Source organism: Mobula birostris, chromosome 4 (genome assembly GCF_030028105.1).
Source record: "Mobula birostris isolate sMobBir1 chromosome 4, sMobBir1.hap1, whole genome shotgun sequence".
Classification (NCBI taxonomy): Eukaryota; Metazoa; Chordata; class Chondrichthyes; order Myliobatiformes; family Myliobatidae; genus Mobula; species Mobula birostris.
Window position 1 is genome coordinate 29,008,947 of NC_092373.1, and position 125,673 is coordinate 29,134,619.

The window sequence follows — 125,673 nt, forward strand, 5'->3', positions numbered from 1 at the left end:
GACCAATATCCTGGCAGGGAGATTAGCGAGGGCTACTGAGGTGACTTTAAACTAGAATGGTTGGGGGGTGGGAATCAAATTAAAGAGGCTAGGCGAGAGGAGGTTAGTTCACAACAGGGGAATGGGAACCAGTGCAGAGAGACAGAGGGGTGTAAAATGAGGGTAGAAGCAAAAAGTAGTAAGGTGAAAAATAAAAGTGGCAGGCCGACAAATCCGGGGCAAGCATTAAAAAGGGCCACTTTTCAACATAATTGTATAAGGGCTAAGAGAGTTGTAAAAGAGCGCCTGAAGGCTTTGTGTGTCAATGCAAGGAGCATTCGTAATAAGGTGGATGAATTGAAAGTGCAGATTGTTATTAATGATTATGATATAGTTGGGATTACAGAGACATGGCTCCAGGGTGACCAAGGATGGGAGCTCAACATTCAGGGATATTCAATATTCAGGAGGGATAGACATGAAAGAAAAGGAGGTGGGGTGTCGTTGCTGGTTAGAGAGGAGATTAATGCAATAGAAAGAAAGGACATAAGCCTGGAAGATGCGGAATCGATATGGGTAGAGCTGCATAACACTAAGGGGCAGAAAACGCTGGTGGGAGTTGTGTACAGGCCACCTAACAGTAGTAGTGAGGTTGGGGATGGTATTAAACAGGAAATTAGAAATGTGTGCAATAAAGGAACAGCAGTTATAATGGGTGACTTCAATCTACATGTAGATTGGGTGAACCAAATTGGTAAGGGTGCTGAGGAAGAGGATTTCTTGGAATGTATGCGGGTTGGTTTTTTGAACCAACATGTCGAGGAACCAACTAGAGAGCAGGCTATTCTAGACTGGGTATTGAGCAATGAGGAAGGGTTAATTAGCAATCTTGTCGTGAGAGGTCCCTTGGGTAAGAGTGACCATAATATGGTGGAATTCTTCATTAAGATGGAGAGTGACATAGTTAATTCAGAAACAAAGGTTCTGAACTTAAAGAAGGGTAACTTTGAAGGTATGAGACGTGAATTAGCTAAGACAGACTGGCAAATGACACTTAAAGGGTTGATGGTGGATATGCAATTGCAAGCATTTAAATATTGCATGGATGAACTACAACAATTGTTTCATCCCAGTTTGGCAAAAGAATAAATCAAGGAAGGTAGTGCACCCGTGGCCGACAAGGGAAATTAGGGATAGTATCAATTCCAAAGTAGAAGCATACAAATTAGCCAGAAAAAGTGGCTCACCTGAGGACTGGGAGAAATTCAAAGTTCAGCAGAGGAGGACAAAGGGCTTAATTAGGAAGGGGAAAAAAGATTATGAGAGAAAACTGGCAGGGAACATAAAAACTGACTGTAAAAGCTTTTATAGATATGTGAAAAGAAAAAGATCGGTTAAGACAAATGTAGGTCCCCTACAGACAGGAACAGATGAATTGATTATGGGGAACAAGGACATGGCAGACCAATTGAATAATTACTTTGGTTCTGTCTTCACTAAGGAGGACATAAATAATCTTCCGGAAATAGTAGGGGACAGAGGGTCCAGTGAGATGGAGGAACTGAGGGAGATACATGTTAGTAGGGAAGTGGTGTTAGGTAAATTGAAGGGATTAAAGACAGATAAATCCCCAGGGCCAGATGGTCTGCATCCCAGAGTGCTTAAGGAAGTAGCCCAAGAAATAGTGGATGCATTAGTGATAATTTTTCAAAACCCTTTAGATTCTGGACTAGTTCCTGAGGATTGGAGGGTGGCTAATGTAACTCCACTTTTTGAAAAAGGAGGGAGAGAGAAACCAGGGAATTATAGACCAGTTAGCCTAACATCGGTGGTGGGGAAACTGCCAGAGTCAGTTATCAAAGATGTAATAACAGCACACTTGGAAAGCGATGAAATCATCGGACAAAGTCAGCATGGATTTGTGAAAGGAAAATCATGTCTGACAAATCTCATAGAATTTTTTGAGGATGTAACCAGTAGAGTGGATAGGGGAGAACCAGTGGATGTGGTATATTTGGATTTTCAAAAGGCTTTTGACAAGGTCCCACACAGGAGATTAGTGTGCAAACTTAAAGCACACAGTATTGGGGGTAAGGTATTGATGTGGATAGAGAATTGGTTAGCAGACAGGAAGCAAAGAGTGGGAATAAACGGGACCTTTTCAGAATGGCAGGCAGTGACTAGTGGGGTACCACAAGGCTCAGTGCTGGGACCCCAGTTGTTTACAATATATATTAATGACTTGGATGAGGGAATTAAATGCAGCATCTCCAAGTTTGCGGATGACACGAAGCTGGGCGGCAGTGTTAGCTGTGAGGAGGATACTAAGAGGATGCAGGGTGACTTGGATAGGTTAGGTGAATGGGCAAATTCATGGCAGATGCAATTTAATATGGATAAGTGTGAAGTTATCCACTTTGGTGGCAAAAACAGGAAAACAGATTATTATCTGAATGGTGGCCGATTAGGAAAAGGGGAGGTGCAATGAGACCTGGGTGTCATTATACACCAGTCATTGAAAGTGGGCATGCAGGTACAGCAGGCGGTGAAAAAGGCGAATGGTATGCTGGCATTTATAGCGAGAGGATTCGAGTACAGGAGCAAGGAGGTACTACTGCAGTTGTACAAGGCCCTGGTAAGACCACACCTGGAGTATTGTGTGCAGTTTTGGTCCCCTAATCTGAGGAAAGACATCCTTGCCATAGAGGGAGTACAAAGAAGGTTCACCAGATTGATTCCTGGGATGGCAGGACTTTCATATGATGAAAGACTGGATGAACTAGGCTTATACTCATTGGAATTTAGAAGATTGAGGGGGGATCTGATTGAAACGTATAAAATTCTAAAGGGATTGGACAGGCTAGATGCAGGAAGATTGTTCCCGATGTTGGGGAAGTCCAGAACAAGGGGTTACAGTTTGAGGATAAAGGTGAAGCCTTTTAGGACACAGATTAGGAAAAACTTCTTCATACAGAGGGTGGTGAATCTGTGGAATTCTCTGCCACAAGAAACAGTTGAGGCCAGTTCATTGGCTATATTTAAGAGGGAGTTAGATATGGCCCTTGTGGCTAAAGGGATCAGGGGGTATGGAGGGAAGGCTGGTACAGGGTTCTGAGTTGGATGATCAGCCATGATCATACTGAATGGTGGTGCAGGTTCGAAGGGCCGAATGGCCTACTCCACCTATTTTCTATGTTTCTATGTTTCTATGTTGTGCTGAAAGGGTCTGTTCTGAACTATGTCAATAAATAAATAAATACATTGATAAGAGAAATAGTATAGAAGCCAGATTATATTGTAGGTTCAGTATTTGCCACCAGGAAGAATTTAACCCTAAATATTGACAGCATTGTAGTTAGAATTTCTTCATTTATTTTTAATAAATGTGATCTTGCTTTGCTCAATCTGCCGGAACATTTCTCAGAGATGAATGAATGCCCACAGCACTACAGGAGCTAAAGCAATGCTATCTCCTGTGACACTACCCAGATCATTCAAGACCTTGGCTTCAAGAGCAAGATAATTGGACCATCATGAGCTGATAGAATTCAGCCTCCAGCTTTGAAGTCATGCACACTGTTCCATTCCATACTTGGCCAAATGCATCAGATGTTTTCCATGTGTTTAGATTAAATAAGCAGCCAGAATGCTTCTCACAATACGCATGCTTCTCTTTTGCGTTATAACAGACAGAAAACAGGTGCCTTGCCAGGACGCGCAATCCCACTCACCACCAGATGGTGGCAGGAATTGAACCCTGTCTCACACTCAATGTTAGTGCTGTTGTACTTGCACTTTTTCAGCCTTTTTGTTTCTTTAACAGCACTGCTAGGACAGCTTTGCAGATGATACCTGTAAACCTTCCCAGGACTCTGCTCCAGAAACCCACTTAAATCTAGGTGAGTTATTGGAAAGGAAGTGACAACTGTGTAGTGAAATCGTTGGTGTCTGCAAAGGAGGTCACTGATCGGAGGGTGAGAGGGAAGGGAGTTCTGAGGTCATGGAACAAATGAACACAAGGATGTGGTTTTGACGAACTATAAAAGAGTTCAAACAATTAGGGGATACCAAAATCTGAAAGGAGTACTATTGGAGGGAGCTGATAGACACAACAGCTTTGACTGTCTTCTTCCAAGATCTAAAGTCCCAGTAATCCTTTCATTTGCTCCAATGAATCAAATATTGTGGATTCGAAAATTCCTATTGACCTATTCAAACAACACAGCCTCCAACCTGATGGCATGAGCATTGATTTCTCCAGCTTCCAGTAATCCCTAACGGCTCCCCCTTTCTCTCTTTTCCTATTCCCCATTGTGGCTGCCCTGTCACCCCTTCCCTTCTTGTCATCTGTGCAGCTCCTCCCTCAGGCACCTCTCCTCCTTCCCTTTCTCCCGTAGTCCACTGTCCTCTCCTATAAGGTTCCTTCTTCTTCAGACATTTTTTTCTTCCTCAAATCACCTTGCAGCTTCTTACTTCACCCCTCCCCGTCCATCACACACCCACCTTCCCCTCGCCTGGCTTCACTTATTAATTGCCAGCTTGTAATCCTTCCCCTCTCCCCACCTTCTTATTCTAGATTCTGCCCCCATCCTTCCAGCCCAAATGAACAGTCTTGGCCCGAAATATCAACTGTTTGATTCCCCCACAGATGCTGCCTGACTTGCTGAGTTCCTCCAGCATGTTGTGTACAACACATTTTCAGATTGACAATTGAATTCAAGCACAGAATGTAACAGCACAGTTCAGGCCTTTGACCATAATGTCGTGACAACATCTTAACCTATTCTAAGATCAATCTAACCCTTCCCTCCTATATAGTCCTCCAGTTTTTTCTAAAATCCATATGCCTGTGTAATCACCTTTTCTGGTTGGCTGCAGTGACTAGTGGTCTGTGTTGGGACCAACAGTTTTTAAGTTATATGTTAGCAATTTGGATTGTGGAATTGATGTTTTGCTGCAAAGTTTGCAGATAGGTGGAGGGGCAGGAGGGTTTGAGGAAATAGAAAGGTTACAGAAGGATTTAGATTATGAAAATGGGCAAAGAAGTGACAGGTGGAACATAGTGTCAGGAAGTGTATGGTCATGCACTTTGGTAGAAGAAATGAAAGGGTTGACTATTTTCTAAATGGGGAGAAAATACGAAAAAATGAGGTGCAAAGGGGCTCGAGAGTGCTTGTTTTGGATTCCCTAAAGTTTAATTTGTAGGTCAAATCTGTGGTGAGGAAGGCAAATGCCATGTTAGCATTCATTTCAAGCGGACTAGAATATAAATGCAAGGATGTATTGTTAAGACTTTATAAAGCACTAGGTAGGCCTCACTTGGAGTATTGTGAGCAGTTTCAGGCCCCTTTTCTTAGAAAGGAAGTGCTGAAACTGGAGAGGGTTCATGAAACAGATTCTAGGATTGAATGGCTTGTCACATGAAGAGCATTTGATGGCTCTGGGCCTGTATTCACTGGAATTCAGAAGAATGAGGGGTGACCTCACTGAATGGTGAAAGGTCTTGATAGAGTGGACATGGAGTGGATGTTTCTGTTGATAGGAAAGTCTAAGACCAGAGGACACAGCTTTAGAATAGAGGGGCGTCCTTTTAGAATGGAGGTGAGGAGGAATTTCTTTAGCTAGAGAGTGATGAATCTGTGGAATTCTTTGCCACAGGCTGCTCGGGAGGCCTAGTCTTTATGTATATTTAAGTCAGGGGCTGATAAATTCTTGATTGTCAGGGAATGAAGGGATAGGGGGAAAAGGCAGGAGACTGGGACTGAGGGAAAAAAATCGATCCACCATGATGAAACGCAGAGTAGACCTGATGGGCCAAATGGCCTAATTCTGCTCCCATGTCTTATGGTCTAGGTGTTTCTTAAATGTTCCTAATGTATCTGCCTCTTTGACCATCCCTGGCAGGACATTCCACACACTCACCACTCTCTGTTTAAAAAGCTTTCCTCCGAAATCCTCCCCTATATTTTCCTCCGATCATCTCAAAATTATGCCTCCTCATATTAGCCACTTCTGCCCTGGGAAAGAGTCTCTGGCGGTCCACTCTATCAATGTCTCTTATCATCTTGTACACCTGTATCAAGTCACCTCTCACCCTTTGTTCCAAAGAGAAAAGTCCTAGCTCGCTCAACCAATCTTCATAAGATATTTTGACATAAACAATTATCAGAATCACTGACATGTGACATGAAATTTGTTAACTTAGCATCAGCAGTTCAATGCAATACATAATCTAGCAGAGAGGGAAAAAAATAAAACATAATAATAAATAAACAAGTAAATCAATTACATATATTGAATAGATTAAAAATGTGCAAAAACAGAAATACTGTATATTTTAAAAAAATGAGGTAGTGCCCAAAGCTTCAAAGTCCACTTAGGAATCGGACGGCAGAGGGGAAGAAGCTGTTCCTGAGTCGCTGAGTGTGTGCCTTCAGGCTTCTGTATCTCCTACCTGATTGTAACAGTGAGAAAAGGGCATGGCCCGGGTGCTGGAGGTCCTTCATAATGGATGCTGCCTTTCTCAGACATCGCTCCCTAAAGATGTCCTGGGTACTTTGTAGGCTAGTGTCCAAGATGGAGCTGATAGATTTACAACCCTCTGCAGCTTCTTTCCATCCCGTGCAGTAGCCCCTCCATACCAGACAGTGACGCAGCTGTCAGAATGCTCTCCACAGTAAAACTATAGAAGTTTTTGAGTGTATTTGTTGACATGCCAAATTGCTTCAAACTCCTAATAAAGTATAGCCACTGTCTTGCCTTCTTTATGACTACATCAATATGTTGGGACCAGGTTAGACCCTCAGAGATCTTGACACCTAGGAACTTGAAACTGCTCACTCTCTCCACTTCTGATCCCTCTATGAGGATTGGCATGTGTTCCTTTGTCTTACCCTTCCTGAAGTCCACAATCAGCTCTTTCATCTTACTGATGTTGAGTGCCAGGTTGTTGCTGCGGCACCATTCCACTAGTTGGCATATCTCACTCCTGTACACCCTCTCGTCACCACCTGAGATTCTACCAACAATGGTGGTACCATCAGCAAATTTGTAGGTGATTGACATTTAGCTAATTTCTAGTGCATTACCTCTTTCTAAATCAGGCATAAACTTCTTTCTTGTCCAGGTACAAAAGCAGCACAGCTACATCTCACTGCGGGAAGTACATCCAAACAAGACATCTTGCAGCAGCTACAGCAATGGTTAGAATGATTTGAAGTGTTAGGGCCACAAAGGTTTATCATTTTAAAAATAGTTCAGAGTGCTCCACACTCAGGTATCTACTATTAGGAACTATTAGAAACCTTGATGAAAAAATCAAAGCATAGAAAATTTTCATCTTCAAAAAGAACACAAAGCGTAACTTTGACATCAAGTGGAGATGTCACCCTGCACATGGTTACTGTCAGCCAGCGGCTTCAATTGCATTACGTTGGTACTGAACTGGACAGAGGGGTAACTTGGCTAGCTCCGACATGGGGAATCTTGGAGCTTGAGCATGGAGTATGAGGCGGAACCTGCAGCTTGGAGAAGGAGGTATGGGCCAACAACGACCAAAGTAACCCACTAAGGAACTCAGCGAATCAGACAACACTGATGGAGGGGAATAAACAGTCGGTGTTTCAGGCCAAGACCCTACATCAGGACTGAAACGCCGACTGTTTATTCCCCTCCCATACCTTCTGCATTCCTCCAGCATTTTGTGTGTCATTCTGGACTCCCAGCATTTGCAGAACCTCTTGTATTAATGACCAAAGTAGTTTTAAAGGAGGTTATGAATAGGTGGAGTATCAGCAATTTCCCAGTACAAGGGTCTGCAGAGACAATTAGAAGGAAAATACAATGTGAGCAGTGTGCATGACATTGAAGTAGGCACTGAGTTGTATCTACATATAGTGGTCCACTTGTGCTGCTCAATAAACCACAGTTACTTCCTCTTGTACCATCTGCAGGTCAGTGTGGACAGGGAGGGTTACATTAATCTGAGAGTCAGTTAAAAGGACGGAATAACATTGTGGGCTGAAGGGCCTGTACTGTTCTACGTTGATCTGGTTAGTGTCAAGGGAGACTAGCATTCCTTTGGCTCTTACAATGATGTGAGCTCTGACGGATAAGCAAATACTAGTGTTAGTCCAGCAGATGGAGCAGTTTATTAATGCAATAATGTTTACACCAAAGGACCCTTCCACACTCCAGTGGAGGCATGGCCCAGCGCTTACAGCAGCTGGCCCACAGCCAGTTTGTTGGAGTGGAACAATATGTCACCTCCTGCTCCCCCACAGAAAGCAATTCTCACAGAGCTGGTGCCTTTGCAGTGGGAATCGTACAAGGTCAGGGTCTGGCTAGTGACTCACAACACACCAGGAATGAAGGGCGCTCCGTCATCAAAGTCCAAAGTTAATTTATTATCAAAGTATACACTCAGTGGCCACATTAATGTATGGGGTGGGGGGGGGGGGTGGTGGCAGGGAGGTGTTTAAACTAGAGTTGCAGGGGGATGGGAGGCAGAGTGCCAGAACAGCCAGTGGAGAGGTTGTGGAGACAGATGTTGATAAGACCTCAGACAAAGTCAGGGATCTAAAGGTTGAGCATGGTGTGACCAATGTCCTGAGCTTAGTATATCTCAATGCAAGAAGTATTGTAGGAAAGGCAGATGAGCTCAAGGCATGGAATTATGACTTTGTAGCCATTAGTGAGACTTTGTTGCAGGAGGGGTAGGACTGGCAGCTCAATATTTCGGGTGTCCATTGTTTCAGACACGACAGAGTGGGAGGGAATAAAGGAGGAGGGGTGGTGTAACTAGTCATGGAAACTGTCACAGCAGTGCTCAGTCAGGACAGACTGGGGAATTCGTCTAATGAGGCTTTTTGGGTGGCACTGAGGAATAAGAAAGGTATGACCATGTTAATGAAGTTATATTACAGTACACCCAACAGTCCAAGGGATTTAAAGGAACAAGTTTCAGAGAGATCACAGACTCACAGACATGAAACATAAGATTGTTAAAGTAACACACATAAAAGTTGCTGGTGAACACAGCGGGCCAGGCAGCATTTCTAGGAAGAGGTACAGTCGACGTTTCGGGCTGAGACCCTTCGTCAGGAAATTCCAGCATCCGCAGATTTCCTCAAGATTGTTAAAGTAGGTGATTTTAACTTTCCACATATTGACTGCCATACTGTAAAAGGTCTAGATGGGGTAGAGTTTGGCAAATGTGTTCATGATAGCTTCCTTAATCATACATAGAAATCTCAATGAAAGAGTGTGATACTTGATCTGCTATTAGAGATTGAGACAGAGCAGGTGATAGAAGTTTGTGTACGGGAACACTTTGCATCTAGCGATCATAATGTCATTAATTTCAAAGTAAGTGTGGAAAAAGAAATGTCTGTGGGCTGAGATTCTAATTTAGAGAAAGGCCAATCTTTAAGGTATCAAAAAGGATCTGGCAAGCGTGGATTAGTACAGGATGTTTTCTGGCAAAGGTGTACTTGGCAAGTGGGAGGCCTTCAAAAGTGAAATTTTGAGAGTACAAAGCTTGTATTTGCCTTTTAGAATAAAAGGTATAGATTACAAGTTTATGGACCTTGTTTTTCATGAGATATTGAGGCCCTGGTTAAGAAAAAGTAGGGGGTGCATAGCGGTTACAGGTAGGCAGAAACAAATCAGGTGCTTATGGAGTATAAGAAATGCAAGAGAACACAAAGAAAGAAATCAGGAGCACTAAAAGAAGCAAAAGGCTTGCTCTAACAGACAAGGTGAAGGAGAATCCTAAGGGATTCTACAGATACATTAATAGCAAAAGGATTGCAAAGGCAAAATAGGTCCTCTGGAAGATCAGAAAGGTAATCCATGTGTGGAGCCGGAAGTACAGAAATTGCCAGAGCCCTAGCAGAGGAATTTAAATCGTCCTTAGTGACAGGTGAGGTACCAGAGGATTGGAGGACTGTCAATGTTGTTCCGCTATTTAAGAAGGGCTCTAAGAATAAACTAGGATCTTATAGGCCAGTGAGCATTATATCAGTAGTGGGAAAGTTATTGGGAGCTATTGTAAGGGACCGGGTATGTGAGTGTTCGTATAGACATGGACTGATTAGGGTTAGTCAGCTTGGCTCCACGTGTGGTAGGTCATGTTCAACCAATCTTATAAAGCTTTTGGAGGAAGTTACCAGGAAAGTTGATGAAGGCAAGGAAGTGGATGTCGTCTTCATGGACTTCATTAGGATATTCGACAAGGCCCCGCATGGAAGGTTGTTCAAGAGGATTCAGTCGCTCAGCATTCAAGGTGAGGTAGTAAATTAGATTAGACATTGGCTTTGTGGGAAAAGTCAGAGAGTGGTAGGAGATGGTTGCCTCCCTGACGAGAGGCCTGTTACTAGTGGAGTGCCATAGGGGTCGGTGCTAGGTCTGTTGTTGTTTGTCAACTATATCAAGAATTGATGATAATATGGTTAATTGGATCAGCAAATATGTGGAATACACCAAGATTAGGGGTGTAGTGGAAAGCAAGGAAGACTATTATGGTGGGATTTAGACCAGCTAGAAAAATGTGCTGAAAAATGACAGATGGAATTTAATGCAGACAAGTGCGAGGTGTTGCATTTCAGGAAGACCAACCAAGGTAGGACTTGTATAGTGAATGGTAGGACACTGAAGGATCTGGGAACATTGGTCCATAATTCATTGAAAGTGGCGTCACAGGTAGATAGGGTTGTAAAGAAAGATTTTTGCACCTAACTCTTCATAAATCTAAATACAGGTGTCCCCTGCTTTTCATACATTGGCTTTATGAAACCTCACTGTTACGAAAGACCCACATTAGTTACCTGTTTTCGCTAACAGAAGGTGTTTTCACTGTTACGAAAAAAGGCAGTGCGCGGTGAAAAGCAGCGTGCGATAAAAAGCAGCACTCAATAAAAGGCAGCGCACGCCCCGAGCAGCCGCTCTCCCCCGGATTCGGAATGGCATTCTCGCTGGAATTGCTTAAACACGAGCCTGTGAGCAGCCGTTTGCAAGATGAGTTCTAAGGTATCGGAAAAGCCTGAAAGAACTCGTAGCGTAAAACTAGACATAATTAAGCGTTTCGATCGTGCTGAACGAAGTAAGGACAAAGTGAGTTTGGCTTGTGGAAGTTGACAAAGATGATGTTGAAGAGGTTTTGGCATCCCATGACCAAGAACTGATAGATGAAGAGCTGATGCAATTGGAAGAGGAAAGAATAACAATCAAAACCGAATGCAGTAGTGAACGGACAGAAAGTGAAGTTGTCCAGGAACTGAACATGAGGCAACTGCGTGAGATTTTCGCTGCAATGATAAAGTACGACTTTAATTTTGAAAGGGTATGTCAGTTTAGGGCATATTTGCAAGATGGTTTGAGTGCTTACAAAGAACTGTGTGATAGAAAAATGCGCGAGGCTCAGCAGTCAAGCATACTGTCGTATTTCAAGCCTTCCACATCAGCCACAGCAGACGACGAACCTTGACCTTCGACATCGAGGCAGGCAGTCATAAGAGAAGACGACCTGCCTGCCCTGATGGAAACAGACGACGATGAGATGACACCCCAGTGTCCCACCACCCCAACCCCCAGGCCGCGGACAGATTCCGATTCGCGGAGAATGCAGCGGTAGCCGGGAGGCACACAACACATCTTTAAGAAAAAAGTCGAAATAAACATGCTAATTAATTAGGTGCCCCTGCATGCTTCGCGGATCCGTATCGGTCGGCGGCTCAGAGGGTGGGGGCCACTGCACCACCCCAATCTCCAACGACTCAGCCTAACACCATCTTCAGTGTGCTCGGCGCTGTCCTCCCGATTCCGGTAAGTGATACTACACTGTACATACATTATTTCTACTTTATATCGGCTGTGTATTTTTATGTGTTATTTGGTATGATTTGACAGCTTCATAGCTTAAAGGTTACTGGAGAGAGTGTTTTTGCCAACAGCGCTTGCGTGAGATTTTCTGCCGAGAGCACTTGCGCCGTGTTTCTGCCGAAAGCGCTTGCATGAGATTTTCGCTACGGAGAACAGTTCAGGCAATGATTGTAGAAAAGTATTTCTACTTTATATAGGCTGTGTATTTATCATATCATTCCTGCTTTTACTATATGTTACCGTTATTTTAGGTTTTATGTGTTATTTGGCATGATTTGGTAGGTTATTTTTGGGTCTGCGAACGCTCACAAATTTTCCCTATATAAATAAATGGTAATTGCTTCTTCGCTTTACGATATTCCGGCTTATGAACCGTTTCATAGGAACGCTCTACCTTCGGATGGCGGGGGAAACCTGTACTGGGTACAGAAGTTGGGATGTTAAGCTGAAGTTGTATAAGACATTGGTGAGGCCTAATTTGGAGTATTGTGGGCAGTTCTGGTCACCCACCTACAGGAAAGTTGTAAATAGTGCAGAGAAAATTTACAACAATGTTGCTGGCTCTGGAGGACCTAAGCTATAAGGAAAGGTTGAATTGGTTAGAACATTATGAATGTAGAATATTGAAGGGAGATTTAATCAAGGTGTACAAAATTATGAGGGGTATAGATAGAGTAAATACAAGCAGGCTTTTTCACTGAGTTTGGGTGGGACTACAACAAGAGGTCATGAGTTAAGGGTGAAAGGTGAAAAGTTTAAGGGGAACATGAGAGGCAACTTTTTCACTCAGAGGGTCCTGAGACTGTGGAATGAGCTGCCAGCACAAGTTGTGCATGCGAGCTTGATCTAAACATTTAAGAGAAGTTTGGATAAGTACATGGATAGTAGGGCTATGGAGGGTGATGGGAGCAGGCAGCTTAAATGGTTCAGCACAGACTAGATGGACTGAAGGGCCTGTTTCTGTGCTGTACTTTTCAATACTGTATGACTCTATTATGTACACCTTGACATCTGCTCATTAATGTAAATATCTAATCAGCCAATCACGTGGCAGCAACTTAGTGCACAAAAGCTTGCAGACATGGTCAAGAGGTTCAGTTGTTGCTCAGACCAAACATCAGAATGGGGAAGAAATGTGATACATGCAACTTCGACCAATGATTGTTGGTGCTAGACATGGTGGTTTGAACAGCTGATCTCCTTGGATTTTCACACACAACAGTTTCTAGAGTTTACAGAGAATGGTGTGACAAACAAGAAAACTTCCAGAGAGTGGCAGTTCTGTGGTCAAAAATGGCTTGTTAAAGAGAGAGGTCAGAGGAGACTGGTTCATGTTGACAGGAAGGTGACAGTAACAATGTGTTACAACAGTGGTGTGCAGAAGAGTGTCTCTGGGTGCACAATGTGTTGAATCTAGGAGTAGTTGGCCTACAGCAGCAGAAGACCACACTGGGTTCTTTGCCTCTTTGCAGTAAAGTGGCCACTGAGTGTACTATCCTGACATTCATTCTCTTGCAGACATACACAGTAGAACAAAGAAATACAACAGAATCAATGAAAAACGACCCACAAAGACTGACAAACCCACCCTTCACTCCCACATGTCACTCAAAGAGCAGGCTTCATCAGGAGCAGTGGACACAACCCCAGCAGATTCACAGCCAAAGTGTTGCCTCACCTGGGATGCCTGTTTGGGGCCCTCAGTAGAGGTGAGGGAAGAGGTGAACGGGCAGGCACAGCACTTTGGTCACTTTGCAGGGTTAAGTGCCAAGAGGGAGGTTATTGAGGAGAGATGAGTGGGCAAGGGAATCACAGAGGGAGTGATTCCTGCACAAAGCAGAAGGGGTGGTAAAGATCTGTTTGGTGGTATGATCCCTTTGGAGATGGTGGAAGTTGTGAACGATGATACATTGGACGTGGAGGCTCATGAGGTGGTAGATAAGGACAAGAGGAATTCTATCACTATTAAGGTGGTGGCAAGATAGGGTGAGTGCGGATGTTTGGGAAATGGAGGAGATGCAGGTGAGGACAGCATCAATGATGGAGGAAGGGAAACCCGTTCTTTAAAAAAGAACATTTCTGATGTCCTGGTAACAAATGTGGTGGAGATGAGGAACTGAACAAAAGGAATAGCATTTTTACAGCAGACGGTGGTAAGTGGTTTAGTCAATATTACCATGGGAATCAGTAGGTTTATAAAAGGTATCAGTTGACAGTTTGTCTCCAGATATGGAGATAGAGAGATGGAGAAAGGGGAGTGAGGTAACAGAATGGGGCAAGTGAATTTAAGGGCAGGGTGGAAGTTGGAAGCAAAGTGGTACATGGACTGTTCTACGTAGCCAACAAAGGGGCAGGCATAGTTCCGGCCCATGCGGGTGCCCTTGAGTCTGGAGAGTGTGAGAGGTGCCGAAGGAAAACTTGCTGAGGGCGAGGACCAGCTCTGCCAGTCGGAGGAGGGAGGTGATGAAGGGGAACTGGTTGGTTCTCTTATTGAGAAAGAAGCAGACAGATTTAAGGCCTTCTTGATGGAGGAACAGATATGTATAGGGACTGGACACCCATCATGAAAGTGAGGCAGTCAGAGCAAGGAACTGAAAGTTACTGAGGAGATCCAGAGCATGAGACCTGTCGCAGATGTCGAAGGGACTGAACAAAGGGCGACAGAGCGGAGTCGAGGTACGAGTGTGGTAGGAGCTGGCAGAGACGATGGGCCTACCTGGACACTCAGATTTGTGGATCTTGGGGAGGGGGAAGAGAAGGTGAGCAATGTGGGGTAAGGGAGGTGGCAGTGGATGTGAGTTCTCCAGAGTTGATGAGGTCAGTGAAGGTGTTGGAGACAGTTTTCTGATGGCCCAGAGTGGGGTTTATTCAAGAGGTAGGTATGTCTCAGAGACGCTGCCTCTGCAAGGTAGAGGTCAGTCCACAACACTGCAACAGCACCCCTTTGTCTGTGGGTTGGACAGTAAGGTTGGCATTGGTGCAGAGAGAGTGGAGGGCAGTGCATTCAGTGGGGGGAAGGTTCGAAGAGGAGTGAGGGGTGCTGAAGTTGAGACAATTGATGTCTCATCAGCAAGTCGAGATGAAAAGATCCAGAGCGGGGTATCCCAAGAAGGGGAGAGGAGTTAGCGATGGGAGAAGGGGTCATCAGTGCAGGGTGCAGAATCCTTGCCAAAGGAGTGGGCTTGGTAGAGCCCCACCTCAATATATCTGTAAAATATTCTACAGATATACCTCCGCATATCCACACTTGCCAGATCCTTTCTGATACCATCATAATTGGCCTTTCTCCAATTTAGAACCTCAACCGGAGGACCAGACCAATTCCTTTTCCATAATTACCTTGAAACTAATGGCATTATGATCACTAGATGCAAAGTGTTCCCCTACACGAGCTTCAATCACCTGCCCTGTCCCACTCCCTAATAGGTGATCTAGTATCGCACTCTCCCTAGTTGGGACTTCTATGTATTAGTTAAGGAAACTTTCCTGAACACATCTGACGAGCTCTTTCCCATCCAGCCCTATTATAGTATGGAGGTCCCAGTCAAAATGTGGAAAGTTAAAATTGCCTGCAATCATAACCTTATCTCTCTTGCAACATTCTGCAATCTCTCTACAAATTTGCTTCTCTAAATTCCACCATCTGTTGGGTGGTGTATAACATAATCCCACTAATATGGTCAAACCTTTCTTATTCCTCAGTTCTACCCATAAATCCGCACTAGATGAGCTCTCCAGTCTGTCGTGACTGAGCACGGCCATGACATTTTCCCTGACTAGTAATACCACACCTCCCGCTCTAATCCTTCCTGCTCTTTCACGTCTAAAACAACGGAACCCTGGAACACTGAGCAGCCGGCCCTGCTCCTCCTGCATCCAAATCTCACTAATGGCTACAATATAAATAATTCCTAATTCCAACTGTTGATCTATCACAAAGCTCATCCACCTTTTCTTCAATACTCCTTGCATTGAAATATAGGCAGCTCAGAACGTTAGTCCCACCCTGTTCGATCTTTTGATTCCTTGCTTCGCATGTAGGCTTGTAAATGGAAATTATTTTAAAATTCATTCGGTGTTCCTTGCTGGATCAGCTCAGGGTATTCGCAAACAAAAGGAGACAACACACGTATTTAAGACCACAAGAAAACACTTTTTAGAGCTAGCACAATGGAATACAAAAGTAAAAAATAAATGTCTACAGTATTAACAGTACAGAAACCAAAATGATTCTTATTGTCCACTAAATGAGCTGATCTGTAAATGCTTCCACTCAGCCTTTTCTCTCTGTCTCCCCACTCCCTCCCTCCCTCTCCGCACTTCAGCCAGGTGATGGACTTTCCTTCCAAACGCTTTTTGTTTTATCACAATGATATTTCCATAAGAGATACCTGGCTCCCATAGCATCCCATCAATCCTCGCCTTACCCACCCCTGCCTTTAAAAGGGCTTGAAACATTTCCTTGCCAGTTGGACAGGCTTCTGCCTGCGTTATTTCTAATGCGCCCCATCCTCTCCCTTCGCTTCAAAACTCTTGACTATTGTTTTCTCCTCGGCACTTTGTCTTACCTCCACCCCCTCCAGTGCCACGTCCACAAGGTGTCCCACTTGCATCCCCAAGAGGCACACCAGATTGCCCTTTAAGTGTGAGGGCGCATAGTAAGCCATCCTGTGCAATATCTCCTCGTCCGGACCATCCCCCACCCCCAGTCTGCGGTAAGCACCTGTCTTGGAGTTTAGAAGAATGAGGGGGGACCTCATAGAAACATTTCGAATGTTGAAAGGCATGGACAGAGTGGATGTGACGAAGTTGTTTCCCATGATGGGGGAGTCTAGTACGAGAGGGCATGACTTAAGGATTGAAGGGCGCCCATTCAGAACAGAAATGCAAAGACATTTTTTTAGCCAGAGGGTGGTGAATCTGTGGAATTTGTTGCTACGGGCGGCAGTGGAGGCCAAGTCATTGGGTGTATTTAAGGCTGAGATTGATAGGTATCTGAGTAGCCAGGGCATCAAAGGTTATGGTGAGAAGGCGGGGGAGTAGGACTAAATGGGAGAAGAGATCAACTCATGATAAAATGGCAGAGCAGACTCAATGGGCTGAATGGCCGACTACTGCTCCTTTGTCTTATGGTGTAACAATAGCTGGAAGCATTGCAATTTTGTTGACGATACAACCATTGTTGGTAGAATCTCAGGTGGTGATGACAGGGCATACAGGAGTGAGATATACCAACTAGGCAGCAACAACCTGGCACTCAACATCAGTAAGATGAAAGAGCTGATTGTGGACTTCAGGAGGGATAAGACAAAGGAACACATACCAATCCTCATAGAGGGATCAGAAGTGGAGAGGGTGAGCGGCTTCAAGTTCCTGGGTGTCAAGATCTCTGAGGATCTAACCTGGTCCCAACATATCGACGTAGTCATAACGAAGGCAAGGCAGTGGCTATTCTTTATTAGGAGTTTGAAGAGATTTAGCATGTCAACAAATACACTCAAAAACTTCTATAGTTATACCATGGAGAGCATCCTGACAGGCTGCATCACTGTCTGGTGTGGAGGGGCTACTGCACAGGACCGAAAGAAGCTGCAGAAGGTTGTAAATCTAGTCAGCTCCATCTTGGGCACTAGCCTACAGAGTACCCAGGAGTCTTTAGGGAGCGGCTGGTTGCGTTGCTCGGCAGCTCCACGGCTCCGAGAGTGGTGAGTCTACCAGAAAGCACGCCTGCACACGATAAACAACCGATGGCTGAAAACTCGCCCTTTACAGACCCTTGGACTATCGGAGTCTGAGCACGCCAGCCAGTTGCTCTCCTTGCCCGGCCTTGGGGATGCTAAGCCATCAGAACTAATGGACCACATGCTGTCTCTCCTGGGTATTCACCATCCATATTTTAGTTTTAAATAATTCTTCTTGCAGTAAATGCCTGATCAAGTTCGTATAGCCCTGGTTAATGCACCCATGAAAGACTATAGGGAGCTTGCTAAAATGGCCGATAGTCTACACTCAGCCAGGCAGCGGTGCATCATTCCTCCTCCTTTCTCTACCTGAATAAGCCCGGTCGGCAAGCCCCCAACATAAGGACAGCTGCGGCCGGGCCTGTGTTTTTACCACGCTCGCTAGGAAGTGCCGATTGCCTTGTGGCTTCGACAGTGCCAACACATCGGGGGCATCAGAGGTCTGAGAACACAATTGGTTCCGGCTGCCAGGGACGTCTACTGTTCATTACGGACACTCTTTCTGCTTCCTGTGTGACATGGGTGCTAGGTGAGTGTGAAGCCAGCACCAACTATTGATGAGAAGGCAAAGAAAGATGAACCCTTGCAGGAGGCTGCCAGCCGCAGCAGGATCCAGACCTACAGGACAGGACGGGTGATGCTCTGCTTCAGTGGGTGATGCCACACATGGGACTTCGTTCTGGCTCGGTGCAGATTTCTTGTGCCCAGGGACTGTTAGTCGACCTTAACTACTGGCTTGTGGATGTCAAGGACTTTGCGTCGTTATCCCGCTCCTCCAGTAAGTTCCCCATAATGACTCTGTCAAGCACATGCACCTCCTCATGTGAGTTTACTCGACTGTTGGGTGAACTCTCAGATCTCACCAAGCCCACAGTCACAAAACATGGGGCTGAGCACCACATTCCCACAACTGGCCCACCAGTGCTACAATGAACGAATGAAGCAAACCCAAGTGCAGGACACAGACACGGAGTTTGAGTTAGGATGCTTACGCGGACGTGAACGTTGACCAGCAAACAGGAGGGATCTGGACACGGAGCTTTGACACAGAGAGATGGAGTTTCATAGGTAAACCTTGAAACTGGAGCAAAACTTAGAACACACGGTCCTAAGCGGCGGGGAAACGTTAATTACCACACAGGCAAAACCAACGATCCGGCGACTAGTGGTTGCAACGCCGGGGTTTTTATGCTGCAGATCTTGATGGAAACCAGGTGTGCTGTCATCAAAGAGAATTAGAGGCAAATAGGAAATTAGCGGTCGGAACCATGGCACAATCAAAGGAAATTAGCAGAAAGATAGGGAATTAATGATCGGGACCGTGACAACCAGTCCATGCCTGAGCGCGTGGACTGGACCCAGAAAAGCTGGCAACCGCAAAGACTGAGTTTGCCAAAATGGAAAGACTTGGCATTGTACCTTGGTTGAATAGCCCCTCGGCTTTGCCCCTCCACGTGGTCCCTAAGTTCGATGGTAGATACCCGGTCCCACACGTTCAAGACATTCCAGCACTTTTAACTGGAAAGTTAATTTTTTTGCAACGTCGACTTAGGAGCTACGATCAGGTACCTGCATGCTTGGACGACATTCCCAAAATGGCTGTGATAACCCCGTTTGGCCTCTTTGAGTTTCTGTGCTTTCTATTTGGGCTGAAAAACGCAGCACAGACTTTCCAAAGACAGCCGATGGACTCGAAAGACTTAGACTTCCTTTTAGTTTACCTGGATGACATTCTTGTCATTAGTCCATCCAAATCCGAACACGTATCTCATCTCCGCACACTTTTCGAGCACCTAAGCCGGCACGAGTTGATTATTAACCCCGCTAAATGTCAGTTTGGGTTGTCAACCGTTGACTTTCTGGGCCATCGCATCTCCAGAGAAGGGGCGAAACCCCTCCCATCAAAAGTAGCCACTATTATGGATTTCCCACCGCCCGGCGCTACTAAAAAAGTACAGGGGTTTTTAGGCATGGTGAATTTTTAACGGCGCTTCATTCCGTGAGCCGCTGAACTTGTGCTTCCCCTGTATAGTGCGCTTAAAGGCGATACCCCTAATCAAGTGTTTGACTGGTTAGTGGACTTGATGATATCAAACGTGCTCTTTCCAACGCGGCCCTACTCGTGCACCCACCCCCCAATGCACCCATAGCTACTAACAACTGACACCTCAGACTATGCTATGGTTGCTGTACAGTTGGTTGGAGGCATGTGGCAACTGCTCCCCTTCTTCAGCCGGCAGCTCTGTTGCCCCCGAAAGGAAGTAGAGCATGTTTGACCACGAGCTTCTCTGTCTCTCTGTCACGGTCCCAACCGTTAATTCCTCATATTCTCCTAATTCCCTTTTCCCCGTGTTCTCCCGGGCTGCTTGATTGCGCACCTGATTCTCACCTAAAACCTGCAGCATAAAAACCCCGGCTTTGCATCCACTCATCGCCAGATCGTTGTTTTAGGCTGCGTGGTAATTCGCGTTCCCGGCCGCTTAGGATTGTGTATTCTAAGTTTTACTTCCGTACAAGGATTACCTGTATAACTCTGTCTCTCCGTGTCAAGGTAAGTATTGCTTGCTATTTGCCTTTCCATTTGCCGTTCAGCTCAGCAACGCTCTGTGTCAAGATAAGGGTTGCCTGCCGCCTGCCTTTCTGTTTGCCGTTCAACTCCAGCAACGCTTTGTGTCAGGTTCCAGTCATGCTCACGCCTTCATCTGCATCCTAACCCGATCTCCGTGCCAGTGTCCTGGGTTTGGGTTCGCCCCGTTCCTTGCAACAGAATGATCTGGCCACCACGGACCCAGCAGACACAAACACCCCTCAACAAGCCCTCACCAGTCAGGGTTCCCTACTGGGACAGCACGATCTACTCCTCCGGGAAGTCATGGAGAACCTGCGTTCCCTGTCTGCTCACGTCACGCAGATTGGTAACCAGGTGGACCGTGTCTCTACTCATTTCACTCAACCCACTCCTGGAACCCAGCCCAGACAGCCTGTAGCGGCAACCCCCCACATGTCACCAACACCCCTGTGAAGAGAGCCTCACGTCCCTGAGCTGGAGCACTACGCTGGAGATCTGGGGAAGTGCCGGGCCTCCCTTCTTCAGTGCTCCCTGGTGTTTGAACAGCAGTCGTCAACTTACTCCACGGATAAGTCGAAGATTGCTTATAATTTGGGGTTGCTGCTGGGAAGTGCATTAGTGTGGGCCACAGCAGTTTAGGACAACCAACTGGATACCTGCTCTTCTTTCGCCACTTTTATCACGGAAATGAGAAAGATCTTTGACCACCCCATCCGTGGTAAAGATGCCGTCAAATGTCTACTTACTCTCTGCCAGGGCTCACGCAGTGTTGCCGAATATTCCGTGGAGTTCTGGACGTTAGTGGTCGACTCGGGGTGGAATGACGAGTCACTCCAGGGGTTTTTCGGAATGGACTCAACCACCTGGTAAAGGATGGGTTGGCGGCAAGAGACGACACCGACAGCCTGGATTCCCTGATCTCCCTAGCCACCAGGTTGGACAATTGCCTCCGAGAACGCCACAGGGAAAGAACTGGTCGTCCACCACCTTTGGCCACTTCTCGGCACTCATTTCCACCTCCCGCCGGAACAAGCCTCTCTCCTCCTTCTGCACCCTGAGTAGTTCCCAGCCCGGCCGTTTCCATCGCCCCAGGAGAGCAGCCCATGCAGCTGGGTTGGAACTGCCTTTCTCCCGCTGAATGACTTTGGAGATTGAGAGCAGGTGAGTGCTCATATTGCGGCCAGTCCAGCCACTTCCTTGCCACCTGTCCCCTTTGGCCAGAAAGGGAAGGCTCACCAGTAGCAGGGGGAGCCCTGGTGAGCTAGACAACATTTCCTTCCGTACCCCGATCCTGGATGCAGCTTCAAGCCGCTCTGTGTTGCAAACGACAGTCCCTGTCTCCATTAGCAATAGTGGGCTCCAGCACAGAGGGAAACTTTTGGATGAAAACTACATTCCCCCCCCCCCCCCCCCAGGCGGACGTGGCGTGTGCTCTGAACATACTGTATGCCAACATCAGTGACCTTGAGACCAGACTTTGCTCATTAGAGCCGGGGACTTTAACCAGGCCAACCTCAGAAAGGTTGCACCTGACCCAGGCTGTAAAAATAGGGGACAAGCTCTCCTCTACAATCACTCTGAACACCAGTGCCCCACAAGGCTGTGTACTCAGCCCCCTGCTGTACTCACTGTACACCCATGATTGTGTAGCAAAGTTTCCATCAAACGCAATATATAAGTTTGCTGATGACACCACAATTGTAGGCCGTATCTCAGGTAATGATGAGTTTGAGTACAGAGAGGAAATTAAGAACCTGGTGGCATGGTGCAAAGACAATAACCTATCCCTCAACATCAGCAAGACGAAGGCATTGGTTGTTGACTTCAGAAGGAGTAGTGGACCGCACGACCCCATTTACATCGGTGGTGCGCAAGTGGAACAGGTCAAAAGCTTCAAGTTCCTCGGGGTCAATATCACAAATGACCTGACTTGGTCCAACCAAGCAGAGTTCACTGCCAAGAAGGCCCACCAGCGCCTTTACTTCCTGAGAAAACCAAAGAAATTTGGCCTGTCCCCTAAAACCCTCACTAATTTTTATAGGTGCACCGTAGAAAACATTCTTCGGGGGTGCATCACAACCTGGTATGGAAGTTGTCCTGTCCAAGACCAGAAGAAGCTGTAGAAGATCGTGAACACGATGCAGCACACCACACAAACCAATCTTCCGTCCGTGGACTCACTTTACACCGCACACTGTCAGAGCAGTGCTGCCAGGATAATCAAGGACACGACTCACCCAACCAACACACTTTTCATCCCTTTTCCCTCCAGGAGAAGGCTCAGGAGCTTGAAGACTCGTATGGCCAGATTTGGGAACAGCTTCTTTCCAACTGTGATAGGACTGCTGAACGGATCCTGACCCATATCTGGGCCGTACCCTCCAAATATCCAGACCTGCCTCTCGGTTTTTTTGCACTACCTTACTTTCCATTTTTCTGTTTTCTATTTATGATTTATAACTTAAATTTTTAATATTTACTAAATTTTACTATTTTTAATATGTAATATTTGTAATCCAGGGAGTGTGAAGCGCAGAATCAAATATCACTGTGATGATTGTACGTTCTAGTACCAATTGTTTGGCGACAATAAAGTATAAAGTAAAGTAAAACTTAGCTTTCCAAGCCGGAACTCCTCGTGAGCCTCTGTGTACCCCTCTGGATGCCCGGGCACTGGACAGTAGTTCCTGGCCCGAGTCACACACTGCACAACTCCTCGTGAGCCTCTGTGTACCCCCCTGGACGCCCGGGCACTGGACAGTAGTTCCTGGCCCGAGTCACACACTGCACAGAACCCCTGCTCCTCCTTCACTCCGGAAACCATCCAGAACAGGTACGATTCAATTTAATTTCCTCTCCTCGGCCACCCCTGGCTAAGCCGTCATAACCCCCACATCGACTGGTCCACCGGGAAGGTAGTCAGCTGGAGCTTGTTCTGCCATTCCACTTGTCTGCAATCAGCCCTTCCCCCAGTGGAGGTCACCGCGACCTCATCCACCTCTGAGCCCCCTGACTTGTCCAAGGTTCCCGTAGGGTATCACTATCTGGGAGAAGTGTTTAGCAAACAACGGGCCCTTTCTCTGCCTCCACATCGCCCTTACAATTGCATACTTGACCTTCTTCCCGGAGCCTCAGTACCCACCAGTCGGCTGTACAACCTGTCCCGACCAGGACAGAAGCTATGGAGACGTACATGAATGACTCCCTCGTGGCTGGCATTATCCGACCCTCATCTTCCCCTGTAGGTGCTGGTTTCTTCTTTGTGGGGAAGAAAGACGGCTCACCGCATCTCTGCATCGACTACCGTGGTCTGAACAACATCACCATAAAGAATAAGTAACCCCTGCCCCTTATCAACTCTGCTTTCGAGCCCCTTCACGGAGCCAGTTTTCTCCAAATTGGACTTGTGGAATGCCTATTACCTGGTCAGGATAAGGGAGGGAGATAAATGGAAAACAGCTTTTAACACCCCACTCGGTCATTTCGAATACCTGGTGATGTCTTTCGGCCTGACCAATGCTCCCACAGTATTCCAGGCTCTGGTAAATGACATCCTTAGGGACCTTATTAACCGTTTTGTTTTTGTTTATTTGGATGACATCCTAATCTTCTCCTGTAGTCTTCAGGAGCACACCCACCACGTCCGCCAGGTTCTTCAGAGGCTTTTGGAGAACAAGCTATTCGTTAAGGCAGAGAAGTGCGAGTTCCATGCCCGTTCCGTCAGTTTCCTTGGGTACATCATTGAAAGCGGGCAGGTGAGGGTGGATCCTGAAAAGATCTGGCTGGTGGCAGAGTGGCCAAAGCTCATGATGCTCAAACAACTCCAGCGATTTCTGGGGTTCGCAAACTTCTACCGTCACTTCATCAGGGACTACAGCTGGGTGGCAGCGCCCCTTACTCAGCTCACCTCTCCTGCGATCCCTTCCACTGGTCCCCTGAAGTGGACTCAGCCTTCTCGGAGCTGAAGAGATGTTTCACCTTCGCTCCTGTTCTGGTCCAACCAGACCCCTTTCGCCAATTCATTATGGAAGTTGACGCCTCCGACTCTGGAGTGGGAGCGGTCCTCTCCCAATGCTCTGTCCCAGACCAAAAGCTTCATTCCTGTGCCTTCTTCTCTCGCTGTCTATCCCCCGCTGAACAGAACTACCATGCTGGGAACCGGGAGTTGCTGGCCATCAAACTCGCTTTGGAGCAGCGGAGGCACTGGCTGGAGGGAGCTGAACACCCATTCATCATCTGGACAGACCATAAGAACTTGGCATCCATCCAGACAGCTAAATACCTTAATTCCCGCCAAGCCCATTGGGCACTGTTTTTTGGCCATTTCAATTTCACCCTCACCTACCGTCCTGGTTCCAAGAACGGGAAGCCAGATGCTCTCTCTTGTCAATACATCTCCGAGGAAGACCCTTCCAACCCTGATACCATCCTGTGTCGTGGCTGCCCTCACCTGAGAGCTCGAATCCATAGTTAAAGAGGCCCAACGGACTCAACCTGACCCAGGCAATGGACCCCCCCCCCCCCCCAGTCATCTCTTCGTGCCTGACTCTGTCGGTCTCAGGTTCTCCAGTGGGGCATACTTCCCGTTTTGCCCGCCATCGAACTCTGTTCAATCGAACTCTGTCCCTTCTGAAGCGACATTTCTGGTGGCTAACCATGGATGCTGACACTCGCTCCTTCGTCTCTGCCCGTACTGTGTGTGCCCGCGGAAAAGCCTCCCATCGACCACTTGCTGGGCTGCTTCGTCCCCGACCTGTCCCTGGCCGCCCTTGGTCTCATATTGCTCTGGATTTCATAGAAACATAGGAAACCGGCAGCACAATACAGGCCCTTTGGCCCACAGAGTTGTGCCGAACATGCCCCTACCTTAGAAATTACTAGGCTTACCCATAGCCCTCTATTTTATTAAGCTCCATGTACCTATCTAAAAGTCTCTTAAAAGACCCTATCTTATCCGTCTCCACCACCGTTGCCGGCAGCCCATTCTACGCACTCACCACTCTCTGAGTAAAAAACTTACCCCTGACATCTCCTCTGTACCTACTCCCCAGCACCTTAAACCTGTGTCCTCCTGTGGCAATCATTTCAGCCCTGGGAAAAAGCCTCTGACTATCCACACGATCAATGCCTCTCATCATCTTATACATCTCTATCAAGTCACCTCTCATCCTCTGTTGCTCCAAGGAAAAAAAGCTGAGCTCATTCAACCTATTCTTATAAGGCATGCTCCCCAATCCAGGCAACATCCTTGTAAATCTCCTCTGCACCCTTTCTATGGTTTCCACATCCTTCCTGTAGTTAGGCAACCAGAATTGAGCACAGTACTCCAAGTGGGTCTGACCAGGGTCCGATTTGGCTGCAATGTTACCTCCATTTCATCAATGGGCTACCCTGTTCACATGGGAACACAGCTGTACTCACCGTGTTGGTGGACTGTTTCTCCAAAGCTGTGCACTTCATAGCCCTTCCCAAACTCCTTACAGCCCGTGAAACAGCTGACCTCCTTGTCCAACACGTCTTCTGCCTTCATGGAGTTCCCTTTGACATCGTTTCTGACCGGGGCCCCCAATTCATCTCTCAGGTCTGGAGATCCTTCTGTCAAGCCCTTGGAGCCTCAGTAAGTCTGTCTGCCGGTTTCCATCCACAGACTAACGGTCAAATCCAGCGAGCAAATCAGGATTTGGAAGCAGCACTGTGCTGTACATCCACCAACAATCCGTCGTCCTGGAGCACCCATCTCACTTGGGTGGAGCACGCCCACAACTCCCTGGTCAGCACCGCCATCGGAATGTCTCCCTTCGAATGCTCCCTCAGTTACCACCCGCCTCTGTCTCCTGCCCAGGAAGACGACATCAAACACACAATGCGCAGTGAGAGAAAATAAACAAATTGTGCAAACAGTAAATTCAATTCAAGTTTAATTGTCATTCAGTCATACATAAATACTCATGAGTACAGCCACACGAGACAGCATTACTGTGGTGTCGAGGTGCAAAACACAGTCACACCCAGCACAACGCACACAGAGCATGTATCAGATAGGAAGATACAACTGTGCAATGAAACAGTCTAAACTCCGGCCGTCCGATGCTGCTGAAATCTGCAGACAATCATAATAGAGTTTGCCTTCTGCTGAGAGGACACTGGCGGAGGGCAGCAGCGACTCCAGCCCGGACACCGCGCCACACCGCCCTGCTTGAGCGCACCGGCCGTGACACCTCCCTCCTGTGGCTGTAAACAGGCGACACTGTGGCTCGAGGGCGAGTCCTCACTACAACTGAGGCCCTGCCGCTCCCCTACCATCCGCCCTTGCTCTCCGCCAGTAAATCAAACTTGTGGCGTACCACATTAACAACATCCAAAAGGGTCGTGCGATCACAGGAAAAGCAACCGAGATGGTCACTCACCATTAGACTGTAAGCCTCCTTCAGTGTAGGCAGCAGCACAATGTGCAGCCCCTTCATTTCCTCTGCCAACGAGCAACTTGCTGACAGTGTAGACCTGCAGTACTTTAAGTTCTTAACATATAGCAGGATTTTGCGATCATTAAAATTATGTTTAAACATGACGGTGACTGAACATATCGCCATCTTATCAGAAACCAAATAGTGTTTAGAGCTTAAGTCCAGGAAAGGGAGTCCGCCCACAGACACAATGCCACAGCCTCAGCTCAGCGCAGGGTCAAGTAAATGTTGTGGAGCTGTGAGCTGAACCAGCCTGTGCCTCGCCTCCGGCCCCAACACCCTGACCTTTTCAATCTGGCCTGGCACTTAAATTGTTGTCCAAACATTGGGTTCCGTTACTTCGATTCTCTCTGGGACCTGCACCCCGCCACCTCAATATGGCCTGTACCCAACCTTTCCAATTCAGCCCAGCGCTTAAATCGTCATCCAGGCATTGGGTTCTGTCGCTTCGATATGCTGTGGGGCCTGGAATCTGCCGTCTCTATTTGGCCAGTACCTGGACTTTCCAATTCAGCCCCGCACTTAAATCAATCGAACCTCGGGTCCTCCCTCGCTCTGGGCACCGGGCCTGCTACCTCACCTCCGCTGCCTTGTCTCGCCTTGGTTCTGCCAAGTCCAAAGGGGCATTACAGGCTATCGCTTGCAGTGCTCGTTTAACAGAAAAGGTGTGATTAACAAAGTATTTAATTGTTTTCTTTGTTTCATTGGCCACCAGCTAGTTGTCGCTGAGATTCACCAGCACCATCTTAAAGCAGGAGAGGTCGATTGTGGAGTCAAGAGTTCATCTTATCATACTGAGGAGCAGTTCAGTAGCAGCATAGAAGCTGTCCTTAAGTCTGGTGGCACATGCATTCAGATTATTGCATCTTCTGCCTGATTGGAGGAGGCAGAAGGGAGAATGTCTGTGTCACGAGGTTTCTGATTATGCTGGTCGCTTTAGCGGGGCAGTGAGAAGTGTAGGCAGAGTCCTTGCAGGAGAGACCGGCTTCTGTGAAGTGATATGCTGAGCTGTCACCACAACTGCCTCTGATTTCCCCCAAGTATTTTTTTTGTGGATTTTATCTTCATGTAAAGGATCTTAGCAAATTGTCTTTACAAATACAACTAGCAGAATGTGGAAAGTGGTGAACTGTCATCTTTCTGATGGAAAATACTGGTGAATTTGAAGGCACATAAAGATCATATAAGGTAAGGAGACGAGTTGGCACTTTCATGGTTACCATTAGCAATACCAACTTTAGTTGTAGATTTACTTAATTCAGTGCACTTAAACTTCCCAGTGTTATGGTAAAATCAGAATGCATGTGTTTAGATCCATAGCCCAGGTGAATGAATAACTTCTCCACCTTTTACAAACAAATAACAAACTGGAACTTCTCAGCAGGTCAGGCAGCATCCATGAGTTAACATCTCAGGTCAAAGACTTTCATCAGAATTGGGAAAGTTTTTAACGCCTATGATCCGAGATGTACACCCATCCCAGGAGCAATAACAGGCAGCTTTCCTGGTTCTTATTGTTCTATTATGTTTAAACTATAAAATAGCACCACGTATTACCCGGTGTTCCCAGGTTTAAAAATGAACTGCTTTGGTATTAAATTACACGCAGCTGTAAGAATCAGTGCCCTGATATTTGAGTTACACGCAGCCAAGTCCTTAATGAGAACTCTGCCCACTCTCCACAATGACAGCTTAGGCTATGTCCACACTACGCCGGATAATTTTGAAAATGAAGCTTTTTCTCTTCGTTTTGACCTTCCGTCCACACTGAAACGGCGTTTTCAGCCCCTGAAAACGGAGATTTTCAGAAATCTCTCCAGAGTGAATAAATCTGAAAACACCTAATATCCGTTGCAGTGTGTACGGGGTAACTGCAGCTTTTTAAAACCGCTGTCATGACGTGCCGAAACAGATGGCGGCAGCCCGGCATTTCATTGTTTTATTATTATTATTATTATTACTTTAATGTCGCCAAACAATTGATACTAGAGTGTACAATCATCACAGCGATATTTGATTCTGCGCTTCGCAGAACCTAACAATTTCAGAACAGACGGCAATGAGACTGAAGCCAGAAGAATCAGAAATGTACTCACCAAATACTTTGACCCATAGCTTACTAAATAAATAAGTATACTCACTTTGCCCTGTTTTCTGTCCTTGCTTATATGAAGGTAAGGACAGAAAACACCCTCTGCCACCTCCAGTTTGAATTCCAGCCGGAATATTTTGGAGGATCAAGAACCAAGAACCAAGGTGGTTTACCTATTTATGCAAGTACTTCTCTGACAATAGGTGTGTAACAGCCTAATGTAACATTGTATGGAAATACAAGATAACACTGATGCAGACATGTTTTTATACATTTAACAAGGTGCTTTATTAATGCAACAGAGCTAGTCAGTTTTTCAATGTTCATCGTCAGCGGGTCATACTGTCCATGAACTCCCTGTTGGTTGCCTCCATACGCTCCAGTATTTGTTTTTTTTTTAAGTTTTAAGTCCTCCTGTGCGAGAGCCAAGAGCAATTCCTTTAAAGTTTTTCTACTCTGTAACTGGGCAAACGTGCACCAAGTATATCGTTTCCTCTTCGCTTGTTTTCTGTGTGTCCTGAGCATGCCCAGTAGGAGGAGATTCGCCCAAATATCCATCTAATGTGGACAGAGATACTTTGAAAAACGCTTAGTGTGGACGCCTGTCGTTTTTACTCGAAACCGGCGTTTTCAAAGTTATCCGGCGTAGTGTGGACGTAGCCTTAGATTGCCCTTGGAAGATGGTGCCGAGCTATTGTCTGTTGTCTTATTGTTGTTGCTCGTATCCGAGGTGGACATGCTATGTTGGTGCCAGAATGTGTGGCAATACTTGCAGGCTGCCCCCCCCAACCCCCCCCCCAGCGTATCCTTTGCTTGTGTTGTTTGTTAACACAAACGAACGATTTCACTGCGTGTTTGAACGCCCGTGCGACAAATCAACAAGTCCAAATCTAAACGTCTTGCTGACGGCGCTCCCAGAGAGCTGAGTGGGAAGGAGCATCAGGGTTCAGACCCAGCAATGGCTAAGGAACAACATATTTCCTAAACTGAATGGGTGCGACTTGGCGGGGAATCTGTACATCGTGGTTAATAGTTAGAGAGAACGTGCAGTGCAGGCAGGACATGATGAGGTAGGTTGTAAGGTCAATAGTTTCATAACAGTGTTGTAGAAGCTGTCTTGGGCCTGGGTGTACCTACATTCAAGCTTTTATATCTAACTTCAGTTCCAAAATGGCTTACTTGGTACAACCCTCTCCACTCCCACTGTCCCTCCAGCCCTCTTCTCCCTATCGCACTGTTGACTCCAGTCGGTTGTATCTACACTTGTCAGCTCTGGCCCTTTGTTCCTACCCCTTGATGCCCAGCCATGCACACCAGGGACCGTTTTCCGACAGGTGGCCAGAATTTTTTGTGCGTAGTCAGTCGTTGTCCTCTCGATGCCGAAGATGAGGTTCCTCCTGGCTGCGCTGAGAGCTGGTCTCTCTTCAGACTTGGAGGCAGTGTCCTGGTTTTTTTAATGGGGAGCGCACCTCTGTGTTCCGGCGGGCCGTGAGATGACTGCCTTTGAGGTAATTCACCACCAGGGCCCCTGTTTTCATCCACAGCGTGCACACCAGCTCCCACCTGGGAGCCATGCCCCTACCCACCTCTTTTTTAGATAATGAAGACACATAGTCGCCTTTTATTGTCATTTAGTAATGCATGCATTCAGAAATGATACATTATTTCCTCCGGTGTGATATCACAAAACACAGGACAAACCAAGACTGAAAAAACTGACAAAACCACATAATTATACATTTAGTTACAAACAGTGTAACAACTTGATGAAGAAGTCCATGGGCACAGTAAAGTTCAAAGTTTCTCAAATGTTCCACATCTCATGCAGACGGGAGAAGGAAGAAAAACTCTCCCTGCCATGCCGACCACAGTCTGACTCTGAGTCATCCGAAAACTTCGAGCCTCCGATCAGCTCTCTGACACCGAGTACTGAGCGCCATCTCTGTCCAAACAATTCGACCTCCTTCTCGGTCGCCAGAAGCAGGCAAGGCCGGGGATTTTGAGGCCTACTCTCCGAAAGATTCCCGACCACACAGTAACGACAGCAGCGGACGGGCGTTTCAGAAATTTCTCCAGATGTTCCTCTGTGCTTTCACGTCCATTCTCCATCAAATCAGAATTGCCCACGGCCCCTATTTAACAGATACGACATAATTTTTCACTGGAGAGCTGCACGTGCGGTGCGCTGCCATCTTCTCCTCCTCATTTGTAGCTCCACCTCCCAAACCCCCCACTCTGAAACACTGTTACCCTCAGCTTCCTTACTCTCACTCCAAATCTGACCTCACACCCACTTTCAGCACCCCCCCCCACACACACACACACACGCACGCACAGACACACACACACACACACACACGCACGCACAGACACACACACACACACACACACACACACACACACACACACCGTTGCATGGAGCTCCCACTGCAGGTGAACAAGGAAAGCTAGTTCTTGGGACCAGAGCAGATTCTCACCCAGTCACTTAGAAACCATAGAAAAACTACAGCACAGAAATAGGCCTTCTTGGCTGTGCTGAACCATTTTCTGCCTAGTCCCACTGACCTGCACACGGACCATATCCCTCCATACACCTCCCATCCGTGTATCTGTCCAATTTATTCTTAAATGTTAAAAAAGAACCCGCATTTACCACCTCGTCTGGCAGCTCATTCCACACTCCCACCACTCTCTGTGTGAAGAAGCCCCCCTCAATGTTCCCGTTAAACTTTTCCCCCTTCACCCTTAACCCATGTCCTCTGGTTTTTTTCTCCCCTTGCCTCGGTGGAAAAAGCCTGCTTGCATTCACTCTATCTATACCCATCATTGGTGGCAATACTTAAAGTCATAGATGTTTGAAGAAGAGTGGGGTTCAGATCTAATGGGATTATTCTACAAAGAGCTGGCATATATAAAATGGGCCAAATAGCCTTGTGAGCAGGATTGCCTACAAATTTGTAAACAAGGTCAAATCACTCACTTCAACACCTAGTGATATGAAGGAACATTTTGCCATCAATTCTGCTCTGTTAAAATATCTCCCATGGAAGAGAATAGAAGTTACCAAGAGTTCGAAAAGATCTTTCCTGTCCCACTAGTTAAGGATTCAGTAACTTACTTACCTGAAACTGCATACATCAAAATTTCATCCTATTTAAGGCAAGGTGTTGATTATTCACATTTTTACAGTTTAGACTGCTGTAGCAAGAAGCCGAAAAACACGTTGTATCTTGTTTGAACTGCACCTGTTTAGCACCATGTCGCCCTGTTTTCCAGCTACAGGTGGCAGGGAGGGAGCAGCTGGCAAAGAATGGCTGTATCCAACACTGATTTTGTGTGCCTTTCAATTTTTCAGCATGGTGAAGCCAACAGATTCATTTTTAGTGGCTTGTCTGGTTGGACCTGACAAAAACTTAACTGCACAGCAGGTAAGAGTTGAATAGGACTTCTAATGTACTAAGTTATATATTGTATTATATTACTACCTCAACATAAACACTCGACAAGTAACTAACCATGACAGTATAAACTGGAGCTAGTGGGATTGTAACGGTGACCATTCAATTACAATTCAAGGTATATAATTATTATCAGAGTATTTATAAATTATACAACCTTGAGATTCATCAGCCACTAACAAGAACCCCACTTTTTTTAAAAAAAGCCCAACACCCAATGCGGAGAGAAAGAGGGAAGAACACAAATCATGCAAACAATAAAAGCTAGCAACAGCATTCTGAACCAAACTGAGTCCATGGACCCGAATCCCGAAGCAGCCGGAGTAGGCTCATAGTATCGGTCTCAGTTCATCATATAGCGGGGGCAATTCGCCGCGAAGCTCGCAGTCCCTCAGCCTCAGCGCCGAGGAGAGCAGAGTACAGAGAACCAGCTCGACCATCACCTCCGGGCCCGACGCCCTGCCTTTCCAGTCTGTCTGGCTTGGCATTGTCCAGGCACCGGGTTATCCCCCGCACTCGGACACGGACCCGACCCCGCCATCGATACGCTCTGGACCTGCCGTACTCGACCTTTCCAAATTGACGCGGCAGTTAGATGGGTCAAACCTCGCTCCTGGTTCAGCTGAAACAACTCCCTTCAACTTTTCCCCACTCCGCTCGCTCCAACTTCTGGAACATCGCCTGACCTCGCCCCGACTCCATCTCATACCCGCATGCCTCGACCCTCAGATCAGCCTCGCCTCTTCATTGTTCGCGGTGATGGTTTTCCACAAATTTCCACATAAAAATGTTGTTAATGGAGGAGGGGAGTGAAGGACAACAGACGAGAAGGATTTCTGAAGGATATGGGTGATCAGTGAAAGTAAAGCTCTAAATTAAATTCCATGACCTCCTACGTTTTGAACATATTAATAATCACAGACACATAAACACAAGAGATTCTGTAGATAACTGGAAATCTAGAGAAACACACACACAGTGCTGGAGGAACTCAGCAGGTCAGGCTATGGAGAGAAGTGAACAGTTAATATTTCAGGCCCAGACCCTTCAACAGAATTGTTAATTGCTTTCCATAGCTGCTGAGTTCCTCCAGCATTTTGAATGTGTCAGGAATCACTGTTTATTGAATCACAAAAATACTTCTCACTGTTGTATTTCACATATCCTTATTACAGGTGATATTAATTCATTGTGCCTTTTGGTGTGTTGATTACTTTTAAATGATGAGGCAATTGCTTCTGATGTAAATTCAGTGTTACTGACCGCTCAGAATGTAAAAGGGGTATCCTGTTCAATGACCACAAGGTCTTACCAGACACCTTTTGGTCAAAGTCTGCTGAGTGTGGAATATACCCCTTCCAATATTTATAATATTGAATGATCCTTTACTGAGATCGGAGAACATACACAGACTTGGATGATTTGAACTGTGTTAACTTACAGCCGACAGCACAAGATATACATTGCTCCAACGAATTCCACTTCTCATCATTCATTTCCACACACTTACCATGTTCAAATTAAAGTTTAGTTATCATTCAAACACACATGAATACAGCCAAACATAACAGTGTTTTCAATCTTTCCAATCTTATCTCACGGCCAAATGAGCTTCTGAATCAATCTTCTCCATCGCAAATGATTTCTTATTATTTTCTCATCATTAGCTCATTTTTTTATCAGCTCTATTACACTGTCTGGATACTTCTAATAAGCTTTGTGTCAGACAGCCTAATTTCAATTGAATCCTCCAAATTTTTGTGTGTTGCTCTGATTTCAACATCTGCAGCTTCCATTTTGCCAGTCCAATGTGAATTCTCTTCGTGGGACACCTTCCTTGACGAACTTTCCCTGAGCCCAGCTGAAGGTTCTTGACCTGATACACTAGCTGCCCATTTCCCCCCATGAATGCTGCCTGACCTGTTCAGTTCTTCCAGCTTTTTGCATGTAGAACTTAAAACTCTCTTTGAGAGTCCCAGCACACCCCACCTATCAGATTCCTTCCTCTTCCTTCTGGCTTTTTCACCGATCACCTCCCAGTTTCCCACTTCATCCACACTCCCCCACATGATAACTTTCACCTGTCACCTGCCAGCTTGTCCTCCTTCCCCTCCCCGCACTTTCTTAATCCGGCTCCTTCCCCTTTCCTTTCCAGTCCTGATGAAAGATCTCAGCACAAAACATTGACTGACTGCTTATCCCCCTCCATAGATGCTGCCTGACCTGTGAGCTTCTCTAGCATTATATAGAAAGGAACACTGGATTCATATGTTATTCAAAATAATAACTGTTCATGCATACTTCAAGATTGTATTTAGTCTTATTTCTAGGACTGTTAGTTTCATCTTTCATCCTATTCTTTTCCTATTTAATTTCAGGTTATGAATGAAATACTGCCTGTATGGACATACTCTTGCTTGGTAATGTTAATTCCCATCTTCCTGCTTACAGATTATTTAAAACATAAACCTGGTGTAGTTCTTCATAGTTTTGCATTAATTATTCAGTGGACAATATTGATTTTTGGCCAAGGGGTTTTAATGATGAAATTCATGCTCTTTGTCTTTGGGATGGTGATTGCCACCAGAGTTTGTTGTTACTCATATATCTACAGTGTTGTTAGTTCTGAACACTACCCGAAAGTAACTGGCTACAGTCAAAGTGCAAATTTGTTTGGAGAAGCCTTTGGTTCAACTCTGGGACAAGTTTTAATCTCTGTTGGGAATGTCTCGTTCTTGTGCCTAAATGTGATTTCTCTGGCTTCAGTGTCAGTGGCCTTCCTTGCCTCCATTCTGTTGCCATTGCCTAAGAGAAGCATGATTTTCCACAGGGAAGAGGTGACTGAGAACAGCCAAGTCCCATCGGAAACAGAAGATCATAGACCAAAGTGTGGAAAAATTAGCTCAGAAGACAATCTGGACGCAACCACCACCCAGTCACAGTAATGTTGGATGGAGAGGTGCCAAATCGGATAGATGGTGGATTGGTGAAGATGACAGATTGTAATAACACTTCATATGCATTCCGTCAGCTCTGGCTTGACTTCAAAGAAGGCTACTCATCTCCACGACTGCTCAGCTTGTGCACCTGGTGGGCATTGGCCTCGGCTGACTTTCTACAAGCTAGGAGTTATGTGCAGGTACTCTGGGATCACATCGAGCCAACATGGAATGCTACAGTGTACAATGGAGGTGCTGAAACTATCTCCAGCCTCATGGGTGAGTAAAGAAACTTTGATCAGTAAAGGAGAAAACTATCGAAGCACCATCTTCCCTCCTAAGGCAATCATAAATATGTGGGAGGGGTAAAGGGAGGTTTTAGGAGGAAGAAAGCAATTGAAGAGGGCAATGTGCTGTAAAAAGCATCAACAATGCGAATGTGAGTTCACTTTTGGGATTTCTGTGGTAAAACTAAATTCCAAATTCACAGAGAGGCTGGGGTAGCCATTTACCAATTTCCACCAAACTACAGGCAGGCTTGAGAACACTGTGATATGAGGTATATTAAACATTCATAACAAATGAGAAAAGAATAACAGGTAGACAATAGAAGATGAGAATCAGGATATCCAGTGCAGCAGATGGAAGTCTGTACAAGGTGCAATACATTAAGCAAAGTGTCCTGCTCAAACAGTGATCAAAATAGTTCACTGGGCGCAGGAGCTGGGATGTCATATTACAGCTGTATGAGATGTTGATAAGGCCACATTATTAATGGAGTTATTATTGGGTTATTAATGTCACTTGTACCAAGATATAGTGACAAAAATTAATACATACTGTTATGTTCTGTAACTCCCGAACTAATCCAAAGAAAAACACAGGGAGACCAGGATGAACGAGCATGCTCGTATTTACTTTAGCAAGATGCGCACATATGATGTGGTGGCATGATGATGTACGCCATTCACTTACTTTTACATATAACCTGCAATGAATTAGATAAATAACAAGGAACGCTTAATCAAACAACGTATGAAACATTAAATACACAACACATACTGTTCATACAAATCAGATCATTGCGCGGTGCATTAAGATAGAGCAAGGTAACTGGGGGAACTGATGGGATTTCTCTGTACACCTGAATAGATCCAATGGACCAAATGTTCTCCAACTATTTTAGACATTAACACAGTCACTGAAAAATAAATCATAGGTTAATCGGCAAGAATGCAATGTTGCTGGTTTACTGGATGATACTCAACCTCCATTTAGAAAACTCTTGATCTTGGCTTGTAGATGCTTCTGACGTGTAACTTAGATTGTGAGCCAGGAGTTTCAAATGAAAGTTTATCTTTTTTGTTTTACAGTATTGGGATTTATCTTACAGTGAGTTCTGTTGCTACTGGTAGGTTGAAGTTCTCCCGCTCTCCACTACACCACCCCCACCCAACTCTCCCGTTGCCTTCCTGGTCTGCCTCTTCAGCCGGGTTTAACAGTTCATGCTGGCCTCGTGTCTGGTGGCGAGGTGAGGTCTGACATGTTTGAAGCAGAGGGCGTTGTTTTACAACTCTGAGGATTTCAGAACATCTGATTTGAATTGAAACCATGTTCATAGCAAATAAATTACAGTTTGTTGAAACAGACAGAAAGGGCTGGATGGTCCCGTGAATTTCTCTGCTGCTCTGGCTCATAATGACTCTCCTTCCTCTGTCCCTCAGCTGCCACTTGTTCCTTTGCAGTCAGGCACGTGAAGCTGGATTGGGAAGTCTGGGGTGAACTGGCACTCAGCACCTTGTCAATGGTGAACAGTGGAGTTTTATATGCCATGGCTTTAACAGAAGAAATCTGGGTTTCTTACACTTGTTACATCATATTCAAGAGCTCTTACATGGTTCTGATCACCATAGCAATGCAAGTATAATACTGTAATTTTACCTGTGCTAAGCTGTTTATAATGGAAGTACAGAACTAAACAAAATGGTTAAAATGGTGACACAGAGGACAGCAGATGTTGGAATTTGAAGTAAAGCACAAAATGCTGGAGGAACTCTGCTGGTCAGGTAGCATCTACAGAGGGAAATAGACAGTCAGTGTTTTGGGTTGAGACCCTGCTTCAGAGATAAATACATCCGAGTAAAGGGCCTTGACCTGAAACATCAATTGTTGATTTCCCTCCATAGAGGCTGCCTGATCTAAAATGCTCAAAATGGTCATGGAAGAAGTCTCATGTAAAGACTTGAACTACTGAAATGTGAGCCTGTTCGTGAGCAAAGTGAATATTAGATGTTGAGATGACGTAGCTTACATTTGCAAAGTGAATGGCTGGTCACTGATGAGCTTTGTGGAACAGAGGGACGTGGGAATACAAGGACATAATTTGCTGGAAGTGGCTGCACAAGTAGACGGGGCACTGAAGAAGACATTTACAGTAGCATGCTGGTCTTCATGATATTGCAGTTACATTCCGTAAGTCATTGCTGAGATCATTATGTGTGCAGTTCTGGTCTCCCTGTTACGGGGAAGACATTGCCAAGCTGGAGAGAGTGAAGAAGAGATTTTTGAAGATGGTGCCTGGACTAGAGGTCTGAGTTACAGGAGGAGTTTGGCATGTTGGAGCGTTATTCCCTGGAGAGTGAGAGTGAGAGGGAACCTCAAAGAAGTTTATAAGATCACGAGGAGTATGGATAAGGTGGGTGGTCTTAGTCATTTCCTCAGGGTTGAGGAGCCCAAAGGTAGAGGGCACAGATACAAGATAGGAGGGGAAAGGTTTTAAAAAAAGACCTGAGAGTTAACATCTTTTCACAGAGGCTAGTGAGTACTGCTGAAGAAGTGATCAAGGCAAGTACAATTGCAACATGGAAGAGGTGTTTGGAGGCTTATGGGCCGAACACAGACAACTGGGACTAGCAGGGTGGATGTTGTGGTTGGTATGGACAAGTTGGGCTATAGGGCCTGTTTGTGTGCTGTATTACTCAATGTCTCAATGAAGTTTAAAAATTTTACCTTGTCAATTAGTTTATTCCAAATCCCTCTGTGTGAATCTCACTTAACAAACTGAATTCAATTCTGTTGAATTTATCCATTAGCTATCTATCAAATGTCAGACAATGACATTTGAGATTTTTTATAAATCATAAGATGCGGGTATTCCTGACAAAGCCACCATTTTTTTTTTACTCACCATTCAATGCTTTCTGTGGTGGCAAGGTACTTCCAACTTCAATACTTACTGTTGCCATCCCCTAAAAATTTGTAACCCTCCAACAAGAGGGTCATTTTGATTGATACAAAGTTTGGGGAAAACAATCTATTTTCAGTTTTTAAATGCAGCAGACCAGGCAGCATCTCTAGGAAGTGGTACAGTCGACGTTTCGGGCCGAGACCCTTCGTCAGGACTAACTGAAGGAAGAGTTAGTAAGAGATTTGAAAGTGGGAGGGGGAGGGGGAGATCCAAAATGATAGGAGAAGACAGGAGTGGGAGGGATGGAGCCAAGAGCTGGACAGTTGATTGGCAAAAGGGATATGAGAGGATCATGGGACAGGAGGCCCAGGGAGAAAGAAAAGCGGGAGGGGGGAAGCCCAGAGGATGGGCAATAATGGATGGGGATGCCCATCTTCTGGGCTTTTACCCCCTCCCCCTTTTCTTTCTCCCTAGGCCTCCTGTCCCATGATCCTCTCATATCCCTTTTGCCAATCACCTGTCCAACTCTTGGCTCCATCCCTCCCCCTCCTGTCTTCTCCTATCATTTTGGATCTCCCCCTCCCCCTCCCACTTTCAAATCTCTTACTCACTCTTCCTTCAGTTAGTCCTGACGAAGGGTCTCGGCCCGAAACGTCGACTGTACCTCTTCCTGGAGATGCTGCCTGGCCTGCAGCATTCACCAGCAACTTTTATGTGTGTTGCTTGAAATTCCAGCATCTGCAGATTTCCTTGTGGTTCAGTTTTTAAAGCTGCTTTTAGGAATACACACATATGAAATCTCACTTGTAAATCTCTCGAAATAAGGTAGAATTAGATTTATGACTGGACTAGAAATGGATTATAAAAGTTGACAAGATATAGGAGTAGAATTAGGCCATTTGTCCCATCGAGTCTGCTCCGCCATTTTATCATGGTTGATCCATTTTCCATCTCAGTCCCAATCTCCTGCCTTCTCCCTTTAACCCTTCATCCTGACTAAGCAAGAAACTATCAAACTCTGCCTTAAATATTACCAACGTACACTCCCCACACCCATCTGTGGCAACAAATACCACTGATTCACCACTCTCTGCCTAAAGAATTCCTCCTCATTTCCATTCTAAAAGGATGCCCCTCTATTCTGAGGCTGTGTTCTCTGATCTTAGACTCCCCCCACCATAGGAAATACCCTCGCCACATCTACTCTATCAAGGCTTTTCAACATTTGATAGATCTCGATGAGGTCACCACTCATCCTTCCGAGTTCCAGTGAGTACAGGCCATCAAATACTTCTTCATATGATAAGCCTTTCAATCCCGGAATCATTTTCATGAACCTCCTTTGAGCCCTCTCCAATGTTAGCACATCCTTTCTAAGACAAGGGGCCCAAAACTGCTCACAATACTCCAAGTGAGGCCTCACCAGTGCTTTATAAAGTCTCAATATTATGTTCCTTTAATCGAAAGGCTCAGTTGGTCTTGCTCTCTCTGTGCAAACATGTGGATTGAGGGCTAGTGACCCCTCTGAGTTTAAAGTTCAAAGTTCAAAGCAAATTATCGCAGGACATAAATGTCACCATATACCACCCTGAGATGAGCTTTTTTTTTAACAAGCAAGCAATCTCAGGCTTAGTGATACAGTGTTAACTTTAGTGTTTGTTTGAATAACTATCATGGCTTTGTTAATATTCCTAAACAGTATCAGACTTTAAAGTACAACAAAATCATCTCTGAATCCAGGTCTCAGGTTGCAGCTAACCTCAAGGGACACTACACACTCGTAATTGGAATAAACACCATGCTGACCCTAATACTTCAAAGCCTCCTGACTGTTATTGTCGTTGATTCAAGAGGCCTTGGTTTGGATATTATTACCCAGGTAAACTCAACATATAGGTAACATAGGTATATAATTATACACATTCATATACTTATTAAAGTTATTGTATTTAATAGCTATGTTAACTAACTTGGGTGGTGGGGTGGAGATATATCTCTACAAAAGAAGTTGTAAGGCACTCCATCCCTCTGGTGCCCTTGGGCAGAGTGTAGCGCCTGCTTAATCCCCCGATCAGGGTCACGTGAAGCCAGGGAGGCAGGTGGTGGATGGTCGTATGAGCGGCCGGTGCATATCACATCCTGGTTGTGTAGCCACTGACGCCAGGCAGACAACTTCTGAATAAAATTGATAATGGCTAGGGTCACCCGTCTTGTAAAGACACTGCCTGAACAGCGGCAATGGCAAACCACTTCTGCAGAAAAATTTGCCAAGAACAATCCTGGTCATGGACAGACCATGATCACCCACATCACACAACGTGACATATGATGATGGTGATAATGTTAACTAATAACACGTAACTCCATCATTTCCCAATGGCCAACCATTTTAATTCCTATTCCCATTCCCATTCCGACATGTTTGTCCTTGAGCTCCGCTTGTGCCATGATGAGGCCATGCCCAGGATGGAGGAGCAACACCTCATATTCCATCTGTGTAGCCTCCAACTTGATGACATGAATATTGGTGTCATAGACAACATAGAAAATAGGTGCAGGAGTAGGCCATTCGGCCCTTCGAACCTGCACCACCATTCAGTATGATCATGGCTGATCATCCAACTCAGAACCCTGTACCAGCCTTCCCTCCATACCCCCTGATCCCTTTAGCCAGAAGGGCTATATCTAACTCGCTCTTAAATATAGCCAATGAACTGGCCTCAACTGTTTCCTGTGGCAGAGAATTCCACAGATTCACCACTCTCTGTGTGAAGAAGTTTTTCCTAATCTCGGTCCTAAAAGGCTTCCCCTTTATCCTCAAACTGTGACCCCTCGTTCTGGACTTCCCCAACATCGGGAGGAATCTTCCTGCATATAGCCTGTCCAATCGCTTTAGGATTTTATACGTTTCAATAAGATTCCCCCTCAATCTTCTAAATTTCAACGAGTACAAGCCTAGTCAATCCAGTCTTTCATCATATGAAAGTCCTGCCATCCCAGGAATCAATCTGGTGAACCTTCTTTGTACTCCCTCTATGGCAAGGATGTCTTTCCTCAGATTAGGATACCAAAACTGCACACAATATTCTGTACTCAAATCCTCTTGCTATGAATGCTAGCATACCATTCGCCTTTTTCACCGCCTGCTGTACCTGCATGCCCACTTTCAATGACTGCTGTATAATGACACCCAGGTCTCGTTGCACCTCCCCTTTTCCTAATCGGCCACCATTCAAATAATAATCTGTTTTCCTGTTTTTGCCACCAAAGTGGATAACCTCACATTTATCCACATTAAATTGCATCTGCCGTGAATTTGCCCACTCACCTAACCTATCCAAGTCACCCTGCATCCTCATAGCATCCTCCTCACAGCTAACACTGCCACCCAGCTTCGTGTCATCCGCAAACTTGGAGATGCTGCATTTAATTCCCTCATCCAAGTCATTAATATATATTGTAAACAACTGGGGTCCCAGCACTGAGCCTTGTTGTACCCCACTAGTCACTGCCTGCCATTCTGAAAAGGTCCCGTTTATTCCCACTCTTTGCTTCCTGTCTGCTAACCAATTCTCTATCCACATCAATACCTTACCCCAATACCATGTGCTTTAAGTTTGCACACTAATCTCCTGTGTGGGACCTTGTCAAAAGCCTTTTGAAAATCCAAATATACCACATCCACTGGTTCTCCCCTATCCACTCTACTGGTTACATCCTCAAAAAATTCTATGAGATTCATCAGACATGATTTTCCTTTCACAAATCCATGCTGACTTTGTCCGATGATTTCACCGCTTTCCAAATGTGCTGTTATCACATCTTTGATAACTGACTCTAGCATTTTCCCCACCACCGATGTTAGGCTAACCGGTCTATAATTCCACGGTTTCTCTCTCTCTCCTTTTTTAAAAAGTGGGGTTACGTTAGCCACCCTCCAATCCTCAGGAACTAGTCCAGAATCTAAAGAGTTTTGAAAAATTATCACTAATGCATCCACTATTTCTTGGGCTACTTCCTTAAGCACTCTGGGATGCAGACCATCTGGCCCTGGGGATTTATCTGTCTTTAATCCCTTCAATTTACCTAACACCACTTCCCTACTAACATGTATTTCGCTCAGTTCCTCCATCTCACTGGACCCTCTGTCCCCTACTATTTCTGGAAGATTATTTATGTCCTCCTTAATGAAGACAGAACCAAAGTAGTTATTCAATTAGTCTGCCATGTCCTTGCTCCCCATAATCAATTCACCTATTTCTGTCTGTAGGGGACCTACATTTGTCTTAACCAATCTTTTTCTTTTCACATATCTATAAAAGCTTTTACAGTCAGTTTTTATGTTCCCTGCCAGTTTTCTCTCATAATCTTTTTTCCCCTTCCTAATTAAGCCCTTTGTCCTCCTCTGCTGGACTTTGAATTTCTCCCAGTCCTCAGGTGAGCCACTTTTTCTGGCTAATTTGTGTGCTTCTTCTTTGGAATTGATACTATCCCTAATTTCCCTTGTCGGCCACGGGTGCACTACCTTCCCTGATTTATTCTTTTGCCAAACTGGGACGAACAATTGTTGTAGTTCATCCATGCGATCTTTAAATGCTTGCCATTGCATATCCACTGTCAACCCTTTAAGTGTCACTTGCCAGTCTATCTTAGCTAATTCACGTCTCATACCTTCAAAGTTACCCTTCTTTAAGTTCAGAACCTTTGTTTCTGAATTAACTATGTCACTCTCCATCTTAATGAAGAATTCCACCATATTATGGTCACTCTTGCCCGAGGGGCCTCTCACGACAAGATTGCTAATTAACCCTTCCTCATTGCTCAATACCCAGTCTCGGGTAAAAAAAAATTTCCCTCCCCCTTCCCTCTTCTATTCCCCCCTCTGGCCTCTTACCTCTTCTCACCTACCTATCACCTTCCCCTGGTGCCCTCCTTTTTAATCCTTTGTCCGAGGGTGCACTCTCCTCTCCTATCAAATTCTTTCCTCTCCAGCCCTTTACCCTTTCCACCAACCTGGCTTCACCTAGCACTTTCGAGCTATCCTCCTTTCCCTCCCCACTTCTTATTATTCTGGCGTCTTCTCCCTTCCTTTCCCATCCTGCATGAGGATCTAGGCTCAAAATATCAACTGTTCATTCATTTCCATAGATGCTGCCCGACTTGGTGAGTTCCTCCAGCATTTTGTGTGCGTTGCTATCCTACCGTGTTGTGTCAAACACCAACTCTGATGGAACGCGAACCCACAATCTTTGAATTACTTGATCATGCATCAGTAGGAGTCCAACACTGTAACCATTTGTCGACAGCAAGGTGGATAAGGGAGCACCTCTAGATGTGGTATATTTAGATGTCCAGGTTTTGTTTTATATGATCCCATATATGAGGATAGTGTGGAAAACTGAAGCACATGGGATTGAGAGTAATATACTGACATGGATTGAGAGACGGTGAGCAGACAGGAAACAAATGGTTGGAATAAGCGAGTTTCTTCACAGATGAGTGCCACAGGAATTAGTGCTTGGGTCCCAGAAACTCATTATAGGTCAACAATTTGGACGACAGATCTAAATGTAAGTGGGCAGAGACTGTAAGTCTTGGAGAAGAATGTACTTGGTCAATGAGGCAGGCACACAAGGAAGATTGCAGATGCTGGAAATCAGGAGCGACACAAGTTGCTGTGAAAACTCAGCGGGACAGGCAGCATTAATAGTGGAAAATGGACAATCAACATTTCAGGTCAAGACTCTTCATCTGCACTCGTTTAGTTCTGCAGAAGGGTCTCAACCGGAAACGTTGACCACCCATTTCTCTCCGTAGTTGCTGCCTGACACACCGATGTCCTCCAGCATTTTGTGAGAAAAACGAGAAGGCTACCCAAAAGAAAACTAGATTGAGTTTGTTCCATAATATAACATATTGACACCCTAACCTGCTTACACAAAACTGTATGCCATTTGCTTCCAGCTCAATCTTAGTCTTCACCTGTACAGGCAATTAGGTGACTGAGAGGGGTGCACATCAACCTCACCATACATAAGATGCTGCTTTAAAGTAATATTCTGCAGATGAATATATGTACAGCCTTTCCTTTCTGGAATTTAGACCTTGCAGCTATTCTGTGATCCTCCAAAAGGACCGCGACCTTGTGGTTTGGAGGTTTGCGTGCCTTAGCAACCAGGAGAGCTCTGCTGGCTGGAGTCAGGGCTTTATGCTTTGGTTCTTGGTAGGGTCACTCATGGCAAACAGGTAAAAGGGTAGGTAGAGGCCAGACTAAGAGTTTGGGTTTGGAGGTTCAGCTCAGGGATAACAACCCTGACTGGTAAAATAAAACTGTTATGGAAACAGTAATGAAGAATTCTTCAATACCTGAGTCTGTGAAGAGTTATAATTTCAGGTTGTGTACCGTATACAATCTCTGATATTAAGTGGAAGCACTGACCAAGGACAGACAGAGATGGAAGACCTTCATTGCTGCCCTAAATGCCAGTGGTACAATGGTGCAATAAATAAGTATCCATTTTGTGTTGATGCCTGTGAGTATAATGTTCAGAATAATTTCTACAACTGCTTTTTAATTTTTGCAGGTTCTTATTTATGCAACTTACTTTGCAGCAGTAGCAGGACTTTCTTTTGTCGGGGGAGTCTACACTGTCATTCAAACTGGACGGAGAAGAAAGAGGCAAATGTGTTCAAGGGTCGATGAAGATACCTCACCGTCCACAGGTGATGTCACTATTGTGGTACAGCTCTGAAGAATATTTACATACAGTAGTCATTCACAGTATTTGTTTTAATTGTCACCAACGTAAGATCTGCTGCTGTGGGCAAGAGGCCATCAGATTGATTAGAGTGGAAGGAAGTAAACTTATTTTGAGAAATCAGTGTGGATCGACCTCTTGGCAGTCATGCCATTTATTATGGATGAAGAATGGTTATACTCCCATGTTGGGCAATGAGCAATAATCACATGCTACTGTTCACCCCACGTACATCTTGCAGGATTGGCTATTGGCCTCATATTGCATCAGCTGCATGAGAAGTCATGCGTGAAGTATTGGGTGTTAGGTGCCCAAATGCACTTTTTTTTGCCAGGTATGGATAACTTTCTACCTGAAGCCCATCCACTCCAGTGTTACAGAGTCTAAAAGCAGGTAGCTGAGAAACGGGCCCTTGGGCCTCCCATGTACATGTGAGCAATCAAGTGCCTATCTACACTAGTTCCACATTTCTTCCTGCATCCCAAAGTTCAAAGTAAAGTTAATATCAAAATACATAAATGCCACCTTGTACAATCCTGAGATTCATTTTCTTGCAGGCATACTCAATAAACACATAGAATAATAACAATAACAGCACTATTCTATTCCCATCATTCACCTACATTAGGGGCAATTTACATGTAAACAACACATCCTTGGCGTGTGAGAGAGTGGTCACAGGGAGGATGATCAGACTGCTCACAGACAGCACTCATGGGCAGCATCAAGCCTGGGTTTTAGCAGTTGCACAGCACTAACAGCTGGGTCACTGTGCCTCGGTGCTATACTTGACCTGGTATTGCCCTGATATCAATGGCAGCCACAATTACTTTACCTGGTGGTTGAATCCCACTGACAATCAGTGCAGGTCTTCGATGAGGTAAGTGCTGTTCAATAAAACCACTGATGACTCTGATTCCATTATTGTAATTGGGTGCAGCCTGGTATGCAGCTGATTGGACAAACTGTGTCTGAGAAGTAGTAAAATAACTTTTCATCTGTTTGTAAGTCAGTAAAGTCATAACAATTTAAATAGAATCTTCAAGAAAGCAAAACTTACAGCAAGATGATTTCTCCCAGTAATTTCTACCCCTCCCTCTTCTCTCTTTGTCCATTCCCATTCTGGGCCCTGTCCTATCCTTGCTCTTCTCCACACCTACCCATTACACCCATTCTCCTTCAACTTTCTCCCATGTCCACTCTGCTCACCCATCAGTTTCTTCTTCACCCCTTGACCTCTTCCATCTATCATTTCCCAACTCTCAATTAACTTCGCCCATCCCACCCACCCACCTTTCCCCTCACCTGCCAGCTTGTACTCCTCCCCTTTCTCCCACCTTCCTATTCTGGCTTCTTCCCCCATACTTTCCAGATCTGATGAAGGGTCTCGGCCTGAAACAGCGACTGTTTATTCCCCTGACCTGCTGAGTTCCTTCAATATTTTGCGTGTGTTACAGGAAGATGTTACGGTATGGAGTGCAGAGGAGATTTACAGAGATGCTGCCTGGATTGGAGAGTGTGCCTTATTAGTTTGAGTGAACTTGGCCTTTTCTCCTTGGCGTAATGGAGGATGAGAGGTGACCTCATAGAGGAGTATAAGATGATGAGAGGCATTGATCGTGTGGAGAGCAAGAGGCTTTTTTCCAGGGCTGAAAAGGCTAACTTGAGAGGGCATAGCTTTGTGCTTGGAAGTAAGTACAAGGGGGATGTCAGAGTTAAGTTTTTTTACACAGCAAGTGGTTGGTGTGTGGAATGTACTGCCAGTGACAGTGGTGGAGGTGGATACAATAGGGTCTTATAAGAATCTCTTAGATAGGTAAATGGAGCTTAGAAGAATAGAGGGTTATGTGGTAGGGAAATTCTAGGTAGTTTTTAGAGTAGGTTACATGGCTGCCACAACAGTTTGGGCTGAAGTGCCTGTAATATGTTGTAGGTTTCTATGATCACATCAAAATATATAGAAATGATGAGACATTGATGGATTAGTGGTCTGGTTGTCAATGAAAAGATAGGCAGGGGCAAGTCTATGGAGGGGGAGGGAGGAATGGAACCAGTTTATTTAGAAACAAAGATCAGAATATCAGGATTTTAATATTCCAGGAGCCAGCAGATGCTGACAAGCATAGGGTGGTGCTGATGAAGCTGCAGTGTTTTGAATGACCTCTGGTCTACAGCAGAGGTTGTTCAGAGGTTTTCCCAGAATTGCTCTTTGAAAGATTGAGTGGCCTACTCCTTACCTTACAAAGCAGGGGCTAGGACATCATGACACAAAACTGACCGTGAAGCAGCTTTCAAATCCACTGACGGCAGCTGAACACTTCAGCCAATGAGATATTTTTGAAATAGTATTTAGATAAATTTTCAAAGTATAGAAATAAAAAGTTTATAAAGACAAGGCAAAGTTATAGAATCACAGGAATGAAGGTTTTCCTTTGCTTTGCAAATTCCCCGATGGAATGAATAACAAGAGTAGTCGCCAAGGGATGAAAAGTACTTCATCAAACTTTGGGCGGGGACTCCGCCTTCTGCCTGTGGACATGTAAAACACAGTTTCTTTCTGTCTGCCTTTAATTTCTCCCTTTCCCGACTTAAATTTTGAAGTTTTAACTTTATTCATTCGGGTCTTTCAAAGTGATACTTATAACTATGGCTATCTTGAGAAGCACTAAAAAAGTTCCCGATACTGGTAATGGTAAATCTAAAAAATACTGATGAAGCTTCTGAAGAGCCAGCCTGGGTTGATAGATTAGAGAGTCAAATGAGCTCTATTGTCGCTGAATTAACTCAACTAAAAGAAAGTCTTCTTCCTTTGGAGGAAAAAATTGATTCTTTGAGCTTGGATCTTAAAGAAGTAACCCGTAATGCGGTTGATATTTCTTCTCGTTTGGAGAAAGGACAACGTCGGATTGTTGATTTGGAATCTCGCTCTCATCGTTATAATATTCGAATTGTTGGATTGAAGGTGAAATCAGAATCTGCCGACATACTGGACTATTCGCTAAAATGTTTCAATCTCTATTTCCTGAGGCACTTTCACAATTGCCCGTCATCAAAGTAGCCCACAGGGTTGGAACTCTGAGACAAGGTAAAAACAGACATGTTATTGTGTGTTTCCTCCGTATTCGAGACAAAGACCATATTATCAAACTGGCAAGAAGACAAAGACTGTTTAAATTTCAAGGCTCTGAGATTTGTTTCTTTAAAGATTTTCCATGTGAAGTTGTTCAGCAAAGTTCTGGATTCGCGACGGTAATGCGAATGGCCTTTCAAAACCAGATGTATCCCTTCCTTCTTTATCCAGCTAAATTAAGGCTTTTCGCTAAAGACTCTGGGGTTTGTATCTTTGACGATGCAGCCGATGCACTGCGTTTTATTAATTCCGTCCCGGATGAGTCCGAAGCCTGAAGTTTAAAAGACTTCAATTATTCGATCGTTTTGCGACATAAGGAATGATGAGATCGGAAGAATTGAGAAATACAGACAGTCTTGGTATTAAAAAGAACCTTTATCTTTGAAATAGACTAGTTTGTACTGTTTTAACTTTAGAATATATTTTATGGGATCTATTGGAAGACTGTAGAAATTTTAAACCATTTTGAATTTCTGTTTGCTATATATATGAATTAATTGTTTCTTTTTGCTTTGTATGGTTTTGTTAAGAACTTTTAATTACTATTCGGTTTTTTTTTACATTTTATAGTTAGATGTAAAAACTTAAAGATGGTGACGTTTTCTCTTCTGTGCAAATATTTCAAGAATTTGTTTTGGAAGTGCATTTTTCCTTATCTAATGTTATGAAGGTTACTTTCTAAATTGGAAGCCGTTTCTGTTAGCTGTTTTTTCTAATTTAATTGTAATGGGTTGTATGTCGACTGTAATGAGTCGTATACCCGGGAGAGGGAGACAGATTACTTTTTTTTATTTGTACCTTTTACTTAGGCATGTGCAGTTCAGAATTGCTTCTATGCATTTCTTGGGGCTTGCGTCGATTAATGTCGAATTATTTCTGGGCTTTGTAGGTTGGGTGGGTTTTTTTCTTTTTTTTATTTCTATTTTTTATTCCCATTATGGAATTCCGGAGCGTACACAAATTAATATCATTGTTGTTTATCACCACCATTCAAAATTTCTTTATCCTGACATGAGTTTAACTGTTTTCTTTAGATATAAAGTTTCATGATGTTAGTTAAACAGTTAAATGTTTTAAGTTGGAATGTCCATGGTTGGAATCATCCTATTAAGCGTAAGAAAACATTTTAAATTATTAACCGATTCCAACCTAATATAATCTTTGTACAAGAGACACATGTCAGGTTATGTAATAACAATCGATTTTTTTAATTTTGGAAGGAGCCTCAGATTCACGCAAACTTTATTAGGGGTGTTTCCATTTTTATTGATTCCAATATTCCCCTTAATCAGGAGGATATTATATCTGATGATAATGGTATATTTTTGATTGTTAAAGGAACCATTTACAATTAAAAAAATGGCTTTGGTTAATACATATGGACCAAATACTGATGATCCATCATTTTTTAAAGATATTTTTGCTCTATTACCTGATTTAAATGAATATATGTTATTAATGGGTGGAGATTTTAATATTTGCTTAAATCCCTTGTTAGATAAATCATCACCTAGATATCAACTCCCTAATCATTCTGCATCACTTATTAATTCCTTTTTAATTGATTATGGTTTAATTGAAGTCTGGAGACATATGCATCCTACTGATAGAGAATATTCCTTTTTTTCACATGTTCATAATAAATCTTCGAGAATCGACTATTTTATAGCCGACCCTCGACTTTTACTTAATGTTCAGAAATGTGAATATGATGTAATTGTTATTTCTGATCATGCTCCTTTAAATTTAATATTTGATTTGAAAGATGTTGTTTCTACAAGACCACCTTGGCGTTTTCCAGAACATTTGTTACAAAGTTCAAATTTTGTTGAGTTTATTGAAACTCAGATAAAAGAGTTTTTTCTCTTTAATAATACAGGAAACGTCTCAAAGTTAGTAATTTGGGATACGTTAAAAGCTTATTTATGTGGTCAGATTATTCCTTATTTATCTAGGTTGAAGAAACAGACAAGAGTAGAATTAGATAAAATTGCTAAAGAAATTAAAGAATTAGATATTTCAATGCAATCATTCCAAATGTTGAATTGTTTAAAAAAAGAGTGGAACTACAATCACAATATAATTTATTATTAACTTATCCTATTGAAGGATATTTGCTTAAATTAAAATTCTATTTTATATTTTTGGGGATAAAAATAATAGGCTATTAGCTTCCCAATTAAGGGCTGCTAAAGCTAAAAGACAAATTTTAAAGATTCGCAAAGATAGTGGAGATATAGTAAGTAATTATGAAGATATTTTTTATTCTGATCTTTATAAATCTCAGTTTCCAGCAGATCCCTCTAAAATGAAAGCTTTTTTATATGATTAAATTTCCTCAAATTACTGCTGAAGATTACTTAAAGGATTGACGGTGGACTTAAAGGATTGACGGTGGATATGCAATGGCAAGCATTTAAAGGTTTCATGGATGAACTACAACAATTGTTCATCCCAGTTTGGCAAAAGAATAAATCAAGGAAGGTAGTGCACCCGTGGCTGACAAGAGAAATTAGGGATAGTATCAATTCCAAAGAAGAAGCATACAAATTAGCCAGAGAAAGTGGCTCACCTGAGGACTGGGAGAAATTCAGAGTTCAGCAGAGGAGGACAAAGGGCTTAATTAGGAAGGGGAAAAAAGATTATGAGAGAAAACTGGCAGAGAACATAAAAACTGACTGTAAAAGCTTTTATAGATATGTAAAAAGGAAAAGACTGGTAAAGACAAATGTAGGTCCCCTACAGACAGAAACAGGTGAATTGATTATGGGGAGCAAGGACATGGCAGACCAATTGAATAATTACTTTGGTTCTGTCTTCATTAAGGAGGACATAAATAATCTTCTAGAAATAGTAGGGGACAGAGGGTCCAGTGAGATGGAGGAACTGAGCGAAATACTTGTTAGTAGGGAAGTGGTGTTAGGTAAATTGAAGGGATTGAAGGCAGATAAATCCCCAGGGCCAGATGGTCTGCATCCTAGAGTGCTTAAGGAAGTAGCCCAAGAAATAGTGGATGCATTAGTGATAATTTTTCAAAACTCGTTAGATTCTGGACTAGTTCCTGAGGATTGGAGGGTGGCTAATGTAACCCCACTTTTTAAAAAAGGAGGGAGAGAGAAACCGTGGAATTATAGACCGGTTAGCCTAACGTCGGTGGTGGGGAAACTGCTGGAGTCAGTTTTCAAAGATGTGATAACAGCACATTTGGAAAGCGGTGAAATCATCGGACAAAGTCAGCATGGATTTGTGAAAGGAAAATCCTGTCTGATGAATCTCATTGAATTTTTTGAGGATGTAACTAGTAGAGTGGATAGGGGAGAACCAGTGGATGTGGTATATTTGGATTTTCAAAAGGCTTTTGACAAGGTCCCACACAGGAGATTAGTGTGCAAACTTAAAGCACACGGTATTGGGGGTAAGGTATTGATGTGGATAGAAAATTGGTTGGCAGACAGGAAGCAAAGAGTGGGAATAAACGGGACCTTTTCAGAATGGCAGGCAGTGACTAGTGGGGTACAACAAGGCTCAGTGCTGGGACCCCAGTTGTTTACAATATATATTAATGACTTAGATGAGGGAATTAAATGCAGCATCTCCAAGTTTGCGGATGACACGAAGCTGGGTGGCAGTGTTAGCTGTGAGGAGGAGGCTAAGAGGATGCAGAGTGACTTGGATAGGTTGGGTGAGTGGGCAAATTCATGGCAGATGCAATTTAATGTGGATAAATGTGAAGTTATCCACTTTGGTGGCAAAAATAAGAAAACAGATTATTATCTGAATGGTGGCCGATTAGGAAAAGGGGAGGTGCAACGAGACCTGGGTGTCATTATACACCAGTCATTGAAAGTGGGCATGCAGGTACAGCAGGCGGTGAAAAAGGTGAATGGTATACTGGCATTTATAGCGAGAGGATTCGAGTACAGGAGCAGGGAGGTACTACTGCAGTTGTACAAGGCCTTGGTGAGACCACACCTGGAGTATTGTGTGCAGTTTTGGTCCCCTAATCTGAGGAAAGACATCCTTGCCATAGAGGGAGTACAAAGAAGGTTCACCAGATTAATTCCTGGGATGGCAGGACTTTCATATGAAGAAAGACTGGATGAACTGGGCTTGTACTCGTTAGAATTTAGAAGATTGAGGGGGGATCTGATTGAAACGTATAAAATCCTAAAGGGATTGGACAGGCTAGATGCAGGAAGATTGTTCCCGATGTTGGGGAAGTCCAGAACAAGGGATCACAGTTTGAGGATAAGGGGAAGCCTTTTAGGACCGAGATTAGGAAAAACTTCTTCACACAGAGAGTGGTGAATCTGTGGAATTCTCTGCCACAGGAAACAGTTGAGACCAGTTCATTGGCTAAATTTAAGAGGGAGTTAGATATGGCCCTTGTGGCTACAGGGATCAGGGGGTATGGAGCGAAGGCTGGTGCAGGGTTCTGAGTTGGATGATCAGCCATGATCATAATAAATGGCGATGCAGGCTCGAAGGGCCGAATGGCCTACTCCTGCACCTATTTTCTATGTTTCTATGCTTCTATCAACAGACCCTTGATGCTCCAATTGTTGAGCATGAAATTCAGAAAGCTATATGGTCAATGCAATCAGGTAAAGCTCCTGGACTCAATGGTTATTCGGTAGGATTTTACAAAAAATTTGAAAAATTACCTTCTCCATACCTTTTGGAAATATTTCATGAATCTTTTGAGGAAGGTAATTTACCCTTTTCTTTTTATGAAGCTTCGGTTTCTTTAATCCTTAAGAAAGATAAAGATCCTACTGAATGCTCATCTTATACATCTATTTCGCTATTAAGTGTGGATGCTAAAATTCTTTCCAAGATAATGGCTAACCATTTACAAAACATTTTACCTAAAATTATCTCTATGGATCAAACAGGCTTTATTAGAGGCCGTTACTCTTTTTCCAATGTTCGGAGACTGATGAATATTATATATTCACCATTATCCAAAACACCCCAATGTGTTATTTCTCTGGATGCAGAAAAGGCATTTGATCGAATTGAATGGACTTATTTGTTTAATGTATTAGAGAGATTTGGCTTTGGTAATAATTTTAATAAGTGGATTCAAATGATCTATAAGAACCCTATCGCTACTGTTATTACTAATAATCTTAGGTCTCCCTTTTCTTTACTTTCACGAGGTACTCGACAAAGGTGTCCATTCAGTCCTTTATTATTTAACCTCACATTGGAACCTTTGGCTATAACAATTCTCGAAGCTAAAAATATTCATGGTATTTCTATAAGTGGGACCATACATAAGATTTCTCTTTATGCAGATGATCTTTTGGTTTATATCTCAAATCCTGAAGAATCTATTCCTAATCTTTTGGAATTATTAAATGATTTTGAAAAACTTTCAGGATATAAACTTGATTTAAATAAGAGTGAATTGTTCCCTTTAAATGTTCCTGTTTTTATATAGAGGGATATTCCATTTAGAATTGTGAATTCTTTTAAATATTTGGGTATTATCATTACAAAAAATATAAGAATCTTTATAAAGCTAATGTAGTTCCTTTATTGGACTCTATGAAACAATTATTTTCTAGATGGAATCCTCTTACACTTTCTTTAATAGGTCGTATTCATGCCGTGAAAATGATGATTTTACTTAGATTTTTATATATTTTTCAAAATACACCTATTTTTCTAACCAAAAAATTTTTTGATCATACTGATTCTATTATTTCGTCCTTTATTTGGAATAATAAAAAACCAAGAGTTAATAAGTTTTTTTTACAAAAATCGAAAAAAGATGGTGGACTCCTGCTACCTAATTTAAGATTGTATTATTGGGCTGTTAATATTCACAATTATGTTTTTGGTTATATTGGCTCGATAAGAACCAAAACCCAGATTGGATTGATTTAGAATTTAAAGCTATTAATCAATTTTATTTAACTTCACTATCAGGAGCTCCATTACCTTTACAACATGCTAAAATTTCCAATTTAAATTTCTACCCTGTTATTAAACAGTCCTTAAGGATTTGGTTTCAGTTTCACAACTCTTTTAATTTCAAGCAATTTACATTGTCTAGTCCTGTATTTTGAAATTTGCTATTTAAACCTTCAATTACTGATCCCATCTTTCTTTTATGGAGAAATAAGGGGATTTGTTCTTTTGCAGATTTATTTAGTGATGGTCGATTGATGTCTTTTGAAGAGTTAATTAGTAAATATTCTCTCTCTCACACACACTTCTTGCAATATTTACAGGTTAGATATTTTTTACAAAAATATGTTTCTATGTTTCCATATATGCAAGAATCTGATTTGTTGGACACTATTTTGAATATGAATCCCTTAGTGAGAGGCTCCACTGGTAGAATTTATAATTTATTTTTACTACAAAAGATAACCTCTCACTAAAGATTAAACAAGATTGGGAGAGAGAACTTAATAGGCATCCGTTAGTCTCATGAGACCATGGATTTGCGCCTTGGAAGGTTTCCAGGGTGCAGGCCTGGGCAAAGTTGTATGGAAGATCAGCAGTTGCCTATGCTCCAAGTCTCCCCTCTCCACGCCACCGATGTTGTCCAAGGGAAGGGCATTAGGACCCATACAGCTTGGCACCGGTGTTGTTGCAGAGCAATGTGTAGTTAAGTGCCTTGCTCAAGGATACAACACGCTGCCTCAGCCAAGGCTCGAACTAGCGACCTTCAAATCACTAGACGAATGCCTTAACCACTTGGCCACGTGCCAACATGACTTTTGTTAATGAAGAACTTAATATGACTTTTGTTAATGAAGATTGGTCTCGAGTTCTGAAAATGGTTAATTCTTCTTCAATATGTGCCAATCATTGTTTAATTCAGTTTAAAATTGTTCACCGTTATTATTTAACAAAGGAGAGGCTATCCAAAATATTTCCTAATATAGATAATTATTGTGATAGGTGCAAAAATGAAGTAGCTACTTTGTCACATATGTTCTGGTCATGTCCCTCATTGAAATCTTTTTGGAATTCTTTATTTTCTACAATTTCTAAAGCTTCGAAAATTAATTTACAACCTAATACATTGACTGTTCTATTTGGAATAGTTCCACATCATATTCAGGGTATTTCATTTTCAAACCAATATGTTATTGCATTTGTTACATTGTTGGCAAGAAGAGCTATTTTATTGAAGTGGAAAGATAGCTCTGCTCCTGCACTAACTCAATGGTTTTCTCAAGTCATGTTATGTCTTAGTTTGGAAGCAGAACTTTTGATCCCCGATTTGATTTTGAGAGAAGGTGGGGCTCTTTTGCTAAATATTATCATTTAATTTGAATCAATTTACATGGTTTCCTTCCAATTTTATGTTATATAAATGTGATTTGGCAGTTATTTTCTTTTTCTTCTTTTATATATATATAAGTGATTGTAAGATGTATTGCTCCGGGAGTTGGTTCCTAATGGTTTTTTTTTCTCTTTTTTTGTTTTATGGTTAGTGGTTTTTTTTTTTAGTTAGCTGGGGTTCTCTTTTTTTCCTTCTTTTTATTTTATAAATTTTTTTCATTACCATATATGTTTTTTTTCTTCAGCTTTATTAATTATATATATACTAATTTGTTGAATTTCTGTATTTTATAGCTGTAGAAGATTACATATTAATAAAAAGATTTAAAAATGAAATGAAGCTTTGGGTGATACTCTGCTGTAGGAAGGGATGATGGAAATTACAGAACAAGGAGACATACAGTGAAGGGAGGTCATGTATTTGACACATGGCCAGTTCCATTTGAGAACAGAGTTAAGACAACTTTACAGCCAGTGGACAAACCACTGTAAGCTTCCCACTGCGAGCTCTGTAACAGACAGAACAAGCAAATGGGGGTGCTTGGGATCTGACATGCTGTGGAAAAGGACTTCTGATTCTTTAACAAGTCTCAAATGAGTGCTTTGGCAATTTAGCAACCAAATGCTTAAAATAATTGTAGGGTGGCGATAGCATGATTACCTATTGAAATTGAGGCTGCATAGAGGTAATGTATCAGAGGAGTGTGAGGAGATGTCTAAAATGTTTACTCCAGATGACCAGCAGCAATGACTCAGTGATCAAGCAAGGAAGATACCTGAGTCAGTGACTTGGAGAAAACCCGTGAAAATTGAATCCCAGATGGGCTCATCAAGACCACGAGATACAGGAGCAGAATTAGGCCATTTAGCCCATGGAGTCTGCTCCATCATTTCATCATGGCTGATCTATTTATCCTCTCTGCCCCAGTCTCCTGCCTTCTCCCCATAGCCCTCCATGCCCTGACCAATCAAGAATCTATCAATCTCCATCTTAAATATACTTAATGACTCGACCTCCACAGCTGCCTGAGGCAACAAATTCCACAGATTCACCACTCTCTGGCTAAAGGAATTCCTTCTCATCCCTATTCTAAAAGGACACCCTCTATTCTGAAGCTGCGTCATCTGGGAATAGATTCTCCCACCATCCTCTCCATTGAGGCCTCTCAATATTTGATAGATTTCAATGAGGTCACCCCTCATTCTTCCGGATTCGAGCGACTTGAGGCCCAGAGCCATTAAATGCTCTGCATTTTTGTGAACCTCCTTTAAACCCTCTCCAATTCCTTAGATAAGATGCCCAAAACTGCTCACAATATTCCAAGCAAGGCCTCACCGATGCTTTATAAAGCCTCAACATTACATTCTTGCATTCTGGTCCTCTCAAAATGAATGCTAACATCACACTTGACTTTGTCATCACTGACTCAACTTGCAAACTAACTTTTAAGGAATCATGCACAAGGACTCCCAAATCCCTTTACATCTCAAATATTTGTATTTTCTCTCCATTTAGAAAACAGTCTACGCTTTTATTTCTTCTACCAAAATGCATGACCATACACTTCCGGACACCGTATTCCATCTGCCGCTTTTCTCATTCTCACCTATCTGGGTCCTTCTGTAGCCCCTCCACTTACCTTCGTAACTTGGCCACAAAGCCATCAATTCCATCATACAAATCATTAATCATTGACATATAACATTAAAAGAATTGGTCCTGACATGGACCCCTGTGGATCGCCACTAGTCACCGGCAGCCAACCAGAAAAGGCTCACTTTATTCTCACTCTTTACCTCCTGCTGACCAGCCATTGCTTTATCTAGGCTAGAATCTTTCCTGTAATACCATGGGCCTCGTGTGGCACCTTGTCAAAGGAGAATCAACTGATTCTTTGTTATCCTGCTTGTTATTTATGCAAAGAATTCCAACAGATTTGTCAGGCAAAATTTTTCCTTAAGGAAACTGTACTGATTATGACTTAATTTATCATGTGCCTCCAAATACTCTGAAACCATATCGTTAACAATCAACTCCCAACATCTTCCCAACCACAGAGGTCAGACTAACTAGCCTATAATTTCTTTTCTCCTGCCTCTCTCCCTTCTTGGAGAATTGAGTGACATTTGTAATTTTCCGTTCCTCTGGAGCCATGTCGGATGAACTGATTTTTGAAAGATCAGTATTAGTGCCTCCACAATCTCTTCGGCCACTCTTTCTGACACCAGGGTGTATTCCATCTGGTCCAGGTGACTCCAGACCTTTCAGTTTCCCCAAGAACCTTCTCCAAGAATGGCAACTTCACACACTTCTGCCTCCCACACTCTTGAACGTCCAGCATACTGCTAGTGTCTTCCAAAGTGAAGACTGATGCAAAATACATATTCAGCTCATCCGCCATTCCCTTGTCCCTCTGTACTACCTCTTTGGTATCATTTTCCAGTGGTCCAATATCTACTCTTGCCTCTCTTTTACACGTTATGTATCTGAAGAAACTTTAGGTATCCTCTTTAATATTATTGGCTAGCTTAATTTCATATTCCATCTTTTCCTTCTTTATGACATTTTTACTTGCCTTCTGTTGGTTTTTAAAAGCTTCCCAATCCTCTAACTTCCCACTATTTTTTTGCTTTATTGTATGCCCTCTCTTGGCTTTGACTTCTTGTTAGCAACCATTGTGTTTTCCTGCCTTTAGAATACATCTTCCTGTTTGGGATGTGTATATCCTGTGCCTTCTGACTTGCTTCCAGAAATTCCAGCCACTGCTGCTCTGCTATCAACCCTGCTAGTGTTCCTTTCCAATCAATTTTGGCCAGATCCCCTCATGCCTCTGTAATTTCCTTCACTCCCCTATAACACTGATAGATCTGACTTTAACTTCTCCTCCTCAGATTTCAGAGTGAATTTACCATATTATGATCACTGGTCTCCCAAGTGTTCCTTTACCTTAAACTCTCTAATGATTGCTGGTTCATTGCACAACACCCAATCCAGGATAGCTGATCCCCTCGTGAGCTCAACCTCAAGCTGCTCCAAAAAACCATCTTATAAGAATTCTAGAAACTACTCCTCTTTGGATCCAGTACCAACCCAATTTTCCAAATCCACTTGCATATTGAAATCCCCCATGACTGTGGCAACATTCTCCCGTTTTAATTTGTAGACCATATCTTTACTCTGTTTGGAGGTCTGTATAGAACTCCCTTCAGAGTATTTTTACCCTTGCAACACTTCAGCTGTACCCACTATAATTCTACACCTTCTGATCCTATGTCACCTCTTTCAATTAATCTGGATTCATTTTTTTTTAAACCAACAGAGGCACGCCACTTGCTCTACCTTCCTGCCTGTCCTTTCGATATGATGTGTACCCTTGGATGTTAGGCTCCCAGCTATAATCTTTCAGCCATGATTCAGTGATGCTCACAACATCTTACATACCATCTGTAAGTGTGTTACAAACTCATCTACCTTGTGTTTCCAATGAAGATTATAATAATCATGTTCAAAATAAGACTCCATAAACATTGTTACTAATACAGTATTTATTTTGTCAATTGCAAACTGTAGCAAAACATGATCATCTTTATTAGGCAGAGGTGCAGTTCTCTACATACTCATTATAAATAAGAGAATTTTCCTCTCAAAGAAAATCCACTGTAAGTCACCAAATCGATAAAACTTCTAGTTTAGTTCAAAAACTAGAACTTAAAAGGCAAATGTTTTTGCAGCGATTTCATTCTTGTAGATTCAGCAATCTTATGATGCTTGTTCAGTAACATTTCACATTACCATAAGTGTTAAATTACAAATACCAATGTGCACAAATAGCTAATTTTCTAAGAAAAATATGTACAGTACTGCACAGCAATGAAAGTAGGATTTGCAATAACTTAACATAGCCCATTTTAATATACATGATATGGTTACATCTTGAACCTTCTTGCCAAGTAACAGTTAAATAAAGAACACGAGAGAAGCCCTCGTCTGCATATATTATCCATTTATACAAAATACAAGCTTCAGAGACTCTTGTGTTTAAAGCTAACATCAGTGAGCGACAAAACTGTGCAAGAGGTCTGGAGACATTACACACCAACATCACACTTCTGACAGGAACCCAATGGGCTATAAGAATGGGTTGGTTGAGGAGCTCCCTGTTGGAAACTGGGCCATTGGAGCTCCAGTCTGTAAGAAGGGAAATGGGGAAAGAAAGGGACAATGATTATAGGTTGTCTTTAAAAGCACAATACAGATTATATAAAAATTAATTGCAAGATTCAGAGTAAACAAACTGAAAACCCTTTGAGGAGCTACATCAAACTAATGGCTAAAATTGGCCTCGTCTCTTCTATATATCATAAGACGTAATAGTAGAATCAGACCATTTAGCCCATCAAATACTTTCTGCCATTCCATCGTGGCTGATTTATTATCCATCTCAACCCCAATCACCTGCCTTCTCCCCATAACCTTCAACATCCTTATTAATCAAGAACCTATCAACCTCCACTTTAACTATACTCAATGACTTCTCCTTTACAGCAGTCCGTGGCAATGAAATCCACAGATTCACCACCCTCTGGCTAAACAAATTCCTCTTCATCTGTTTTAAAGGGATGTCCTGAGGCTGTGCTCTCTGGTCCTAGACCCCCCCCACTATAAGAAACATCCTCTCCACATCTATGTAGGCCTTTCAATATTCAATAGGTTTCAATGGTATCACATCCCATTCTTCTGAACTCCAACCAGTACAGGCCCAAGGCCATCAAATGCTCCTTATACATCAATCCTTTCATTCCCGGGAAATTTCTCATGAACCTCCTCTGGAACCTCTCCAAAGCCAGCACATCCCTTCTTAGAAAAAGGGCCCAAAACTGCTCACAATCCTCCAGGTGCAGACTGACCAATGCCTTATAAAACCTCAGCATTACATCCGTGCTTTTACACTCCAGCCTTCTTCAAATGAATGCTAACACTGGATTTGCATTCATTAGCACCCACTCACCGTGCAAGCTAACCTTTGGAGAACTCTGTGCCTAGGACGGTCAAATACCTCTGATTTCTGAAAATATGGCTGGGTCTCTACCACTGTGCTTCAAAGCAGCAAGAGTCATCTTAAAGGCAGCTTTTTATACTATCTCAGCCATCATTAAAAGCATATTCACAATTTGCTTTAAAATTATATTCACCAAAAGCTCAATCTTTTCACACATTTTCTCTACACTACCACAGAGGCTGCAGAACTCTTAGCATGGGATAATTTACTGACCAAAATCTTCTAAGGACTTTGTAAAGCCATTGAAAGTCACATATTCCGACCATATCATTTTCATGAGCTGACACTTTAAATGATATCTACTAAGAGGTATGCAGATGATTCAGTGTTGTTAGCCGAGACTGAGGACGAGTTACTTAGAATAGTAGATAAGATAAATGCTGAAGGTGAACGATTTGGAATGAAAATAAATGCTGCAAAGACGAAGATGATGGTAGTATCATGGAAGAAACAAGTCCCCAAAATCAGTGTCAAAATTAATGGCGTAGGCATAGAGCAAGTCAAGAAGTTTGTGTACCTGGGACAGATGGTCACAGAGGATGGGAAATGTGATACAGAAATTAGATGAAGAATTGAGGTTGCAAAATCAACGTTCTGGAGCCCGAGTGACGTGCTGTGTGGCAAGAGGTTGGACTTTGGGCTGCGTTGTTGAATTTGGAAATGCTACATCTGGAGCAGTCTGTTGTATGGAGTCGAATCGTGGACCTTATGCAAGGAAGCGCAATGACGACTGGAGGCATTTGAAATGTGGTATTTAAGGAGAATGCAGAAAATTAGATGGGTGATGAAGGTCAGTAATATGGAAGTGTTGAAGAGAGCGAGGAGAGAAAAGGAGTTGCTGAAGAATGTGCAGAAGAGGAAGCTGGAATATGCCGGGCCCTTGTTAAGAGGTGGTGGACTGCAGAAATTGTTATTGGAAGGGATGATAGAGGGAAAGAGGAAGGCAGTGAACCACTTGGTACAATAATGTGAGGCAATGAACTGGGTTGAGTTATGCTGAGGCCAGAAAAAGAGCGCAAGATCGAAGAAGATGGAGGTGCATAGTCGCCAATCCCGGACTCGGGACGGCACCCACTGACTGACTGACTATCGAAGATAGAAAACAAAATTGATATATTTTCAAATATTACCAGAAATGGATTTGTAGACACTCCCATTTGTTGACTATATTGCATAACCATTGGTTTTTGTTGTCCAAATGAACTAAAACCTCCACCTATAGGGGTAAAGGAAGGCAAGAGACTTGGTGTGAACAGAGCTTGCAAGAGAAAAATTTAGAAGCTGTTGATTAATGAGAAGCTCTGTTAGCCTTACCAGCAGGTTGAGGTGGAAAGGCCGAATGCTGAGGAAAGGCCCCCGGTGCAGATAAAACAGGCTGTTGGAAGCCGCCACTGAAACTGGTGGGAAGGGTATATCCAGCGGGGCTAGCAAACAGAGTAGGCATGCTCATCGATGCTGTTCCAAAGCTCACTATCACACAGAGAAAGAAAGAGAAAATGAACTAAAAGTTTAAAACACTCTTTTAAAGCATTGTGGTCTTCTGGTGTATACAGGGATTGCAATCACACTGTAGTGGACAAGTCTGAATAATGATATAACCACTGCAACACAACTGGGTAGAAATTGTCCAGAAACACCAACAACTGTGCCGACTGACATTTCCCCACACAAGTTCAGCATTTCTGCATCTGTTAAGCATCTGGAGCTTTCCCCGTATCCATTAAGATGCTCGGATCCTTAAAGGAACCCACTGGGGGAAAACAAACTTGCTGAAATTCCCCAGCACTTTGCTGGAGAATTTGTCAGCTGAAGCTGTCAGACTAGGTGTGCAGAAGCATGGAACCTCTAAGTGAAAGGGGCAATAGTTTCAGTAGTTCTCCCATCTCCCCCAAGTCCATAGTCCATCCCATAGGGACTGTCATACCATCTACAACCTTCAGATTCATTTACTTGCAGCCATACTTAATATATCCAATAGCCATAACAGAATCAATAAAACAGTGCACTGACAGGCTGGACAACCAGTGTGCAAAAGACAAATAACTGAAAATAAAAGAAGATATAATAACAATAATCATAAAAATAAAAAATAAGGGATGGAGAACATGAGATGAAGAGTCCTTGAAAGTGAGTCCATAGGTTGTCAGAATAATTCGGTGATGGGGCCAGTGAAGTTAGTTAGCCCCTCTGGTTTAGGAGGCTGATGGCTGAAGAGTAATAACTGTTCAGGAACTTGGTGGCATGAGTTCTGAGGCTCCTGTACCTTTTTCCAGATGGCATTGATTGATTGATTCTTAACATTTATTACTTAATTGATTCTTAACACTTCTGTGAATGCTTCAGAGTGATCTGGACAAGTTTGTCAGCCAGAAAGATTAAGGGCATGGCTGAAATGGCTGTCAAAGTTTGCTCAGCTGTTTCACTGTAGTAGTACTTCTGGTTTCCCCCCCCACCCCCACCCCATGTGACTGCACTATATTGCACGTGGCTCTGACACTGTAGAGGACTTTGACATTTAGGTTTGCTGTGGTTCCGTCAGCAAATGACACTGGCAGACCTGGAGAAATTAAGTTCATACTTACAGTACCTTATGAGACAGACATACAGACAGTAATTCATTGCTGTCTGCAAACTATACATTAGTGAAAATATTTTAAATACTTACTACATAATAAAGCATGAACACAAACTATCAAATAAAGATTAAAATTTGACATTGATAAAGTATGTCAATATCGTTTTTAGATCAGTGCATTTCAAACTTTTTAAAAAAAGATTTGAGTCATTTATTTGTCCTGAAGTCTAATCTAATAGTGCAATGTAAGTGGCTTAGACTACCTATTTTAAGAACGGAAAATTCAAATCGCACCTTTCACATTTCACTCAATGTGAAAGTCAAGGTGAAAAAAATATAATGGACTAAAATGGCTACATCAATTAACAAAAATCAAATAAAAGCTGAATAAAATCATGTGTTACTTATACATTTTTTTTATTTTAAGGGCATAAACCTTTTTTAAGGAAATAGGTCTCCTACCTGGTCTGCTCTGTATGCATTTCAAGCCCCACATTTGAGCCAATAGTTCTCAATTATACTTTCAAAGTTTAAAAGTTCAAACTAAATTCATTGTCAAAGTACATACATGTCACCATATACATGCCTGAGATTTGTTTTCTTGCAGGCAATACACAGTAAATCCAAGAAATATAATAGAATCAATGAAAGACCACACCCAACAGAACAGTCAAATGAACAGTGAACAAAAGACAACAAACTGCAAATATAAAAAAGGAAATAAAAGTAAAAACATCCAAAATAAATAAATATCGAGAACATGAGTTGAGTCTTTGAAAGCGAGTCCTTAGATTGTGGGAACAGTTCAATGATGGGACAAGTGAAGTTATCCACACCAGTTCAACAGCCTGCTGGTTAAGGCTGTTCATGAACCTGGTGGTGTGAGTCCTGAGGCTCCTGTATCTTACTCCTGATGGCAGCAGTGAGAAGAGAGCATATCTAGGGTGGTGGTGGTGAGAGAAGGGGGTCCTTGATGATGGTTGCTGTTTTCCTGCAACAGCGCTCCATGTAGATGTGCTCAATGGTGGGGAGGGTTTTACCCAGGATGAACAGGGCTGTATCCACTACACCCTATCCTCGTTATATGCGTCTTCAGACTATGTGGATTCACAGTTATGTGAGGAATCTATTTCTACCAACGTCTCGTTATATGCGTCCAAAATTCACAGTTATGCGAGGAGCACTGCCTTCCCGCCAATACAAGTCACATGCGCACGCCTCACAGTCTCACTGTTGGGACAAGAAGTGCTGCTTTCCCGCCAATACAAGTCAGGTGCGCGCGCCTCACAATCTCTCTCCCGCCACTCTCGCATTGGTTTTGGCAAGGTGTGGATGCGCGATCTTAAACTTCTGTTGGTTTTACCTACGGTGCAGTGATTTTGTACTCTAATTATTTAATTACGCCCCCTAAGCGTCCGATGTCATGTCTTGGGCTGCCAGCCAAGCAGCAGAGAACCGCTTTAACAGTTGAAAAAAAGTTGGAAATTATAAACAGCGCGGCATCAGCTCTGGGACGCTACTGTCGGGAACAGAATCTTGCCGTTAAAAGTTCTTTTGTTGCTTGACAATGCGACAGCCTATCCTAAGCATTTGGATAGCATTCATCCTAACATAACAGTGCGTTTCCTGCTGCTTAACACAACATCGCTGATTCAACCACTCGACCGGTGTGATCCACATTCGAGGCATACGTATTTTTTTACTGCGAACTATCTCTCAGATGCTGAAAGCAACAGATGATTTTGAAAATCCTGTGAGTTTACCAACCGTGAGGGAATGGTGGAAGTCGGAACACTTGGCACAAATGGCGATGGACATGGACCCATGTTTAGAACAGAGTCCGCATTTCAGTCGTTCCCTGCCGTCAACCCTTCTTCCCTACAAGCAAATTTATGCTGAAAAAACAAAATGCTGCCAAGCAAACAATCCTCACCACTTTATGCAAATCGCTGTAATCTTTCTGCTGCCGGCAGTTCTAAGAGTTCTGTGAGTCTTCCTTCACCCCTTGCTGTGCTTGATATTATCCTGACGACCACAACTATCCGTCTTATCCGTGTAAAGCTGCCCGACACCACAACAACCACTCATCTCCCAGAGCGAACACACCTGCCACTGTTGGTGAGTACTGTACACCAGAGGATGTTAACTTTCTATGAATTATTACATTGAATATTACCTTAAGTTGATTAAATATAATACAAATGTTGTCTTGTAGTACTGCTTTTGTGTCGTATTGGTATGAAAATGTGAATAAATTACAGATAAAACATATTTAGGAAGCCCTCCGGAACACATCCCTATTTTCTCCATTTAAATAATTGTTCACATTATGCGATTTCACATTATGTGTCAACTTCGAGGAACGTATCCCTTGCATATAATGAGGATAGGGTGTACTTTTTTGTAGGATATTCCTTTCAAAGGCATTGGCATTCCCATACCAGGCTGTGATGCGACCAGTCAATATGCTCTCCACCACATATCTATAGAAGTTCGTCAAAGTTCTAGATGCCATGCCAAATCTTCACAAACACCTAAGGAAGTAGAGGCACTGCTGTACTTTCTTCATAATTACACTTATGTGCTGGGACCAGAACAGAACTGATTTTGTGGGGCACACTCATCTACAACTGTTTTCCCTCTATATTGCATCACCATAAACTACTTAAAGGCAAATTTAAAGACATATACATATTCTTCAGGTATCTAAAATTAGTTTAAAGTTAATTGGCATTAAACAACAATCACGGAGATTGCTTACCACCATTTTCAAGGTGCGGGATTGAGTAAATCACATCTCCCCGTGTCATCACTACTCAAACCAAGGATGAATATAACATGTCCTGATGAAGAGTGCCAGCCCGAAACATCAACTGTTTACTCTTCTTCTTAGATGCTGCCTGGCCTGTTGAGTTCCTGAAGCATTTTGTGTTTCCCACGAAGTAACATCTACTTTGGTTGTTGATTCGTCATTAGATAATGTTTTTGAGCCCTAAGATCATAGAAACAGGCCATACAGAAGCAGGTCCTTTGACCCAGTGTTTGTGCTGACCAATCACCAAAGCCTCTAATCCTATATCAATCCCAGTGTTTCTTCTCGCCATGTTCTCATCAGCTCCAGTCAGACTGCACTAACCACCTAAACACCAGAGGCAATTTACTGTGGAAATAACCCTACCAACGGGAGGATGTGGAAGAAAATGGAATAAAGATGAGCTTTATTTGTCACATATACATCGAAACAGTGAAATGCGTCATTTGTGTCAAGTCAAATGAGCAGAACTATGTTGAGGGGGAACCAGCAAGTGTTGTCATGCTTCCAGGCCAACAAAGAATGCCCTCAACTAACTCTAAGCTGTATGTCTTTGGAATGTGGGAGGGAACTGGAGCGCACAGAGGAAACATGATCACAGGGAGAACGTACAAACTCCTTAGAGACAGCAGTGGGAATTGAACCCAGATTGGTAACCCAGCCGGTTACTAGTGGTGTTCCGCAAGGGTCAGTGTCGGGGCCGCTTCTTTTTACAATGTATATCGATGATTTAGATTATGAATTAAATGGTCTTGTGACTAAGTTTGCGGATGACACCAAGATAGGTGGAGGGGCAGGAAGTGTTGAAGAAACGGAAAGGTTGCAGAGAGACTTGGTCAGTTTAGGAGAGTGGGCAAAGAAATGGCAGATGATATACAATGTTGGGAAATATACAGTTGTACATTTTGGAAGAAGAAATAATCAGTCGGATTATTATTTAGATGGGGAGAAAATTCAGAAATCGGAAGTGCAAAGGGACTGGGGGGTCCTCGTGCAGGATACCCTAAAGGTTAACCACCAGGTTGGATCGGCACTAAGGAAAGCAGATGGTATGTTGGCATTCATTTCAAGAGGAATAGTGTATAAGAGTAAGGAGGTGTTGATGAGGCTCTATGGGGCACTGGTGAGACCTCATTTGGAATACTGTGTGCAGTTTTGGGCCCCCTATCTTAGAAGGGATGTACTGATGTTGGAGAGAGTTCAGAGAAGATTTATGAGGATGATTCTTGGAATGCGGGGCTAACATATGAGGAGCGTTTGTCGGCTCTTGGACTGTATTCATTAGAGTACAGAAGAATGAGAGGGGATCCCATAGAAACATTTCGAATGTTGAAAGGGTTGCACAAAGTAGACGTGGAAAGGCTGTTTCCCTTGGTGGGTGAGTCCAGGACAAGAGGCCACAGTCTTAGAATTAGAGGGTACCCATTTAAAACAGAGATGAGGAAAAATTTTTTTAGCCAGAGGGTCGTGGATCTATGGAATTCATTGCCACATACAGCGGTGGAGGCCCGATCATTGAGGGTGTTTAAGGAGGAGATTGATAGGTATCTAATTAGTCAGGGTATCAAGGGATATGGGGAAAAAGCCGGAAACTGGAACTAGATGGGAGAACAGTTTAGCTCATGGTGGAGTGGTGGAGCAGACTCAATGGACCGAATGGTCTACTTCTGCTCCTTTGTCTTGTGATCTTGTAATCGCTGTAAAGATTTTGTGCTAACCCCTACACTACTGTGCCATCTGACACCACATGCTCACAGGCAGAGTGTGTGAGCTCAGACAGCTCTCAGGGCTAGCTGTGCTACTGTGCCGTCTACAGGAAATCAGTATTAGTCAAATATAAAACAAAATAGTGGTTCAAAACAAGATGAGCTAGTGAAAAATTGAAAGCTAGTTAGTAAGGAGTGAGTTTAACAACTGTCGTGCTTCAGGAACCAGAGGGTTCACTCTTTCCAATAAAGCACATACAACATGTAGCACAGGCTTTTTGTTTTATAACAAATTGTGATGATCAGTGATAACAATGGCAATGATATCTTAACTAAGTTTCTTATCTATTGTCAGTGGCACTGGGGTATACACAAATTTAAAGGGGGAGAAAGTTTATATAATTTTGTGATATCACAGATATTCTTCATATACAAAAGATTTAAGAGAATTAAAAACTAGTGGTCAGGTGTAGCACTTTGGCTACTTGCAGGGATAAGTTCCAGGAGAAAGATTAGTGGGGAGGGACGAATGGACAAGGGGAGCACGGAGGAAGCGAACCCTGTGGAAAATGGAGAGGGTGGATGGGAGGGAAGGATATGTCTAGCGGTAGGATCCCTTTGGAGATGGCACAAGTTTCGAAGGATGATTAAAGATAGTGGCTTGGCTATACATGAAGTTGTGAAGGGATGCAGCATAATCACAAGCAATAGTTCTATGGCAGTGCATGATAATTAAACATTTGACTGCCATGAGTCCATGAAAGTGACCTTGAACCAAACGTTACTAAAAACCTTTAACTACAATGCTCAGTAACAGGGAAGATGGCAATGTTAATGCATTCACTGTCTACAACAAAAATCTGAACTTTGTTGTGCGCTCCACAATGGCTAGCAGGCCTGGTCTGGACTAAAGGAGTGAAAACCCAGCCAAAATTCACCTTGGTCATCAACACCCAATGGCTCTGGGTGAAAAGCTGTAAAAACCGTTGGATCAGGTTTCACTTCAACAGCCTAAATAGGCAACAAGCAATCAAGTTCAACATTTAATACGAATGTCGCAGAGATATGATGAACTCTGGTTCAGTGTTTTCAGTATAGCAACAGAGGAACTTCTTTTACAGCCCATTGCTTCTAAATGCATCAATAAATTTTGTGTTAATAGTATTCATAGAACAGTACAGCACATTACAGGCCCTTCGGCCCACAATGTTGTGCCGACCCTCAAGCCCTGCCTCCGATATAACCCCCCCCCACTTTAAATTCCTCCATATACCTGTCTAGTAGTCTCTTAAACTTCACAAGTATATCTGCCTCCACCACTGACTCAGGCAGTGCATTCCACACACCAGCCACTCTGAGTAAAAAACCTTCCTCTGATATCCCCCTTGAACTTCCCACCCCTTACCTTAAAGCCATGTCCTCTTGTATTGAGCAGTCGTGCCCTGGGGAAGAGGTGCTGGCTATCCACTCTATCTATTCCTCTTATTATCTTGTACACCTCTATCATGTCTCCTCTCATCCTCTTTCTCTCCAAAGAGTAAAGCCCTAGCTCCCTTAATCTCTGATCATAATGCATATTTTCTAAACCAGGCAGCATCCTGGTAAATCTCCTCTGTACCCTTTCCAATGCTTCCACACCCTTCCTATAGTGAGGTGGCCAGAACTGGACACAGTACTCCAAGTGTGGCCTAACCAGAGTTTTATAGAGCTGCATCATTACATCACGACTCTTAAACTCTATCCCTCGACTTATGAAAGCTAACTGTGAGGCAACTTTCAGGGATCTGTGGACATGTACCCCGAAATCCCTCTGCTCCTCCACACTACCAAGTATCCTGCTATTTACTTTGTACTCTGCCTTGGAGTTTGTCCTTCCAAAGTGTACCACCTCACATTTCTCCGGGTTGAACTCCATCTGCCACTTCTCAGCCCACTTCTGCATCCTATCAATGTCCCTCTGCAATCTTTGACAATCCTCTACACTATCTACAACACCACCAACCTTTGTGTCGTCTGCAAACTTGCCAACCCACCCTTCTACCCCAACATCCAGGTCGTTAATAAAAATCACGAAAAGTAGAGGTCCCAGAACAGATCCTTGTGGGACACCACTAGTCACAATCCTCCAATCTGAATGTACTCCCTCCACCACCACCCTCTGCCTTCTGCAGGCAAGCCAATTCTGACTCCACCTGGCCAAACTTCCCTGGATCCCATGCCTTCTGACTTTCTGAATAAGCCTATCATGTGGAACCTTGTCAAATGCCTTACTAAAATCCATATAGATCACATCCACTGCACTACCCTCATCTATATGCCTGGTCACCTCCTCAAAGAACTCTATCAGGCTTGTTAGACACGAACTGCCCTTCACAAAACCATGCTGACTGTCCCTGATCAGACCATGATTCTCTAAATGCCTATAGATCCTATCTCTAAGAATCTTTTCCAACAGCTTTCCCACCACAGACATAAGGCTCACTGGTCTATAATTACCCGGACTATCCCTACTCCCTTTTTTGAACAAGGGAACAACATTCGCCTCCCTCCAATCCTCCGGTACCATGCCCGTGGACAACGAGGACATAAAGATCCTAGCCAGAGGCTCAGCAATCTCTTCCCTCGCCTCATGGAGCAGCCTGGGGAATATTCCGTCAGGCCCCGGGGACTTATCCGTCCTAATGTATTTTAACAACACCAACATCTCCTCTCCCTTAATATCAACATGCTCCAGAACATCAACCTCACTCGTATTGTACTCACCATCATCAAGTTCCCTCTCATTGGTGAATACCGAAGAGAAGTATTCATTGAGGACCTCGCTCACTTCCATAGCCTCCAGGCACATCTTCCCACCTTCATCTCTAATTGGTCCTACCTACACTCCTGTCATCCTTTTGTTCTTCACATAATTGAAGAATGTCTTGGGGTTTTCCTTTACCCTAATAGCCAAGACCTTCTCATGCCCCCTTCTTGCTCTTCTCAGCCCCTTCATAAGCTCCTTTCTTGCTTCCCTATATTCCTCAATAGACCCATCTGAACCTTGCTTCCTAAACCTTATGTAGGCTGCCTTCTTCCACCTGAATAGATTTTCCACCTCACTTGTCACCCATGGTTCCTTCACCCTACCATTCTTTATCTTCCTCACCGGGACAAATTTATCCCTAACATCCTGCAAGAGATCTCTAAACATCGACCACATGTCCATAGTACATTTCCCTGCAAACACATCATCCCAATTCACATCCGCAAGTTCTAGCCTTATAGCCTCATAATTTGCCCTTCCCCAATTAAAAATTTTCCTGTCCTCTCTGATTCTAACCTTTTCCATGATAATGCTAAAAGCCAGGAAGCAGTGGTCACTGTCCCCCAGATGCTCACCCACTGAGAGATCTGTGACCTGACCCGGTTCATTACCCAGTACTAGATCTAGTATGGCATTCCCCCGGTCGGCCTGTCCACATACTGTGACAGGAATCCATCCTGTACACACTTAACGGTTATATACACACAGTAACTGATATTTTTTCTATATCATGTATTACATTGTTCTGCTGACACTAAGTTAACAAATTTCATGACATATGCCAGTGATATTAAACCTGATTCTGAATCATCTGAAAATGCAAGTTTTAATTACCACTGAGAAAAGATTCAATTATGAACTCATGTGGATTGTTTCTAAATGCAAGACGACAACTCACCTGGGATCTATATTTATTTTTAAATGCAGGCTGATAACTGGTATGTAACTTCATATCAAACGGTTTAACCTTTCATGTACTTTATATGCTAATGTCTCAGAGAACCCCAGCGCAGTGCAATGGTTGAAGTATAATGGGCAAAGATGAAATTTTGAGTAAAGCAGCTGGTATAGAGACAAAGACGCCAAAGGAAGTGAAGCAGCTTTTTTTTTTGGGAGGGCGGGTTGGGGTGGGAGGGGGAGGGCGAGCGAAGGGATATGGGTTTCCAAGTTAGTTTAAAAAAAGCCAGAAAATGAACTTTCATAATTCTTCTCACAACCAGAGCTCTTCTTATAGGTCCAGTGTTTAATCTTCCGAAGTTGATGGACATGGCCCCAACTTTTATCCAACAGAAAAATTTTAGAACAGTAACTAACAAACATGCAATTCCACGCATGTGAAACAGTGCAAGTGGACAGCTAAGTACTAAATACAAAACAACAATCTTGCAGTGTGCAGTATGGTTCAAGAACTTCGACTGCCCCTTTGAAGACAGCATGCTTTTTCACCACTTTGTCACTATTCTGCATATTTTTGTTCTTTAATTGATTTGGACCTAATGACTTCAGCACCGGGATAATGAAATTCTGTATTACAGAAAAATATACAATCCATTTGACCATCCCAGTTAGCTACTACCAGGTGTTCCACTCAAAGTATCTATCTGACTCTTAATTACCATATTGTTCAACATATCGCTAACCTCCACAATGGATTTCTTGCCTTTGCTGCTTTTAACCTCTCTATCTTGTCAACATTTGGAAATTTACCACTCAATTTACATCCTCTCTTTCCAATTTCGCCACCACTTCATAAACTTCAGTCTTTGAGAAACGTAACCATGCTCGCAAACTATGAGAAATGCAGACACTTGGAAATACGACCTCCCCATAGGTTCCTTGTCAGGCATCATCACCACACATTATCCTATCCTGACTCGGAAACAAATCACCATTCTTTCATTATGGCACTGAACAGCTGCAGGAGCATCTTCACCAGAACAATGAAGCAACTCAATGTTAGGTAATAATGGTTGCACTGAGCTTTACACCGTGCCAATATTTTAAAGCATGGAACTTGGAAACAAAAAAAAATTCTAAAAACAAAGTTTACTCAATCCACTAGATATGTTTCAGGAAATCAATTTTCAAACACTCTTCAAATCGAATTCTTTCTTTCCCCTTTAAACTATCAGCCTTCATTCTCATTCTGGGTACTTCACCATACATTACTGGTATTCAGAGCTTACAAGCCAATTTTAGCCGTTTCAGTTGAATACACATTTCAACTTACAAAAATTAGGTCAAGGCCAGACCTGAAATAAAATACAGATTAATCTGCAGTATTTGGTTCCTCACAACTCTGTAGTGATCTGGTACTAGTATAGACTGATGCTTCACTGAAAGAAATACCTGCCTAGACAAGAGTTTCAACCTAAGTGATAGGTAGAATTATCACTACTGCTTATGTCAGATCCAAAACAAAGATTAAGGCCATTGTATCCACTTATGAAGTGACAAAACAGTGGGACCTTTAGTTTACATAAACTAATTTGAGTTCTCCATCTAAACTTTATGAATAAGTAACGTGCTTGCGTGTGGCCAAGTGGTTAAGGCGTTCGTCTAGTGATCTGAAGGTCGCTAGTTCGAGCCTCAGCTGTGGCAGCGTGTTTGTGTCCTTGAGCAAGGCACTTAACCACACTTTGCTCTAAAGTCTGTGCGAGGAGTGGCGCCCCACACAGACTTCCAATCTGCACCACAGAGATCCACACATTTTAATTCCACGTCCCATTACCAGTCTGATATGTCTATCCGCGACCTCCTCTACTGTCAAGATGAAGCCACACCCAGGTTGGAGGAACAACACCTTATATTCTGTCTAGGTAGCCTCCAACCTGATGAACATTGGCTTCTCTAACTGTTAATGCCCACCTCCCCTTCGTACCCCATCCCTTATTTATTTATTTATTACTTTCCTTTTCCCTTTTTTCTCCCTCTGTCCCTCTCACCATAACTCCTTGCCCATCCTCTGGGCTCCCCCCCTTTCTTTCTCTCTAGGCCTCCCATCCCATGATCCTCTCCCTTCTCCAGCCTCGTATCCCTTTTGCCAATCAACTTTCCAGCTCTTAGCTCCATCCCTCCCTCTCCTGTCTTCTCCTATCATTTCGGATCTCCCCCTCCCCCTCCCACTTTCAAATCTCTTACTAGCTCTTCCTTCAGTTAGCCCTGACGAAGGGTCTCGGCCTGAAACGTCGACTGTACCTCTTCCTAGAGATGCTGCCTGGCCTGCTGTGTTCACCAGCATTTTTTAATGTGTGTTGCTTGAATTTCCAGCATCTGCAGATTTCCTCATATCAGCATGAACATTTAGTTTCTTCTCATCAAGAATTTGATTTACAATTTGAATTGTAAACTGGATTTCGGCATGTCTTCGAAGAACATAAGGAATAGGAGGAGTAGGCCATCTGGCCCACCAAGCCTGCTCCACCATTCAGTAAGATCATGGCTGATCTGACCATGGACTCACCTCCACCTACCTTCCTTTTCCCCATAACTCTCAATTCCCTTACTGTGCAAAAATCTATCCAACCTTGTCTTAAATATATTTACTGAGGTAGCCTACCACTGCTTCATTGAGCAGAGAATTACACAGATTCACCACCCTCTGGGAAAAGCAGTTCCTCCTCATCTCCATCCTAAATTTACTCCCCTGACTTTGACATACTTCTATAGATACACAGTGGAGAGTATAACAACTGGTAGTATCATGGTCTGGGATGGAAATACCAAGAATGGAAAAGCCTACAAAAAGTGGCGGATACAGCCCAGTCCATCACAGGAAAAGGCCACCCCCCCCCACCACTGAACACACCCACAAGAGCACTGTCACAAGAAAGCAGCATCCATCATCAACCCCTACCATCCAGGCCTTGCTCTCATCTTGCTGCTGTCATCAGGAAGGTGATACAGGAGCCTTAGGTCCCACACCACCAGGTTCAGGGACACTTACTAACTTTCAACCATCAGGCTCCCGAACCAGTGTGAAGAACCTCCCTCACCTCTACACTGAACTGATTTGACATCCTACAGACTCACTTTCAAGGACTTTACAACTCATGTTTCAGTATTATTTGCTGAGTTACAGTATTTAATATTATTATTATTTTTGAATTTGCAGTTGTCTTTTCCACATAGGCTGTTTGTCATTCTTTGAGTACAGCTTTTCATTATTTCTATTGCATTTCTTTGATCGATTATAAATGCCTGCAAGAAAAATGAATCTCAGGTTTGTACATAGTGACATATATGTACTTTGACAATAAATTTACTCTAAACTTTGAGTTGCCGACAACCTGCTTCCATTGACCTGCACTGAACCCGGATGAGCAGAGACTTCAGAGGTTACTGGTACATTCACATCACACCATGAACAATAATGGTTTCTGTCAAGACTTCAAAGCTCATTGTCCATACCTGCAGTTCTCCCATTAGTCTGGAATGGGTTTGTGGCAGCAGTTGGTGGCAGAACAGGAGCACTTACAAACGGATTGGTTGCTGCTGGAAAAGCAAAGGAAAGACTCACTAAAGTTAATTATTTAAAATGTCAGATCACAAATAAAGAACAACTGCTCATTTTGCCATTAAGCCAGTGACAAGCAACTTGCATGTAATTGTGGTGCTGTATTATAATAGAGCTCTTCACACTTCAATCTTATCTTAAAAACCCTATCAATGGGGTGATGAAATTTAACTGGGTCAATTTTTTTTTGTTAGTGGGTAGAGTAAATTCCTGCTTACCCATGATTTGTAAACAACTGTACAATTTTTTCAGAAACAATAATTTAAAATAGGCAAACTTGCCAACAAGTTTTACCTATACCGTTTCTATTTATGGTGAAATGCATATCAAGCATTTAAGGGCAGTGGACAGTTGACATTTTGGGCTGAGACCCTTTAACCGGAGCAGTTGACTGCCTACAGATACTGCCTGATCTGCTGAAACTCTCCTGTATTGTTGCTCTGGATTCTGTAATCTCTCGTATCTCCATTTAAGGGTCAGTGTGGAGGTCTGCAACATGAAATGACTCCACTTAAATAGTTCTCCATCAATCAATACTTCAATGTCAGCTTGGATTACAAAACTGAAGTACTCAAGTGGTAAAATAGTACAGCTGTGGCTGACAAGGGAAGATAAAGCTATTGTAAAAGCAAAAGAAAGGGCATACAACAAAGCACAAATTAGTGGGAAGATAGAGGATTGGGAAGTCTTTAAAAACCTACAGAGAACAACTAAAAAAATTATTAGAAGGGAAAAGATGAAATATAAAAGCAAGCTAGCAAATAATATCAAAGTGGATAGTAAAAGGGGGAAAAGAGTCTAGGACCAGAGGACAGCCTCAGAATAGAGGGGCATCCTTTTAGAAGACGAGGAGGAATTTCTTTCGGCAGAGAGTGGTGAATCTGTGGAATTCTTTGCCACAGGCAGCTGCGGAGGCCAAATCTTTATGCATATTTAAGGCTTGATTGTTCAGGGCATGAAGGGATACAGGGAAAAGGCAGAAGATTGGGGCAAAGAGGAAAATTAGATCAGCCACGATGAAATGGCAGAGTAGACTTGATGGGTCAAATGGCTAATGCTGCACTTGTATCTTATGGATGCCCCTCTATTTTGAGGCTGAGTCGGGCAAGGACTTGGCAAGTAAAATGTAACATGGGGAAATATTTAACCATTTTAACAGTTAAAAATGTGTTTAATTGATAAGAGATGGAGAGCTTTGAGGTGCGAAGTGTTTTGGGTGTCATGTTGCAAGTACAAATAGTTAAGAAAGCGAATAAAATGTTATAATTTCTGACAAGGACAATGGAATATTAAATTTCAGGGAGGCTATAGTTCAGTTTTTAGGATATAGGTGCAACTATAGTTAGAGTACTAGTACAACATTGGTCTCCTTATTTATGCAAAGATGTAGGTCAATAGGAAGCAGTTCAGAGATTTACTTGACTGACACTTTGGTATAAAAAAGGGTGGTCAAGCTAGTCTGAAATTAGCTGGAATTTAGAAGGGTGAGAGGAAACTCAAGTTTGTGAAGGGTTTTTAAACAGGGTAGATGTGGACAGGATGTTCTCTCGTGGATTCTGGAGCGGGAGGCTACAGTTTGAAAATAAGGGGACCATCCATTTAACAAGATGAACTTCATTTTCCTCTCACAGGATTGCAAATCTGTTGAAATTTGTTCGGAAAGAGTGCGTAGGAGAGCTCTGGGAGTTGGTAGGATGTTGTGGTTTATGACCATATCAAGTTTAGCCATGATCTTAACGAATGGGGAAATTGGTTTAAGAGGTCAAGTGGCCTACTCCCGCCCTTAATTCACATGTTAATATGACTGCAAATACCGATGAACTGAGAAATATATTACTACCATAAGTCAGTCTGCTGAGGTAATTGCTGTGACACAAGAGCCAGCATCTGGAGAAATAAGCAAGCTGCTAGAGGAATTCAGAGGATCAAACAGCAACTCTAGAGACAAAGGAACTGTCAACATTTCAGGTCAAGATCCTGTACCAGCACTGGGAGTATAAGGAGAGAGAACCAGTATAAAGAGGTGAGAGAGAGGGGCGAGGACAGAGTTGCAGGTGATGGGTGGATTCAGGTGAGGAGGAGTTGATGGGCAGGTGCTGGAGGAAGAGAGATAGCAACAGCAGCTGAAAGGTAACCCATGGAGACAACAAAAGGCTGCAAGTTATGGAATTCAACGTGAGTGAATCAGATATGGGAACGAAGAGGCAGGTGGTAAAGATAGGGCACCGAAAGAGTTGAGAGCATGGGTGCAAGGTAGGTGGAACAAGGATTGGAGGGGGGGGGGGAAGGAGAAACAAACTGGGCAACAGGAGGCTGGGGAAGTTTTGAGAAGACTGGAGTGTGTGGGTGAATCAAAAGGAAAGGACTGTGGGGGGAGAGAACAGGTTACCTGAAACTGACAGATTTTTTTTTCATTAGTCGCAGCTTAAGCTGTTTTACAGAAAATAACAGATATGAAAGTATAATAACTTTGTCTTCCAGTGAAGATCTTATTTAATATATTTTGTACAATTACTTGATATGAAATCACTTGCTGATCAGTAAAGGTTGCGGTAAGAATACATCAAAACAGTTGGGAGAACAAATGGTGAAAGATCCGGTGCTTTTTATTTTCTCTCATTGAAAGTAGGCCAGCTAACAATACAGATGGCATTTTATCACCATACGCAAATCTGAAATTTAGAGTATTTGTTTAATTGCAAAAAGACTTGCAATATTTCCATTTTTTCCCCTCTTAAGGAAGTCATTCAGCCATCAAGTCAATGCCAACCCACATGGGCAGCACGACAGTGTAGTGGTTAGCACAACACTTTGCAGTACCAGTGACCTGGGTTCAGTTCCCACCGTTGCCTGCAGGGAGTTTGTACGTTCTCCCCATGACCGTGTGGGTTTCCTCTGGGTGCTCCGGTTTCCTCCCACAGTCCAAAGATGTGTCGGTTGGTAGGAAATTTGTCATTGTAAATTGTCCCATGATTAGGCTAGGATTAAATTGGGGGATTGCTGAGCAGAGCAGCTTGAGGGGCCGGAAGAGGCTGTCTCTAACTAAATACAAAAATAAAAACAATCCCATTCCTCACTATTTTCCTTTACACCCATTTCCCCCCACAATCTTATCAACTTTACCACACACATGCACTAAGAGAAATTTAAAGTGGCCAATTAGCAGACCAACCTCAAATCTTTGGGATGCCAGAAGAAACCAAAATACCTGGAGGAAACCCATGTGGTCACAGGAACCTCCCCCTTTGATAGCAGTGAAAATTAGGATTGATCACTGGTACTGTAAGATACCAGCTCTACTAGATGCGACACCAAGCTATCTATTATGTTAAATGTTTTCATTTGTTAAAGGGAAAGAAATTATTCACCTCCAAATGTTGCCGGTGCCGTACTGACTCCAGGGTGAGCTTGCGCTGTTGTAACACTCTGAACTGTCCCAAACACACTGCAGGAGAGAACGATCTTTACAACAGTCTCCAAATGTAATATAGAAGAGCAAGGCATTAGAATCAAAAGTTCACAGACTTCATCAAGACTGCCATTTTTCCATTCTCCATTAATAAATGACAACACTAACAACAGTTGGAGCAAGAATCGTTTGACTGGGCATTTAGGGAGGACAGAAAACATAGAAACCATTTATAATGCAATGTCTTGACTGGACACTCAGAGCTGATCATATTCAGCACTTCATCACAAAAAGGTTGTAATCAACTTCCATTATGAAGGTGGATTACTCACCTTTTGGTGCAATAACCCATTCACTAAAAGAAGCTTAGACTCCATATACCATGAGTGAAGTGAGATATGTAAACTGGGAAAAATCAGATATACCTGTTCCTTTAAGAGGTTTCAGGTCAGGTCTGTGTGATCTTCACTTACTGTGTCTATAAAGATTGCCCCTTTGCTGAGTCATCTCCAGTTCTTTTCAACCAGAGGCGGTATATTCAGGTTTGTGAAGAGATGCGTAGATTCACTCTCTTATGATCTTTAGGAAGGAGAGAAAACCCTTGCCTGTAACACTAGAATAGATAGAACTATTAAACATGTAATAACTTTAGGGTGTTTCATAGACAGCAAACGGAAATGGTTTAAATAATTGAAAATCTGAATATATCAGGGCATTAACAAGCTCCGCTGATTATGAATGGAATCCTTGAAAACTAGTGATAGGTATTTTAAAAGATGCATTAGGTTTATAGGTCACTGAGAAAAATCCAAAGTAGAGGAACAATCCTAATCTGAACTCATAATATTTAGGGGCAAGCAAGGTGCTGTGTGTTATTTGGAAAGCACTGGTACATTCAAACAAAGACAGATGAGGAGAGATGGGAGAAGGCTCACGGGAAGCAAAAAATGCAGCACAGACTGGCTTGGTCAAATAGTCTGTTTTTGCCTCTCACTGTAGCATTTCACAAGGGCCAACTGCTTAAAACTACAGGGACATGTTCAGTCCAGGTCCATTGGACAGCAGCATTATCGTAGCAGCTAAGAGAAGGCATGTTGGAAAAAAAAACACATAATAAGTTGCAAAAAGCTCATATTTAGAAAATAGTGTTTCTTGGTGATAAAATAAAATACAATTTTAATATATACTAAGTGGGGAATCCTCCAAGAGGACTACAATCTTGTCATGGTTTGGAGGCTTACATGCTTCAATAACTTGACCACTATCCTGGCTGGAGTCAGGGCTTTATGCTTTGGCTCTTGGTTCTGTCACCCATGCCAAACAGAGGCCAGACAAAGAATGGTCCACTGGTACTCTAGGTTGGGTGGGATGGTCAGCTCAAAGCCAACAACCCTGATGACTGGTGAAACAAAATTGTTATGGAAACAGCAATGAAGAATTCTTTTATATCCGTATTCCTGAGTCTCCACCTGGGACTTGCACGAATGACAGTAGTGAAAACCAAGAGCAAGCTACAGACACGATGAAGGAAGCCCTGAGCACCACCAGATATGGAAGACCTTCATTACCCTCCTAAACACCAGTGGCATAATGGGCAGTAAGTGGGAAATACCACACAAACAATTAGGATTCTTGTCATTTTTGGTGATGCGAAAACAGTTTTTCTCATCTTAAATTCTATCTAAACAGATATTGAAAGCCTGTAATTATGTCAATATCTAGACCAGGACACCATTAATATTTGGCAGAGCTATCAAAAGAAACTTCGACAGATTTGTTAAATGCCCAAGTTGGGGCAGAACTCAAGGGCACAATGTCAGAAGGTAGCTGTTTTCTTGGTCACATTACATTAAACTTTTTCACCTTTACTGCAGCTCTTCAATTCAAGGAGCTTTCACTCACATTTATTTTTATTCAGCAGCACATTCTTTATTTAGGAAAGAGTTTAACTGCATGATTCAAGGTGTTTGACAGATTGCTGGTCAAAGTGAATTTTGATCAAACCACTGACTTGATTAGGTAATTTCCCCCCTCGGGGCTGGATACAACACACACACATACAGGCCAGGACTGTGGACTGTTCTAAGCATTTATACTGCAAGTTCAGTCCCAATGTGGCTGCAACTTCCAAGCACAGCATCAGATGCTGGCACTCTCCTGTCTAAGTTTAATCTTCAAAACATCATATTCAGCTTGAAGTAGTTTAGAACTATAATTAACAGACCAGTAATTTTAACTAGTAGGTAGTTTCTTAAGGAGTGGGAACAAGCCTTCTTTAAAAAGACCTGTTATTGAAAACAAGTTGTTAGTTATGTGTCTTTTAATTGTGGTTAAAAGGGCCTGGTATTTTCATTATGTTGTTATATTTAACGTAATTCTTATATAATTTTATGTTAGTTCTTTAAAAGTTAGCAACTATGTTCAATCAGAATCTGAACACATTGCAGGATATTTAAAGACATGCAAAATCTCGCTGTCAAACTTATGAAAAGGCTTTTTTTTTGCATCAAGAATACATTGGACAATCTGTGTGTGCCACTTATATTACCCACAAAGTAGACCAACCTGTGATACGACTTGTAGTGAAAGAGAGAGACAATGCAGCAAAGGGCAGAGAGGTTGGATGTTTTACTGGATCAGTAAGTGAAGATCTTGTAGTTCTGGACTGAAATCTCTGGGAGGGACAGGCAAACATCTGATTTTACTATCAGCATTTCTCTCCTTGCCCAAATGATGTGTGGAGTCTTAACAAATGCAAACAAAACTAATTTTCATTTCACTTAAATCTATAATTGCATGCAGCACAACATACTACGCAATCTGTAGAAAACATTGTGTAGTTTTGTGCTGTGCAAGTATTAATCCAAATGAACTGAAATATTCCACACTCAAGTCTCAGAGAACACTGAACAGAGTTCTGCTTCCAACCCTGAAAATTACTAACTATAAAACTGAAATTTCAATGACCCACTTTTTAAAAAGTTGTTACTATAATAGCTTCCAAGTACACATATGGCAATGAATCACAGGAAGATTTTGATTATCATGAATAAAATGAAAACCTGCAAGTTTTAATGCCATTCCAAAGACATGATCTCTCTGATCAGAGTGTTGAAGCCCAGTTTTTTCGATTTATTATACTCTTATATGGGAAGGTGTCTACATGAACTTTATGTCATTTTTCATTTATTGAAATGAAAAAAAAAGCTGATTAAATCTCTATACCTGGCTGGAACCTCACAGGTAAATCATTGTATATGGGAGTAAACAGGGACAAAGAACAGGTTGTGGGCAGGAATCCAACCTAAGACACATTTCAGGGAGGTTGTGAAGCCCAAGGAGAACAGATCAATACGGACTATGACCTGCAAAAATAACAGCTTACAGCTGTTCCAATATGCTGCCCAATAGGTTTTTCCTCCAAAGAATTTATTGTAACTTGAGAGCAAAGCAAAAAAAAAACACCAGGATGAAATAAGAGCAATTTGGCTCTTTCCTCTATTGTTATTATGACCATAACATTGTTTCATCTCTACTTAAATAAGCTGTAAATGGGGATGAAACAAAAATAACCCAGCTACTAACTCCCTTAATGTCCCATGGCCTTATTGATATTTTATTTTGCATTATTTTCCCAGAATCAATGAATTATTTGAAATATTTTTAAAACCTTTTGAGGCTTCATGATGTGAAGATCTTCCTTATTTTGTAAGCAATATTTTTCAACTCGAGTGAATACTCTGGACTACTGAAGTTGGTCTAACTCTGCTCAACTCATTCTACGCCTGGTACTAAACTTAATGGGTAACATGGATACTTCCCAGTTAACATCTATATTTGTGAAAGATGTGCCAATGTTCAGAACTATTACATTCTGCAACTTCCAAGTTGTTTAAAAAAAAGTCTAATTCCATACAGCAGTATAGCTAACCCTTAGACTCACAGCTTCTTAGCTACGTGCAGCCTCAAGTTTCCAGCCATACAAGATTTACAGTCCCAGCTGAAGGAAAAGTAGAACTGGTAAAGATTCCTGTTAAGTGTTGTAAGAGGGTGGGGGGGGGGGTGGAAAATTCCAGTGGTAAGCTGTATTGAGTCTCCTTGTACAATGGAAAACCTCACAACTTAAATATTTATTATTGTACAAGATCCTTCAACATCAAGAGCAATGCTGTCTTAAATGGCCAAAGAACCAAGGTCAAGCTTAAAATAAAACATCACATCACAATAAGGATCTCCCAATCAGTACAAATGCAGTGGGGACTGAGTCCTGTGAAGTGACAGACCATGGCAACTTGACCTACTTCAGCCTGCTCTCATAATCAGATGGTAGTAACAGGCTACTTTTTTATATAAAACAACTGAAAGAATAACGACTTCACTATGTCTTTGTTTGTAAAAGGCATTTGTAAATACATTGTAAAGAAAGCTACAATTTAATAGTAATTCTAATTAGAGTAATCCATATACAGTGGCATGTAAAAGTTTGGGCACCCCGGTCAAAATTTCTGTTACTATGAATAGCTAAGCGAGTAAAAGATGACCTGATTTCCAAAAGGCATAAAGTTAAAGATGACACATTTCTTTAATATTTTAAGCAAGATTAGTTTCTTATTTCCATCTTTTACAGTTTCAAAATAACAAAAGAGGAAAAGGGCCCAAAGCAAAAGTTTGGGCACCCCGCATGGTCAGTACTTAGTAACACCCCCTTTGGCAAGTATCACAGCTTTGAAACACTTTCTGTAGCCAGCTAAGAGTCTTTCAATTCTTGTTCAGGGGATTTTCGCCCATTCTTCCTTGCAAAAGGCTTCTAGTTCTGTGAGATTCTTGGGCCGTCTTGCATGCACTGCTCTGTTGAGGTCTATCCACAGATTTTCAATGACGTTTAGGTCAGGAGACTGTGAGGGCCATGGCAAAACCTTCAGCTTGCGCCTCTTGAGGTAGTCCATTGTGGATTTTAAGGTGTGTTTAGGATCATTATCCTGTCGTAGAAGCCATCCTCTTTTCATCTTCAGCTTTCTTTTATTAAACAGACGGTGTGATGTTTGTTTCCAGAAGTTGCTGGTATTTAATTGAATTCATTCTTCCCTCTACCAGTGAAATGTTCCCCGTGCCACTAGCTGCAACACAAGCCCAAAGCATGATCGATCCACCCTGTTGCTTAACAGTTGGAGAGGTGTTCTTTTCATGAAATTCTGTACCCTTTTTTCTCCAAACATACCTTTGCTCATTGTGGCCAAAAAGTTCTATTTTAACTTCATCAGTCCACAGGACTTGTTTCCAAAATGCATCAGGCTTGTTCAGATGTTCCTTTTCAAACTTCTGATACTGAATTTTGTGGTGAGGACGCAGGAAAGGTTTTCTTCTGACGACTCTTCCATGAAGGTCATATTTGTGCAGGTGTCGCTGCACAGTAGAGCAGTGCACCACCACTCCAGAGTCTGCTAAATCTTCCTGAAGGTCTTTTGCAGTCAAACGGGGGTTTTGATTTGCCTTTCTAGCAATCCTATGAGCAGTTCTCCTGGAAAGTTTCCTTGGTCTTCCAGACCTCAACTTGACCTCCACCATTCCTGTTAACTGCCATTTCTTAATTACATTACGAACTGAGGAAACAGCTACCTGAAAATGCTTTGCAATCTTCTTACAGCCTTCTTCTGCTTTGTAGGCATCATTTATTTTAATTTTCAGAGTTCTAGGCAGCTGCTTAGAGGAGCCCATGGCTGCTGATTGTTGGGACGAGGTTTGAGGAGTCAGGGTATTTATAAAGGTTTGAAATTTGCATCACCTGGCCTTTCCTAACGATGACTGTGAACAAGCCATAGCCCTAACAAGTTAATTAAGGTCTGAGACCTTGGTAAAAGTTATCTGAGAGCTCAAATCTCTTGGGGTGCCCAAACTGTTGCATGGTGCTCCTTTCTTTTCTTTCACTCTAAAATTGTATAAAACAAAAATAATACACTAATCTTGTTTAAAATGTTGAAAAGAATGTTTCATCTTTAACTTTATGACTTTTGGAGATCAGTTCATCATCTACTCACGTAACTATTCACAGTAACAGAAATGTTGACCAGGGGTGCCCAAACTTTTGCATGCCACTGTATTTATTAGTGATTTAGTATTGTTTCAAGCATTATAATCAGGAGAGTAATGACTGAACTATGATGAAGCCAAGTCATAGCTAAAAATTTTATAGCAAATCTCCACCATGGATGGTCCCAATCTCAGATGCAAAAGGCAGGTGGTTGGGCATGAGTCCAGAAAACCCACCCTGTAAAAACCCAGAGCTAGAGAAATGCTAATAGAGCCACCGAAGACCAGATCTCTAGGCGGGGATGGATATTCGAAGATGGGTTACACCTGGGGACAAATTGTCCAAGAGAGAGGACGCTGGCAAGCTGCTGTCGGCAACCTATGCCCTTCACTTAAAATCCTCTCTGGCAGCTGATTCACTAGGTAAGATTTTCACTGTGTGGTCTAACTGGCTTTTGGCCTTACTCCTCAAGATCATTACTTAGCTGCACGTAGGGTTTGTGATTTGAATTTCTAAAGTCTACATTCTAAGGTGCCAGGAGACAATGCACTTTACCTGCTTGTACTAAATACATTACTAGAGGGTGCCGGACGGCTAAACATATTATCTAATTCTGCTAGTGCTGCATACTTGTTTGCCGAGCTTGACTGATTGGCAGTTATCACTGAAGATCCAACAGACGTTGAGCCGAAATTAGTTAGTTGACTACTTGTCCCTATATGTAGGAGAGAAGAAAATATATCAAAGATATGATTATGGAGCCTGGAAAACTTCAGAAGCTTAAAATAACATCCAATATTATCTTTTGTTAAAATATAAAATTAAATAACATCTCTTTTCTGAACTTGAAATGGTTTTAGTTACTGAAATTATGCTTGATCACATTGCCGCACACTGTGCTAAAATGTGAGTCTACCCTACTAAATTTCCCACAATACAGTATAATTCATCTCATGGTAGGAAAAATCAATCAAACCTTTGTTTAATCATAGATGACTCATTAATTGCTGAATCTTATCAAATTTAAGGATTTCAAAATATCCCTCAACAAATGTTATGGTCTGATTAGTAGTGAATGGTTTTAACAAAAAAACTCAGCAGGCATCGGGACAGGTGTTGCCAACCAAGTAGCCTGCAGTTTATCTGTTCATTTTAGCTGAGCCGAATGACGGGAAAAGAAACACGTATTTATGTAGTTCCTTTCAAGACAGGGCTTGCCAAAGCACATTACATCCAATTAAGCACATTTGATGTGTAGCCACTGCTGCTATGTGGGGAAAAAGCTGGCTAAATCAGCATAAGTAGTCTAAACAATGCTGATAGATGTATATATTACTCCATCAAAAATATTGCTTTCAAAATAGCCACAGGGTCATTTAAACCCAACCATGAGAGTGACAGTGCGAGTGCTGTTTAGTCTCACACAAATCACTCCCGACATTCAGTATCACACTGAAAAGTTAACCTGGATTCAGATCTCTGGAACCGAACATAAACATGACATTGAAAACATGACAGACATCAAGCCAGATAGGTATTTCCAATCCTATTTCGAGATTTTGGATGTCAGTGAAGTATTATGATTCATAGAAACATAGAAAACCTACAGCACAATACAGGCCCTTCGGCCCACAAAGCTGTGCCAAACATGTCCTTACCTGAGAAATTACCTAGGGTAACCCATAGCCCTCTATTTTTCTAAGCTCCATGTACCTGTCCAGGAGTCTCTTAAAAGACCCTACCGTATCCGCTTCCACTACTGTCGCCGGCAGCTCATTTCACGCACTCACCCCTCTCCGCATAAAAAACTTAACCCTAACATCTCCTCTGTACCTACTTCCAAGCACATTAAAACTGTGCACTCTCATGCTAGCTATTTCAGCCTTGGGAAAAAGCCTCTGACTATCCACACAACCAATGCCTCTCATCATCTTATACACCTCTATCAGGACACCGCTCACCCTCCGTCACTCCAAGGAAAAAAGGCCAAGTTCACTCAACTTATTCCCATAAGGCATGCTCCCCAATCCAGGCAACATGCTTGTAAATCTTCTCTGCACCCTTTCTATGGATTCATCTGAGACCAACCCTCTTCCTCAAAATTATAATTATTCCCCTGTATTTTCGTTCAATTGCATTCTTGTAAGATTGTGTATAATTCACGATTATATGATGCTATGTGCCTGTGATGGTGCTGCAAGTTCTCCATTGTGTCTGTGACATGCAATAATCTAGACTGTGACTAGGTATTGAAGGGCTGACACCACACATCGGTCCTCACTGAAGGGGAAGCAGCTTTAAGTCCCTGGACCCAGCCATATTGCTGCAATCACAAAGGTGGCATGCCAGCAGCTATATCTTATTAGAAGATTGACGAGATATGGCATGACACCAAACACTCTTGGAAATTCCTATGGATGTATAGAGGACAGTATTCTAACTGGCTGCATTACTGTCTGGTATGGAGGCTCTAATACACAGAATAGCTAGAGGCTACAGGACGTTGTAAACTCACCGAGCTCCATCATGATGACAACCCTCCCCATCATCCAAGGACATCTTCAAAGGGTGCAGCCTCAAGGTGGTAGCATCCATCACTAAGGACCCTCACTATCCGAGACATGGCCTCGTTTTACTATCATCAGGGAGGAGGTACAGGAGACAGAGACACACTCAATTCAAAAATAGCTTCTTCCCCTCCACCATCAGGTTTCTGAACAGTCCACGAACACTATCTTATTATTCCTTTTTTGTGCACTTTTTGTTTTCAAGTTCAAGTTCATTGTCATTCAATTGTACACAGGTATACATCATTCCTCTGCGGTCAAAGTGCAAAACACAGTACACACTCACACACAGCACATAGTTATCATCCACACCTACAGTCACAAATTAATACTAGCACAAGTCCCTGAGGCATGACCTGATGATTGACAGGTTGACAAAGTCAACCTGTCAGTCATATGAATTTTGCAATTTATAGTAATTTTTTGTCTTTGCACTGAACTGCTGCAACAAAACAAATTTCAAGACAATGTCAATAAATCTGATTCTGACACTCTACTACTGACACCCCTGTAATTCAATGCCTTACTACAGCCGAGTAATATCCGAGAGATTTTACCTTGTGCTTGTGTATTGCTGCTGAAAGCATTATCCAGGTCGGCGAGGGCTGCATATTTATCTTCACTAACAGCTTGCGCTTTGATTACTGATGTGTCACTTCCAGAAGAACAGAAAGCTCCAAAGTCGGCACTAGAAGATTTTGGGAAGTTATCAAAATTTGCAAAATTAGCATTTGTTGATGCAGAGGCTCCACCTGATGAGAGAAGAACGAGAGGATTTGGAGAAAAGTCCGCAATCAGCTCTACAGAAACCTTAGCACCATTCAGCCACAGTTAGTTCAAACAAATTGATTATTATTAACAAGTTTAATTGCAAACATCATTGCAACTTTAGCAACCTAGAGTCTTTTAAATTCATACCCATCTTACTCAAACTCCATATTTCTATCCTTTCAACCAGTTTCAACTCCTGGCAGATAACTAAAACTAAAAAGTCACAAATTAAGACCATAAGATATAGGAGCAGAAGTAGGCCATTCTCCCCATACCCTATGATGCCCTAGCTAATCAAGAAGCTATCTATCTCTGCCTTAAATGCACTGAATGACTTGGCCTCCTCAGCCGCTTGTGGCAACAAATTCCACAGGTTTACCACCCTCTGACAAGTAATTTTTCTGCATCTCTGTTCTAAATGGACATCCTTCAATCCTGAAGTCATGCCCTCTTGTCCTGGACTCCCCTACCATGGGAAATAACTTTGCCATATCTAATCTGGTCATTTTCCTGAACTCCAGGGAATACAGCCCAAGAGCTGCCAGATGTTCTTCATACGGTACCCTCTCATTCCTGAAATCATTCTCGTGAATCTTCTCTGAACCCTCTCCAATGTCAGTATATCCTTTCTAAAATAAGGAGCCCAAAACTGCACACGATACTCCAGCGTGGTCTCACGAGTGCCTTATAGAGCCTCAACATCACGTCCTTGCTCTTATATTCTATACCTCTAGAAATGAATGCCAACATTGCATTCACCTTCTTCACCACCGACTCAACCTGGAGGTTACCTTTTAGGATATCCTGCACAATCACTCCCAAGTCCCTTTGCATCTCTGCACTTTGAATTCCCTCCCCATCTAAATAATAGTCTGCCTGTTAATTTCTTCCACCAAAGTGCATGACCATACTTTCCAACATTTTATTTCATTTGCCACTTCTTTGCCCATTCACCTCAACTATCTAAGTCTCTCTGCAGGCTCTCTGTTTCCTCAACACTACCCACTCCTCCACCTATCTTTGTATCATCAGCAAATTTAGCCACAAATCCATTAATCTCATAGTCCAAATCATTGACATACATTGTAAAAAGCTCCGGTCCCAACTCCAACCCCTGTAACCAGCAGCCAGCCAGAATAGGATCCCTTTATTCCCACTTTGTTTTCTGCCGATCAGCCAATGCTCCACCCAAGCTAGTAACTCCCCTGTAATTCCATTGGATCTCATCTTGCTGAGCGGCCTCATGTGTGGCACTTTGTCAAAGGCCTTCTGAAGATCCAAGTACACACATCTACTGCATCTCCTTTGTCTACTCTGCTTGTAATTTTCTCAAAAAATTGCAGTAGGTTAGTCAGGCAGGATTTTCCTTTCAGGAAACCATGCTGGCTTTGGCCTATCTTGTCGTGTGCCTTCTGGTACTCTGTAATTTCATTGCCAACAATCGATTCCAACAACTTCCCAACCACTGATGTCAGGCTAACAGGTCTATAGTTTCCTTTCTGCTGCCTCCCACCCTTCTTAAATAGCGGAGTAACATTTGCAATTTTCCAGTCATCCGGTACAATGCCAGAATCTATCGATTCTTGAAAGATCATTGTTAATGCCTCCACAATCTCTCCAGCTACTTCCTTCAGAGCTCGAGGGTGCATTCCATCAGGTCCAAGTTACATCCAAATGTAGTTGTTATAGAGGTAAACAATCCCTCCTCCTTTTCTCAACCTGCCGGCAGTCCTCATCTTTGATGACAGCATCATCCAGCAGGTTTCGGTTGCACACCTAGTTCCATTCTCGTCTATACAACTAACACCAGGACATTATTAACAATGGCTTCCCCCTCTTCTCCCCACAGCGTTATTTATGTTCCTATCTTGCCTTCATCCTATTTCCCAACTACATGCCAATCATCACTGACATAAGCATCAGGTTTCACAGCTATGCGATAACACACCACTCCCCTCTGATAACTGCACTTGGACCACACTACTTGCATCCCTGTATTAGGCCCAATTCATTCAATGCAGACTATACCTGTGCTGAAGCCTCTATAGTTGTCTATTCCAACAGGTTTCTAAGTGGAACTTGCTAATCACAAATTCTGCTGCTCATGTTTAAGCTCATGACATTACCCCCATACTTGCTTTTCTACACTGGGTCTGAGTTAAGCAATCCCTTAATATTAAAATTAAGCTCTTGCATCCCCTGCTGGCTTTACTCTTGCTGTACATTATCCTTCACCCCAACAACCTCCATCTCAAGTTCCAGCCTTTTGATTATCACCATGGGCAGCTGTGAATTCTACTCGATCTTCTCAGGCTCTTTTTGTCCGGGTTTTTGCTTATTTGTTCTAATATCTGAGTGATACAGCTTGGTTTATTATTTTAAAGCGACATAAAGTGGTTAAAGGGCAAGTAGCCCTGTAGTTGTTTATAATCTTTGGATTAGTTTTTTATGACTAGATTGCAAAAATTGTGTCTTTATTGCTAATTTCATTGTCTTATTGGCCTAATGCTTGATGGTTGGTGAGAAGAACTTAAATTTAATTCAAACACAACAATCTCAGCAAATTTAACATGCCAAACCATGGAACATTTTACTCTTACATCCAAAATATGTCATAAACTAAATAATTCACAATAATGATATTTCATGAAATGGTTAAGGATCATCTGGCTTAACTCTTGTGGGTACTAGTCCAGTCTAAAACCATTCAAACACAATGTTCACGAAAGAATGATTAGCCTCCATATGCTGGAATATTATTCCATTTTTAAATAATCCTACTCAAAGTTGAGCATTAATATCCAGACCAAATGCCCCTCTAATGCACACATGTGATCCTCATTTCACTTAGAAAGATTGGGAAAGATCATCAATGTGCCGTGGGAATGACAAAATATAGGCCTGTGCCGTCCTATCACCGGTGGAGAGATGCTGTTATGATAAAACCTACCCAAAGATTAAGCAGATTCACCAACAGGAACTGTAATCATCTGCCAAAAATGGCCAACTGTGGCCTACAGCCATAATAAAGACTCATTAATCTAAACTAGGAAGCAAAATTATCACTTTTTTTTACTATTCTAAACATTTGGAAGAAAGTCAACATCTAGACAGTACACTTGGGATCAGGGCAGAAGCTTTGAAATATCAAAGTCTCAAAATAAATTATTCTATTTGGAAAAAGATTAAGATATTTAACTGTTCTCAGAGAATTAAATTAACATACAGAAGCCCAGTTTGTCACTGCCAGAAAAACGAGTAAGTAATTATTCCATAATACACCACGGATAAACAGTTATATTTCATTCAACAATAAATTCATGTTACAAACAATAACACGTAATTGCTGAAGCTTATAACTAATCACTAATTCTGCTCTGATTACATCTCAGGAGATTGCAACCGCAGGGAAGCAATGACAGCAATATACACATTTTAATCTCATGCTCAGCAGAAGCTGCTGTCAGTTTAACAGTGCTATTACGCCAAGTGCTGACAATTCCTGTCCTCACTCCCACAAATCACAGACCGTGATTTCATATGTTGTATAAATAACTGAACCAACAAAATCTATACAGTACGGTGCAAAAGTCTTAAGCACCCTAGCTACATATATGCATACATATCAGAAAGCAGTTCAGAACTTGGATGAAAAATTAGCTCTATTCCGCCAGCTATTTTGCCGAGAATGGGGAAATAAGGCACAATGAATTAGTTTTCACATACCTTTGCTGTGGAACATCAATGGTGTATTCTTACCCTAGAAGAATTTGTATGATCTATCCTTCAGGATCAAACCAGCTTGCTAATTTCATAATCACAATTAAAATACACTTTACTATAACACTCTTTTTGCACTACTTAATTATATAATGTAAATATTATAATCTATATTTTTATGCATATTACACTGTAATGTCGCCACAAAACAAATTTCAAAACATATGTAAGTGATATTAAACTGAAGTCAAATTGCACTGTACTAATGTGTAAAGGCCTCGTGTACGTATAGCTAAATCTGCACATGCTGTGTGAGGGTATTGTGGATTTGCAGGATATAAGGTATCATTGCACATTTCACTATCATGAAATATGAGCATTCAATGATGACCCAGCATCTTTGGACCGCAGCACACACTGTTAAGAAGCTGCTCTAATGTTTACTGGCTATATGCGTTTAAGTAAGGTAATATTCCTTAGAACAGATAATATTGGCGAGTGCAGGTCGGTGGGACTAGGTGAGAGTAAGAGTTCAGCACGGACTAGAAGGGCCGAGATGGCCTGTTTCCGTGCTGTAATTGTTATAGGGTTATATGATTATATTGCTGTTCTACGCTCCAAATATGTTAAACCTCATCTTACCTCCACATTAAAATTTATAAAAACATTTATAAAAAGCAGCAGAGATCTAAATCCTTGTCACACTAACGTTATGCACATCCAAGTGGAAAACTCATAACCACTGATATGAAGAAATTGCACTCAAGCCACGTATTTAAAGTCTTGATGAGTATTCACATAAGCACAAGAAAGTAGGTGCAAGAATAGGTATACTTGGCCTGCTGTTAAATATGATCGTAGCTGTTAAGTCCCATGCCTTTTTAGTGCCAGTTACCCATAGTCGTCCTCAATTGTATCGAAAACTAATTAAATTAATAACTGTTGAGAAACCCACATTTGAATTCTTGTGACATGCATGCAGGACAGATGGCTTTAAGTGGCTAAATAAACTCCATCAAGGAAAATGGGGTTACATAACTATTCATCATATGGTTGTAAACATGGTTAAATGAATGACAAAAATGTTTGCCCTGAAAGTCCACTATGAGCTCAGGTGGTTTCAACAGGTGAATCTGACACCCTACACAAAATTTTGCATGAATCAGAGGGAAAAAAAAATGATATTGGCAAGGCAGAAGGTTAAGGAGTATTAGGTTATTTGATCTGCTTAGACAGAACATAAACATTTCATGATTTTGCAACCTCGCCTTATAATAAAAGGTCCCTAGGACCAGTTTCCAATTTGAGTTCTTAATTCCAGCTATCATTGTTTGCTTGTTAGGTCAGTCGAAAACCAATTCCACAATGCCTTTATTTCTCAAAAAATCCTTGGTTCAGTATCTTAAGTTTTCTCCAGAGTCCCTCAGGGATCAGGTTCTACATGTACACCAATCACTTCCCAGGTTTACATCATCTCTTCCTTACCTGTTCCCATCACCATTTCCTTTTTACCACACCACACCAGACATTTCGTACTGAAACAACTGTTCCTACAAGAATACAGGAGTTCCCTGGGTAATGAATGAAATGACTTAAAGTGTGTGTAGATTCTCCTAAATATTGAAAAGTATTTTTCAAGCTACTACTAATAATGTGTTTAAAAGTATTAACTAGTGACTGAATAGTTCCATTAGTTTAGTTAAAGGCAGTGCTGGGGTGACTACTCAATGAAAGAATTACAAGTGTACATAGAATGATATGATATGGGTAGCGATAGTAAACAAATATATCTGACATACAGAGAAATCAACTTATGGACAATTCTCAGGAGAGAAACCCATATATAAACCAGGGACTGTCTGTACTGAGTAGATAAAAGCAGCTATCTTCTGCCCCACTATATCCTTAACTGACATCTTGTCAAATTTTGTTCTATTGTGCCGGGATTTATTATCAAGTTAAATTTACTACATGTAGAATTTATTTTCTCTGCATTGCTGTCCTTAGCAATATCAGAGGCTGAACAGGCCATTCAAAATCTTTGATATTCAACATCACCAAAATCACTTTTCATCTGTAGTACCCTGATATCAGCCCTTTTCTTCAGCTTATTTTCCTGCTAGAAATTATGCATTGCTTTCCATGTACACTTCCCATCTTTCATAACCAAGTGCTTGAAAACTTTGCTCCTGATATATCAAATTGCAAGTTTACCGATCAATGTGCTGACTGATGGCAGCATTTAGAACCTGTACTGCATAGCTCCAGTGACTTGCGTTCAATTCTGATCTCAGGTGTGGATTTGCATGCTCTCCAAGACCAATGGGGCCTTGTTTCCTCCCGCATACCAAGGTGCTGGTAAATGGTTATTGTAAACTACCCATAGTACATGTGCGTAGCAAAAGAATGAGGGGGAAGTTAATGGACAATACAGTGAATAGCTTACATAGAAATTTGTGGAGAAACGGGATCATTGGCATTACTCTAAAAGCTGATAAAGACTCAATGGTCTGAATGATGTTTCTCTGTATTATATGAATTTGTTATGGCTGTTAGCCAGTAAAATCATAAGGCATAGGAGCAGAAGTAGGCCATTTGGCCCAAAGTCTGCTCCACCATTTTATCATAGACGGACTATTATCTTTTTCAACCCCATTCTTCTGCCTTCTCCCCGCAACCTTTGATGCCCTTACTAATGAGGAACCTATCCATCCCCGTTTTAGATATACTGTACCTAATGACTTGGCCCCACAGCCGTCTGTGGCAATGAATTCCAGAGTCACCACCCTATGGTTAAAGGAATTCTTCATCTCTGTTCTAAAGGGGCATCCTTCTATTCTGAGGCAGTGCCCTTTGGTCCGAGACACTCCCACTTTAGGAAACATCCTCTCCCCATCTAGTTAATTGAGAGGTTTCAATGAGATCCCCTCATTTTTCTAAACACCAGCAAGTACATGCCCTGAGCCTTCCAACATTCCTCATATGTTAATTCTTTCATTCCTAAGATCATTCTTGTGAACCTCCTCTGGACACTCTCCAAGGCTAGCACATCTGTTCTTACATAAGGAGCTAAAAACTGCTCCAAATGTTCTGGTCAATTCCTTATAAATCCTCAGCATTACAGAAACACAAGGTGACCCTCTCCTGTCAGATTCCTTATTTTCCCACCTATCTCCTAGCTTCTTACTTCATTCCTCCTCCTCCACACACCTGGCTCACCCATCACCTTCTACCTTGTACTCCTTTCCCTCATCCCACCTTCTACTCCCTTCCAATCCTGATGAAGTGCTTCGGCCTAAAACTTCGATTCATTTCCATAATCACCACCGATCCTGCTGAATCCCTCCAGCGTTTTGAGTGTGTTGCTCAACACTACACAGTTACTTTTATATTCTAGTTCTCTTGAAATGAACACTAACATTGGTTTTACCTTCCTTACCACTGACTCAACCAGCAAATTTAGTGAATCTTGCACAAGGACTCCAACGTCTGTTTGCACCTCTGATTTCTGAATTTTCTCTGTTTAGAAAATAGTCTAAGCCTTTATTCTTTCTACCAAAGTGCATGACCATACACTTCCCTACACTATATTTCATCTGCTACTTCTGTAAACTGTCCAAGCCATCGTGCAGACTCCCTGCTTCCTCACTACCTGTGCCTCCACTTATCTCTGTATCGTCTGCAAACTTGGTCACAAAGCCATCGATTCCGTCATCCAATCATTGACGTACAACTTAAAAAGAAGCGGTCTCAGCACTAATCCCAGCAGACCACCACTAGTCACCGCCAGCAAACCAGAAAAGACCCCTTTTATTCCCAATCTTTGACTCCTGCCAGTCAGCTAATCTTTTACCCAAATTAGTATCTTTCCTATAATACCATAGGCTCACATCTTGTTTAGAAGCCTTGTGTGGCACCTTGTCAAAGGCCTTCTGAAAATACAGTAAACAACTGATTTTCCTTTGTTTATCCTGCCTGTTATTTTCTCAAAGAACTCTAACAGATTTGTCAGGCAAAATAACGAAATATGCTGACTTCAGTGGATTTCATTATGTGCCTCCAAGTATCCCAAAAATCTCATCCTTAATAATAGACCCCAACATCATGTTTTCAAAATTTTCAATCCTTTCATTGCCTTGACTTTCCTTCAATTTTGTGACCTTTTTCAACTCTAGAATAATTTATGACCAGGTCTTCTCCTATTCTCATTTCATGTGCATTCCTGATTTTAAGTGATCTAACAATGACATTCCTGTTTAGCTGAATAGAACCTAAATTCCAGAACTCCTCCTTCTAATGCTTCATCCCTCTCCCTTTAAGATGTTTCTTAAAATCTTCTTTGGCTATCTGTCTAGTCATCTGTTCACATATCACAATGTCTCTTGTTGTTAAATTATGCTTCCAAATGCTCTTGTACTGAGAGATGTTTTCCTGTACTCAAAGCTGTGTACAAAATTCAAATTAAATCGAGATTACTAAAGCTATTTTCTTTTACTTTTCTTTTTTAAAACCATTTTAAGTAGCTTGATTATCTACATACTTTAAATGTGATAGAATGAGTGCAAAAAGAAAGTATTAGAAGCAATTGTGAAAAATGTGAGAAAATGAAATTTGTCAATACTGGTTAGTACGCACGCGCGCGCGCACACACACACACTAAAAATGCAAAACTGGGCAGTTACAACTATCACTACCTGAACTGCTGGACTGGAAAGATGGTAGACTTGCTGAGGAGAAACCTCCAAAATTATCAGAAGCATTACAACTTCCAAATGCATCAAAGTTTGCAAAATCTGTATTCAGAGAGCTTGAAGCTGGAACAGTGGCATGGAGAAAGAGAAATGAAAAAAGAAAACCAAATGTTAATGGACATGGAAAGCATGCATGACAAACAGAACGGTAGGAATGAATTAATGTCACAAAACCACACAAGTGCCTTACAGACATCTTCACTAAGTAATTCAAAAACTCTGAAGATGTGACAACTAAACAGAAATGTGCATGGATACTTGGGATAAACTATCCACCTATACCAGATGGCATTTTCTAACAATTATTAATAAGACACTGTTTACATCAGAAAATGTTAAACGTATCAATTCATACAGATTAGTACCCTTGAAGATAAAGAAAATATTTGGAAAAGCACATTGCTATCAATTTCTAACTGAATAATAAATGATGAGAGGTGCACTTTACTCTCTGTGCCAAATAGCAACACATTGAAAGGATGACCATTTTTACTGTCATTCAACATGAATGTGCTGCAAAGATTATAGGGAAAACATCCAACCATCTAAAGACACAGATTATCTGGCATTGATCTAATTGCCATTATCTTGATCAGAGTGTCCCTTTAGTTTGTGTACAGTAGTGAGTTGCAACAATAACCTTGCATTCAGCAAAACTGAGGAATTGACTGTGAACTTCATGAAGGAGAAGGTGGGTGGATACACACCAGTCCTCAGTGAGGAGCCAATGGTGGAAAGCGTGAGCAGCTTCAAGTTCCTCGGTATCAACAACTAAGAGGATCTATCCTGGGCCCAACAGAGTGATGCAATCATGAAGAAGCCACACCAGCGACTATGCTTCATTAGGAGTTTGAGGAGATTTTGAATGACACGAAAGCAAATTTCTACAAATGGACAGTCGAGAGCATTCTGTTTGGTTGCATCACTGACTGGTACAGAGGCTTCAATGCACAGGATACAAAGGCTCAGAGGGTTGCAGACTTGGCCAGTTCCGTCAAAAAGGCCACATTCATCATTAGGACCCCTCACAATCCAGACATGCTCTCTTTTTGTTACTACTATCAGGGAAAAGCTACCAGAGCCTGAAGACCCACGCTCAACATTTTAGGAACAGCTTCTTCCTCTCCACCATCAGATTTCTGCATGGTCAATGAATACTACCTCACTATTCCTCGTTTTGCTCTATTTATATTTCATAACTTACAGTAACTTGCATCTTGCATTGTACATATGTCAGTGATAATAAACCTGATTCTTATTCAATATCGACTACATTTATGTTAAGGTGTAAGTGGTCTTAGAATCAAAGAATTCAGAGATTTCAGCTTCTGAGTCTGTAACAGTGGCTAATCTATACAAAATAACAGTCACAATGGGGAAGTGATTCACACTTGACCACAAAGTAAAATTGCTTACAGTTCAGAATTTTATTACCATTACTGGAAGACATTTAGCACAGCAGAACTTCAGTTTTGTGGAGATCAACTGCTGATGCTATACTCAGCACTGTGATTTCGCAACATCAATGTTATGTCAGGGCTATGAACCAATACCGGGATCAGGAAGAACACATGTTGATACTCTACACAATTACTCTGTTAAATATACAAAGTAGAAAGCGAAGCTGTCTTTTTCCTTTGTATCAACATAATTTCATTCATTCTCTTAACCTGTACTTTTAAAACAAGTTATCAATTTATGAAATGCCACAAAGTAGTTTGAATATTTTAAGTCTGGAGTATATATACAGTTAGGAAGCTCTCAGGACTCTGGAAAACAGGATTAGCAGGTGTCATTTAAGTGTTAGTCATGGTCTTTTCCATATATTTTTCACCTAAAACTAATCTTTCATCCAATGGTTATCTTAGTCTTTATCAGTTCAGGTAACTCATTCCACATTTCACATCATATGTTATACTTTACAGAGAAACATTCAGGCCATTAAAATAAAGCAAATGGTGGATTTTGCTTCGGGAGATGGAATGAAAAGCAGGGCATCATATTAAACTTTAACCCAATCTGAAAAACGGTGTTCCCCATATCAAACTAATTTCTACACTACGTTAAACAAAATGTAGAAATGGAGTGGGCACAGTGAAAGGTTAATGTGGAACAATACCAGAACAAAGAACACATAGCCATGAAGAAAAGGATGGGATCAAGGGGCTGAGAAGGGATAAATGGGTAGATTTTAAGAAAGTATCTCCACTGTGAGACTAAAAAACAAATCCAATAAAGGATTACAGAGCAACACACATAAAAAATGCTGGTGAACGCAGCAGGCCAGGCAGCATCTCTAGGAGGAGGTACAGTCAACGTTTTGGGCCGAGACCCTTCGTCAGGACTAACTGAAACAAGAGATAGTAAGAGATTTGGAAGTTGGAGGGGGAGGGGGAGATCAGAAATAATAGAAGACAGGAGGTGGAGGGATGCAGCTAAGAGCTGGACAGTTGATTGGCAAAAGGGATATGAGAGGATCATGGGATGGGAGGCCTAGGGAGAAAGAAAGGCGAAGGGGGGGGAGCCCAGAGGATGGGCAAGGAGTATAGTGGGGTGGGGTGGGGAGGGGAGGGGTGGGGAGGGGAGGGGAGGGGAGGGGAGGGGAGGGGAGGGGAGGGGAGGGGAGGGGAGGGGAGGGGAGGGGAGGGGAGGGGAGGGGAGGGGAGGGGAGGGGAGGGGAGGATTTTCAAACCTAGAATGAAGAATTCACTTCTATCAAGGGAAGATGTGACAAATATCACATGCATTTTGAGGAAGAAATAGAATTAGACAGGATTAGATGAAGAACGCTGGGAGGGACTTTGGTATAGATTAATTGGGAAGCATAGTTATCTGTAGATTTGATGCAAGTTATTTTCATATATTCAATGGTAGACACCTTCAAAGAAACATTGCAAGAAAGACACCCAGCATAACCTATGAATGTAATGTGTTGTATCCAAAAGATTCACTCAAAAAGACACAAATTGAATATTCCATCTCAAGTGTCATGCCAGCTCAAAGTACCTTTAGACATCTTTGCTAAATATTCTAACATTGAATAATCAATCTGCAATTAAATATTCTCAACAGTTGCAAATAAGCTTATGTGCTCACTGTTTCAAACTGCACAATTTAAATTATTTTTTACAGCTTTCCTAAAATCAAAACTGTTAAAAACCTTCATTACTCACTGTGACATCAGTACAAAGAAACAACCAGTAAATACCATCTTACCTGTGTGACTGTTAAAATGTGCAAAGTCTGCAAAATATGGAGGCGCAGACTGAGGAGTAGCAAAAATGTCCCCTCCAAGGTCAGTGAGGAGGTCAAATGGAGCCACTTTCTTCTCCTGTTGAGATCCCTGGGAGCGACTGACTGCTGGAGACTTCAAGGAAATGTGAGCACAATTTTAGATTTCCTCACTTGCAAATCGAATGGGAGCAAAGGCACAAAGAATGACAAATGGGAATCTACTAGAGAGGACAAGAGCTGACAGTGTGAAGGGAAGAGGATGTAGGTCACATAAAAGGGTAATCGACAAATTCAGTGAATAATGAGCTGAGAAGGTGTGGCTGCACAAGGTGAGGAATTGGGAAAGGATTTGGCGAAAGAAATCCCAATAAGGGGTTTTCAAAGCCAGGAAATGTTTAGAGAATATCAACCCATATTCTTACTCTGTTAGGACTGGGTGTCAAGCAAGCTAAGTGATAACTCAGTGGCAGTCATCACCTCCAAAGCTGGGTGAATTATCACAGTTTTCCAGAGTTTTGCCAGAAATTAGGCATAGTTTTGGGCAGCTTTTGCATAATTAACAATTTTGGTGGAAGACAAGTTGGTGGAATGATTGAGAAATTATGAACCCTTTGTCATCCTTTCTGTGGTTTTGAACAGCAGTTCTAACATTCATAATAATTAATACGGTTGATGAAATGAGCCAAGATGGCCTTAGTCTCCGCTGACGCTGTTCTATTATCTGAATACATTTGCCTTTTCTGAGTAGTTCCCCTTAGCAGATTCGATACCATTTATTTTCCTAGATAAATAATAAAGTTTCACAAATATTCAGCATTGTATCACCATGCTAGAATAGAAGATCCTGAGTAATTAAATTACTATAACACAAGGCCGCCTTTCAGCCCAATGAGTTCACATCAGCCCTAAAAATAGCAATCTGGTCAGTGAAGTCTGCCACTTTGTCTCTACAGCCTTACAAATGATTTGCCCTTGAACTTCTAACAAGCTCCTTTTAAAAGACTACGTTAATGGGTTGCACCACTTTTAGAGGCCTTGAATGCCAGATCATAACCAGTATCTATGTAAATACTGGTTAACATCAACTAGTATCACTCCCTTGGATGCAAGAAATACAAATTAACTCCAACTATATCAAACAAAATGATTGTGATGTGAAATTATTGTTAATTGGGAATTAATTTATTAGGAGACTGTCACTAGTGTTATACATAGTGCAGTGAAGTTGCAAGATTATACCATTCAACTTCAATTGATGGACAATATGCAAAAAATGATACTTGTCACTTTCACATCCTGCAAGGAGCAATGTTACCTCGGCAACTGTCAATGAAACCTCTAGGCCTCAGAATTATTTGCAGGATTTGTGTTTTTTTAAAAAATGTAAATGTAGTGTAGTTGCAGGCTGAAAAAGATTGTGTATTTATGCTGAAAAGATCAAAAGGTAGTTCTGTTGCAAACAATGAATGCACAAATTATACTTCGACTCAATTATCTTTCCAATACTTGGTACTTCAGCTTCCATGAAATTAAAACTTGCTATGATGCACATGGCTTATTTTCCAATCTCCGAATCATTTGCCATTTGACATTTTTTTCTTCATGTAGGGAAACCATTTTAGTATTGGCCAATGAACCAATATTGACACATAAGTGAAAAATCATTATGCTATTTTAATGCCACTGTAGAAAATGTGCCTTAGTTACTTATGTAACAAGTTCATAAAATATAAAAGCAGAAAAAGCTAGAATAACTAAGTGGGTCAGATTCATCCGCAAAAGAGGAAAATGTAACATTCTGGGTCAAAGACTTTGGATTGAAACTGAAAATTATGTATTTTCAGCTCCACTCCAAGAGTTAACAGGGTAATCAGAAAGATTGAAAGTATTACCCCTAAGATTCTGAAGAAAGGTCAACGACCTGAAACATTGATCCTGTTTTATTGACCTTGTCTGAATTTCAGCACATTTCCTGTATTTTTGTTTCAGGTATCAAAAATCTATCAAAATTGTGATTTTGCATCAGAGAGGCTTCACAACAAAAGGAGAGGTGGAAACCATCTTCACACACTGCAGTCAAAAATACATGCAATTAATTTCTCACAAAAGAACCATGTACACTCATAGCTTTAATATAAATTATTAAAGTAACGTCAGCAAGTGCATTTTAGAATATTCATGATTCATGTTTGACACCTGTCTGTTAAGATGGTGTGCGTCTCAGCGAGCTGACTTTATAATCCCCACTAATTTCAGTCCAGCCTGAGAGGCGTCACATTGTGAAAGTACGATACCTTGGCTTAGATTATATTAAGTTGAGGTCCCGTTTACCTGTTAAGTGTTAAAAATCCAAGGTAGAATTTCCATTCATTTAATTTTACTTTAAATTCCAAGATTCCAAGCAGAAAAATATAAAACAAAGAATTTTATACACTAGTTATGTGAAGCACAAGTGATTTCTGTAGGTTTAAAAAAAATGGCACAGCTAGACTCAATCACAAGATCAGCCCGACTGCTTTATTAAATTGAATTAGTCTGGTACGATTCAATCGACTGTTGTCATTGTAAAGCTTCTTGAAATCTTTTCAAGTTATGCTTCTTTTTGGTGCAATGTACATGCAGAATTATATAGAAATGAATATTAAAAGTGAATCGATTTACAAAAGTAATTACTAACGTCTTAAAACAATTGTTAAAATGGACTAACCTATTTAATACTGCCATCCCTGATGCACGGGTAAAATATACATGAAAGATTTGGCATGCAGTTTTGCAAATTAGTTCAAGCAGAAACTTCAATCATAATTTGGGAAACTAAGAAATTTTGTCCTTTGATTGCAAAAATATATAGACATCTTGGTATATTCCTTCTACAATCAAAGGATTAATTATTCATTTCCTGCTGAACTTTTTGCAACATCAACAGGTAATAATAGGGTCATTCAGATAAGTCATTGAGCAACAAGGTTGATTCAAATGCAAGTCTTCACTTACCTGGGTTGGTGTTTCTTTATTCAAAGGAAGTGCTGGTGTGGTGTCGGAGATTTGTGACTTTATTGGTTTGACCTCTGGAGTGCTACTTGCGCTGCTGGCTGAGGAACCTGAAATAGATGCATGGGCTGCTGCCACTGCCCAGGCTCGATCTGCTGGCACAAACCTAGAAGAGACCGATGCACGGAATAAATCACAATACAACAAAGTACTGGCCAGTGCAGGGCTCCTCATTTAAAGATGATCACTGTAAAAGTAACATCAGTTCTGCCAAGATAAACCAGGAGAGGTAGCCAGGCAATATGAGACTGTGGGGCTATTCCTTTTCTCTTCTACCAGTGAGACTACGTAATGTCTACATCAGGCCCAAATGTGACTCCAAACAGCCAACAACCTGAAGGGTCTCAGCCCAAAACGTAAACTGTTTATTCCTCTCCATGGATGCTGCATGACATGATTTGCTCCTCCAGCATTGTGTTTGTTGCTCTGGATTTCCAGCATCCACAGAATCTCTGATGATCCAAACTACCAAAGTGGCTGACATACAACCACCTCTTTGGCCATTATGGATGAAAAACATTTCCAACAATGAAGGCTGAATAATGTACTTATTACAAGTTTTATATAAACATGAAATTCTAAACTAGACTTGCATTTGAAAGATATGTGAAGACACTTTAAAGTCAACACAAAACAAGTAGTTGTGAACTGTGTCTTTGGAAAGGGGATCATTGATACACTTATGGGCATTGGAATAGGTAAAAAAAAACAAACATTTTTCAGTGCCATCCCTAGGAAAGAAATAGAACTGAATAGTTAACACAAAAGGATGGGCATACCCTTCAGAACATGGCACTTCAAGGGCATAGCTTTAACAGAGCCACAATTATTTTGATTGCATTAAAAGAAATTGTTCTCCTTTAATTAATCATTCTGAATGTAACAACAGATTCTATATTTAATAAAAATTATTTTTCAATTCTCAATAAACACTGGAAACTTTCTCCACTTTTAGTAAGCCACAGAAGCAATCTGAAGTTCTAGAATAATTTTTGTTTTCCTTCAAATCTCAGTGACCACATTATGTCAAACAGGTGAACAAATCCTGGATCTAGAAATGTTGAAAGAGCCTAGGCAGTAGTACAACTCCAATCTATACATCTGCATGAAGTGAAAACACAAATAATTTCCATCTTGCTTAGCCAGACATAGATACACGACAAAATTGGAACATTTTAAGATTTTCCTGCCATGTATCACAACAATACACACTAAATTAGTAATCAGAGATTTAAACTTTGAACCAAACTGACTAACTCATTCCTTAGGGTGAGCAAACATACTTTCTAGCAAACTTCTTGCTCACTGACAGGAAAGGTCACATGACTTACCGATTATGATGTACATTGCCAATACATACCATTAAACTGATTCTGCAAATCAAAACTGAGTGGGTGGGGAGTTCGGTTAGAATATGAGAGTTGGTAATTTAAAAAATGTTTTTCTGGTTCATATTGAATACTAATGAAGGACCCTTCAGTAAACGAGGTCAGTGCACTATCTACTCAGGGTCAGGAATTTAAGGTGCAGGGTGTTATATGGGAGGCAAGGTTTAAGGGTCGGCACAACATTGTGGGCCGAAGGGCCTGTACTGTGCTGTACTGTTCTATGTTCTATAAACTCTCAAGAGTTATTACTACATGGAACAAGCTGTTACCTGGAGCTGTAATTGGATGAATGTCACCAGAAATATTCAACATTAAAAAATACACAAAAATTTCATCAGAAATCAGAATGAGAACCTTTACAATACAAAGTGTCAGAAGGTCTTGCATGCAAGATTCAATGGATCAAATTTAGTCTTACCTTTTTTCCTTTGATAATGTAGTTACTTATACTAATAGTGATATTTTAACAATGTGTTCACAATGCTTTCTCTATGGAAAAGTGAGAGGAAATGCTATTTAAAAATCAGATGTGATCATTTCTCATCATGCAGAGGGACAGATCTTAATGTAGATTAAAGCATATTCATTCACGATTTCCTGGAGTCGTACCCACCAACACTACCCACACCAACTTTAAGCCAGTTGACCTTACACAACAAGGCTTCTCCTGCATACTACATACTTGCATCCTCTTTTAATGGCTTCACTTATTCTTTCCTCAATATATAAACTGAAATACTCATCCAAGAATAAGAACACTCTCTACTCACAACTCTCCATCTTGGAAGATAACTTTCCCCACTAAGTAGTGTGTGCCCCAACATTCCCCTGGGACTTGTCCTAATGCACTTAAGAGAAAATAATTCAGAGAAACCTGGATGTCTGAGTCTGGTATTATTCAGAAATATCAAAGTAGCAAAATCAAAATTCTCTAGATTATTTCTATTAAATGTCACAAATAACCATCTAACTTGCCTATCTAGTAATAATCCTGACCAATCCAATTACAACAGATCTCCTGGATTTACGTTTCACTCCTATTCCAAACTTCCAAAACATCAATGCCTCATCAAGTCCAGTTGTAAAGATATGTAATCAGTTTTGAAAGTGTGCAAAGAATCAACAGGCAAAGGTTGTTTGTGATTGATAGAAAGTTACGTAAAAGCATTAGTAACAATTGTGATCACTTTTAGTTATTCCAATTTAAGATCCTTAATAATATTCCGTCACACCTATTAGAATATGAAAGTGGGATTATGGCAAATGGTACCTGTGGAACTGTGCTGAAAGCCAAGGTACTTTTGGTCATCTGTTTTGGACTTGTCCTAAAGTTAAAGGATTCTGGGTTAGCATCTTTGACTTTTTTTGAAGAATTTAATAAAATAATAATTATGAGCCAGTTATAACAGTGGTGGGAACTCTAAATAAATTATAGCAATGTATATTACAGAGGTAGAATCAGATTGTTTCCTATAAAGCTACTAATATTGGAAGAATGATGTACTACTATGTATGCTTCCATTATCAGGAGAAACACCAATGTCTTTAAACAGAAAATCCTATAAAAGGTAGTAGATTCGGCCCAGTACATCATGGTAAAGCTTTCCCAACCAATGAGCATATCTGTATCAACCCAAAACTCTGTGACAGGAAAGAAGCATCCATCAGATATCCCCACCACCCAGGTGATGGCAGCAGGAAGGAGAGAGCATGACCTCGATGGTAGGGATCTCTGATGATAGATGCTGCTTTCCTGCGACAGCGTTTCAGCTAGGAGGTATAAGAGCCTTAGGTCTCACACCATCAGCTTCAAGAACAGTTACTACCCCAAAAGCTTCAGGCTCTTGAATAAAATAGGGATAACTACACTCATTTGTCCCTACAACTAATGATCTGATTTTAAGGACACTTTATCTCATTATCTCACATTCACGTTATTTATATTTGCATCTGCACAGTTTGTTGTCTCTGAACTCTGTTTGACCTTTCATTGATCCTGTTATAATTGCTATTCTAGATTGCTGAGTCCTCCAAGAGGACCACAATCTTGTTGTGTTTGGTAGCCTGCATGCCTTAATGACCCAGAGAGCTACACTACGTTGGCTGGAGTCAAGGTTTTACGTTTTGGCTCTCGGTAGGGTCACTCATAGCAAACAGGTCAAAGGGTAGAGGTCAGACCAAGTCTGGTCCACCAGTCCTCCAGGTTTGTGTATTCAGCTCAGACCTAACAACTGACTGAGAAAACTAAACTTATGGAAATAGCAATGAAAAATCCTTCTACATCTGAATGGCCAAGGACAGACAGAGATGGATGACCTTCATTGCTGCCCAAAACACCAGCGGTGTATTCGGCAGTAAGTTAGTTTTGCTGAGTATGCCCACAAGAAAACTACAGTACTGGATATTGTGACATACATGTACATAGATAATAAATTTACTTTGAACGTCACTGAAAGGGTATTCACACCATTCCTACAATTCAGCTATTTTGTTCACTTATCAACGTGACTTCAGTACCTCCTAGTCCTTTTTATACTGCACATCACATCACACACTCGGCCATTGCCTGTACACATTCTATGTTTTCCCAACACACTTCACAAACCCAAAACACCTCATGCATACTTCCTGTTTGCTCATATCACACCATTTCCAACGTAACAATACCTAATGCACATCACCCCATCCAGGCCACCAATATTCCCTGTTGAACTTCCCAATGTTATTGATATTCTGTACAGCCTCGTGGCATTAACAAATACACCAAGACCTTTCATACATAATGAGCCAAGACCAGACAAATGAATACTGACTACCACAGACTGGCACACATTACTTTAACCAATAGGCACAGATTTAACATTTACCATCTTTTCTTCTCATATTTTTCCTGCAGGAAATCTTTGACTTTCTGAGGATCTCTGAAATCGGGATAAACTGATGATCTTTCATCATACAATCCAAGCCAAATCTGTTTACACACCTAAATAAAAGACAAAAATATCATATTGGTAAACATATTAAGAGAATTTATAGAAGCTAATAAACTAGGATCTAAATATAGCTGCAATCAAACAGAAGATTCTACATCAAAAAGTACATTTCATGGTGCTTCTTGAAGTTTCACTTTACTGGCTACACAAACAGCAACACGTGAATGATCATAAAAATGAAAACGCACAGTCACAAGTTGAATGGGAAAGAGCAAAGGATGTATTACATCTTGACCAGATTCTCTACAGATTCAATGGATTGCTTTAGGTTGTGCAATTTATTTAGCTCTTGTGTAACGGGCAAAGTGAACGAGGAAAACATTTGGATCAACTGGGTACACAGGAACCCACAGGAACCCTGCTTGTGTGTGTTTTTTTTTAAAAAAAACATATACGCCTCTTTGCTTATAGTACCAGTCAGTTATAAGATTTCCAGATCAGCTGACACATCTAGATTAATCAGTGTATTATTAGTATTTTTTTGAAAAATAGACAGATTTTTGTATTCAGAAAAGAGGAATGCATTGGGATAGTTTGCACTTTTCAGGTTATATGCCCTGCAGCGGATAGACTCTGTGTACTACACAGACAACAAAGTTCAATATAATTTCTGTGCTATTTTGGATTTCCGTTCGGAATCAACCAAGATCAGAATGTACGCAGAAAAATAATTCAATATTTATTCCACAGGAAATGTAAAAATATATTCAGAGCATTACCTTGAGCTGATTCTCCATATATTGTTATAAATGGCATTACTAGCTACCCATTTTCACATTTCACTGAATTCTTTTTCAGCTCACGAGAGAGCAAGTTTTCACTTTGGGGCCAAGGCTTTCTATGTCAATTTATTTTGATGGTCACAAGTTTAAAGGGTGCATGCAACAAACTACTGAAGAGGGAACATACAATTCTAACAATAATTAATGGAAGAGGAAGATTACTGAGCATGTATTGAAGTGGAGAATTTTCAAAGAAACCAACATCTCTTTCTAGTCTGGGACTCTGTTAGAGCAGCCAAAAGCCTGGAGTTTTGGTAATTTGCAACCACTTTAAATACTTCTTGCAACCCATTAATTAAATGCAATTTAGGAGTTACTATTCAAAGTATTCTGTCAGTATAATTGATAAAATTTTGACAATTTTCATCTTTCACCATAATTATTCTATGGACAAAAACAGGATAGAAAACACAACAGTTCATTAGATATTAAACAATCAGAACAAACCTGTATAGACTCTGTATAGCGTCTTTCATAATCATTTAGCCATCTAATTTTTGTACCATTAAATCAATGCTTCTGATGTGCAGCTTTGATAGATGTAGAAAAATGTAAGAGTGACTTCCTCTCTGCAATATCCCACACACACGACTGACACAAATGACTCAATTAATCTGGGATTTTTACTGATACATTTTTGGGAACATATGGAAATCTGTGCAAATTAAACTACCAACTCTTCTTTGAATAATGCTGTGAAGCTTTAACACTTCATACATAGTACAGCACACGAGTACAGATCTGAAGCATCAGCCCAGCCTAACTCAAATCACAGAGAGGCTTCAATCCATAGCCATTTGATTCAGCAGTAGCACGGAGCCAAGCTGAAATCTGGCATCTTTCCTCTTCGCAGATGCTTAGCTGCAGTATTATCTGCCTTTATCAATCACACAACATCCAAATATTTATCAAAACTAAAATGATGAAGCTGCAACTGGAAGAACTTGAATTTTGCAGCCTCTTTCTAGGTTAAGTAAAAACCTTCCAGAATGCAAATCAGGCAAATCTGTCAATGTTATCTCATTGTCAGTAACATTCTGCATTTCTCTGCTGCTCCTGAACCAATTGTTCAACTAATAATAAAACAGGGGTATTTAAGAAATGGTACAATTCATCTGAAGTCTGCCATGCAACTATTTGCAGTAAATTTGATTAATTAAAAGTATGACAGGCTTTTTTTAAAAAAAGAGTATGACGTTATGCTGCATAATTATGCAGCAAGTTTTGCTTCCAAAAATTCATTTAAATGATCAATCTTTACAATCTTTGTCACAGAACAGTCTGCGTTCTGAAAACATCTGCGGAACTGAGAGGACTGGAAGGATGAAGGCTCAAAATATGGTTGAAAACAAACGATCCTACGACAGTGAGCATATTCCGGCCATTGATATACAAGAACAAGCTCAGTCTTATAAATTACCGGCTAAGGTGAAAATCTATGTTGCAATTGGAAACAAAATTGTGGTAAATACAGAAGTGAGGTGTAATTTGAAAAACACAGACTCCTAAACCAAGCCAATAGTTAAATTAAGACTTCAGGGATATCATTTCCCTTCTATTACAAATATGATAACAAATGCTGAGGTGAAAAGCCAACACAAGGCAAACTGATAGCCAATAAAAAAATTACATTTAATATATAAATAATTCAAGTTTAAGAAATTAAAAATACATTTTTGAGCTGTGATCTTTAATTATGATCTCGTTTGATCTGCAGAAACCATCTCACCATGCACTAATTTGTTCTGTAATTTCAAAAGCATTTATTCTGGAACAAACTTGTCAGTTTCCTATTAAATCACTACCTTGTTCTTCTCCATACATTTTAATATTTTATCTGCTACCTAAACAAAAATCATTTCAAGCATTTATCTAAACTTGTGAAAGCATCATTAACATGACCATCAATAAAACTGATGAAACTAAGTATAAAGTAGTACATAGCAAAAGTAATTAGTACTAATACTTGAACTAATAATTCTTACATCATTAGCTTGTATTGAACAGATGTAGATGTGTATATGTACAAATTAAAGCTAATAAGAATGACTGGATTCTGCTACCAGGATATGGATACAGAAACAAGGACACACATATGCATCGCTGTAGATTGGTAAAATAGTGTAGAATATAGTAGCTCTAGCATTGTGAACAGTTTTGGGCCCCTTATCCAAGAAAAGACATGCTGGCACTGGAGAGAGTCCAGAGGAGGCTCACAAGATTCCAGGAATGAAAGGATTAACATAAGAGGAGCATTTGATGGCTCTGGGCCTGTTCTCGCTGCAGTTTAGAAGAGTGGGGAGGGGGGCTGAATCTCATAGCAATCCATCAAATACTGAAAGGCCTAGATAGAGTGGATGTGGAGAGGAGGTTTCTTATAGTGAGGGAGTCTAGGACTAGAGGGCATAGTCTCAGAATAGAGGGGTGTCCATTTAGAACGTCCCCATTTGCAGATCAATGGAAATATCAGATTAACAGTTTCTTTTCCTCCACAGACCCTGCCAACACTACTATTTCTTGTACCATTGAATTTTTGCTAGATAAATTCCAGATTGGGAGTGGTATTGGTGTTACTTTATTATTGTCACATTTACCAAGCACAGTGAAAAGCTAGTCTTACACACTATTCATACAGATCAAATCATTACAAAGTACATTGAGGTATACAAGGTAAAACAATAACAATACAGAATAAAGTGTGATAGCTACTGAGGAGTTGCAGTGTAGAGAAACAATAAAATGCAAGATCATAACCAGGTATGCTGAGAGGTTAACAGTACGAGAGGTCTGTCAAACATCTGATAAGTGGGATAGAAGCTGCCTTGAGCTTGGTGGTATGTGCTTTCAGGCTTTTCTGCAGCCCAATGGAAGGGAAGGGGAAAACAGAATGCCTGGGTTGGGTGGGTTCTTTGATTAAATCGGCTGCTTTACTGAGGCAGCAAAAAATATAGACAGAGACCACAGAAGAGAGGCTGTTTCTTGTGATGAACTTAGCTGTGTCCACAACTCTCTGCAGTTTCTTGCAGACGTGTACAGAGCAGTTGCCATACCAGGTCGCATCCAGGCAGGCGCTCTTTCTACGGTGCAACAATAACAATTGGTAAGAGTTCATGGAGACATACCAAATTTCTTTAGCCTCCTGAGGAAGTAGAGGTGTTGGTGAGTTTTCTTAGCAGCGACACCGTGGCTGGATGAGGACAGGTGAGGGTACTGGTGATGCTCACATCTAGGAACTTGAAGATCTACCCCCACCCCCAACCTCAACACTGTTGATGTAGACAGCAGTGTGTGAATGACCGGGTCTTTTGTGTTCAGAATCGAGGCTCAATCATTTAGAATGTCAGTTTTCGACAATAAGGGTTCAAGACTCAAAGGCACAGACCATCAGTTAACTAGGACAGCACTGTAGCATAGTGGTTAGCAATCGACCCAGGTTCAATTCCGGCTGTTGCCTGTAAGGTGTTTGTATGTTCTTCCCGTGACTGTGTGGGTTTCCTCCAGGTGCTCGGTTTCCTCCCACATTCCAAAGATGTACCAGTTGGTAGGTTAATTATTCATTGCAAATTGTCCAGTGATTAGGCTAGGATTAAATCGGGGCCATTGGACCAGAAGGGCCTATTCTGCACTGCATCACACACAAATAAATAAAATAAAGTAAATCATGTCACTTTCAAAAGATGAAGATCAAATCATTGACAAGGAGCCATGAGGGTGTGAGAGGCATTCAGAGACAGGAAGCATTGCTGTATGTGAATATCTTCAAATTTGAAGTTTCATTAAACTTTGTACAGTTAACTAATATATCAGATCAACTTTTGACTTGGTAACAAGCCTTAGTATTTTGCATCTTAAATATACAACCACAGCCTGAATTACCACAAAAGATCGGCATGCATGAATTACATTTTTTTAACCCAAAGTCTGAATCAAAAATTAAGGGATAAGTCAGACTTACAAAACCACGCCAGTAATTTCCTTCCAGAGATGTCAAGTTTTAAAATGGTGCTCACTAACATACGGCAATTCCTGCTACGCAATAAGAACGCAAACTCAGAACAGCTGCAAAAGGTTTTGAAGTTCCATTCTTCTATTTGGCACAAGTCTGCATTTTCACTAGGTAGCAGCTGAAATTCTGGAATAATTGCTTAATTCAGCATGTCATTTGTAAATGTGGAAAAATATTGGTACATCTGTTTTAGACACATTAGACATTGCAGAGAGCATATCATCTTAACTAAGTACGTGGCAATCACATATGGCAGAGAAGGGGAAAAGATTAGCATGAACAACGTTATTCAGTGAAGATGAGAAGGAACAATATGAAATACATGTTTGGTTTTTCTTAAATTTAGGCAGCAGCTCTTTCATTCCTGCCCTAGCTTTCAGCTTTTGACTGAGCCCAATCCTACCTCTGAATAATTCAGGCAGCAGCAGCAGAAAGGCTCACCTTGATGCAACAATACAGCCGTTGCAAACCCCAAGCAGAAGTGCGTAGACTTCAACTGGAAGTTGTAAATTGCTATTGGGAACCTGCCTTAATTTAATCAGTGACAATTCCAGTTCCAACATGGACTCAACATTCAACATGATTTGAGATGGTCCAGAAAGACAAGAATATTCTTCCTCAAAAGAAACTGGTTCAATGAGTTAGGTTACCAGATAGGCATGTCGCACTTTTAATAAGATTTCAGGGTTATATTTCGGCCAGCATGGGAGGACATGTGACTTTGTGGTTTATAAAGCAGAGGCATTTAATTGACAGAGTTCTTATTCATAATGATTTTACTTAAAAAAACTAGACAAGAAATGCTTGAACGTACTCAATCTCAAAAAAAGATCCGATAAGGTGTTCAGCCAGAAGCCTTTTTAACATGATTTAATCCAGAAGAAAGTCTTGATCTTCCAGCATTCTCAAGGCCAGCACAACTGGACTGACCTCAAATATCATCCTTTACCAATAAACGCAAAGAGTTCAAAGCTCAAAACATTTCTGCAGATTACCAAAACGTCATGCAAGAGACTAAGCCTCAAACTGCGGGGCAAAAGACATGGAAACCAAGTCAAATCTTGGTCAACCCATTAACAAAGTAAATAAATTCACGCAAATGCTTAATCACACTTACCTCATTACCATGTGTTCGCAAAAATTCAATTTCTTGCATTGTGAAGGTGGTCATGGAGATCGACTTGACTCTATGTGGAGGATTCAGCCCTCGCCTAAAGATTTAAAACAACATTGCTTTGCTGTTACTACAATTTGTGCAAAAATACTTTATTTATACTTTACACATAAAAATCAACTATAAAGCATAAACTACAATTTTTGTATGTAGCTGCCTTTGTTTTATTAATTATAATGCATAACCTATTAATCATTCTTATTCTCCCATCAAGTTATTTAAAAAAGGATAATAGAATTATGGTTCAGGGGATCCCTCTTGCTAACCATTTTAAATGCACCCCACTATGAGGGGATACACTCTCTTTACTTGCATGCATACCTTGACCAACAGTGTTTAATGCTACCATGTGGAATTGGTACACTCACAATATATTCTTTCATTTAACAAGTGTACGGCCATAGAAGTCCAATGAGCTCAAAATATCCATCAGGAAAACAACTTGTTAACATTTTACCAGGAGTGGCCGATATGTACCTCCAGTTCCTCTTACAATTACCTATGAAAGGTAGTAAATTGTTCATTCGATCATATTAACCCACTTCAAACATGGTTTAGAGTGGGACATAGCCCATCAGATCTTATTCAGACCCACCTGGATTTGTCAACAAATGGTACCATTACCAAGAAGGCTAACACCAAAGGCTGATTGAAAACGATTAAAATTGAAGAATTAAAAATTAAAGATTAGCTTTATTTATTAGATGTACATCAACCCATCAGGTGAAATGCGTCAACCCAAATCAGTGAAGATTGTGGTGAGCAGCCCTTCAGTGTAGCCAGGCTTCTGATGCCAACCAGCATACACTCGACTAACTAACCCCGCACATCTTCGGACTGAGGGAGGAAACCGGATCACCGAGGGGAAACGGGGAGAATACACAAACTCCTTCCGGGCAGTAGTGAGAAATGAATCCCGATTGGTGATTGCTGGACTGTAAAGCCAGGTCCTAACTACTACACTACCATGCTGCCCATGGTTAATAGAACTAATTCCTTCAGCAATTTTATCACTGTTTTACCACACTCCACTGACAAACTAAGGCAGACTGCACGTTCCCATCATCCTCACGCTCCACTAAAGCCCGTGCAAAAAATAGCCAATGGAATATCAGCCTTGGTTAGAGCATTAGAAAATAAACAGAAACTTTGCAGGAAACACTAATTAGATCATGGCAAAGTGCTATATTTAGTCCTGGGCACTGCAACCTAAAATAGTGATACTGGCACTCGAAGCACTGGGATACAGACTCATCAAATCCAGGCCTCTTAATGGCGAGGTCATACAGAGATTATTTCCCTAGAATATCCAAATCTAACTATCAACAATTACACATTTTAAGGTTTTTTTTTTTCCCAGAGGAACTGAAAGAAAATTCTGATCAAGAAATCTGGGACAGAGAAACAATTTTAAAATCAGAACCAAGCTATTCAGGGGGTAGATTAGGAAACATTTCTTCACACAAAAATACACAAAACTCACCCAATTATTAACTTTAAATCAGAGAGAAGTAAGTTTTGACCACCTAAGGATATACAAAGATTTACAGACAGAAAATACCCAAAATCTCTTAGAATAGCACAAGGCCAATTTGCCCTCTTCCTCCACGGAGACATTGTGTACATTATAGAAATAACCTGACTTTAGACTCAACCAGCTAAGAAGTAGACCGTCCAGACCTTTCAGTCCCGACTGTTTCTCCACCATAAATGTCTTACTAATACTACAGGTGAATTGTATTTATTCAGGATTTTCTATAATAATGGCTGTACTGTGAGATTCTACGAAACCCATCGATACAGTGCCAGTAACAAGAGTTTCTGCATATTTCACACAGGTGCAAACTGAGTTATACTTAATGGAACCATGACCTCATCTGAATGACTGGCACATTCTGAGAGAGTTCATTATGCATTCACTTTGTAAGCCTTTGGGCAGATTGCGACCAGTTTTTTTTTCATTATTTTTACACCACATTTGACTTTCAATAGAAAATATTTCTGAAAGGCTTATTTTCCTAATATTAGGAATTCTGGCACAGTCTGCTTTATTCAATTTTACACTGGATAATTCTTCAGAGACATACATTTTTTTTAAGGAGCTGTTATGAAGAATAATGCAGACATAAACAGTGAACCTGTGTACCTTCCCCAGAAATTACACTGTGCTAATTATACACCAGTAAAAACTCAGATTAAAGGGTTTTTAATTTTCTTGATCAAATTTGAAACTGAGGACAGAGCAAACAGGGAAACAGTAAAGCCCCTAAAGTAGCCATATATAAAACTAAACAGTTGACATCTAATTCTGGCCGTTGGCACACCACAAAGCTACTGTCTCCAAAATTAAACTGGCTGCTTCACAATCTATTCTTTCTTAACTACTCAATGGCCCTCTCTCACTTCCTTCACTGTCTTTGGTCTTTAGCTTCCGAAACATTTCAACTAAACCAGTCAAATAGGTCCTCTGATTTACACTGAAGAACACTTTTAGCATCCTTATTCAAATTCTGCCGCACTCTATTACCATCTGCATGTTGTTTTTTTTCCCCAAATGGATAGTATAACTTTGCACAATATTTAGTTATTTACTTATTTGCTTCTTGTATTTTAGGCCCACTTTGGGACGGTGCATGACACAGGGAAGTAGAGATATCAGAGCCACTGTCATGTAGTTCCAGGGTCCTTGGTTCAATCCTAACCTCTGCTGCTATTTGTTCAGGGTTTGTAGATCCGCCTGGGCTTTTGCTGGATATTCCAGCCCAAAGGCTTGTAACTTGATGGGTTAACTGGGTCCTGTAAATTGCCCCTGGTGTCCTGGTGAACAGAGAAATCTGGGGGAGATGATGGAAATATGGAGAGAATTTTGAAGTTGTACAAGACATTGGTGAGGCCTAATTTGGAGTACTGCGTGCAGTTTTGGTCACTTACCAACAGGAAAGAGTTCAAAAGAGTACAGAGAAAGCTCTCCAGACATGGAGGACTTGAGTTAGAAGGAAATATTGACTAGGTTAGGGCTTTATTCCTTGGAACGTAGAAGATTGAGAGATGATTTGATAGAGATACACAAAATTATGAGGAGCATAGATAAGAGAAACTGCAAGCAGGCTTTTACCACTGAGGATGGATGGGTTTACAACCAGAGGTCATGGGTTAAGGGTGAAAGGTGAAAAGTTTAAGGGGAACACAAGGAGAAACTTCTTCACTCAGAGGTCATAAGAGTGCGGAATGAGCTGCCAGCACAAGTGGTGCATGTGAGCTCGATTTCAATGTTTAAGAGATGTTTGGATAAGTACATGGATAGTAGGGATATGGACAGCTATGGTCCCAGTGCAGTTTGATGGGAGTAGACAGTTTAAGTGGTATTGGCATGGACTAGATGGGCTTGTTTCTGTAGTGTACTTTTCTATGACTCTATTACAATGAACTTTGTGTAAGTGAGTGATTGAGGGTCAGTATCAACCTGTTGGGCCCAAAGGCCTGTTTCTATGCTTTATTACCATGACTATCAACAAATTAACAACCCTATAGCACACATAATTGATTTGTAAATAACTGCAGTCCTAATGAAGGGTCTTGATCCGAAATGTCAACTTCGTTTTCCTCCATAGATCCTGCCTGACCTGCTGAGTCCCTCCAGCATTTTGTGTGGGGATTAAGATTTCCAGCATCTGCAGAATCTCTTGTGCCTCAGCCTTCAGGCTGCTAAAGCTCTAACAGACACATTTCTGTCTCCTCCCCCTCTTTCAGGCAGTGAATTTCAGACCCCCCCACCAACTGTGCATGAAGAGTGCAATTTTTTTTCCACAACTTACTGCTAAATCTGCTCGTTCTATCAGCTTCATGGAATGTGCCCCACCTGCAATATATTAGCTCCCGTGGAGTGCACACAGAAGATTTATGCAGCCCTTTAACATGGCAAAACATTCAGATGCACTTCACAGGAGTTGCAGCAAACGAAGCTTGGCTCCATTCCATGCAGGATGTTAGTGCAGATGACCAAAAGATTTCTCATAGATAAATCTTAATGACTATTTTAAGAGAATGAAAAATGCCAAAGAGGTTTAGTGAGGCAATTCCAGAGCTTGGAGCCAAGGCAACTAAAGGTACTGTCACTGTACTATCAACAAATTTAGCAAAAAACGAGCTGCCATATGCTTTGCAGAATAAATAAGCTAAAGAATGTTACCAAGATAGACAGGGGCACCAGCATCAAATAAATTATAAACAAGTCTAAGAATTTTAAAACAGAGGCATTGGCAAATCAGAAACCAGTGCAAATTTGTGAGCACAAGTATTTTAAGTGAACAGGCCCTGGTCTGAACTATTACCAATTTATCACAAGAGTTCACTTCAATTTCAGACAGAAGGAGACACAGATGGACTCAGAGGTTGGGGATTAGAGTTTTCAACAGAGCATGAAGATAACTGCTTGGGTCTACCCAAAATTTCTGTACTGCAAACAGTTGCTCCTGGAGCACTGCATGTCAGCCTGTTTAAGAGACAACGGAGCAGTCAAGATGGCAGCTACTTTCGCCCAAATGTTGTATTTCTTATGAATGAGAAAAGAAACAAGGTTAACTAAATTCGTGCAATGCAGAGTAGCAATGCAGATTTCAAAGCTACCATTTTCTCCACAACTTCTTGACACTATGATGTTAGTTCTTTCTCTCTTGCCAGCATGACACCTTCTTTCCCTCCCTACTTTTTTGTCAAGCGAAGAGATGGACCGAATTCGCAACCTCTCTGAAATTACTTCTACCCTTCTCGCTACGTTATTCCTCAACATCCTAGAATCCATATTTCAATTCCCTTTTATTTCAACTGGTCCTCACCATCTCCTGTTTCTACACCGTGTCTTGACTGTGGGACACTCCTTCCTCTCATCCTATGGTGTGTGTCCCTCACCTATTCCCTCTGGAGCCGCGCCCTCTCTCTCCCTGCGATGCTGCAGCCTCCCTTTACATTCTGCCGCCGACAACGTGAAGAAAGGGGCCTGGCTGCCCCGGGCTCTCGTACTCACAGGATGCCGCTGCAAGATGTGCAGACGAAGGAGCCGATGGTCATGTTGGCGTAGGTCGGGCCTCTCTGGTCGCAATCGAAGCATTTCCTGTTGTGCAGCAGCGTTGTCATCTCCCGCAGCAGCTTCAGGTGCCTCTCCTCCTGCTTTCGCTTGGCTGCCATAGGGACAGGACCGTGGAGACAGATGATCCAGCAAAAGAGCGGAGAGGACACGGCGCTGCAGCAGAGTCGGGGGAGGGACTAGAGGTGGGCACACTCCCAACCGGAAAGGCCCACTACTTCCGCTGGGGGGGTGTGGGGGAGAGAACCACGGACTGGAGGGAGAAGGGGAGGAGCGGCAGAATAAGGGGGAGGGGCGAGGGGAAGAGGTGGGAAAGGGGGCGTGGGGTGGGGTGGGGTGGAGGGGAGGGGCGAATTGACAGGGGTGGAGAGGGGAGGGGTTGGGCGGGGCGGGGCAGGGTGGGGTGGGGCGCGGGGAGGGGCGGGGAAGGGTGGGGTGGGGCGCGGGGATGAGGTGGTGAGGTGGGGTGCGGGGAGGAGGGGGAGAGGGAGTGAGGGGAGGGTGTGGGGCAGGGCTAGGGGAAGGGCGGGACGAAGGGAGGGTTGGGTGAAGGGTGGAGGGGAGGGTTGGGGAGAGGGGATGAGGGGAAGTGGTGTGACAAGGGGTGGAAGGGGAGGAGGGGTATGAGTAAGAGGGGTGGAGATGTGGGTGGAAGTGAGGGGATCAGGGATGGGGAGGAGGGAGGCATTGAGGGTGGGGAGGAGGGAGGGGGTCAGAGTGGGGAGAAGGGGCAAGGGGTCGGTAGGAGGGAGGTGGGCAAGGGGAGGGAGAGAATGGGTAGAGGAAGAGGGGGATGAGTGGGGGGGAGAGTGAGGAGGCAAGGGAGAATGAGGAGCGATGGGGAGGGGAGAGGGATGAGGTGAGGTGAGAGCAAAGGGAGAAGAAGAAGGAATGGGGATTGTCAGTGGAAGGGGGAGGGTAGCAAGGCTATGTGGTAGGAGGAAGGGGAAGGGGGAATGGTTAGGAGAGGGAAAGGGAGTGGGCAGTGAGGGAGTATGTGGGAAGGGGAGTAAGGAAGAATGGGGGTGGGATGATGGAACTTGACTTTCACGGGATGCCATGAGGAGTTTCACAGACCCTTGAAGGAGGCGTTGGAAAACATGTTCACTAATAATGAAGAAATCAGAACTTCAGCAGCTACCTGCCTAGCGACCTGCGTAACCCAAACTCTACCTCAGCAAAGAACCACCACAAATCACCTCTAGTACCACCATGGACATGTTGCTATTAATGTCTTGTTTTGCTGGAGAAACTCAGGTACAAGAGAGACAGCAGATGCTGGAAACCTGAAACAACACACACAAAAATCAGAAAGGTCAGGCAGCATCTCTGAAGGAAAATGGACAGTGGACATTTTGGGACCAGTCCCTTCATCTGGCAAATGGATTTGACCTCCACAGATGCTACCTGACCTATTGAGTTTCTTCAGCATTTTGTGTGTTGCTCTGGATTTGAGCAACTGCAGGCTCTTGTGTCTCCCTTTGATTTACACAATTCTTTTTGTTTTCTCTTCATTGTCTTGTATAACTTGTGTATAATTTATGTTCTGTGTGTTGTCTGTGCCTACTGGCCTGTGATGCTACTGCTAGCAATTTTTGCAGGATACCTGCACCCCACTGTACTTGTGCACTCGACAATACATTTGACGTGATGTTGTAGTACAGGAGGTCAACCTCCAAAATATAACAGGATGTTGAAAATGTTCAGCAAAGAGAGCAGCATCTGTGGAGAGAATCCAAACTCACGATGCTACTACCCCGACCCTTATTGCTCTCCCGCAAGTTACTTTGAACTTTGAACACCTTTTCTCTTCCTTATTAATGTTTTAGTGCAGTTCTCTGATCTCCCTAGATCTCATTTGAAATTTATTTCTATTACAAATATCCTCTTGACTCAAAAACATTTATTTCCCTCTTGCCATGTGGATGGGTTGTCAAATTTGTCTGATCTTGCTGGAATGATTTTTATGTATCTCATGTAGGGTTCTTTTCCTGCCAGAGGTGTTGCCTGACCTGCTGAATTTCTCCAGCAGATTGTTTGTTGCTCCAGATTCCAGCATCTGCAGCCTCTTTGGTCCTCTTTTTGAAAATCTGCTTACCTACCCACAGCTTCCCTCTTTCGAATCTTGAGCTTTTTATGTCTAAATTCCTTTCATGTTCTTCTGCAGAACCTTTCATCTTCCATCACCCACTTCCCTTAATTTCTTTTAAAGGGAAAACAGCTTCTATCCCAAAAATCTACCCACCTATATTGTGGGCAACAAAAATACACGATAATGTTGCATCTAACATGGGGCTAATTCCTGCCAAATCACATGAATTTGATTGAAATTTGGTGATTAACAATATTGCAATTGAGGACAAATTAAGAAGTTGCTGGCAAACATTCTGTGTTGATTCCTAGATTGAAACTACATAAGAGTCACACAGTTGAATAAAAGTAATATTAGTTTATTATCATCATCATTCAGGTGCCTTGCCATTCAGTGTGGGGGATCATGTCTCTCCATCCATCACGATCCATGACCCTCCGAATTGTTGTTGTTGCCTCCCCTGTTTCTAACCATGATGTTATTCCATCTATCATTTTCATTCTCCGTCTGCCTCTGCTTCTTTTTCCTTCCAGCTTTCCAGTTGTAACTAAATGTTCTAATGTCTCTCTTCGCATGATGTGTCCAAAGAATTTTGATTGCTGTTTTCTGATTTTTTTAAGTAATGTATGTTTTGTTTTCGTTCTCTGTAGAACTTCTTCGTTGGTTATCCTGTCCGTATATGATATGCTTAGCATTCTTCTGAGGAACCACATCTCTGCTGCAATGATTCTTTTTTCCATTGCATTTGTGCTGGTCCACGACTCGCAGCCACACATCAATATAGGAAGAATGTAGCCGCTGAGAGTTCTAAAGCGGGTGTCAATTGCTATTTTCTTGTTCGTTAGGATGTTTCTCATTTCTGTAAGCGCTGTTCTTGCCATTGCTATTCTTCCTTTTATGTCTGTTACGCATTTGCCATCAGATACTAGACACTAGAATACTACAGCACAGTACAGGCCCTTCGGCCCCCGACATTGCGCCAACCCATATATTCCTAAAAAAAAGTACTAAACCAACACTACCCCGTAACCCTCTACTTTTCTTTCATCCATGTGCCTGTCCAAGAGGCTCTTAAATACCCCTAATGTGTTAGCCTCCACCACCATCCCTGGCAAGTCATTCCAGGCACCTACAACCCTCGAAAACCAATTTCCCCTGGGATTAATAAAGTATTACTATGACTATGACTCTGTGCAAAAAAACTTACCCCTGATGTCTCCCCTAGACTTCCCTCCCTTAACTTTGTACATATGCCCTCTGGTGTTTGCTATTCGTGGCCTGGGAAACAGGTACTGGCTATCCACCCTATCTATGCCTCTCATAATCTTGTAGACCTCGATATATCAAGTCCCCTTTCATCCTTCTATGCTCCAAAGAGAGAAGTCCCAGCTGTGCTAACCTTGTCTCATAAGACTTGTTTTCCAATCCAGGCAACATCCTGGTAATCTCCTCTGCACCCTCTCCATAGCTTCCACATCCTTCCTATGATGAGGTGACCAGAACTGAACACAATACTCTAAGTGTGGTCTCACCAGAGATTTGTAGAGTTGCAACATGACCTCTCTACTCTTGATCTCAATCCCCCTATTAATGAAGCCTAGCATCCCATAGGCCTTCTTAACTATCCTATCCTATCAACCTGTGCAGCGACCTTGAGGGATGTATGGATTTGAACCCCAAGGTCTCTCTGTTCATCCACACTCTTATATAACCAACCATTAACCCTGTACTCAGCCTTCTGGTTTGTCCTTCCAAAATGCATCATCTCACACTTAGCCAGATTGAACTCCATCTGCCACTTTTCTGCCCAACTCTGCATCCTGTCTATATTCTCTTGTAACCTTCAAGGTCCTTTTCACTTAGAATACTGAAGCAAAGTATTCATTTAGGACCTCCCCAACCTCCTCTGCCTCCAGGCACATGTTGCCTTCTTTATCCTTTAGCTGCCCCACCTTCATTCTTGTCATCCTTCTGTTCTTCACATATGCATAGAACGTCTTGGGGTTCTCCTTAATCCTACATGCCAGATGCTACCCATGATCCAAGGTACTTGAAGTTGTGAATTTAGTTTATACTCACTGGAATTCATCAAAATGAGAAAATCCAGAGTAATTCTGCAAGAGCCTGAGGGCAGTGGGGGAGGTCAATCATTTACACATGCAAAATTTCCTTATGTAATCATTGTAAATCATTGCAACAGCTTACAAAAGGCTGAGGCTGTTCAGTCAGTGAGAATAAAACTGAAATGGATAGAATTTTTGCACATCAGGGGATCATGAAGATGGGTCTAGAAAATGCCATAGAGGCCAAAGATCATATCAACTGTGGTTTTATTGGTTAGTAGAAGAGGCTTGAGCACCTATAAGGATACTCCTGTTTGCACTCCTTGTGTTGCCTTTTGCATGGCAATGGGGCATGTATAAATGGAACTCTCAGCAAATGACCAAAAAAATAATTTTGCTGGACAAGCCAGTTAAATTTACTGTATTCAAAGGAGAAAGTGCTGGAGAAACACTCAACAGGGCAAGAAGCATCCACGGGGAGAGAAGTGGAGTTAATCAGGTCTATAGTATGTCACCAGAATTGGAATATTAAAAATTGAAGGGATCACTAAGTTGCAGAGAGGGAGAGGGTGGAAAAAAGGAGGAAGAACATAGACAGCGCAGGCCATTTGGCCCACAATGTTGCACCAACCTTTTGAACTACTCCAAGATCAATCTACCCCTTCCACATAGCTCAACAATTTTCTTTCATCCATGTGCCTATTTAAGAGTCTCTTAAATGTCCCTGATATATCTGCCTCTACCACCACTCCTGGCAACGGATAAGAGAGGATAATTATCAGAGAAACTGAAGAAATACAATCATTTATTTATTATTCTGCAATGATGTTAGAAGAACCCCAATTCTTAGTCCAGTGCCAGAATTTGCTTAGAGGATTGAGATCATCACTGCCATCCATTAACTAATTAGATGATTTGAGTTTACTTTGTCATTGGTAGCTTCAAACATCAGCAAATCTTATGCTCTTTGGAAATTCAATCTCATGTAAGTCAGATATATTCCTCTCTGTAACTCTTGTGTGCACCATGTACTACAAATACACTCTACATGTACACATGTAAGAATATAAAAAATAGTCGAATCAGCCCTCCAAGTCTTCTCAACAGCACACACAAAATACTGGAGGAACTCACCCGGCCAGGCAGCATCCATGGAAAAGAGTACAGTCGACATTTTGGGATGTGGCCCTTCATCAAGACTGGAAAAAATAGGCAAGAAGTCAGAGTAAGAAGGTGAGATGTGGGAAGGGTGGTAGGTAGTAGGTGATAGGTGAAATTGCTGGGGGGGTGGTGGTGAGGGGTGAAGTAAAGAGCTGGGAAGTTGATTGGTGGAAGAGATAAGGGGTTTGGAGAAGGAGGAATCTGATAGGAGAGGGTAGAAGACCATGGAAGAAGGGGAAGGGGGAGGAGCACCAGAGGGAGGAGATGGCCAAGTAAGGAGATGAGGTGAGAGAGGGAAATGGGAATGGGGATGGTGAAATGGGGGGGGGGGGGTTGTGCAATTACTGGAAGTTTGAAAAGTAAAATCATTTGATAAGGACGTGGCTGATGATGGTCATCAATCACTCTACTCCTTACCTACTTTAATCCCTGACTTGACTCTGATCAATACTGAGCTCTGTTTCAAGAACTGTCATTCTTACAGTTAAAAATGATTTTGTTTTTCCTTCTGTTTCAAAAAAGGCTGAACCTTCATTCTGAGTCTGTAATCGAAAGTTCAAGCCTTCTCGTTAGGTTAACTGGCCAACCCCACCACCACCACACCATGAACAGTTTATTTTTCAAACAGATATCCTTCTAAAATTTCAGGAATTTAGACCTAGTCTAACCAATCAGCGCATAGTACCCCTGGGGCCGTTCCCTTCAATACTGCTCTGGACACTGTTGGTCGGGGGGTCAACGTACCGGGAAAAGCTGCAGTGACCAGGTCTCTGTGACTGATCAGCTCTGTGGCTCAGAAGCGAAACGGGGAGGAAAGGAGCACAGTATTGACAGGGGATTCCAGAATTAGAGGAGCTGGTTGGGGATTCCATGGCCGTGAAAGAGATACCCGGATGGTTTGTTGTCTCCCAGGTGCCAGAATAACGTCAATGATCGTGAGCTGCATTTAGAGATTGGCAAGTATGACTTAGTCATCACTGCTTTGTGGCTGAAGGAAGACTATGGTAGGGAGTTTAACATCCAAAGATACAAATTGCTTCAGGAGAGGAGCAGGGTATCTCTGTTGGTTAAAAAAAAAATGAAATCTAATCCTTAGAAAGAGGTGACGTTAGGAACAAAAGATGGAGAATCCTTGTGGGTAGAGTTAAAAAACAAGGGTAAAAAGATCCTGATGTGAGTTATATACAGGCCTCCGAATTATAGTCAGGAGCTGGTGTACAAATTACAATGGGAGATAAAAAGGGCAATGTTATGATAGTAATGAGGGAATTTCAAAATGCGGGTAGATTGCAAAATACTGGTTAGTGCTGGATCCCAAGAGAGGGAATTTGTAGAATGCCTAAGAGGTGGTTTTTTCGAGCAGCTCGTGGTTGAACCCAACAGGGGATCGGCTATTCTGGATTGGGTGATGTGTAACATACCAGATTTAATTAGGGAGTTTAAGGTAACAGAGCACTTAGTGATCATAATATGATATAATTCACTCTGCAGTTTGATAGGGAAAAGCTAAAGTCAGATATATTAGTATTACAGTGGAGTAAAGGGAATTACAGAGGAATGAGAGAGGAGCTGGCCATGGTAGATCAGAAAGGTACACTGGTTGGGATGACGGCAGAACAGCAATGGTTGGAGGTTCTGGGAGCAATTCAGAAGGTGCAGGATAGAACTATTTTAAAGGGGGAATGAGGCTGATAAAGAAATTCAAAGACTGCATAAAAGCAAAAGAGAGGACATATAATATAGCGAAAAATAGTGGGAAGTTAGAGGATTAGGAAGCTTTTAAAAATCAACAAAAGGTAACTAAAAACCATAAGGAGAGAAAAGATGAAATATGAAGTTAAGCGAGCAAAAAAAATAAAAGAGGAACAAAAAGCCTTTATTTAGATATAAAAAGAGTAGCGAGAGCGGAATTTGGACAACTGGAAAATGACACTGGAGGGGTAGTAATGGGGGCAAAGAAATGGCAGAGGAAATTAATAAGTATTTTGTGTTAAGTCACTAGCAGAATGCCAGAAATGTGAGAGTGTCAGAGGGCAAAAGTGAGTGTTGTTGTTTTACTCAGGAAAAGGTGCTTGAGAACCTGAACGATCTGAAGGTAGATAAGTCACCTAGATCAGATGGACTGCACCCCAGGGTTCTGAAAGAGGTAGCTGAAGAGATTGTAGAGGCATTAGTAATGATCTTTCAAGAATCACCAGATCCTGGAATGGTTCTGAAGGATGGAAAAATTGCAAATGATGCTTCACTTCTTAAGAAGGAAGGGATGTGCAGTAAAAGAAAGGAAAATGTAGGCCAGTTAGCCTGACTTCAGTGGAAGATGTTAGAGTCCGTTTTTAAGGATGAGCTTTCAGTGTACTTGAAGGCACATGATAAAATAGACCAAATTCAGCATGGATTCCTTAAGGGGAAATCTTGCTTGA

The 125,673-nt window shown here is 42.0% G+C and overlaps 2 protein-coding genes across 6 annotated transcripts; one reads left to right on the forward strand and one right to left on the reverse strand.

Annotated features, from left to right (window-relative positions):
• The first annotated feature begins 31,982 nt into the window (after positions 1–31,982).
• LOC140197004 (thiamine transporter 2-like) lies at positions 31,983–48,125 on the forward strand. The gene is given in 7 exon segments (XM_072256936.1): positions 31,983–32,153; positions 34,562–35,120; positions 35,123–35,401; positions 36,847–37,039; positions 40,050–40,188; positions 44,894–45,049; positions 47,883–48,125. Coding segments are annotated over 7 exon segments (1,740 nt in total).
• A 10,938-nt stretch (positions 48,126–59,063) lies between these two features.
• Positions 59,064–118,146, reverse strand: agfg1a (ArfGAP with FG repeats 1a). Of its 5 annotated transcripts, none has more exons than XM_072255078.1 (13): positions 117,878–118,146; positions 112,798–112,891; positions 106,767–106,882; positions 102,455–102,617; positions 99,443–99,593; positions 96,170–96,289; positions 87,542–87,736; positions 85,048–85,132; positions 78,349–78,425; positions 74,875–74,955; positions 61,880–62,035; positions 61,696–61,781; positions 59,064–59,694 (listed from the first exon to the last, which is right to left on the reverse strand). In XM_072255078.1, exons 1-13 carry the CDS (start codon positions 118,036–118,038, stop codon positions 59,635–59,637), a joined length of 1,545 nt encoding a protein of 514 aa, XP_072111179.1. In that variant the 5' UTR covers positions 118,039–118,146; the 3' UTR covers positions 59,064–59,634. The 5 variants fall into 5 exon arrangements, with proteins under 5 accessions (XP_072111179.1, XP_072111177.1, XP_072111176.1 ...); XM_072255076.1 differs by having other exon boundaries at positions 74,875–74,958; XM_072255075.1 differs by having other exon boundaries at positions 74,875–74,958; positions 84,973–85,132.
• Between the last annotated feature and the right edge of the window lie 7,527 nt (positions 118,147–125,673).

Excerpts from the sequence above, each read along its gene's own strand:
- agfg1a (XM_072255075.1), bottom strand. The coding sequence starts at position 118,038 with ATGGCAGCCAAGCGAAAGCAGGAGGAGAGGCACCTGAAGCTGCTGCGG. Across the intron at positions 106,883-112,797 it reads TGCGAACACATGGTAATGAG|GTGTGTAAACAGATTTGGCT; the intron begins GTAAGTGTGATT and ends TCTTTTATTTAG. Across the intron at positions 102,618-106,766 it reads AAATATGAGAAGAAAAGATG|GTTTGTGCCAGCAGATCGAG; the intron begins GTAAATGTTAAA and ends GGTCTCTTCTAG.